At 43.0% G+C, this 130,295-nt stretch overlaps 6 protein-coding genes and 1 long non-coding RNA gene across 19 annotated transcripts; 1 reads left to right on the forward strand and 6 right to left on the reverse strand.

The window, feature by feature from the left end:
- Nucleotides 1-6,397: 6,397 nt before the first annotated feature.
- LOC104152962 (serine incorporator 5) lies at nt 6,398-42,360 on the reverse strand. 2 transcript variants are annotated; one of them, XM_068926701.1, is made up of 12 exons: nt 42,217-42,360; nt 28,867-29,034; nt 21,323-21,501; nt 20,960-21,042; nt 17,585-17,678; nt 15,779-15,990; nt 14,800-14,895; nt 11,708-11,834; nt 10,896-10,962; nt 8,002-8,041; nt 7,179-7,326; nt 6,398-6,865 (listed from the first exon to the last, which is right to left on the reverse strand). In XM_068926701.1, the coding sequence occupies exons 1-12, from the start codon at nt 42,241-42,243 to the stop codon at nt 6,718-6,720; spliced, it is 1,389 nt and encodes a 462-aa protein (XP_068782802.1). In that variant the 5' UTR covers nt 42,244-42,360; the 3' UTR covers nt 6,398-6,717. The 2 variants fall into 2 exon arrangements, with proteins under 2 accessions (XP_068782802.1, XP_068782803.1); XM_068926702.1 differs by lacking the exon at nt 28,867-29,034.
- A 193-nt stretch (nt 42,361-42,553) lies between these two features.
- LOC104152963 (uncharacterized) lies at nt 42,554-45,499 on the forward strand. Its single transcript, XR_696105.2, has 2 exons — nt 42,554-43,011; nt 43,828-45,499. It is a non-coding gene; the product is annotated as an uncharacterized lncRNA (long non-coding RNA).
- Nucleotides 44,891-69,769, reverse strand: LOC138064400 (cyclin-dependent kinase 7). 7 transcript variants are annotated; one of them, XR_011137641.1, is made up of 13 exons: nt 69,607-69,769; nt 69,085-69,144; nt 67,833-67,866; nt 65,952-66,019; nt 63,792-63,860; nt 62,057-62,167; nt 61,296-61,414; nt 60,089-60,188; nt 58,181-58,267; nt 56,766-56,915; nt 54,914-55,061; nt 46,799-46,934; nt 44,891-46,130 (listed from the first exon to the last, which is right to left on the reverse strand). XR_011137641.1 is itself a non-coding variant. In XM_068926704.1 (12 exons), the coding sequence occupies exons 1-12, from the start codon at nt 69,664-69,666 to the stop codon at nt 46,909-46,911; spliced, it is 1,032 nt and encodes a 343-aa protein (XP_068782805.1). In that variant the 5' UTR covers nt 69,667-69,769; the 3' UTR covers nt 44,891-46,908. The 7 variants fall into 7 exon arrangements, 4 of the variants coding, with proteins under 4 accessions (XP_068782805.1, XP_068782806.1, XP_068782807.1 ...); XR_011137640.1 differs by having other exon boundaries at nt 44,891-46,352; XR_011137642.1 differs by adding an exon at nt 50,773-51,032 and having other exon boundaries at nt 44,891-46,934.
- A 1,219-nt stretch (nt 69,770-70,988) lies between these two features.
- LOC138064491 (alpha-ketoglutarate dehydrogenase component 4-like) lies at nt 70,989-76,668 on the reverse strand. The gene is made up of 4 exons (XM_068927339.1): nt 76,543-76,668; nt 75,394-75,457; nt 72,375-72,577; nt 70,989-71,155 (listed from the first exon to the last, which is right to left on the reverse strand). The coding sequence occupies exons 1-4, from the start codon at nt 76,579-76,581 to the stop codon at nt 71,138-71,140; spliced, it is 324 nt and encodes a 107-aa protein (XP_068783440.1). The 5' UTR covers nt 76,582-76,668; the 3' UTR covers nt 70,989-71,137.
- Nucleotides 76,669-76,955: 287 nt separating this feature from the next.
- On the reverse strand, nt 76,956-84,947 carry LOC138064492 (centromere protein H-like). 3 transcript variants are annotated; one of them, XM_068927341.1, is made up of 9 exons: nt 84,815-84,947; nt 84,611-84,666; nt 83,840-83,888; nt 83,343-83,417; nt 82,561-82,617; nt 81,198-81,261; nt 80,870-80,921; nt 79,541-79,704; nt 76,956-77,894 (listed from the first exon to the last, which is right to left on the reverse strand). In XM_068927341.1, the coding sequence occupies exons 1-9, from the start codon at nt 84,937-84,939 to the stop codon at nt 77,802-77,804; spliced, it is 735 nt and encodes a 244-aa protein (XP_068783442.1). In that variant the 5' UTR covers nt 84,940-84,947; the 3' UTR covers nt 76,956-77,801. The 3 variants fall into 3 exon arrangements, with proteins under 3 accessions (XP_068783442.1, XP_068783441.1, XP_068783444.1); XM_068927340.1 differs by having other exon boundaries at nt 79,541-79,770; nt 84,815-84,936; XM_068927343.1 differs by lacking the exon at nt 79,541-79,704 and having other exon boundaries at nt 77,757-77,894; nt 84,815-84,936.
- A 544-nt stretch (nt 84,948-85,491) lies between these two features.
- LOC138064736 (G2/mitotic-specific cyclin-B1-like) lies at nt 85,492-90,817 on the reverse strand. Its single transcript, XM_068928553.1, has 8 exons — nt 90,703-90,817; nt 88,386-88,670; nt 88,116-88,298; nt 87,577-87,735; nt 86,962-87,198; nt 86,364-86,504; nt 86,005-86,115; nt 85,492-85,708 (listed from the first exon to the last, which is right to left on the reverse strand). Exons 1-8 carry the CDS (start codon nt 90,721-90,723, stop codon nt 85,598-85,600), a joined length of 1,248 nt encoding a protein of 415 aa, XP_068784654.1. The 5' UTR covers nt 90,724-90,817; the 3' UTR covers nt 85,492-85,597.
- A 357-nt stretch (nt 90,818-91,174) lies between these two features.
- On the reverse strand, nt 91,175-115,166 carry LOC138064590 (proton-coupled zinc antiporter SLC30A5). Of its 4 annotated transcripts, none has more exons than XM_068927895.1 (16): nt 114,467-115,164; nt 113,492-113,614; nt 112,344-112,410; nt 110,886-110,971; nt 109,354-109,441; nt 107,501-107,588; nt 106,151-106,227; nt 104,887-105,057; nt 103,993-104,281; nt 103,441-103,649; nt 100,894-101,051; nt 100,062-100,191; nt 98,316-98,541; nt 96,717-96,943; nt 95,164-95,292; nt 91,175-94,484 (listed from the first exon to the last, which is right to left on the reverse strand). In XM_068927895.1, the coding sequence occupies exons 1-16, from the start codon at nt 115,057-115,059 to the stop codon at nt 94,314-94,316; spliced, it is 2,832 nt and encodes a 943-aa protein (XP_068783996.1). In that variant the 5' UTR covers nt 115,060-115,164; the 3' UTR covers nt 91,175-94,313. The 4 variants fall into 4 exon arrangements, with proteins under 4 accessions (XP_068783996.1, XP_068783998.1, XP_068783997.1 ...); XM_068927897.1 differs by lacking the exon at nt 114,467-115,164 and adding an exon at nt 113,895-114,100; XM_068927896.1 differs by having other exon boundaries at nt 94,138-94,674; nt 114,467-115,166.
- Nucleotides 115,167-130,295: the final 15,129 nt, after the last annotated feature.

Here is a 130,295-nt window from a genome sequence, read left to right on the forward strand (position 1 = left end):
TTCTGTGATCATGTGCTGGGGGAGCATAAAATAACATGTATAGAAAAAGCCACATAATCTTCCATAGGCCAACCTCTTCCTGTTAGACCACAGGCAAACTACATGAACAAGAAAGAGTAATCGATTTACTTTTACCTGGTCAGTAATTCTGGAGTTCATGTATTCATATTTATGTAAAATTTCTCTTAAAATGAGTGGATTTTACAATTTTATACACCACAACAATTCATTTCAAACATAAGAAAAACTTTATTGGTCCATTAAACATTAAATCTATAATAATACATTCACTCAGTATAGAAAAGGAAGTGTTCGTAAAAACCATTAACATGCTTTAAAAAGGCAAAGCTGTTTGCTATTTTACAATTAGGTTCTTAGAGTTCTGTCAAAGAAGTGTTACAGGTACTACGGACCACAACATTCACAAAAAATGTTAAATAAACTAGCAAACCTCCATTTCACTGGGCTATAGCTTAATAACATAAAACCACACACACACCAAAAAAGTTCCCTTGAGATATTAAGAACCTTAAAAAGGACTAATTAAAACCCCCTCACCATTAAGAAAAAGTATTTCAATTTTGAATAGTTTGCATCCAGTTTTTGAACCTGCCATACAAGAGGCTAAACAACATGGATTTGTGGTAAGTAAAAAGCAGGCAATTGACTGTGTATGTTCCTGGTAAATATTTCCTCAGCTTTTGCATGATAAGTTGATAAAATAATTTTCATTACTTTAAGTTTGCACAGATATCCAACAACACCTAAGCACCTGGACATGTATCAGTAAGAGAAAAACAAAGCTACGGTATGAGTAACATTAGATTATTTCCCTACAGTTTTCCAAAATTTTTCTTGGCTTCGGACTGAGAATTCTTTGGCAAAACCAGTCCCCCTGCTGCACCCCACAGCTCTGACTAACAAAAGCCTTGGAAGCTTCAAGAGGTTGGAAAGATTTCAAAGCCGACAACTGCAACTCCCAAGAAGTCTGTGCAAATGGCTTATATTCTACAGTAGTCGGAGCTATCAGAGACTGAGAAATGGGGGAAGCCAATTTGGTTTATATTTTAAATAAATTCAGACTATTTTTTTTCTAATAATGTATTATTAAACTGGTGAGGAACCATTCTAAATCAGACACGGAAGAAAAAGATAAGTGGATTGAAGGCCTACTTGAAAACTACAAAATTTCTTCTGGCATTAAAAAGTGGTCGTCCTGCCAATCTTCTGACCTCAAGTCCAAAGTTTCAGATCGAAACACTGCGCTGCATATCCATATCCTCATTTTAGGGCACTCAGGCATTACGCCTTTTCGATGTCGAAAAGGCAGAGACATATCAGTTCCCAAGCTACATATCCTGTTAAGAGTATAAAAAGCCAAAGCTTTCTAAGCTCTTGACCCCGGCGTTGCCTTTTACAGTCATGTGAAACACTCAGTTCAAACTCGTGTTTACAAAATTGAGCACACAGAAAGTAAAATTTCACGGCACTGATTATGTGTTTTCCTCCCACAAGAACTTGCAAACAAGGGGGAACAGGCCATTTCAGAAAACAAAAGATACAGTTTTCACATAGCAAAAACGAATCCAAATATAAAATCATGATCCTCAACTTTGCTTCAACGCTGCAGGTTGTCCTCCTATAAAAAGGAAAGGATTGTCTACAGCTGGCAAGGAAGTTTCTACCCCCGAAAACACCCCGATTGACAGGGAGCAGAACGCGAGCTAAGCAGGTTTACAATACCTTCAAAAAACACATCCAAGGAGAGAAGGCAAATAAAATGAAAGGGAATACGGCCTGCAAGGAAAAGATATACAACTGCTTCTAAAGCTCCTAAGTAAAGATGACAATAAAATTGTAGCTGCAGATAATGTTGCTTACTTATCTAGTCATACATACTCTCACGGTATTTTGTTTCACAAACTTATTTAAGAGAAAAGCCTAAATTGTTCATAGCATAAAACATTCATAATATGTTATAAAAGCAGACAGTGAATTATTCTGTTACCAATCAGTTCAGAGATCCCCATGACATTGTGGGCTGCTAGCTAAAGTTAAAGCAGTGATATCCTGAGTTTCCAAATTCTCCTGATGCATTGGTTAGAAATAGAGAGTTGTCAGAAACCAGCTATTTTGCAAGTGGGATGGCTGCCTTAAGAGCAACGTTCTAGCCCAGACATATCTGCACTAGTGGCTGGTGAAGTAGTTATATGTGCATAGCTTGTAATATCAAAGCTCTTCAAGATTTGTAAAGGTGCTAAAACATAAAATAAATAAATAAATAAATAGACATGCAGTGTTCATGATTCTGCGAGGGATAAGCCCCCTCTCTGGGCTACGCATACATTAGCAACACTGAATTACCCGTTTCAAAAGAAAGTGGCCCATCCAGCAAGGATTTATTGAATTAGCTGGGTAAGTATGAGCTTTTCAAACCTCATGGAAACTCTTGAAGTACAAAGTTAAAAGTCTCGTGTAAGCATGATTCTGATTTGCGATCACAGTGCAGTTCTTCACCACCCGCAAGGGCAGCCTGCATACTCTGAGGAACCAGGTGGTAAACAGTAGACAAGCAGATCCATTTGCTTTCCATGCGTTCTTCATCAGATTTCATAGCTTCATTTGTTAGGTCAGGAGTTTGAATTTGGATGCTTGCTCTCCGAGTCTGTCCCCTCGGTTTTACCCCAAAAGAGAACCAATAATATTTTGGGCTCTCAGCTGCCTTCATGAGAAAAAGTAAAATTGTTCCAGTTGCAGGCAGAAGTGCAGCAGTGAGCTTCCAAATAACTTTCCCTCCAATAGGGAATTTGAAAAAAATAAAACACCACCAATAAAATAACTCCATCCTCCCCGCAGGACTAACTTCTGCCAACACCCTCTGCTCCTCCAAGAGGCAATTAAACTATAACTTCAGTTCAAATTCAAGTTAAACTAGGAGAAGAGGACATGTTGTCTAGTGTTCCCATCTTTAAAACTGACAGCTTGCTCGCTTCACACAGCTCAAAGTTACGAGGGCACAGAAGCAGCGCACAGCCCGTTTCTGTTCAGGAACGAGCAATCGTGGGACGAGGCGTGCGTCCACGCAGGGATGCTGCACAGCTAACCACACCGAGCAGGGCGGTTACCTGCACTTTAAGGTGTGGAGAGAGAAAGTTCTGCTTACGGTTTAAATGCAAGTGTAAGCAACAACCACTTTCATTCATTTACTAAAGCATCAGACGATCTGCGAGTTTTCCCAGTTCACTTTCCCCTGTACAGTCACATCCCAAATCAGGCTCCCCCACAGCAGTTTGTCAAGCACAGATTATGTGGTCTTCCACAGGTACAGCCAGCATGACTGCATCGTGTGCACGTCAGGAGTAACGCACAAGGCAGCTTCGCCCAGTCACAGGCTCAGTTCGGGTTTTCCAGTTCCAGTGCCACCTGAATTATTAGCTCTAAGAACAGTATGCCTGAAGGCACTTAGAAAAAACTAAAAAGCCCCTCTGTGTGAACTGTTTATAATGTATGAACTGGACATCTGAATCTCAAAAATCCTAGCCTGGGATTTTATTAAGTAGTTGCGTGCGGGAAGTTCACAGTACAGCTTTTACAACTAACGCTAAGTCTGTTATATTTGCCTACTCTGCAGGAAATCATTCTTCGCTAAGGAAATGGAGGCTTTGCACGGTGAGGCGCCCAACAATTGCCGTTTCCTCGGAAAGGCCTCAGATCCACAGTGGGATCTGGGGCCTCTGTGTGGACAGCCAGGTCCAACTAAAAGTTATTTTTGGAGTCTTCTCCCACAATAGTAGCTTAGAAGCAAACAAAGCAGAGGAGTCCCACATCGCCCCATTCCCATCCTAGGTATACCTGCAGACCTTGATGTTTAAGGTCAACAGCGGGTGGACCGGAAGGATGAAGGAGTAACTCAGCGAGGCAAGCGCTGTGTAAGACGAACAGATTCACGCCTCACTCTGGACTTTCCTCTTATGACCCTGTTTCCTCCAGAAAAAAGCTATTTCCCTAAATACAAACTATAAAAAATGAGCATGAGGAGGTATATGAAGACTTTATGGAGGCTGGTACTGCCTACACAAAGCAAGTATTTTTGTAAACCAATAAAAACACCCATTGGCCAAGATATGGCCTAAGATCATCCACATTTGTGACTGAGATGCTTTTTAATAGACACAGAACGGTTACCATTCCCTGCCCCTACAACTCGACATATTGCATGCTTTCTTCTGTAGGGCTCCTTGCCCACAGATTGTTCTAAAAAAAACCTATTGCTAATTTTAATGAAATATGCTTGATTTCTCATACTACAAGATATCTGTGGCAACTCCTACAAGCCTCTGTACATAAGGGAACAGCATTTACCTGGGGAGGGGGTGGGAGTCTGCACCATCTCAGTTGCAGTTTAACATTGAATCAAGACCATTTGTCAGAATAGCCACTACATGTTAGGTGAGACAACTGTTAGTCTTCATTGCACAGTCCGTAAGCTCTCATCTTAAGAGATGGGACAGATAAACACTTCTGGTTTGTTAATGCATTAACAAAGGCCCTTCTGCTGCAAAAAGATCTGTGTGGCCAGACTCCAAGCACAGTCAGAGACATAGAGATGGGCCCTCATGCTAGCAGAGATCTTGGCAAGATTAGAACCTCCTAGCAGAAGCAAAAAAGAAAGAAAAAAAAAGATAAAAACTTGCCTCTATCTCCAAAGCTATTTGCTGCTTTCATAACTCAACTACCTTCTTCCTCTAGAAACAAACAGGGAGAAGAGGAGCAAGAGTTCACCTACAGGCAGCCTTTTCCCCCCCAGTTTCCCTCATCAGATTACATGATAGCGGTATTCTGAGGGTTGGTGCGCTCCTGATCACTGGGGTAGGTACCTTAAGTTTCGAGGACTGCAGGCCTGTGGACTTAATGTTTGAGGTGACAGCACACGGAGTTGGGCAGATCGCACCCCTAGCGAGCTCTCCCCAGGGCAGGACCCCCACGATTCCAGAGCAACAAGGCAGCTAGAAGTGTTAAAGACAGCAGTAGCACAACTGGTACCTCGCATGTTAAGGTTATTCACCAGTGTGCATTAGCTGTCAATTACTGCATCAGAACAAGTAAGACACGCGAATATTTTGGCCATCTTGTTGGCCTCTATGTTGTGCTTTTCTCTATTTTGTAGAAAGCATCAGGTGAAGATTTAAGGCTCAACTGTATTTAAGAACAGAAACGCTACATAAGTTGATTTATATGCTGAATATTTCGTGTCTGAGAGAAAGAGAAAAAATTCTGGAACTAACATAAGTCATAAGTTTATCCCGCAGAGATGTGGATATCTAATGTGGGTTCAACCTTATTCAGCATTTAAAAAGTCTGAAGTGTTGTTCTGCCAGCAACTCATCTACTTAGAGCAAATAAAAGTGACATGGTGGGCTTTAATATTGTCAAGTCAGCCATTTTTACTAAGGCAGCTGCTGCCACATCTGTGTTTTCTGGTTTTATTTTTTTGACTGCTTATCCCACTGCTTGGAGCACAAGTTCTCCAAAAGAAGTTTAGTCTCTATTAATGGATTGGTTGGCTAACTCCCATTCCTACAGCAAAATTCTAACAGAGAAGTATAAAAATATAAAATTAGATCATTTTCCAACCAATACATAGGCAGAAAAGGAAGATAACACACTGAAGTCCTTTTTCTGACTCTCACTACATTTTAAATATTATAAAACTGGTAATGAAAACAGAACTGAAGAGCCTGGGAAGTCTTTAGATACAAGTTGAAACAGCAGGTTACAATAGTAACTGAGCACTTCACTTTTAAAGTTATCAGCAACTGGCAAAGTTCCTGTAATTAGCATTCCTGCAACAGCAAACATTCTGAATAAAGAATGTACCGTATCGTATATCCCTGTACAGAACACAGTTTGCAGTTAACTGATCCGGCAAAGCAAAACTGGTCAAAATTAAGGCTTTAAGAATTTCGGTGTGCAAACATCCCTTCTGTTAATAACTGGACGAGTTTGGAATTACATAAAATATCCAGGTGCCTTTTTTAAGTTATAATAGCATAAATACTCTGTTATCATTGGTACATTCCTTTCTCATACTATGTTTGCAATAACTTAATATATTTAATATTTAGTTAAACAATTTTTAGTAGATGCTTTGGCAGTCAAATTCTTACATATTCTCTATTTCTACAAAAGTATTTAGGTGCATTTTTGGGGAAAAAATCTGGAGACTACTTTAGAGAATTATACGCTGTACAAAATAGCAGTCCAAACCACTACTGCAATCACTGTAAAAGACATAGTTAATAAAAGAGTATAAAAAGGAATGCATACTTGCTAGAAGATACCCAACACTGACAGGAAGGAAGAACATACATTTGCACCATTTTTTTTTTCTTTTCTTGCCAAAGAAGTTGGAGAAAGATTGTCAGTTATTCCAAAAGCATTTCACTTATTCCAGTTTATGTAACAACCACGTTTCCTATGCTCTACACATCAGTGTTACAAACATCTTTGAACAGACACGTTCCCTGGGACACCATTTGTTCATGACAATTAGAAAAGGTTAAAAAAGTCTTCAATCACTAGTTTCGTCTGGCTAAAAAGTTACTAACTAGTACATTATGAAAACTAGGCAATAGATATTTCCTCATTATAAAGTGACTGCGGTACTTTATTTGTAACAGAAAAACAAAGGAAAAAAAAAGGGGACCTTCTGAGTGTTCATACTGAGAACTGTCTGGTTGGGCAACAGAGTGGAGCAATTAGAGTCCATAAATACAGAAAGACACAAACCCAACAGGAGACCATCTTAATCCAGAAGATGGACCAGGTTCCAGTGAAGAATTTTTCAATCTGAGCGCTTTCATAACTGTTAAAGAAAAAAAAAAAAGGCAATAAACTCACTATGCACATCTGTTCACATCTCAGACTGAAGTACCCTCTGCTTTTCTGAGTGGGTCACAGACCTCAAGTAACTTAACCCAGACCTGAGGCAGGGGAGAGCAGCTCTTTACACAACAAAACCTTGCTCAGGAATCCCCCAGGAGAGACTCGGATCCTTTCTTCCAGCTTCCTACTTCAGGAGACAAGACACTCATCTAACGGGAGGAATTCCCATTTGTAGCTCCCCTCTCTTAATGCACAAAGACATTCATTTCTCAGCTTTAAAGAAATACACTTACTGGAACCAATGAGTTACTGTCATCATCACATAGAGCGAAGCCAAGAAGAAAACAAAGTGGAAGTAGGCATAACTGTACACTGTGCTTTTCTTTTCATCATAAATCACAGTCTGGCCTCCCCTGTTTTCAGTGTGCTCTTCAGCATCAACTGTAAGAGATGGGAAACAAGAAAGCTTTTGCAAACGTAATGAGAACTGAAAACAGCAGCCAGTTTCATGAAGCATAGATTACTATAAGCAAGAAGTCTTTGGTGTGACTTAGCAAAGCCTGGTACAGAGCAACACTTCCTTGTCCTAAGCCTTTACTGAAATAAAGGGGACTGCTACTGAAATGCTGCCCTATATCAAGTTCCTGGCCTACCAGCTGTTTTTTGAGCATTTGGAGCATTTGAAATGGTCTACCCTGTAGGATATTTTTCCGGCAAATGGAGAGCCCTGACTGTAACAGGTCTGCAAAAAGGGCACCCCCTCCTGGGCTCAGGCATGGGGAGCAGGGACTGAAGGAGCTGCAGAGCGGCTGAGCCCACAAATCTGGCAGTCACACCTACATGCACACAAAGAGCAGAGATTCCTCTTTGTACGTTACGCTAAAGAGCCTTCCTTTAAGGAATTATTAACTAGTCTGCAGTTGTAAAATGGTAGTATTACGTCTCTTGCTCCCCTTCCTCCTCTACTGTGTTGCTTGAGTTTATCAGCTGCTTCAGTTTGACACGCTACAGAATTAGGATACAGGAATCTCTCCACTTGCAGCTGTGTCTTTTATCTTCTTTGGTTTGGTCTGAAAGCCACAAGCTAGGTAAGTTGTGCAGTGAATATGTAATTACCGTCTCCGTCGGGCATACAGCAAAAGCAGCAACGAGCTACCTGTGAAAGAAAGAACAACAAGGGTTAGAACCTGCCTAACAACGAAGAAACAGAACAGGTGGTGAAGAAGGTCGGCTATGTCTACTAAACTACAGACACTAGCAAAGAAAAATCTCTTCTATATTTCCAAGAAACACAAAATTCAAATTAGGATTAGCTAAGTAGTTCATAATAGCAGTTTCTCAGCTTTGGAAAAAACTATTCAGTAAGCTTTGGTGCAAATTAACCATTCTTTAAGAATGACTATTGAGACATTTTAGACAATTTACGATCAAGCACTGGTAGGAATATTACAGTGCAAGCAAGCTATAATAAATTGCTTGAACAGATACAATAAAATGGCTGCACGTTTATACTGCAGAGTGGACTTACCTCTTTAGACTAGCATCTGAGTGCTTTTTAAATAAAATTTTCCCTACGGAAATGAAGATGCAAGGAACGCTCAACATCCTGCTGCACTGGATGGAAATCAGTTGCACAATCCTATGTCTGAAACGTACTCATCCGTACTGAAATGGAGCCAGAATGAGTACAAATAAAAGACTATTGTTACTGCTTCATTTAAATGAGGGTTGTTTTTTTTTTTTTAACTGATGGAAAACGGAAAGCTGAAACTGTTCACTGATGGGTCAGAACTCCTTGTGTTGAGTGGTAATGTAAATGAGAAAAAAGATGCTGACAGTACAATAAATATGTTACTAAGTGCATTTTCTGCACCAGACCACAGTACAAGTCAGCACTTTCTGTACTGCATCACCAACATTACTTGTTCCGATAGAATTACACTTGGAGGTTATACTTGGAGAATTATACTTTTGTTGCAGCCTGATAACATATCAAACAACTCAAAAACGTTAATAGGCTTTTAAGATTCAATTTCCAACAGAATTCTCAAACAACAGTTTTTCTCCTGCATACCTATGACTAAATGTATTCTCTGGGTTCATAAATTAATGAAAAGAGATTGGTTGATAGTTTAAAAAAAAAAACTTCTTATTTCATGTTTCAACAGATTAACAGGTCCTTTCTACTGTGATGCTAATTGCAGTGTTCGGTTTAGTTTCCCTTTGGCTGTATCAGGTTTCTGAAGCAAGTGCTACGTTCCCCCAAGTAATTTTTAAACTTAGCTGCATTTATCAGAAATTAAGTCATTCTACAAACAGTGACGCAATTAGCAACGCTGGCACACAGACAACTAACCCTTCACAACGGCTAACTATCTTCAGCTTCGACGCTGAAAGACGCTGAAAGACTTTCTGTGTAACACAGGCAATCGCAGAATTATGTTTACGTTTCTGGTGCGAAGACAAAGGCCCTTTACCACAGAGAAGACAATCAGAATGCAATTAGTTGCTCTCTGCCAGTCATTTCCTTATATTTACATTCAACAGCTCTTGTACTGCTCTTTAAAACCAAATGGTCCAGAAATAATCCTCTTGGCAAGTGCTGCAGTGCAAGAGCTCGACCTCCTCTGCAAACAGGCCACATCCACTGGCCAGCAGCTCCAACTGCACCAGCCAGCGCCAACTACTCTGTATGCAGTGGGTACAGAGCTGATGTTAACCCTGAAGCTATAGACCATGCATTTTCTTAGCAGTAAACACTCAACTGCAACCCCCAGCTGTGCCAGCACATCGAGCAGTGGTGATCCAGGAAACTCAATCAGGGAACTGAGGTGGGTTTTCATGTTGTCCAGGCTACTGCTTAACATACTTTTTGGTATCACTGGCTACACCCAACCCTGCACCCTCACTCTTCGCTTTGCTGCGCCCTTGAACGAGAGTTTGCACGGCTTAACACCGAAAGGGGAAAAATAGATGCATGTGAAAAGCAGCTATTTTCTTTCTAATTTTCACCCCTGCCCGCTTCTCAGCACAAGGTGGGAAGGGCTGACACTGCGCAACCACAGCAGTCAGCGCAACAGCGAGGCAGGCTGCTGTGGGGCAGAGCCTGGCACCTGAGCAATAGGCAGGTGGGCAGCGTACTTGCAGAGTGACCTTAACGCTCTTGGTGCGTGCTAAACTAGCTGCTAGCTAAACTAGGTTCGCCTCCTCTCTTCCAATTGCTGTAAATATTAACTGCTTTATTAGATATTTTTGCATTTTTAGATGATTGCAAGTACTTTGAACTTTGATTCAAGCCTGAAAAAATAAAAACTGAAGATGAAAATAACACCAAAGCAAAGTGAGCTAGGGATGGAGATGCATTCTTCAAGCAAAATACATAATTCAAAGTGTGACACTGTCAAGCCTATGTATGCAATAACTGTTACACAGCAAAAATAGGCTTGTTTCCAAGGGGTTTTGGGGTTTTTCCACGATAACTAGGCCAAAGAAATAAGCAACGGGTAGAATGAAGGAGCAAGTGTTGAAGAAAACAGGTCCAAGCAAGACAATGTGAGGTGAAATTGCAGGTGAAAGGAAAAGTGATAATTACATGTGGAAATAAAAATAAGAGATTAAAAACCTGTGATCAAAAGCACTAATACTGCTGTTAAAATACAGACAATCGTAACTGAAAATGTCCAAACAAAAATAAAAATGCCCCACCCTTCTTTATCCGCATAGTTTCTCAGGGCCCAGCAGACTTTTATCTTAAATGAGAGAAAGAACAGGAAGATTATTTCAGCACATAAAGGCACATCCAAGGGACTAGCAAGAGCTGTAGACAGGCCATTGTGGGTGGACTCAGTAAGCACTGTTGAATTCCATACCCAGGGGCAAATAACAGGCGTGCTGTGAACCAGCTTTTGCTTTTACCTGATTGCAGTTCAGTTAGTCATAAAAACAACAGAACAAAAATCACATAGGAAAGTCTGCACAGAAATCCTGTGGGAGAAGAAGCAAGAACTCACTTCAGTTTCAGGTGCTGCATATATTCCCCTCAACGCTTCAGAGCTTGCACGTGTTGTTGAAGTCAAACTAGGAGCAAAAGAAGATGGTGTCAAAAGTCAGTGCACAACCTGCAGTGTAACTGCAAATCTAGAAGGGTGATTTTTCACTGCCACAGGGAACACAGCAGTCTCCTCTCGCTTTTGAGCTAAGCAATCGCTCACATATAGCAGCAAATGCTAAGCTCCTGAGAAGTTTGTTCGGCACAAGCAGAAATCAGTCTGACAGACAGCCACCGGCAGACTCAGACTTGATCACAAGCTTAAAAGTAGGTCACTCCTGAAAGGCGGTGAATTTGTCACTGGCAAAGACCAGGGACAACAGCAAAGCGTTCCAATCTGCATCTCAGAACAGATCTCCTCCGCTGAGCGCAACTGATACTTTTACACTGACTTCACAGCTACCGCTTCGGCTCAGCACTTAATAAAGTGTTTCAATGAAGGCTTTGCCAGTGAAGTAACCAGTCAGTGACAGCAGCCTGTTTCAGGAGTGAATTACCAACCAGTATTGTCAGTATTCCAGTTGCTGGAAATCATTTGCTCGTATGACTGCAGTTGTCTGGGGGGAATCCTCTCTAGTTTCTTCAGATTAGAAGCTTCTGCATTGTGGCCAAAACATCTAACCGTTCTGAAATTAAGTAGCAATGTGAATGTTCCAGCTCAATTCTGTGCTATTTCTAGCCATTATTTTGTTTGCATTAGGCTTACTCTGAGCCTTCATTAGCTCGACCACCACGTTCCATCTACAGTGAGGTAACTGCAAACCCCAGACTTACCAAGAATATAAAATGCAGCAAAACAGAATGGTAGTACCCAGGCCAGTAACGAGGTTTTCATCACTGTGCAGCCCTTGGCTAAATTCAGGTACACAGATTGTGATGTTCTGATTGTTTTCATCCAGGACTTCACAAAAAAAAAAAAAACCACACAAAACAAAATGTTACTGAAGCTCATTTCATTGTATTTCAAAGGAGTCTACAGACTGAAAGTTTTCAGTAAAATAATCTTATTAGTTCAGATATTAGGTAAGGACATTTCAGTCATTTCCTTCTTTCTTTGAGAAAGATCATACAGAATAAATTCTGTAAACCTGACCTGGCAAATTCTGTGCTTCAGGTAGGACAAAAACACAAGTTAGTAGGGCACTGAAGTTTTCTGCTTGTCAGAGCAGACAAGCACATGGGAAAAGACTGCCTGGTGAATTATCTAATAAGAAGCTGGAAGTTTCCCAGCACTTTACCCCAAGACTAGAAGGCCACATAACATTGATACAGGATGGACTCCAGACCGTAAATCTTTAAAAACTTTCAGCAGGGGTCCTTGAGGACAGCTACGAAATTCATACTCAGTGAAAGAGGCAGCACGTGGCTGCTCTGTTCTTAGACTGATACATAGAAGACTAAAGAGATGCACTGGTTACAGTCGAGATTTTATTTTAATACCTAAGCAAATATTGCTTTTAGGTTCCTGAAAATAAACCAGTTTATTCCTTAATATTCCAAGATTCATCCAGCTTTTTGGTGTCTGCTTTGGGTCAAAGCAGAGCAAAGTGGTAGCCTCCAGCATCACTCCCAAAGCAGGCGATTACTGCTGCACCTTATCTCAATCAAGAACTTTTTGAACCCATGCTGTTCAAGCAAACTGTCTCCCCATCTCGTCCTTCCTTCCAGCAGCCACTCTGTAACCCCACTGCGGCAGCACAACCTTGTGAAAGACCAGAGGGCAAAAGGCAACCAAGACTACACCCAGGTTAATGATAAACCTGAACACAGGCCCCCTGGCCTGGTTCCCTGCAGGGCTGCATAAACAGCTTCATCAGCACAAGACAGGGACGGTGTGGAGGTGGGTGTCAACGAAGGGAAGACGAGACTTTAAAGGAACACTTTGGCTAGAGACAGGTGGAATCCCCCACTTGGGTCTATCATGCACCTATTGACAGCAAGGCAGGACACCGCCTGGTACGCCTTCCAGCTACGTCTGGCACCAAAAAGCAAAGGTATAGTGTGATAAGCACATATTAAACAAATTCTTCTGTTTACCTATGCCTTTTAAAAACATCTTGCAACTGTGCTTTTTGGGTGTTGCAAATAAATACTTGTAAACAGCACTCTCCGTGCGCCCGGTTTGTGAGATGGCCAATTTGATGGTGCCTGCTTGAAGAATAAGGCAACGGGTGTGTGGCAATCTGAACAACAGGATATGGGAACACCTTAGCAAGTGCCAGTTCCCAATACGCATTCTAGCATATCAGCATGTGTCACTGCAAAAGCTGCACAGGCCAGTACGAGAGTCAGTATTACAAAGACAGGGGAGAAAGAAGTGTTTTCAAGAGCAGATGAAAACCTGGAGAACTCTCTGGCCTGCGTTAAAGACAAGGAAGAGCACCTCTGATGCAGAGGGTTTGACAGAGCACGCTTGATATCAGCTCTTATAAATGCAATAACCACACCTACAACACATACCAGAACAATCATAGCAACTACCTGCTGAAGGCTTTGACTGTCACAAGTACAAAAATATCATGAAATCGGTCATTTAATTTAATGCATCACTGTTCCCTCCCTGTTTTTTCTTTCTTTCTTTTCTTTTCTTTTTTTTTTTTTTTAAGTGTCAAGTCTTACAAGTAATTCAGATGTCATTTAAAGTTTTATACTCACTGAAAAACACTGCTTAATTAAGTTCCATAAGTAAAAGCTTCTACCTAAATATTGTCTCTCCTTAGTTTCTAGCTCTGGAATAGATTTGTGTGTATAGATTCACATACAGAAATAGGAGAGACACTTCCCCTTTCTCTCTCCTTTCTTAGGGATAGGCAGGGGTCTGCAAAACTCCAACATCCTTCCTGTCAGTGTCCTTCCTCTCCTGTAGTTATTGCTGTTTCAGTTATTTAACACTAAAAGCTAAGATATAATAAGGAAGGGGTTTTAGCATTATTGATCTGACTCAGGAAAGTCTTCTGTAAGTGAAAAAAACGTTCTCCATCCAAATAAGTGAATCTAACAGTTAGCTGGGAAAAGGACACTGTTAAAGTTGAACTTGTAAAGTCTTGCTACGTTTCTGCAGCATTAGGAACTTAAAACTCTAGGAAGTTCTCTACTCCTGACTTGCAATGCAAACGGTAAGAACACATGTGGAGTACAGGAGCTCTGGTTAAGGGCATCTTAAACAACAGCAACGTAACTCCAAAATCTCTCAGGACTTCTCCCTCTCAAAATGAAAGACAAGCAGTACTCTCAAGTCTTTGTTTCATTAGGAGCCCAGAGCTAAGGCTATCTAGCATATCAACTATAGGAGAAAAGAAGCGATTTTAGTATCACCTCTGGCAGCCAGGATGGCAAGAACAGAACAAAGCCACCCGGGTGGAAGAGGCCTACTAACTGGTGGTAGCTATCCTTTTGGATGGAGCTGGCCACTCATCCCCTTCTAGAGGCATTCAAAAACTATTTGCTCCAACTCTTTCCCTATCGTGTGATCAGACCTATTACCTATTTAGTCACGTCCTATCAGATGAGGACATACACTTGGCACACGAGCGACAGGCTGCAGGACTCCAGGTAAGCTGTCATGAGGAAGCAGGCCGGAATGGCTATGGTGCACTATTTCAACCTACCTGCTAGAGCAGCTAAGCTCCCCTAGACCAAAGCAGTTAGGATATACGGTGGATGCCAACTGCATGGTCTCTCAAATGCTGCATAGATTTATTTTTAGTATTAGCAACTTCTTGTTCAGGCCAGACAAGCTCAAAATAGGCCAGAGCAGCTCAAAACCAGTGCTTCTAAACTCATGAGTACTGAGGTTTGCTAAGACTTTTTTGCTTTTAATACTCGGCATGTCTCAAAGGATTTAAATAAAGCACTAGATAACTTACTAGTTTCTGGAGGCTTGCTGGATAACGCTGAGAAAGTGAGGTACATGACGTAGCAGCTGATGACTCCTGACTGCAGCAAACCAGAATGGGGTTGGCCTTTAGAAGAAAGAGGCCAAGAGACAATTTTTGTAGACATTTTAACAAACTGAAAGGGAAATTCAAATCCTTTAAAAACAGCACACTGAAATCTTTCAGAAGAGGAGAGCATCCTTTATGTTTTACTTCAAGTGGTTCAAAAGTTTTGAGGCAGTTTAGATACATTTTGTCTGGCAGGTAAAGAGAAAAGAATCTGTCCTTTAGTTCTGCTGGCTGTTTTAGAAAGGCATTAAGATTTCCACATAAGTAAAGAATCACCCTGCTGCTCTAGCCAAAAGCACAGCTTTCCAGAAACTATTGACAGGCTGCCATGACAGTTTTATTTGCCTGTAAAATTTGTTTTGGAGCCACTGAATTTACTCCTATTTCCTGGTCCAATGATTGAAAAATACTAACAGCACGTGTAAAATATCCTGGAAAAGCATGAAATACAGCTGAAAGAGCAAGACTTCTAATGGCTGTCAACTCATTTGCATGCCCAAACTTTACAAAGGGTAAATTATAAGCAGTCAAAAGTAAATGGTAAGAGCTGAATGGGTCTGACAGGTATTACCTTAACAGTGCAATCGCTTATTATCACGGTGCAATCATTGTGTAAGTTCCTCAACGCATTATCAGCCCTCAGCACGTGAGCCTTTTTTACAGGCTGTCTGACAGCGTGCTCAAAACATCTCACATCTCTAGTTTTAGCAGCTGAGCTGCTGACAAGCAATACTACTTTGTAGCGTAGATAAGGGGATAGGGGCAAGAATGACACCAAATCTAAAGTACCATGTCAGATCTGAGCATTAGACTTTTTGCCCAAAACACGGCACACGTCTCAAGGTACGTGAACCACGGAGGCGCCAAGAAACCCGAGAGGTAAAGAGGTCGGCACACTCACGATTTTGGACACAGGGTGATATGGCTACCAGCGACACAAAGAGGCACAGACCACCATTAACACCGATGAGGATCTTGTTGTACATGCAGCCCTCGGAGCGTGTGTAGAAGACAGCCATGACGATCAGGGCTGCCACAGCAACAGAGTACAAGACGAGAGTGACCAGAGCCAGCAAACCGTTCCAGAGCTGCTTGTGATTTGCGCCTGCCGTCCTGGGGAGACAAAGACAAGTATCATATCTTTTTCTCCCCTCCTCTTACAGATTAAAAAAAACAAAAACAAAAAAAAGCGCACTCACTTGAATAGTCTTTATTATCAAGCACAATGAGAGTGCCTGTGTGTATCACTACACCAACACAGACCCTTGCAAGGTTCCTCTTGTGAAACTGAGGGAAGCGTTCCTCAGCATTAGTGCTTATTGCATATATTATCAAGCCCAGCTATTTCCATAATTACAGCCTAGCCGCCTGATTCCGAGAACTGCAAACCACTCCGACTAGGCTGTCACGCTTGCCGGCGGCTCGGCGCATCTCAGCTCAACACAACAGGGATTTTCTCAGCGGGAACCCTGAGTGCCCCAGACCCAGCCTGTGAGCGATGTTTTTCACACGAGCACTAGAAAGCCCTTGTTCAGCACTGCCTTTCTTCTTCCCTGCGTGCTACCTTGACACTTGTACTACCCATTCACTCGAAAAGCCCCCTACTTGGTTCTATCCCCCTGGGTTTCGCAAGCTAGTGTTCGCCCATCCTGTTTTCTCTCTTCACCTTCCTTCCCAAATACCCTTTGCAACGATCAGTGTTTTTTCTTAGTTCCCCAACTAAGATAGACTTTTTGGACATAAAAGGGTTTTTTTTGGTATATGGAGGGTTGGCTTTTCTTGTGGTAGCATGACTTATTAGAAAAGAATATCTAATGTTGCTGGTGCCAAAGTTAAATGCTGCTCCTGGAAATCTCTCACCCACAGAAAAGCAGCTGGAGTAACTAGCAGTAAAAATAGCTGTGGTGTAAGGAGATCTCACCTCCTCCTCGGTGAAAACATGCATCTTACAAAGCCCAAAGATTTGCTAAAACCTTTCCTAGTAGTCAGCGCACTAGCTGGAATAAGAGAAGATAGCAAAGGCTGTAGACAAACAGACTAAAAAAAATAGGAGAAAGGAAAGGTGGAGGAGAGGGAAGCATAAGTTCATGCATATGTGTGGGAGAACAATTAAAATACTTTAATGCGTGATGAGAGGCAAAGAGCTAGGAAGGTAGTATCAAATGTATTCACACCAGAAGTTAGAGCAATGCCGAAACACTGTATGAGTGGGTTGATAACAGAACCTTGCATAGTTAAATGAAAGCAGAAAAAGGAGCAGCTTTCATGTTAAAAAAAGTGTAATAAGCTCACACCAAAACACAGGATTTACCAGTTTATACCATTGTGCACAGTTTCACTGCTATGTTTTGCAAATCCAGGTTTATTCTTTTACACAGTTCTGTTTCTTAACCAGTGTGTTTTCAGGTAGAACTGAAGCAACTTAAAATGAGAGGTCTCTGCACCCCAACACACCACTACTCACTAGAAGCAGAACAATTTGAGGGTAAGAATGAAGCAGCAGAGGGTAGAAACGATTAAGGAAAAAATATCTCCACTGGGGAAGGAGGAAAGTGATTGAAGCAAAGACGCACAGCTCTAAATATTGACATTAAAGTGTCTTCTCAGAAATTGCATCCACACTACTTCTGCATGTTTTGTTCCAAGAGATTTGTTATGCAGGTGTCCACTAGAATAGTATGCAACTAACTACTTGTACAACACATACCAGTTTTTATTCCATTTGTGTGCAAACTCAACAAGCAGGATGAGCTGAATGGCAATGAAAAGGAAACCTCCTGTTGCTCCTACGTAGCGCCAGGCTGCAAGGCAGACAAGCAGAAAATAGGTCAAACTCCTGTTGCCTTCCCCTTGAGATAAAATGGAATTATTGTCCATACAGTGAAGCCATTGCACAGTTTGAATGTCTCAGCCCCACAGATGTAGCAGGAGATGAGGCATTTCAGCTGAAAGGCTGGCTCAGCTAACCCAAGAATAGTTGCCTGATGAATTCAGCTTGCAACCTGCTACATCTTCAAAATAAGCCTTTTAGGACACACACTGAGATTCCTTAATCTAAAGAATTTTTGTGGAGACAAAGTTACTATATTCAGACACAAAATACTGAAACCTTTATTTGTGATGTGGGGAGGAAAAAAGCCCTGAAGGCGTTTCACAGAAGTCTAAACCCTAAAATTGCAAGGTACTGGAACCCAGCACTAAAAATGGCAATTTCTTCCCCTCCAGACTCTAGCACCACAGAAAAATAAAGGTGGGGCTCGCTCATCTATTTACAAGCGCTCCGTCCTGAGCCGCTCCCAGAGAAATGAGAACACTTAGTATTCACTGAGCACTTTTAAGAGAGACAGGTTATTTGACTACTTAACTATTGCCCTACAGGCATCTGGATAGCTGTTTGGTGCTTTGTACAACAAACACCTCACAAACAACATCAGAAGTCTCCGAGTAAATACAGATACCTATTTAAATGTTTAGCTGCACCTACAGTTTTTATCACTGTGTATTATGTAACCTGTAAGTGACTCTGGGTATCCACCTAACTCCAGTGAAGAAGAACGAGTGAGGAAGTGCATTAGTAAAGTCCAGCCATATCCTAACACGGTATTTTCTTTTTGAAAAAAGCTTGTAGAAGCAAAGTGGAAGAAGAGAACCGTCAGCCTGTTAGGTGCAGTCAAAAGAAAACTCTCTACATCTTCTGCATACAAGCTAAGTTCCTTGTTTGACTGAAAGCAAGCAAAAATGACATTTTTCTTGTTTTGCAAAACTTACTGTATCTACTTAATGAGCGGGCTGCTCTTAAAACAAAACAAAACAAAAAAAACAGGCAAGGAACAGGGTGTGTATGCGTGTTTGGGAGAGACGCACCAGGAACCGGCAGCCAACTGGTGGAGTGAGTAATTAAATAGCCAGACTCTCAGTAAGGATCTCTCACAGCCACAGGCAGGATAATTCAGGATGTTTTAGAGCCATTGTAGATAAGGTTAACACCACTAGTGCAGATTTAACACTAGAGCCCATGCAAGCCTAGTATGTGCACATGATACCCCTCCCTCCATGATTAACAAACTGCTGAGTGTGGGAATCATGGCAAGAGTACTTTTTTTATTTTTGGAAAAAATAGGGAAGCAGAGAGGAGAACACCCCCAGAATATTCTTTTGGGGGGGGGGGGGGGAAGACACTAAGTTTCTTGATAGGTGGGGAAAAAAGGGGAAAAAACCCTGCAACCCTCTGTCAATCTTAAACTCAGGGCTTCCTGAAGGACAGTCTAGCAGCACATACATAACACTGCTTCACAGAGAAAAGTCAAGAACTAATTTGGGGAAGGAAAATTGTTGCTCAACTACAGTCTACCTCGTGTGAAGACACAGAGAACAGCAGTCCTCTGACCAGCCCAACAAGTTCCATTCCCTTCCTCCCTAGGCACCTTACTTCTCGAACACTTTTTGCCATGGAAAGGGTTGCTTGGAAAGATGAGAGGGCATCTCAGTTACCTGCGGGTGCAACACATTAAACCATTTCCTCTTTCTAATCCAACCAACCGAGTAGACGCTAAGGACAAGAACATATTGTCAACTCGTGACTCAGTGGATAAAGGAATAGGGATAAGCAGGTCTTCACTTCCCCTCATGTTACTCCCTTCTCTTCCCCTTTTTAGACACCCTGAGTATTTTTTAACAGAGGGGACGGGTGTCCAAAACATACAGGTCTAGCAAGTTTTTGTAGAAGTAGGCAGCTGAGGACCCAAACTGTGGCCTGCCCTGAGGGAGCGCTGAGGAGCAACGGAGCTATCAGCCATCAGGAGAACCCACGCAGAAGAAAGAGACTCCACGTCAGGCTCCATTAGTTTTGCTACTCACAAAGGAGTTGAAAGCAACTAAGGCAAAAATTTAACAGGCTATAGAAAAGCAGGGAGCTCTGGCAATGCAGCGGGGGTTTTCTCCCCGCTTTGGCCGTAGCAGTGAAAAAAGAGCCCCAGAAGCCTCCTGAGGAGTGCAGCTGTGGTAAAACGGCAGGAGCCTTGCAGCAGAAGAGATTGCAGAAACTGACCCCCTCCAGAACAAATTCTGACATTTCCTATTTATGACAGAAACCCTCTGTCTAAGGGTCCCCAAGACTACATGGCTCTCCTCGCTCAGGGAGGCTGCAGTGGCGACCCTGACCACATGGTCCCTTCCCTCCGCTGCTAGTGCACAGGCAGCACAGCTGGAATTGGCTCAGGTGGCTTCTCCCTGCAGAGACAACGTCTCTGCTGGAAAACTTTCGCCGGCTCACAGACTCTGAAGCTTAAAGGGCTTACAGACACCTGGCAACAAACTTGTCTTGGCATCATCAGGATTTTTGCTCCTAATCTCTGACAGGCCTGTAAGAAGTCTCCTCCAGAGCTGATATGTAATATCAGCCCAGCTAAGAGAACACCTTCAGAGCACCTGGCCTGCACCAGTGCAGCTGACTGGTGCCAGTCTCTCTTCCAAGACTTCCAAGAAATGCTTCAGGCACGGGATTCTCAACAGTGGGTTTAAAACACTCCGCAAGTGTGAAGTCCAATGTTACATTATTAGACTTATGCTGCCTGCTCGGAAGCTAACTAAGCCCCAGGTTCTTTTGTGTCATTGCAACTTTCAGGACAGCCAGCGCTGGTGCCCTACCGGCCACCGCGCCCCCTGGAGCACAGCGCGCTTCGTCCCTGCACATCACAGCCCCCAGCAGCTGCCCCGACAGAGCTGCCCCTACAAGCCAAACTACCACGTGCCTCTGCATTCAGCAACCAAGGTCTTCTGCATCATTACAGCTCCCAGCTGCTTAAAGAATTTGTGAGATAGCACAGAACAGTATTTTACTCCTCTTGGTCACAAAAACCCCCTTCTTTACTGCGTGTCCACACAAAGGACGTGTATGTGAGTGGAGGGGGAAGCGTCCCGCCGCAACAATAGCCAGAGCGCCCCAAGCATTCATTTTGCCTCTGGACTGTACTGGCTTTACTCAGACAAATGCGGCAACACTTATGCTGTGCAGACCTTTAGGATCTATCAGCACTCAGAGCAGTACAGAAAAGCACACCATAACAAAATAAGAAGGTTGTACCATTGAGAAAAGTGTCCTGATCAGGAATGAAGAAGGCTCCTGAGCACATTGCTGCCAGAAGTATAAGCTTAATAAGCCAGAATCTGGATTAAAAACAAAAATAAATAAAGAAAAAAAATCATCTGGTTATAACAGCAATTAACAACTCCATAAGAAATCTGTTTAAAGCCTAACTTTTAAGTAAGAGACAAGCAACCTGCGCTGACTGATTGCCATTTAAGTTTGTTCGTACTTGACTGCGTTACAGCTAACAAAAGCAGTAAAATCACCTCCTTCCCCCCCGCCGTACTATACCCAACTGGAAAACAGTAAACAACAACCTAGAAAGAGGTGTGGAAATTCGGCAACCAAACAAATACTTACCCATTATGAACGTATGCTCGGCAGCTTTTGCTGTTGTTTATTTTGATAGTGAACAAGAAGAAGAGAAAGAAGAAACAGGCCATTCCAAAACAGACTTTGTAGACGGCGGAGTACCCCACCAGCTTCTCGCACGTGTCTCCCGCCTGAATGCCCTTGCACAGCTGCTTGTAGAAAGGGATCTGAAAAGCACAGCAAGTTACAAGCCATTAGAGCAAACACAGGGCTCCTCGTAGCTAAGCCTCCATAAGCCTTTGCACCATCCGTTTTTCACCGGCTTCATTTAGCACTGACACCTTTCGCTGTTGTTACACCTCAGTCTGGGCTTAACGGTTCAAGGGACATAACACTATGTAAAACACAAGGAGCTTTCCAGAGCCTCAGCTGCCAACTCCTTTCGCATGCTCTGGGGTACCAGCCCAACCACCTTTCCTCTGGCCCCGCTGCCCCTTACCGCCCACTCCCGCACCCCGGGAACCTGCTCCTTCCTCACGTGCTTCACAACAAGACGCTGTGATCTTGCCCATCCTCCTGTCTCCACAGAGCCGTCCTGGCAGCTTTATCAGCACGGGGGCCGGGGAAAGGGGGCGCAGGGCAGGAAGCTCTGGCTCACATCGTACGTTTTTGCTGATGGCACAGGAGCACGCCCAGATGGCACAAGAACAGCAATTCCCCCCTCCACCCCCATCACAACTTCAGAAAGGGCGGTGGGCCACTGCCCTGATTTTTTTTTTTTTAAAATTAGCAGAGAGGTAGGAAAATTCCACCTTTCTCTTGACTTGCTAAATATTTGCCTTTGAGGCCTTGCCCTTGGTGTAAGAGGAAAGCAAACAGCTGCACATTTTGGCCTCAGTTTCATCACACAGACACGACACTCAACACTCAAAAAGCCGGTTTCTGTGCCCAGGATCCCCTCGCACGCAGCGTCCTTGTGTCGGCCTGGCCTGGCCTCCCCTCCCTGCCAGGGAGCTGTTCAGCTGCTCAGAAATAGAAGCATTTAATTAGAAAGCCACCGGTCCTTTCAAACCAATAAGGGCCTCTCTGTATGCTAAAAACCCTCAGCTGAGGCTGGTGAGACTAGTAGAGCAACACATCAAAACCTTTACAATTCATCATGGTTATCTGCACAGGTAACCGGAGGAGACAGAAGACAATGCATGCCAAGACAAAGCACCCTACAAATAAATAATTCAGGGCGATGAAACGGGAATCAAGATTTCAGAAAGCATTCAGCCAGGGCAGATTTCACATAAGAAAAATATACAAAGATTGTGGGCAACACCATCCACGAACATTTCCAAGAAAGACAGAAAAAAAATACCGGCCTTCACTCCTTTCAGCAGACAGGTAATACACCAAAACAGGAAAGGGAAAGCACAAGCAGGACTGCAGAACAAACGGTGAGACCGAGCTCCCGCTAGGCGGAAAGCCATCCACCATGCAGGAAACAAGGAATAAACACGTGAACTCCTGGCTCCCAGCTGCAAGGCTCAAACAGCATGCTTCCTTTAGCGCACACTTCCCATTGACTGCTAATAAGCAAAACCAGCCAGAAACCCAGTAACCTTTTTAGCCCAAAGAGTAAGCATCTTAGCAGCTCGTGACAACACAGAGCTAAAATGTTTGCTTGCTAAGTGTACAGAAACAGAAAAACTGAACTGTGATTTTGGGCTGGTCCTAGGTGGGCTAGAGCCAGATGGGGAGAGAAAAAGTAGAAGGTTTCAATGCAGCTGTGTCACATTAGAAAAATGGATTCAAGGTGTGCCGTTCTGAGATACTCTTTCAGAAGTAGCTCAAGGATCAGCAGCGCTGCTTAAGAAGCTGCACGATAAGCGAGTTGGTCTAACTTGCATCCCAGAGTTTTTAGAGAGCTCCTGAGAAACCACGTGGACCATCAGCAATGCTTTTCCTCAGTCTTGAAAGGCAAGGGAAATGGCAAACTGTGCAAACGTACCAGCATTCAGAAAGAGCAAATGGATTGACTGGAAAAATTAAAAAAAAAAAAAAAAACCTAGCAACGCCCCAGCAATGCCAGGGAGAGTATCTGGGCAACCAGTTTACTGATTCTTTTCTATTCTTTGCTTATAATTGCCATTAATCAGCACAGATATAAAAGGCACATCATATTAAACTAACAATATCTCTGAGAAGATTAGATGTTTGCTCGTAAGCAGATAGATTTCTGTAAGACCTGGAATTGGTATCAAACAGTATTTTGATTATGAGACTTAAAGAAGAAAGCAAAAAATACCATGGAATTTGATTAATCAACTAGCTAATTAAAAACAGGTCTCCATGCAACTGTAAATGGTAAACTGTAACTTGTACAATTGTGTAGGTTTCCGAGATCTTGAAGGGATTTTTTGACCCTATGTAGTTCTTTCCACTGTGTAGTAATTTCCTTACAGAATAGGCTGACAGAAAATGGATGGATTCACAGGAACAATAGCTGAGTTTGTGCCTACACAAGCAAAGAGCTCAGCCATTATGTAGCATGCACAACCCTTACGTACTCGTAAATGATGGCCACGTGGTCCTGTGGGATTCAACAGCCCCATCTGAGACCAGTGATCCTGAAGTAACAAAGCAAGAAGAAAACCAAACGCTTGGGGACCCTGGCAGATAACAAAGGCGAGCACAACGCTGGGCACAAAAGGGCTGCTGTCAGGAACCAGGCACGCTTTCACCAGGGGGTCAGCGGCTGCTGCAAGCGATTTACCAAGGCTTGTGTGGGCACTCAATCACTGAAAGTTAAAAAAGACAAAAGTGACTTTTCAAAACCCTACGTTCTGGTTCGGAGAGGTAATTTGGGACCAGCCATATGGCTGCAGCAGCCTCCCAGCCCGAGATGAAACACTTTGCACAGCTGCTTCAGCTGGGGGTAAAGGAGCACTGGGACACTGCAGAAAAGTGGCTGAAAGCGGCCCCACAGCCTCCGTTGCGGCCACGGACGGGAGCCCCGTGGGTCAGGGAGCCACACGCTGCCCCGGGCAGCCCTCGCTGTGCCCGGCTGTCCCCACACAGCTGCCGTCCGGCCAGCCCCAGGCACGCTGGATGTCTTGCAGCACGGGCTCTGCTACGCTCTCCCTCTGCTGGGTCATTCTGCCAGCTCACAAACTCATGGATTAGTTGCTCTGGCAAGCTCAATACAGTGAGCTACTTACCTTTATGTTTTTAAAAGCAACATAATCTAAATTATTTGGCCTCCAAGAGGGAGACAAAGCAGTCTTACCCAGGAACTGTGTCTGCTCGCAGGACACTAATGTCTCTGCAGCTGTGTTAGCCACGACTTTATCATGGCAAATCAGTAATTGTCAGAGCTCAAAGCTCTTTGTTGCAATGGCTGGATCCACACGAGCAGGTACAGACCGCTCCGAACTTGCTTTGCCCTCACTGTGAGCTGCTTGCACTGGCACCCCAAACAACAGCACGCGGCTCCGAGCCAACACGGCCGTGCAGCTCCCAGGTGCCAGCCACCACCGAGCTCAGGTCTGCCGGCACCCACCCCTGCAAGCGCAGGACTGCGAGAGACAGCATCGCCCAGAACAGGAGGGGAGAAACGTGCAGGACTGAAGGGTCAGAGGAACCCAAAGTGGACTGCTTTAATCTGGATGTCCTCGTTAAACGGAGGGAGAATGTGGCAAATGGCATTTGCAATAGAATAGGAGGGAGAAAGCATAAAAGAAAAGTGTATGTGGGGGCAGGGACAAAGAGGAAGAAGAGGTAAAACTACCTGTCTTGAATAGCTAAGAAAGGGAACAGAAAGACACAAGCCCATCTGATCAAAACACATGCCAACTTGCATATGTAGCTGAATTCTTACCAGAAATAGGCAATGCGCAGCTTCATTAAAGTATTAAAGTGTGTAGTATTCAAGTGTGTGTGCGTGTGTGTGTGTGCGCGTGTGTGTGAAAACATGCTCTGCCTGAACACATAACCCTCTAAAACTGAAATGTTTTGACACAGCTGGACTGGTTTCACTGGGGTTTATTTTCCTGAAAATCTCTTTCTGATTTTCTTTCATTATTTAATTGGGACATCGATACTTTCAGAATAAAACCACTAGTTTTGAAACACCTTTTATTAAAAATAAATAAATAAAACACTACTTAAACAGACCGAAACAATTCTCTCTCTCTCTCTTTCCCCCAATTATCCTTTCAAAGCCTGTGAAAGGCATGGTTTCTGTTCAACAAAATGTTTGAGGGTAAAGCAATACCTGTTCTTCCACCAACTAGCATAACTGGAAAAAGTACATACGGGCCCAGGCATAGAAGTCCTTCTTCAGGTTGGGTCCTGCTTTGTTTCCTTGTCTTGACTGATGTGGTACCCCATCTTTCTCCTTGAGACACAACTTTGCTCCTCTGGAATCTATTCCGCACACTAATACTTAGACCATTTTCCTGGCCAAAATCATCCTTTCCCTTACTATCCCTCCACTGCCTCTTGCTTCTCCCCCAGGCAAACATAAACGTATTGACCTCTTTGAATATTTTTCTTAATTCAGCCCTCCAAGACTCTCTCACGGTGTCCCGTACACACAGGAGCAGCTCAGGGGAGAGAGAAGAGGAGTGAAAAGAACGTAGAAAAACCTCTCCAATAAGACAGTGTCCTTCCTTTCTTCAGTTCTTAAGGCTCACCACACAGTACTAGGCCCTCAAAATGCTGCCAGCTAGATTAGGAATCAAGGTTTCCCTGCCATAACCAAATACTTCATCGGTACTGTGCCCTCCCGTTGACGCAAAGTTTCATCCACCTGGCAATGTGGTGAGGGCGTGGAATTGAGCTCACCCATTTTTCCATCCATGTTACGGTGCTTAGAGCGGGGCCCTGACTCTGGACTGGCACCTGCAAAGGAACTGAAGAACTGTCCCAAACTTGCTTTTAACAGACAGAGTGCATGACCATGGGGGTGGCTGAACACAGTAAAACCTTTCTAAAAAAATCACTCTTTAAGCTGTCCAAAAAGAGATATATATTTGCTGTGGATTACTCCCAAAATAATTTCAAAAACCCAAAGGCTACAGTGCTACAATAAATATTTTTAGAACTACTTCAGACTTGGGAATTTATAGCCAATCAACAAAATATCAAAAAAAAAAAACCAAATAAACCACATTTGCAAGGTTTAACTTCCTTTCACATAACATTAGGATGATTATTGGATCTCTGCGCTGGTAAAGTGGACACACAGCTCTACACCAAGATTCTGGCTCAGTAAAGGACTGCACTAAAATATTTTAAGCATTTTAAAAAATTCTAACCACAATTAATTAAAACTCTGTCCCTTCTCAACAAAGGGAGGGTGAGACCCTAGAAGCATCAAGCAAAGCGTTTGCTTACAGTCGGGATTCAGGAGCTAGCAGTACTCCACGATCTGGTCCAAAGTGATGGAATCAGTAAGCGCCCAACATTTTCAAAACACAGTTTATCATTAACCAGTCTCAGCTTCTCAATCTGGAGAGCTACTTTGGAGGTGCACTCTACTACAACTGGGCTGAATTAGCTTCAGGAGCCTTTGAACTTTAAACAGCCCAGAACATAATTATTAAATTAGAGAGCAGATAAAAAAAGCTTACTTTCAGATGCTCCATTTCCCATTCAAAGCCATCAAATACTCTCAATTAAGAGGGGAATTATCTTTCCACTTCACACTAACAGCTACTCTTTGTGCCATTTCTTCCTACGGCTGAGCTTTCAGCAATAAGAACTGGAAAATAAATTGGGCAACACTGAAAAGCACGTTGTCGAAGGCTGCTTAATGACTTTGAATCACTTTTCTGTTTGGATAAAAAGTATTCTTTTTTGTTAGGGAGACAAACTGCATTAAAATCATACTACTGGTGGAAAACGACTGTACGAAATCTGGATATGAGCATGTTATTTGTCTTCCACACACTTCAGTTCCTTGGATTATTCACTTTATTGCCAACCTAAGCATCTAGTAAGTCACAGTAACTCCTGGCAAGCAATTTCAGCATGCACATGTTAAGCAGTTTTAAAGTCACAGGTCATGGACAAACATCATGCCAACAACATTTTGTCATGGACAAAATACACGTCTGTATTGGGCATTCTTACAGAGCTACCATCAACTTCTCATAACCAGCAGCCAACAGGGAAGGTCACAGTGGAGCACAGAAACCCTCAAGCTAGCCCCGACATAAGCCAGTCAGCTCATCTGTGTTGCATTCACAGGGTGAATTCAATCGGACCTGGAGGGAAGAGTTTCACAGATAACAAAGACAAGCACTCAGGGTAAGCAGAGACTAAACAGGACCAGCAACTGGTTAAACCAGGAAGCAGCCTCAACCGTGATCCCGCTGGCACTCCCTCAGCAGGGTACAACACCAAACAACTAGACGCCTGCAGCGACTGAGGCCTTCTGAACCTCTAGGGCAAGCTGGGTCACATCCGCGCAGCAGGCCTCATGCCAAGTTTGATGCGGAAACTAAGTTTCAGTCCTATACTACTTAACTTTTAAAAATTAAATCCAATCATTTTTCCCTCTCCTTAAAAATAGATATTTTTTCTTGTAGTTTGCAGAGGGTGAGAGAGCATTTGTACTACTGAGACCGACTTGGGTGGCTTAAAAAACCAAACCAAAAGATGTGGAACAACAGCTCCAGTGTGTGGCCTCAAATAGGCTGGTGAACATTCAGCTCAGAAAAGTTATACTAAGACTCTGAAAGAAACCAAGAAACCTGATTTTAAAGCCTAGTTTTAGTCACAGCCCCCTTCATTCTTTTGAAACTTTTTAATTAAAAAGACAATTAGATCTGAACTGTATCTGCTGTGGTTAGTGGTCATGGGAACATGATGATTCACATGTACTTAAGAAACCCTTTGTAAAGGATTCAGCATTGTGCACTTTGGTAGTCTGTCACATAACACCAAGAACACAGAATTAAAACAAATTCAGCACTTGAAGAGTTATCTTTTTACCTTGATTTTTCTGCTACTAAACTAGTTACCAGAGACAAATGCAACGTTAGAGTGAACTTGTGAGGGATCTCACGCCAGGGGCATGATGCCTTCACTAGCTAGCATTAGGCTGCCCTTTTTGCTTTCCTCTGCTATTACTTTCTGTGTTCTGTCTGACAGAGACTAAAGGACAAAACATCTTTAAAACCCATGCTGAGGCTCCTGATGAGTTTCTCACTTGAAAAGGTTTACCAGAAAATAATTTGCTCTACTGTAACGTATCCCGTAATAGACTCTAGTGAAACTACCTGCATAGCAAACGTGGGCTGGGTTTATCGCAATGGGTTTCTACACAACACAAGAGGCGACCACTAATCCTACGATCCTTTACTCTTCCCGTTGTGAAATACACTTGAATGGTGAGCAACGGACAGAAGAGGCAGAACACAGCAACTTGTCCCTTCTGGGTTTCAAAGTGGTGGGGTGGAGGGAATCCCTGCCCCTCAGTCACGCAGAAGAGTCCCCAGAGGAAACACTGAAGGGAGCACCCGTGTACGGGAGGAGACCTAGAAGGAGCCGCATTTCTCTTCGGGAGCAATAGCGGAGTTGTCTCTCTTACTTACATGCACTTTCATTTCGTTAGCTACTGTTGTTGACATCATGACGCAACAGATGATAGTCACCAGGATGAAGTAAAGCGCATACATGAAGCGGGTACTTGTTGACTGCTTTATCTTGGGGCAGCATTTGCAGCACAAGGCACAAGCAGCAGTACCACAGCAGCAGGCCAACTGGAAAGCAAGACGACAAAAACGTAAGTCACTCCATCATCACTGCTAGCTTTCTATTGCCTAAGTCAGACAGGGAAGCTGAGAGATTTCCTATGAAACTCCAGAATTTCTTAAGTCATCTACTCCCGTCTGACCAGTATCGAAGTGCAAACAGATTGCCCTGTTTATTAAGTCACCAGATTTAAACATATCAATTTCTAGTTTTCCCACACACTAAGGATGAAGGTGAGTATGAACTGCTCCCGATTTCTTAATCCTGTTTTCTGATATCTCTATGCAGTTTATGGTCCTGGCATGTTTTGCCCAATAGAACAGTTATTGCAGTGATCAGGCTCTCTTTCCTGTAATATACTCTCCTGCCTCCACAGTGAATAAACAAATCTGTGTAAGAAGGACACAGATTGCAGATGTTTGCTTTTAACAGGGACAAAATTACTTTGTTTCTGATACAAGCTGGAGATGGGTTTTGCTTCACAACAAGCTGCATAGATGCATTTTCAATTCATCAAAGTCCCACTGTACTTTTTAAGGTGCCCTTTTTGGTACGCATGTACAGGAACACACCTTTTTTTGGCCACAGAACTTTCTGTGCTACTAAAGATGGAGCATATTAAAGGTGGGAGGGGAAGCTGTTTAAGCCACACTTTTGGGATAGCTGTGCTCAAGGCTGTATAACAAACAACAACAACAAAAATACTGACAGTCCTAAATCTCTTGGGCAGTGGAGGAAGAACATGGAAATACGTTTTCTTTCTAGCTTAGTGCAAACAAAGCAAGAGAGAGGTGAGCTCAAAGATCACGTGTATGTGTGCATATACATCTATATATACACACACATATATAAAATATACAAGCAGCTTGTGTATACACACACACACGCATGCCCCTCATATAAAGCAACAGTGTCCCCGGCCAGGCCCTTCCTTGCAAAGCCAGCCGCATGAAGCTGCCTCAGCTGAGCAAGCAGAGGGGACCACTGGAGACACCTGAGCATGCATGCTGGTGGGAGACCCCCTCTCTTCCGGCCCTTCCCGGGGCCCTCGAGCCGCTCACCTCCAGGGGCTCCCCTCCGCAGGGGCCCCTGCGGCACCAAGAGCCGCTGAGGCTGCTTCGCCCCCAGTTTCCTCAGCCCTGCGAGGTGACGCAGGGGCAGAGCCGCAGCTCTGCCCGGACGTTCGGGGCACCCCGCTGCAACTGAGCAAGCAGCTGTACGCAATGGCTGGCATTTCTTAGCCCTTGCCCAGGGTTTCGAGACGCACTTGTTTTTTCACCATGGGATATGTTCTGATCAGCAAAAGCCACGCATAAGTTGCCCTGACAAACTTCACTTGCTCGTATGCCGCTTGAGACACTAAACCATCACACATTGTTTTCACCCTAACACACTTCCTCCCTCAATATTGAAGACTGTCCAGCCGAGAGAAAAAGGCAACGGTTTGACGAGTCTGTCTGCGGACGCACCTATCTGATGCAACTCCACAGACTCTCACGTCTGCACTGGTTGATCAAAGAGCCCTAAACCATTTTGAAGAATTGTCTTGAAAAGACTCGCAGCTTATTATTTCCTTGCAGTTGTTATCAGTCGCAACAGCCCAGCTCAGGCTTCCTGCTTTCAGCCCCACACAACGGGGGCATCGAATGAGGCGAGGTCTCGTTTACGGACCGGCTGCTCGGCTTTTACAACAAATAAAATGGGGCCAGTTCAGCTCAGCTCCCGCCCTACAGTGCTCTCAGCTCCTCACCGAATCTCACGCGACAGGAGAGAGCGGCCTCAAAGCAAGCAGCTCCTGAAACTACTGCTGCTGCAAACAAAACAACAGCAAAACCCCAAACACACGAAGTTCAAGTTGCGGGTAACAGACGGAGAGGGCTCGCGTCGGCACCAAAGTTAGAATAAAAAGCACTATGTGCATAAACACATCATGCAAGCGTACTTCTGAAACGGAGGGCAATGGTGGCTGAATGGCAACTTTAATTGTGATATCTACTGAAATTAAGTTAACATTTACAGCAACACCTACAAGACATAATGTAGCTAGGGCAAGTTACTGATGCAGAAAACAAATGGAATAGTATTTCAAACAAAAAAAATGTATCAGAAAAGTAAAAGCCATCCACTTTTCCAGAATTATGGGGGGGGGGGGGGGGGAATAAAGACCGGCACTAGAGCTCTTTTCAATCTGTATCAACTTAAAGGTTCAAACTATTCAGGGTGAACTTCAGCTGCTGGCTTTATTCACAGCAAAAAGGTTAAAAACTGTACTAAAGAACTAAAAAGGTATGCAGCTTTGGCATTTGCAAGAGTGAGAGGGGAACAACATTTTCCTAAGCCAGGTGCTACACTGCTACAGTGAAACCTCATTCATGTCCAGCAACGTGTCTGCTATTCCAGTCCTGGGTCTCTGCAGCTGCTATTTAAAGCTACAAATACTTCAACAGAACATAACTCTTTTATACTTTGTACCACATTATTTAGTGAGACTTTAATGGTAACTTCTAATAGCTGCCATGCAATCTGTAAGTTGGCAATATTTGTGAAAAATTCCAGTGCAGCCACCTTATTTCAGATGCGCTCCTTTAAGCATTCGGAATAGCCATGGAAACTCTAGAAAGCTGGTTAGGTTAGTCGTCCCCAGCCCCAAGCCCCCCCCCTCTCTCTTCCTTCTTAGTTTTTATTTTTATTTTTGTTAACTCTGGCTATGAGCAGCTACATTCTGGAGCGGATCGCAATGGAAGAGCTGTTATCCAAACGTAAAGGAAAACAGTCTCTGTGTCAAGAAGCAACGTGCTGGCAGTACATTGCTGGCCCGAGAGGTTTCAAAGACGCTACCTTTGGATGACAGAGCTCAAGTCCACCTCCTCAGCAAGTTCTCTGCTAGAAAGGTTACCCTAAAGGGGCAGCTACACTGCGGAGCCTCTCTAATGCCACATGCCTTACCGTGACCGTGGCCCAACTCACCTCACCTCTTCCTTCCCACCACTGTAAGATCAGCTGCCCTGCCCAGGGCCTCGGGACCTTCAGGTGCAGGAGTGCAAGCCACAGAGAAATCTCTTAAAATGTTAAAAAAACCAGGCTCTGAAGAGCAAGTCATGTCACAAACCTTTTGTATGTTATTTAGCTGACCACTAAACAAGTCTGCAGGGGAAACGTAGTTACAGATCTGTTTTAACTTTGCTGGGACACCAGTTTTTGCCAGACCTAGTCAAAAGCTGAAAACTCACCTCCCAGCACAAATCCTGGGGGAAAAAAACAAACAAACTCCTCGCACCCTGTTTTAGAGCAATAAGAGCTCCTCCAGAGGATGAGTCCTGAAGAACAAACGTGCTTCACAGTTTTCAGAACAAAAAACAGAAAACCCAAGACTCAAAACTTCTACAAAGGGGCAGGTCTTGATAATCCTGGTCCACACCTACAGAGCCGGGAGCTGAGCTCTCCATCCCGAGACGCGATCCCTGGAAGCGCTAGGTTCCCAAGAGCCCAGCACCACCGCAGCAGAAAGTCCGGCGGCTCTGGAAGAAGTCTGTCACATCTGCAAGAGATTCTGGCTTAAACTCTTTCTGCTCTAAAGATTCCCACAAGTTAGCAGTAAACATGAGTACGTATTGTCATCCCAGTTCCTTGTGTCTTGCATCTTCTCTTTGTTTTTGGACAAACATCAGTGTCTGACAATAATTACAAGGACTACATAAATATTTGCGCTTTCCACAAATATTTATAACCGGCCTCCCCCGTTGTGCTCATCTACTGAGCAGTCAGGCCTCCACAACACAGCCTGGCTACTGCTTTGCTCACCCCTAACTCTTTAGGAGCTCAAATAGCACATCTGAAATTCTGAAATCTGAGTATCCAGTATACTTGCAGAGAGTTCAGTGATTTGAACTGGTTGGATAACGGTTTATCTGACACACTGGCTTCACGGTACCAGCTGTGGAAAGCAGCGGTGGAAACTTTTTTGTGAAAAAGTACTTATCCAACATACAGTTTCTTATACATTTCTTCTGGTGGCAGGACTGGCTTAAGAGTCACTGGCTCTCCTCAGCTTTTCTCCTCTGCCAGCCACTTGCTCCTACCCTTGCGCCAGCATCTCACTAGCACTTATAAGAGCTATTTCTGCTGCTGGGGGTAACCAAATAAAGACATCAGGTGGATTAAAAAAAGAAAAAGAAAAGAGAAGAAAAAGAAAAAGCAAGAAGACACAAACAGTCCTTCTCAGTTGCCTGATGATATTTGCTATGCAATGACAGAAATAGTTCTACCATTTCAATCGAGGGGGACAGTACGCAGATGAGAGGGGACAGCAGAGGTCAAAGCTTCACGTCAATCCCACGCGCTTTGACCCAACCACTTCACCTCCTCTAGGCAGACACATTTCGGTGATATTTTTCTACTATTTCATTTGAGAAGAGTGTGGAAGGTCCCTGTCAGACCAGAGGAAGGGTCATTTCACATCCACACAGTGAACACCAGAAACAATGCGGTACAGACTACGCAACAGCCCTAGTCAGGGCTAACCCTTTTTCCAAGTATAGGCAGCCCTGGATATATTTGTACACTCCTGTCCTATTTCAGCTTGGGAAACATCTACGGTTAAAAAAAAGTTAGGCGGGTTAAAAAAAAGAGGGTAAAAGCAGGTTTACCATCTTGCGTGTGAGCTACCCCTTCCCTACAATGAATAGTCCACCACCATATACTTAACATCTGCCATGTGTAAGTTTTTGCAAGTCTACGATCCAAGCTGATAAATTGGCGGAACTAGGTATGACATTAATGTTAAGCATGCATGTAGTTATTTACATACAAGGTTGAGCTATAAAGCAGTTACGTCCTGCCTACTGCTTTCTTAGAGACAGTGACGTTTTAGGAAGGTATTTTCCAGAGACGTTTCCAAAAAAAATCTCCAGGGTCATAGAAAATATTTTGTGCAGCCATTAAAAGAAAGTCCATTAAAACAAAGTATATCTCAGTACAGGAGTTTCAGGATCGCTGCCCAAAATAGCCTATGGTATTTTTAATATACACAAACCATAGGAAACTATCAAACTTGTCACAGCAAAGCACTCTTCCTTTTGGGAGACTTGAGCAGAAATGGTAAAAATCAAAGTGAAGAACAGCAGATTAAATTTTAAAAAGTGCATGCTTACATGAAATGAAGACTTCACAATGCTTCATCTCTTCCCTTCTAAATTACTGCCCAAACAGTGTAGACAGGACGATTACATGCCTTCTGGCCATTTCACAGAGCAAAGGAATGTGCCTTGCTGAAGCTTCTTTTCATGAGGGCCTACAACAGCTTAGTTTTCCATAAATTGTTTAATTACTTGACTACCAGCATTAGCCAGGCCATAAGGTTTGCAAATAACACGGTCAGTGATCTGTGAACAGCAAAGTCTACCAAAAACGCCCGAACAACTCTCATAGCAACATGAAGCATCAAAGCAGGCTGAGAGAGTGAAGCAGCGTGCCCTGCACAGCTCATGTCCGGAAGGGGTTAGGCTCCCAACGCTTGGACCTTTATATTTCAGGAAGGAAAAATCAAGCAAGCAAAGCACCCTGTTAGTGCACTGCTCCACAGAAATGAGAGGTGCCCGAGAGGGGTCCCAAGTGCTAGGAGCCCGTTGCTGAACCCCCCTGCTGCGATGCACACAGGCTTTGCAAAAGCCTCTTCAATCAGTTGCACGATTGCAGAATAGTTTGCTTGTCCCTGTGAAGTAACTAAATTCACTGACGCAGCTTTATTTTGTCTTTTATTAGTCTAAGCTGGCTTTTCAATGCTTCTTTCTTAAATATTCAGACTGATCATGTGGCCTAAGCCAAGAGATTTTGTGACCAGCATACCAGTTAATTAACTGGCAAACTATTTTTAGGAATACACCTCACACTGTGTGAACTGTGAAAAAATAAAGCTGACTTCAGAGAAAAGTCACGCCAGCACAAACATTGCCTAACACTCCTTTCCAGTGAGGCTAACGCGCTCTAAGCTGAATTTCTAAAATGCAGGGTTTGTGCCTGGCACAACGAGGCAGAACTATCGTAGAGTAGGAAGGAGTTCAAAACCTGAACGAGAAAGCAGCATCTAGGACACTGGGAGTGAAAACGCGGGCAAGCTACTGTCAAAGGCTGGCAGAGCAGAAGTAAAGCCCTTGGCTGAACTGAGGATAAGGATCTTTTGTCTTTATGCTCAAACTTTACTACGTGATGACTCAGCTCAGCATTAGAAAAACAAAGCCCATCACTGAAATTTCTAAACTAAAGGGGGGGGGGGCTCCTCTCCTGATGATTTTGGAAACTTCAAGACAATTGTTTAGTCTGACCTGAGTATCGCAGTGTTTCACATCACCCAGTTCTCAGCAGTACAGCTGCTCCCTAGTTCCTGGGCTCAGTACAGACTGTCTGGATTTGACAGCAGTATGAAATAGTCAGTCTGTCCCTCCTAGTGGTTAATTATATTTATCACTAAAAATAGCAAAAACAAAAAACCCCTTTGAAATTTGTCTGCTACAGTTTTCAGAAGGCGGTCCTTGGTGAGGCTTGCTTTGCTAACTTAGAGAGCCTTTTAAATACCTGGCGTTTTCTCCCCGTTCATGAAACAGGGAACTCCACATGAGGGGCTTGGGCTGAACAGTTAAGGCTGTAAGACGCCTCCTCCAGCAGCTTCAGGTTCCTGTCGGCTGTCCTGTCATTTCGTATTTCACAATTTTCTTCTCCGCGGGTGGTTCTAGCTAATACTGCAGCCGCCTCTCTGCCCTTCACAGCAAAGAAGCTATGAAGTAGAGCAACTGGAAGATGAAAGACAAGCCAGCAATGGCAAAGTCTGACAACTTAAGGCTATCACTTCCATCCAATGAGCAGATTTTCTCCAGTTTAGCTCTGATGTTCAAGACCAGACTGGAGAGGCAGAATGATATAATGAAGCAACAGGGCGCATCGCCACAGATAGAAAGAATCTAGAACGTGGTGTTAAAGGAATACAATTGCTTAAATCCATAAAATACAGGAGTGAAGAAGCAGTTAAAACTAAATCTCCATATATATTGATTTAAAATCATGCAGCTGGAACTGCTGCTTCAGTTTTGAATAAACTGACAGCTCTAAACCATTTTGTAGACATATTTTGTCTTGAAAAGTCATTTTTGGAACTGAGTTGAAGCACACTTCAAGGGGAAGAAAGATACTAACACCTTCACACAAACGGACAAAGCCAGGGAACTGGAAGGAAAGGTTAACTATTTCTTGCCTCATCATATTAAACAAAATAAACAAACAAAAACAAAAACCCAGAAAAGTTCTAATTGCCCAAAGCTTTGCTGAAGACCTTCCAGTGTCAGCACAGCCAACTTCACACATTTCCAGCTTGTCAGATTCAAAGCGGAACCAGTTGATAAGTTCCTATTGCTTATTTTTCTGTTCAGACTTGTGAAACAGCATTACGACTACTCAAGAAATATCTTGAAAAATATTTCTGAAACACTATTCTGCCAAAGCGTAATAAAAAAAGAGAGAAAAACATGCAAATTAGGTCTTTCAGAAAAAGTAAACTAAATTTTAACAGGATCTGTTGTTAAACAGATGATACATTTTGATCAGTTTTAGTGGACAGAAAGAGAAACTGAAAACTTGCCGCTTTCAGACTGCAAACTCTTCTATATTTGTAAATATCTGAGCATTACTAACTGCAAAGATCAGCCCTAGCGTAGTTATGACTAACTACATCGATAACAAGATGACTAGGTGTGCCAGGACTCCCTTGGAAACACAGAGCCAGCTTCCCACAACAAACGTCCCTGTAAACAGTACAGCCCTTGCAGCACAAAGCGCTTGCTGGTCTGTCACTCCAGTAACCTCACACTGCAGCATAACACAGCCTTGAGACACCACCTACTAGCACTTTAAACAGGAAAAGGCTTTCGATCCGTTGGGAGCGCAGACGCAATAGCATGCATTCAAAATAGCAGAGATTCAATGATTTTATTTTAAGCGAAGGGGCCTACACCAGAGAGGTCCGTTTCCAACTGCAGCACTCAATTCAACGACTTCCTTGAAAAACAAGGATATTCTCAATGCTAGCGCTGAAGCCTGTGTCTTGGGTGACCTGAACGATGCAGTAGGTCAAACTAAGTAATCAGAATGGTCCATCAGGCCCCAACAACCTAGGAAGCCAGGCACTTAACACGTCAAACTGCGTTACAGCCCCATAGGGCCGGGAAAGAAACAGAAGTGCCTTTAAGTCACATACGAGAAGATCCTTGGAAGTAACCTGAAGTTGAAGCGTCTTCACAGGGCTACACCGAGAACATCGTTTGACTCCAGCACGCATTTTGGACAACAGCGGCCACCAGCGCCAGAGGAGACCTCCAGCTCACGCTGCAGCCGCAGCTAACGCTCTCATTCGATCACTGCCCTTGCAAGGGCACGTCTCGCGCTGGCAGCTACGAGCACATGCTTTCCACTGCACGCCCCAGCAAGGAAAAAGGCCACCCTACAACACCTCCACTTGCCAAAAAGCAGCAACACGATCTTAATCCATTCCCAGAGACGCACTCCCTTGCCTGTAAAGGGAATACGAGTCTCGTCCTTACGCAGCCTTCACTCTGCGGCTGTGGAGCGATGGGTATTTCAGCCGGCTCTTTAAAACCACAGTGCAACCAAGTGACAATCACCACGGGACATGAGAAGTAAAGGCGGAAAAATTAAGCAGCAACAGGCATGAGAAAGAGCATCTTCTGCCTCTCATGTCTTCCCAGAGAGAGGATTACTCAGAAATCGGCCTAACAGAGCAAGTGCCAAATGATACCGCACTTAATGTGATCTCACTGTCGGCTGGTTGCTTTCACCTCCCTTTCGAATCGCTTGTGAATACATCAGCAAATTTTTTCCAAATACGACAAAGAGATGAGGGCCTCCAAAATATTAAGTTCTTACAATTTTCATGAAGACAGGCAAGTGGGTTACCAGAGGAAAACGATCTCTTAACCTCAGACAAAGAAAAAGCTGCAACACAAGTGCACTATTAGAAAAGAAACAGACACAAAGCTGTAGAAAACCAGGCTTTGCTAATTCAATCGCTCAGACAACCATTTGTTGTAAAATAAAACCTCTACGGTTTTGCAAACTAGGAAAAAAGCCCCTTCTCATCCTGTTTTTCCTAAGTGTATTTAAGAGCCTTTTAGGACACGACGATATTGCAGATCAGACCTCAGATAACTAGTTTCATCTTAAATCATGATTGACAGAGGCAGGGGACAGGGGGATGCAGAAAGACAACTGTGACAGTGGTTAAAACCCATAACTAATCTTCTCACTTTAAAAAAAAAAAAAAAAAAAAAAAAAACCTGACTGGTTCAGGTCAGGTGTGATGACCCAGGCCCTCTGCCGCAGGAAGGCCACCCGCAGCAGGTGGCCCTCGGGAGCACAGCGGCGAGCGAGCAGGCTCCGGGGACGGCCGCCGGCGCCACGGCCGGTCCCGCCACGCGCGTGGGGCTGCCGCACGAACGCCCCATGCGCGCCCCGGCATGGTGCGGGGACAAGGGGAGAGCACGAGCGAGAAGAGCCCCCTGCTGAAGCCTCTGCTTCTTTCCCTTGCCCCAAAAGTCGTAAGACCGGCCTAAGCCGTTATTTTAAATATAGCTTTTTTATTTTCTGTAAACTCTCGGAGTTAGAGGCCTGGGTATAAAATAAATATCTGATATTCTACTTGTAGCACATCTTACTGAATTTATCACATGAAATAATTTCTTGGTGCTGAATGGTATTAAAGAAAGCACTCAAGATTTGCCAGGCCTACAACATTAGCTTTGGGCTGTTTCTTGACTTTAATAATTATCAGTTGTGGCTGAAAAACACATCTTCACAAACGACCCAGCTACAACACATCGCCACCTAAAACCTAAATGTTAAATATTTAAATTACATGTGTTTAATTCTGGAAAAAACATTCATTGTAATAAAGATTTTCCGCAACAGCTGCTTTTCTTAACCATGATCTCAACTTTATTCTCATGAGAATAACTACAGAAGAAAAGCCAAATGTAAAATCCTGTTTCCTGTCAATTTAAGCAGATGTTTTCATGTAATCAAAAGCAAACCCCTATTGTGGGGGCCAAAACTAGACTATACCCTCACTGCACTCTGAAAGAGAGTCTATCAAAGAAAGATTAGAAAAAGAAATATATTACAGCAGAGAAACCTAAAAATTGCAATTCTCTTTAACATAAGTTTGGATATTGCCTGACACAAACCAGTTGCAGAACTAAAGTTTATAAATGGCCAAGTATCTTGAGAGCAAGCTCCCAGGGTCTACTTGGCAAGGATGCAAGTTGCATAGTAATGTTAATTAAAATTATTTTTAATAATTTTCAAGTGCAAAATCAGCAGAACTGAAGTACACTGGAGTCTGGCAGATTGCCACTGTATCCTTTAACAACAGGAATTTATTCTGAGGAGTCTGAATGCATTTATTCAGGCAGCCATCATCAAGTGGATGTTTAGCACGGTTTGATCCAAAAACAAAAAAACCCAACTCATCTACTTCTCACCAGGAAAATTTGCTGGCATTAAGAATGGGGAAAACGGATAGCCAAGTCATTAACTCACAACATCACTTTGGTCTCAGCCACAGACATCTAGTATGATAACTGCACTTTTACAACTCACAAAGACAACACCAAAATTCTCAGGGAGTTCTAGGAAAGCAGATCTAGAGAAACAAAGAAAGGCAAAGATGTGCAGGACATAAGTACCTCATACTAAAAAACCATGGGACACCAAATTTATATATATCTAAATAGCAGATAGTATTTTTTTTTAGGGAAAAAGGAGGGATACAGCACCAGTATTTTTCAGGACTCATAGTATATAGTTCATCCTTCCTCGAGCACATCTCCTCCATGTCTGAAGGCACGATTAACTTAGTCTGGAGAACATTTAAAGAGAGGTCAAATTTTTTCTTCTTTTTCTAGCTTGATTAACATTCCCTATAAAACGTTTGAGGAAGTTGGCTTGACAGAGAAAGAAGAACGTCTATCCCCTTTTTTGTGTATACATTGGAAGAAATCATATTAAACAAGCAACCTCACCCATCAAGGGTTGAGATTCATCTACCTGCGAAAGCAAGGATCGTTCTTCCTTTAAAAAAAGTTCAATTGCTGAAACATTACTGAAACACAGTTTATGTCAGTTATCTTAGCCTAGAGAAAGGTCATCCGCAGTAAGAGTCTGCTGGTATAACTCCAGCAATATGCCATATTTGGCATAGATAAGTCTTGCATCAAAAAATAATGCTTGAGTCAGCAGAATACATTTCCTCAGGGTATTCCATAATTTTGGCATAACGACTGCATCTGCTTTAGGGCTTTTGCTTAGACTCCAACAGCACCACGGACTTTAGTTTATTTCCAGACTCTTAAGTGACGCATCAGTACCAACGTAACATTACTACTAGATACTACTACACAAGACAGTAACAGCAGTTGTTGAAATGCTTCAAAGTTTGGTCATGCGAAAACCACCCCATTCACCATGGGTCTCAGCAAAAAAGCAGTTCAGGTGCCGTGAACAGCCACGGCCAAACAGTGCCTACCAACAACACTTCTGTTATTTCCACACTATGGAACAGAGATTGAGATGGTCTAAAACTTGTTTCACTTGCTTCCAAAATACATATGAAGAAGCAGCCAAGGAGATCCCTTTCTTTAACAGGAATATTAGCCAGTGTTGTTACTGTTTTCACCCGGGACCATCTACAGCTGTTGGATGAGGTGCAGAGGAGCGTGCACAGGAGCACAGCGCGGGGCACGCACAGAAATCCTTCCAGCCCACTGAGAAAAAAAACGCAGCTGCAGGAGCAAACCTAGCCTGGGATTTCATGCTTCAAGAAAGATCTGACCTTTTTCCAGATGGCGCACACAAAGATAAGAGAATAACCAGAAGCTGAGGTGAGCAGAGTGACCAGTGAGGGAACACCAACAAAATTAGGACCGTTCAGGTCTTTAAACCTGTAAGTGAGCAAGAATAAGCTCTCTGGATGGTCCGTTCCAGACAGGACAGGTAGCAACGGGCTCCTGTTGCAGAAACAGAGATTGTGGAAAACGAAGTACAAGAATGAAGTGCCTGAGGAGATGCAGTCTAACAACAGGCTGGGCAGACCACTGGCAGGAAGGCAAGTCCCTCCTTGGAGGGCAAGGACACAACAGGTCTGGACGGGACCCTGAGGGATCACCTCTCTCCAGTTCCACACCACTCGCCCATCACAGCTGCCGCAGTAAAGGAAACAAGTATTTCCGCAAGATGCGGCGAATGGATTTATCAGCTCCTCGATGCCGAAAGGCGGAAGTCCCAAACCGCCCTGTGCTGCCTCCCTCACCCCGCGCTTCGCTTCATCGCTTGCTTCCTGCGCCAGCACCCAGCACTTGCTGAACCTTTCCGCAAGCCAAATTTACGTGAGCTCGTGAAAGGGTCTGTCCAGCACCAGAGCCAGGGTGGCGCCAAGCCGCCAGGAGCTGGAAGACAGAAATAAGACCGTTCCCTTTCTCTTATATTATGGGGCCTCATTTCCCCACCATCAGGCATCAACGGCAGTCATATAACCACTCTTTCAGTTGGGTGTGCGTCAGGCGACCTGGCTTCTGTGTCCCCTTCAGGCATTAGTCTTAGTATTAGAGGTCTTGGGAAAGGTTTTCCCCCTCAGCACCCGTTTCCTCCCTCGGATCCCGCTGCCCGGCTCCTCTCTAAGGCGTGCACAAGCGGGACGAGGCTCGGCAGCACCCCGGCAGCACCCCGGCCGCGGGGCCACCCGCGCCGGGCGCTTGGCACAAGGAAGAAACGCCAGGTTTCTCCCCCGGCGCTACAGAGGCGCCGCTGCAAACCAGCCCTCGGAGCGCCAGCTCCTGCGCAAGCGGCGGACCCCGCCGCGGAAACGACCCCGCTCCTGACAGGCTCCAGCGAGGTGGCCGCGCTCCTCGGAGCCCGCAGGAGCCGCAGCTCTGGGCGCGCTCCGCCCGCCCGGCCGGACGCGGCGGCCGAGGGGCTCCGGCCGGCTCTGCGCCTCCGCCCCGCCGCGCTCCCGCGGCCGCCAAGGAGCGGCGCAGCCCGGCCCGGCCCGGCCCGGCCGCACCTGCCGCGCTGCCCTCGGCTCGCCCCGCGCCGGACCCCGCCGGGAGGAGCCGCCCCGCGCCCCGCGCCCCTACCTGGCCGGCGCAGCAGGGCGCCGACATGCCGGCGGCGCAGCCTCGCTCGCTCCCTCCCTCCCTCACAGCGGCAGCCCCATGCGGACCGGGCTGGGCCGGGCCGGACCCGCCTCGGCAGCGCGCAGGGCACCGCCGCCGCGGGCGGGGCAGCGCCGCCCCCCGCCCGGCCCCTGCGCGGGGCTTCCGCTGTCGTCAGCCCGCGCGGCGGCGGCGGCGCTGCTGCTGCTGCTGCTGCTGCTGCTTCCCGGCCGGCACCTGCGGGGCCGGGGCCGGGGCCGGGGCCGGGGCCGGGGCCGGGGCCGGGGCCGGGGCCGGGGCCGGGGCCGGGGCCGGGCGGCCCCCGGGGCGAGGCGTCGGTGGGGCGGCCCGGGCGCCGCGCCGGGCGGGAGCGGAGGGTCTCGGCGCCGTCCTTAGCTGGGGGGCTGCGAGGGAGGACGGGGAGCGCCGCCCGGCAGGAAGCGGGGCTCGCTGGCCGTCTGACCTCGGCAAATACACGTTTAATACCGCCGTGAACCGAAGTCTGCCGCTCAGATTCCCGCTGCTTTGCTATGCCCTTAGACTGCTCGCGCCTGCAGGTAAAAACCGCGTTCGTTCAGATGCTGGCTTTGAGGGCTGTGCTTTCAAATAGGAGCGCTGAGATCTACCCCCGTTGTCTCCGAAATGTTTCGTCCAGCAACAATGTATAGGGATCAAATCTACTGTAACGGGCAGTGCTTGAGGATTTCTCAGCTTCCGGCATGATTTACTGGGTGACTTCTTTCTGTTGCAACCAAAGCAACCAATAGCATAAATAAGGTTGGTTGTTTTTTTTTTTTTTTTTTTTTGGAAAGACCTCCTTGGAAACCTCCTTGTCGGCTTTGTGGGTGTCCGTATATATGTTGTAATATTTAAGATAGCTCTTTAGAACTTTATTTCTAGTCTTAAAACGTCCCAGCTTTAGGAACTCCACGTGACTCTACTGCGTACAGACACACACAAGTAGGTACATGTACAAGAAAAGAATTAGTACGGATTGCAGGATTTACTGCATAAAACTTCCTTTTTTCTTTTATATGCAAACAAACATAAATTTGATGCTTTAAGAGGAAAAACACGTGCTTGCAGATCATATGATGAATCAGTATTACATAACTGGTAGTCTGTTGGGAACTGAAGAACCCAGAGTTACTATAAGGGTAGAGTTTATGAGAAGCGTATGTGTGCTTTATTTTTAATTGTGTTCTAACATCTGCATATACTCACTTGGAGACACGGTATTTACTGCTGATTAATTCTAACTGTCAGATTATTTAGCTGCAAAGGGCACCAGCTTGCAGGGATCCCAGCAAGGAGGACCAGCAGCAGCAGCCATAACTTCAGGTGAGGCCAAGTCAAGACCAGGGGTAGGAATCTAAGCACACAAATTTACACCTCCTTGCCCAAAGATAGGGGTAGAAGAGAAAGAACTGAACAACGTGAGGGAAAGCAAACAGGCTGTGGAAAACCTCTGATATCTTTTAACTTTGAAACCTAGTCAGGTTCTTGAAGCGTGTGGTTAAGACAGAGGAATGCAAACATCACGGAACAATGAGAAGTCAGCAAAACTATGTTCATTTCCTATTTCTGTTTCAGACTTCCTGTACAACCACCAGCAAGCTGACCAGTCAGGCTTTGTTCAATTTCCACATCTGTAAAATCAGCTCAAAACATGAAGGAGATTCTGAGTTTTATTTAAAAATAAAATTGTTGCAGTCATCTTTTTTGCAAGGAGAGCCTAGGACCTACGGATATAGCAGAAGAACACAAGTGGCTGTACCCCATGCCAGCCTATCAGGAGGTTTTAAGTGAGAAAAGAAAACTCCCTTCACGCAGTGCAGTGTTTTACTAGTTGAATCACCCTTCATGTTCTCAACAGTCGGGGCCCAGCTGTGTTCCAGACCAAATAATGACAAGAAAAGTCAGATGAGCTAATAGGAGCTGGGAAGGGAGACCAAGACTTGTCCAGATTAACGAAAGGATTCAAACCTATGTCATCTCAGTCTTAATGCAGCATCCCAGTGATATATGCTTATTTAGCAGTTTACATCTGGTGCCTAATCCAAAGTGTAAGCTCATCTCATTGCCCCTCCTTGCATTCCTACGCTAGCTTCGTGCTTTGTGTGACAGCAGTAAGCGTTCAGTGGGTGGGGAACATGAACTTCACAGCTCCGTGCAAGTCTGTTAATGCCAGCGCTAATAGCACTGACAGAAATAAATCCAGCCTCTGCACTGAAGAAAACAGTGGAGCTCTTTACAGGACTTTTCAATCAGTTGGTCAGAGCAGCCCGGGATGTACCTGGTGTTTTCAAAGGAAAAGCTCATCACCAGAGAGGCCTGAACTTCCCCCACTGTGCTTCTGGTAAGCATTAGGCAAGCTAATAGCTATGCAATGAGCAGACATTACCACATAAAAAGAAGTGTCACCGTAAAACTATCCACCTTTAGAATAAGGTTGGCTCCCATCAAGTAAATCGACAGATTCTGAGATCAGAAAGGGCTGTTGTGTTCCTCTCTTGCTTTATTGGCCAGAAATCTCCAGCCAGTAATTCCTGCCTCACGTTGTTCCTTTCGGCAGGGTAAAGAGTATCTCTGAAGAAACGCTAATTCTCATTTAGCGATGGGCGATCCATGGCATCAGTAAAGACAGACAAGGTGCTTTCGTGTATATATAGATTTTAAAAAATGTAATGAATCAGGACAGGAGAAAATAAACATGCGCCAACATATGCCGCACCTTTACATGCATCCACATTGCCCATTCTCAACTAATTTCTACATGGTTTATTGTACAAGAAGCAAAGACTCACTGTCCCTTCACTGTGAGAAGAACACAGTTATTACTACCTCTACAGAGTACTCGAAAGTCATGAGTGCTGAAGTAGAAAGCTTTTTGGCATAGCGTGGGGAAGTTGTAACTTACCAGGAACACCCAAAGACTACGTGCTTCCTCAGTACTCACATACTATGAACCAGCTCAGTGTATTTTATGCTAAGAATAGTAGGATGCTGCTCTGTGCACACCTTGTGAAATGCAGCAGCAATTTGGAATGATGCTCCCATTATACTGTGATTTCATGATTTTTTTCAGTATTTAAAGGAAAGAAATGTCAGTTTGTGCCAACTGCTGAAGAGAAGAGCACAAAAAAGCCTGCATCCAGGGAAAAGAGAAATATACTGCTTGGCTGTTTTTGCAGGAGAAATGACGTTTAGAAAATCTTTCCAAATGTAAACACAATCAGAAAGACAATAAAAACAGATTCTATTACATGTGGAGATGGTCCCATATATAGAGAGCAAATTTACACTTTATGCACCTATTAAAATACAACAAGATTTGAAATTGCTTTTTAAGTAAATGGATATTGCACTTGAGCCCAGCAATCCGACACCAGTCAAAAATGTGGTTATGGGAAGGAGGGGGAGTGCACGTGTGTGTTCTGGAAACCCCAGCTCAAATCCGAACTGGACCTCTTACACAGCTAATGACCTAACTGCTATGATGTTTGCTAGAATAGCAGTTTCCTGTGGAAGAGGCATTCCCGTTAAGGAGAGCCCCACCCAAGGGTGTGATCAGGTAGTAAAAATAATTTAACACCTAGGAGTTTTACTTTTGTGTGTGTGACTGCAAGGCCATTGCAGTCTCACAGTCTTGGTGGCTTCAGGCCATAATAAACTCATGAGCTCCTCTAATTTTTCTAAATATGCACCAGCACCTGGTGAATCAGGCAAGTTTCCTGGGGATTACAGACCACTTCTCTCCAAATCCTCCTCGGTAATCGACAGCTTCCAGAACCTCTGGAAATCTTCCAAAAGCCAGTGTATCTAGGAATCCTGCCAGGACCAGCCTCCACAGCACACAGCTGTAGACCTGACAAAAAGCAAGTGGGAGTAGCCCACTCAGATGCAAAGGTGACAGTTAGCAGCTGCAGCATCTCAGAGGTGTCTTAATGCCCGGCTTGGTGAGCAAAGCACAAGGGTGGGGGTATGGCTTATTTGGGGCGCGCACACCACATATAGGTAATTCCAGTATTTGCTAAGGGCACAAAGTCACCTGTTATTCTTTTAGCTCAGATTTCTTGGCTGTTGCACCTTATTTATTTGCATCTCCAGTTTTCAATCTGCTTAAAAAAACCAAAACAAAACACAAAAACAAAATTCAAGCATTACAATAGTAGCTCTAGAGTCCAATGAGACTTAGAAAAAAAAAACAATCTCAATTTTGTGCTGTCTTTTCACACTTAAGCTTTTAGGATTTACGCTTTCAAGCTGTCAGTCACCCTAGGAGCTGGAGACTACATCTCCCAGTGGCAGCTTTAGAAAAACATTAATCGGCTTGAGATCTATTAACACAGACTCATATTCCTTAGTATTTATTGCTACTGTAATTGCAAGGTCACCTTCAAGGTTGGGAGTGGGGGGAGTGCAGGAAAGCATATGAAGCAACTATCACAGCAAAGAGAGCACTGAATGATCTCCCAAAGGGAGGAAAGGGCTCAAAGGCAAACAAAGAGCAATCCGCAACTATAAATCTCTGAGATGGGGTGGGAATAGAGATTGTCAGTACCTGGGGGGCCAGATCTGCATGTGTAACTGGCCTTTCCAGAACATCAGGTTGGTCATTATGTAAATGGTGGTATCTTCCACTACATCTTAATTAGTGTTCTGTAATTCGCACTAATCATTTCTAGCTGGTAGTAGTTCTAAAAAAACATGAAAGGAAAAAAAAGATTATAAACTTAAGAACTGGTCAAAAGTGGCTACGTTCTGATCAAATGCAGTGTATTAAAGGGCTTGTTGAACTTGAAATAGATTATTGCATTTGAAACTTTTAGTGTTAAAAAGCCTGATATTTCAAGGCAAATTTGCTAAACAAACAAACAAAAAAAGCTTTTTTTGATATACTAAAGTAGTTGCTTAGTTCTTTTTTCACCCCAATGTTAATTCAAAGTGGATTAAAATCTGCATTGCTTATTAAGGAAATGTACCAACTAAAGCCTGTAAATTAGCATTTGAACTTCTGCAATTTTATGCCTTATAGATTAGAATAGATATCTACAGTAACATACAAAGGGAAAAACTATGGTGGCACTGCCCTTCTGCAGTGCCAAGATGCTGATGTGAGAAAACCACAGGAAGCTCCTGAAGGTATGGGTAAGTTTCAAGCAGCAAGAAAAAGACAGTTTTACTTTTGTCAACTTGGTAATAGATTTCTTTAGAAGTGGTAGGCTACAACCATTTGTTAACAGTCCGTTAATTTACTTTGACAATATGTTTCTTAAAAGAAAACCGGTATTCCCTCAAGGATTGCAAATCCACACAGGATGGCCTAAGCCTGCTTTGAAGGTACTGGCAATACCAGCCTGGCTCAAACTGGAGGATTCCCAGAAGCAAAGCACATAGTTCACATCCTGTTGTCAAAGTCAGTTTTGGGAAAACTGCCAGCATCTCTACTACCTACATGGCACAAATCTCTTGCAGTAGGCAACATGTGCTGTCTAATTGAGAGTGAAATGCCCCCTTCTTTTCCTCCTTTCCCTTCATACCCTTCTGTTCTCATCACAGCAAGGAACGTTGGGTTTAACAGATGTAAGGCTGTAGGCACAATATGAACTGACAGCACTATACAAGATAGGCCATCAGTGTTGTGGCTATCTACTGGCTACAGAGCAAGCCTCTTAGAAAATTCTCATCTAGAGCCTACCTGCCTGCTGATTTGACTCTTTGGAAGTAAAAGACAGAAACCCACCCAAGTAGTTTTATTTGAAAGAAACAGAGTTTCTGAAAAGGGATAAATGGAAGCTTTCTGAATAATTTGTCCACAAATGGGAAAATGATAATTAAAAAGACTAATTTAACATAGAGATGATATGAAAATAGTTTGACAGCATTAAAACCAAGATTTTATTTCAGCTTTATTTGGGGCAATTTGAAAAAGAAGAGTCAGTATTATGAGGTGAACAAAGTTTAGCCAAGTGATTTTGATTTGTCAGAGAAATGCAAGCTGAAGTTCTCAAGCTAGTGAGAACTGAGCTGCTTCCAAAGCCATCCTCCTCGGTGGGTTTTATAGAAGGGACAAATGTAATTCCCAGCAGCTCTTCAGGAAGAGAAGAATCATCAGAAGGTTTTCCTAGGCAGCGCTGTAGCTAGTGTGGTGAACCTTTAAACACAATTAAAAGAAAAGCCGTGATTTGGGGGCCAAAACCAGACTGAAATCACGCATGTCTCTTCCCCAGCCTCCCACATTATGGGGTATGAGCAAGATGTATGCCAAAACACAGCCTGCTGAGAGTCTTTGAAACATTCAGTTTGGCTCTTGAAGAAAAGTTTCTCTTCCTCAGCCAGACAACCTAAATCCAGACCTATCCCTATTTTATCTTGTCACTAAAGCCATTTGGAGAGAATACCTTACTTCAGACAAGGTTGACCAAGTTAAGTATAAAAATATAAGGCTGAACAAATGGAACGGAGGAATTCAGAGAAAAGCATGTTAAAATTATGTCTTCTTTTTAATAATTCTTCCCTTCTCTCTGAGAAGAAAATGAGTATTAAAAAACACAGATGAAGCCTGCAAATGAAATTGCAGAGAGCTGGAAAGCAATTGTTAAGTTGCAACACATGGAGCATGAATAACTCCACACTAGAAGAAACAGCAGAGCAGGAGTTAGGAGAATGATGCATCTGCAGCAAGTCCTGAGAACGAGAACAGCCACCAAATCCAAGAAAGAACACAGGTAAAAACAACTCTTTTCTCAGAAAGAACTGGCAGCGCTGGCTGGAGCGCTGACAGCATCAAGAACACAGCATGGATAAAGCCATACAACAGATACAAGGCAACAGCCGTATGATATAACTCAACCTGGTTCTGATTCTTCTTTGTTGGAAGAACATAAAGGCTACAGAGCTCACACAGTGTTGACACCCATCAAGAACCAGGCAGGCAAGATGAGGATGTGATGGCTAGCAGTCCTTGTTCTCTGTGCCACCACAAGCAATCCTGCTCTCTGTGAGAAAATGAAATCGGTTTTGTTTAAAATAGAGATCAACTCCTCTTTCTGTATTGTATGCTCTTGCAATGAGTTTTGCTACATTTGTAGTGGCCATACAGTGGAAGGAAGAAAAAAGGCTTAAGTTGTATAAGCAATAATATTATTACAATGAATAGAAGCTACGCAAATCCCAGTATCAGTAAATCTCAAGAGCCACCAAGTTTGCAAAGAGGGGTACTAACCTTTCAGGAGGAAACAGCAGCGATTCCTGACAAAAAGATAGCAAGGTCAGGGAAATTCTCTCAACCAGAGAGAGCAGGCATTTAGGTTGTGTTCCAGTTTGCACAGACGTACAAGATAGACCTGGGTTTGCAAAAGCATGCACATTGCAGGCTCAAGACTTGGCTTCTGTTCAGAAACACAACCACCAAGCAGATTACAGCAGCTGTATGGTCAAGGAGTTGTTGTGATACAAGACAGACTGTCAAAGCTGAAAGTATTATTAGCAGGGAATGAAGTCTGCAAGGTAAGCTAGTCACAAATCAAGGAGTATTAGATAATTAATTGCATCTGATCGCATATTAAGTTATAGCCACCAGAAGTCTGAGATACTCCTTTCAGAGTTCTGTCAGCCACCTAAATCACAAAAGCAAAGTGAACTACCAAAAGCCTGAAATTAAGAAGAGATACTGTGCTTATCCTTTTTCTGATTCTTCCTTACTCTATACGTACACATACTTTTATCTATGCAAAACATCACTATGGAGAACAAAACAGTTTTCGTCTCTGACATAGAAGGCTTCTTTCATGAACACAGCTGAAGCCGAGACCGACTAGATGAGTCACTGCATACACCCTCTGCCCCCAACCTGATGTAAAGTGCAGAGCGTGCCAAATGAATTGCTATGTGCAAGCTGGAAGATAGGATGGCTCCTGAACTTCTATGATACAGGAGAAATTGTAAGTTTCTTCTGTGGTAGACTCATGGCTGGAAGCATACAAGTCAGTAGCCTACATCACAAAACGCCTTAGGCTGTCTCACTTCAACCCCAATCTTATAGAGCACAATAATTTGCTCTCTGCATTCACAAATTAGGTTTACAAGAACTAACTCTCTTCCATACGCAGATTAACATATTTTTGAACACATGCCTGTGAGAAGTAGGACTTCAGTTCTCCTCTTAACCCTCCAGCCTGCACTCAGGATGCTGATGTTCAATTACATAGACAGCAAAAATCGCTATAATCAAAGTTATTTGATAAACATTTTTTCTACAGAGTCTATTAGATCTTAGTAGGAAATTTAAGTTTAATTTTCAATTCCCAGCAACAAATACACAGCACAGTAGGGTATTTGGTGTCTAGTAACTGTTCTCCCTCAAAAGGCCAATATACTTCACATTGGCTCAAGGTAGAAGGCAAATGAAGTATCACACAGGAGCAATAAGATCGTTACTCTTCCTCTGCAAGTCTCACTCTTCAGCCAAGACACTTGCCACGTTAGAAAACGGAACACAAAGTAGCTCACAGGCAGGAAATGACAATAGCTCACCAGGTGCCCCTGAGATCCACCGCACAACAGGGGTGGGCATGCAGTTAAACTGCATCAACAGCACCTACTGGCTTGTTTCTTTCCACTGCGGAAGTCTGGTTACCCAGCAGCCACTTTGCAGCGCAGCCAGCTTGGAAATCAGGCAAGAGAGCTGAGCCCAGCATCTGCACTATGAAATGCTCAACAGCCACAGGTTGACAGGGGGGCTGGTATAGTTTTCCCAGCTGATTCTCCCTCCATCCCTTATTGCAATCTTGAGGCTGTGAAGAAAACAGTATTTGTATGCTCTCAGATCACTTCTCCTGGAAGCCTGAAAAAAAACTTCACATTCAAACTATGTATTAAGACGTCTGCTGAGAGAGCATGTGCAAACTTGTTTGTTATTACACTGGCATGTTAACTGGAACAGAAAAGCATCCTGCCCTTCCTTTATAAGGATACGGTTTTTCCAACACCTATTATAGGCTGGCAGATGCTTGTGTGTACACTTAAGCTCCAGGTGAGAAGGCTGTATTTGCAGGTTTCCTCCTTAGGGTGGACATCTATACAGGTTAGCATGTCATTCAGTGTAAAGGCTCTGCTAAGTTAGTCTGTGTAAAATCTGTAGCCAGCAAGCAGTTTTGTCAGTTACTACCTCCAAGCATGAGTTTAAGTAATGAGACAGCAAATCAGAGAAAGGAATCTTGTTCTTTTCTTTAAAAACACTTTTATTCAAAAAACAAATAGGATTAATTAAATCTCAGATTCAGTAATGAAGTACTGAATTCACATTTTACACGTGAAAATACTACAAAATAACCATCCAGTGACTATTACAGCGTTTTTCAAAGGTTGGGACTCGGGTCATTTGTTCACTCATTTTCGTCCACCATCCACAGCAATCAAAAAATCAATTTTTTGGGTAATCCTGAAAAGTGTAAATTACATTGTTACCAAAGCAAAGGGGTTCAGTCCCCTCCTCCAGTTTTTGGTATTCATTTGATTCTAACGACTCAGTACTAACTGCTCTTTAAATCCATGTACTTTGAGCACTTAATGCTGTTTGGTGCAGCAGTACATGATACTATTTTCAATAAATCTGTGAAAGACTGCCAGAAACAAAGCCCACTTGCATTAGCATATCTACTCCATGTGAGTCCCAAATTCTCATACCTTTAAATGTTAACTGTGTTTGGATAGCTCTAAGTATTTCTCCTTGTGCGAAAAGCTAGCAAGTTCTTTCTACTTTTAAACCTGAAAAAGGCATTCTGAACTAGTCTAAGGCTTAACCTCCCCTCCTCCTACTATACATATACTCTTAGTGATTTTTCTTACATGATGTCACTGCCCAGCAATATGCTGTCTGCAAGAATTATAGCCTTTTTAGTCTCTGCATCACTCTTTAACACTCTCTTTGTTAGCATTAGCCGTAGAGATTATCAAGGCAACAGCAATTTTCTGCTTTTATTTTACCCTTGTCATCTCATTTCTTCACATGCTATTTATAAAGTAGGTAGAATTGAACATACCTGCCTTCTTGGTTGGATATGAAGTTTATTATGGAAGTATCCTGGTTTTGCCTGCCCTCTAAGCAGGAACCTCCTCTAAAGTACATTGCAGTTGAATCACACTCGCAAACATTTAATGAAAGCCCAAACAATACAAGTTCTGAACTTTACGTATGAATGGACTGAATTTTTTTCAGACCTGATTTTTTTTTCAGGCCAAGGTAGAACAGCCCTGAGATTACAGAGAATTCCTATCCTGTGTTAACTCAGGAATGAGTTTAACGCCATATCTTTTATATTCTGTTTCACCAACTAATGTCTCTGTAGAAATGCAGTTTAATAAGACTGGAAATTGGTGCCCTGGGGAAGGAGTGCTGCTTTTGATTAAGTGTCTTCCAGAAGTGGTAAGACAGACAGCAATGTCATCATAGCATCAGTGTCCCTGTATACCCCACTGATCAGAAATAAATGCTAACAGTAGTTAGAAACATATGCTTAATACTTTTCACAGGCAGTCATCCATCTAGTTATAGTCTTCCCTGACTGTAAACACTATTACCTCGGGCTGGTTTTTGAAAGGTGCAGCCTCTGCAGATTTAAATATGTGCAACACACCCCAGAGGCTACAGGATTTTGATCTGGTGGAAAAGCAGCTCGCATAAGGACTGCATAAATTCTCTCTCCTGGTGGCCACTCCCTGTTGCCAAGATTTTATAAGAGGGCGCACAGCAATAACCACTTCAGGCCATTCTGCTAAGTTCCAGAGTGCTACCTCAATAGAGCTGAGGGAAAGACAATACACTGTAAAGATTCTCTGCCATCCAGAAAATTTCTAGGGATGAATTTTTTTCTTTGGAATGTTTTTGTCACGTTTCAATAGCAATAAAATAAAAAATAACCTGTACTTCAATTTCTATTTGAACAAAGACTGTAGAACTGCTCTTCCATACCGAAAGCATGTTCAGAGGTTAAAAACCTTAGACAATAATGCCACGTAAGAAAGTTAAAGAAAGTCTAGGTAGCAGACTTGCTAGGTGTAACATTCGCTCTCTCCTTTTGTGTCCTTTAACATTGGAAGATCTACCTTTGAGACCCTCAGATTCTGTCAGCCTAGCTAATGCAATAACAGAACATAATGGATTTTTTTTTGACGTGCTTAAAGAAACGCTTGGAGGAAATGATAACTGCTTTGCATACTGATACTCAAAGGGTCTCAAGAACTAATGCTGACTTCCTAAATGCCTTACTTGTATCCCAATTCAAACCTCCTGGCAGTTAACACACAAGTCTGATTTCCCCTTGCTGAAGAGGAGACTCTGGGAAAGATATTCAACCAATTAGAGTTCCAATTCCAAAACAGGTCTGGAACCTCTAGAGCTTGTTGTCAAACCCAAAAGTTCAAGTGGTAACTTCTCAGAACTCGGCGAATTATTTCTTCCTCTTTCTTATCCTTTTGTTAACAAGCATGATTTTAGGGCATGGACTCCAAAACACTAATCAGGCTCTCTCATGGCACTGCAAAAGGAGCTAAAGAGCATAAACTGGTTTCCTAAGCTCTGATAACTTAACAAGCTACCACATGTCAGCTGACCCATAGTACTGAGGTAAAAGAGCATGCAAATAATCAACTGATTAAAAGTTCTAATCTGAATGAAAAGTTAAGCTACTGAGCTAATGTATTCTACCTGTCATTTGAGACAGACCAATAAAGGACAAGGTGACTAAACAGTAAGTTAAGTGCTAATATTTCTGCTGCATCTCTGAATTCAAGGAGAAACACACTTTCACAGAATCATCTACTTTCCAAAAGATTGTCACTCCTGTATCAAGAGTCACATTGGCAATAACAAAAAGCTGATGTTGACAGCTGCTATCTGGCATATCTCTTCTGCCAAGATGACCAACTCCAAGCTTAAGAACCAATGTTTGCCCCTCTACTAGCAAGTTTGACGAATGTCAAATACAGGTCTTGAGCCCTCAGCTGTTTTCTTACCATGAAGATATGGAGCACGTGCTACCATTTGGGGAAGGCTGGAAGCTCCATTTAGAAGTAAAAGCTAGGGAATAGGCTTCACTTTTAAAAAGGGCCAGAGAAACATGCCTAGATATACCTTACTCAGAGCTGCCTGAACAGTTAACTTGCTCAGTCTAGGAAAGATAGCAGGAATCTGACTTGTGAAATTGATTTACATTCTCCAATCCTTCATTGAAAATAAAAAATTACATCCCCCCCCCCTTCTAATTTTTTTTTTTTTTTGGTTTAAGTGATGGGAAGTTAAGCTATTTTCACCTCAGTAAGCTCTCCCATAGAAAAATTTGAAGCACCTAATAATTTACTCTTTACTTAAGTACATTAATTTACTACCACACCCCATTACAGAAATTAAAGAAATTAGACACTTTTCTTAACAAATAGTTTCCTAAGCGTCATAAAAGTGCCTTCTTTGTACCAAATCTGTTAGAACACACAAAAAAGTCATTTTCAGCCTATAATATTTATCCTAAAGTTTAAGCCATTAAAAGATTTCAACTGGTGCAGTGGACCAGGGATGCAGTCAATTCAGACAGTTTTTTTCCCTGAAACACTGCAAGTATCACATTCTTACTGAGTTTGTAGCTACCACTTTAAAATAGGTGAAACATTAAGATGTTACCTTGATCTATTCCTTCTGTTCTTTTCCTTTTTAAATTTAAAAGTGCATTTTGTTGCTCCTTTAGAGCTTCTGCAGGACAGTTGGGTCTTGGAAGCTGACTTCCGGGAGTTGGTCCTGGTCGGTTACTAAAATACTTCTGTTTCAATGCCTTAATGATAATGGAAGAAAGATAATCAAGTAATTAGTATAAGCATCTGAGCACCATACATAAAGAAGCTAACATGAAATGAAGCACTTGTAATGACTTCAAAACTACTTAGGTACTCTTGTACCTGAAGAAAGCCTTGAGGCAATTCAGGATTTCACGGCTACCATAGCACTTGGCTTGATTTGGAAGTCAAGAGATAATTGCGTACCATTATATTTATCTGACTTGTGCTCAGATATCTCAACAAAGCTCTAGACTCCGCTGCTGGAGGTCTTGCACAAACAGTTATGTTTCCAGCTTTTAAGAGTTTACATTCTGAATAGACAGATAAGACAGGAGGACAAAGGAGAAAAATAGGGAAAAAGAAAGATTAAAAGATCCTAAAGCACATATCCAAAGTCTTCATCAGATCCAGGACCAGAACATCATCTGTCTTGTTAGCTTGCAAGATGGGTCCTTCCCTAATGTTTCTTTAACTGTGCTGTTTCTACAGTGTAAACAGTAGGAAAAGCGTAGTCTGAAGCAGAGTAGAAGGCAAACACAAGTAAGCAGAGTTAGTCTCCTGAAGTGGAATTACATACGCTATCTCAAATTGTAGCAATTCCACAGCTTCCATAAACTGTAGTTAAGGAAAAGAGGCCCTAAGTAGTCCCTTAGGAAATCATTGCTCTGGCTTAGGCCAATTACATCATCTTCAATGCCAGCTATAAATCAAGCCAATACATCACAGTGCAAGTTCTTTCCTGCCTTAAGCTGTGGTGTTATCAATTAAAACACTAGAATAAACATGTATATTCAATATTCAAGTAACCACCCTATAATACGGCCTGTAAAATGACTTCATACATATGAACTAGTATACAAGGCATCTCAATGCATACCAAAACTAATTCATTGGAACTTATATTGAAAGTTCTGACCAGAAAATCCTGAATATACTCTGAAAAATTCCTTTAGTAAAAAGATACCTAACACACACACACACACACACACACAAATCCTCAGGACTGGAACCTAAACTGTCTAACAAGCAGTGAGGGAGTCTTGCCCTTAATGAGGCAGATCTGCTTTTTGCATGCTTCTGTAACAGTGGAAGATGACAGAACTATAGCTCTGAAACAGTCAACTGCTGCATCTTCCTCATAGCAGGAAAGCATATTCTGAACTAGAACTGAAACATTTTGCAAGATTTTAGTTCAAAGTCTTTCGTTTCTCCTCTCCAACAAGTAGTGAAATTGGAGTCAGTTTTACTTGAGTATAATAGAAATGAATATTCAGATCAGAAGGCTGGTTTAAATGACCACAAACTTCATGTAAAAAAAGGATCAAAGCAGTTTAAACCGAAAAGACGACTGGATGAATTAAGGACGACAAAATCTTAAAAACAAGGAATAAGATATGCCACGTTAAGCCTTAAGTTTAAAGCTTTACATAAGTGAACTCTGACTGTCAAACGAAACAACTGGCATGACCCATATGCCTTTTAGTTTCCTACCTTTGGACTACACTGGGAACGTAGATTCAGTCAGCATTGTTCATGCCTTTCAGAATTCTCTCTAATCAACACCTGCAACGTTTCTAGAATTTCACAGACAGAGCTATATGACATTTCATTTCTAAAATGGCTTACTAGCTTCAAAATCCATTTAGCTGATATTAACAGTAGGTTAATGAACGTTAGGACGTAATGCAAGTCTACTATACCTGAGTAGCTGTAACCCTAGCACAAGGATTAAATGTGAATAAGCCTTGCAGAAGATCAAGCAAATCATCACCAGCTGCACTGAAGATATGTTGAAGCAGCATTCCAGGGAAGGACTTAAACGTGACATAATCCGGAAGACTAGTCATTCCCTACAAAGACAAAAAGGGGACGTACATTTTTCACATTAAGAAAGAGTGCAGTTTTTCACAGGAAGTCACTTTGCATGGCTGTCTTCACAGCAGAAGCAAATTATCTTTCAAAGCACCCTGCTAATACTTGGTCACTGTAAAAAAGTAGGAATAGCAAGTCATAAAGACATATCTGCAATTGTTACAGTTGTTTTACACTTTATCTAAGTGATCTGTTCTTCCCTTGCTTCACTAGTGACCAATACAAAAGGAAAAACTGCTAATAAAGAAAGGAAGTATGAAAGAACTTTAGAGCGAGCGTGAACAAATGAAGTAACAGTAGCTTTAGCTTTTCTCTTGCTAGCTCAACATGGCAGAAGAAAAAGAAAAAATCCACACAAAGCCAACATGCATTTTCTCCAAGTCAGTAATATACTGCCCCCCTCCTCAGAATTAGCAGTTCATCATGAGTGTTTTCAGGTACTTCTGAAATCTAGAACTGTCGAACTTTTTATTTAGGATGGGGTGGGGGGAAGGAGTGAGAAAGGAAAATATGCCAAGCAGTCAACAAGAGATGAATCATATACTTTTTATCCCCTCCCTGCTCAGTTACCAGATCACTGCCATTGTCTTCATTCTGTTTGGATGTCTCCATCCAAACACTAGTATGCATTTTAAACCTAACAAGCAAAACAAAATATACACATTTTTGACTTCGCTGTTAAGTCTTCTATTATCTAGAAAATAAAGGTTTCAATTTTTGAAATGCATGGGTTTGCAAATTAACTTTAGAATCCATGATCTTTGTTGTAGTAGCATTCTCTTCTTTCCCACCTATATCTCGTCCCTCCCTCTCCCAAGAACACGGACAGGTCAAGCAAAAGAAAACTTCATGTGTTTCTTTTCGAATCCTGGCACAACACCACAGAATTGTTTCTGTTTTGATTAAAGCCTGTCAAGCTAAAGCAGATAAGTTGAACAAGCACATCAAGAACATTAAGCAACCACCAGTACTTCACACAGTGAGCCATGGGAAACCACAGAAACATGCAGAAGAGAAACCAAGCAGTTTTGTTATTGTTACCCAGTGCTAACAACACTGCCGTATTGATCAGAGATTTGCTAAGAGAAACTATAGATCTCAGCTGCTTATCCTCTACTTTGTGAGATCAGGCATCGGCCTTTTGATTCAAATATCTTGGTATGCCCTTTAATTTAATTTCAAAAGCTAAAATAGAGATATCTCAAGTAAAACTAATGTCAGTCTGTTAAACTAAAGGACTCACAGGCCACTGTTCTTCTGTTGGAGTGCCCAGTGTTTCAAATATCCTTGTCAGCTGATCAAGATCAGAGTCTCCTGGCAAAAAAGGAACCTGGAAGAAGGCAACAGCATTTTTGATTGAATTAACTTCTGTAGTTCAAGTCTAGAGAGCAATTTTGAACTCTTACTCATAATTCTATTATAGGCAAAACATCTTGGTAAACCAACTTCCCACAAAAAGGTACACTGAGCGTTCAGTGCTTTGCAGTAATGTCCAAATAGATTTTGCAGGTTTCCTGCAACCAGGCTTGATATCACTGACTTAATAGCATAGAACTAAATAAAAAATTAAATAACTGCAAAATTAATGTAGAATGACTAAACATGAGAGAGGAAAGAGTTTAAGTATGCAGAGCTGCCAGTTTAAAACTCTGTCAGTCACAGTGATCTTTCTGACATCTGCTACCTGAAGGTAGGTTTTATATTTGAAACATTGCAAGTGAGTTGCGGTTGGATTATAAAAGTGGTAATTGGACCGATGGGATGAGATTACAACATGAGGTCAGGTACCAACTCATTATGTTAGAAACTGCCTAACCAGTGTCATGTCTAGTTTAAACTAGGCAGACAGCAGAAAAAAGGGGATATTTGTCCAGTTTAAATTGTAGTTTGTGCATCGGGCATACAATGCAAAACAAAAGGGACTTTGAACAGAAGTGACTTTAGGAAGAATCAGAGGCAGTATTGAACAGATTAGCATAGGAAGAGCGTAATGAACATCCCTAACGGGCATCGTGACTAAATTTTGATATGATGAAAGCTACTTGAACCTCAAGTGCTTTTGTAAAGCTCCCTGATGAGGGCTGTGAATTGTAGCACATTTTCTGCTTTGGAAAAAATCTGAAATCAACAAATTCAGCTATTTCTCATTTCCTTTCCTGACTTTCCTTGAGCTTACCCAACTTTTACCCAAGGTCTAATGCCCTACTTGTATACACATTACTAGCACTGCTTAAACAACCCCTGTACATTTCCATTTCTGAATCACCATCTGAATTGTACGAGCATACGTGTTTGGGTGACAAACCAAAAAAGGAAAAAGTTTTTTTTCAAGATATTGTCAGCCAGACCAGTTCCCCAGTTCCACATAGCCTGTGGGATAGTATATATCATATCTTCCAGGAGTAAACAGATTCGGCTCGATTTCTGCCTGGTACTTCAAATGTTTGTGTGGGTATCTTATCCTTTTAGCTGTATCCATACACTGTATCCATCCTCCACTCCCCACCCCCTATTTTCATGTCTTCTCCAAAGAGCCACATAATAAATGGCTTACTTCAGTAAAACATACTTAAGGACTATTACATCTGTAGACCTTACTTGGGAATGACCATTGTAATGGAAAGCTTGATGTTAGCCTTCAGCTTTATTCTAGTAGTGCCAGGTAAGCACAGGCAGAATATCAGCCCATCCCTCATTCATTACAAATCACCCACTCTTCATGTATCCCTTATACTTATTCCCAGGTATTGGGAACAACGTATAAGCGACAGAGTGTGCATGCACCTATGGCATCGGATTTCTAGGAGGGTGACAAACGAAAGTTGATGGGAAGCTATGTGAAAGGATAACACTCACAGGACTGGAAGAGCTGTCTACTCTAAGTCCTGCCTTGGGGGAAGGTCAGTAAACAGCTTGTTGCAATTGTTTGCCTAGCTGTTCCTGAAGACTTCCACTGACTGCAACAGTTATGGAACCTCAGTCTACTCCAAAACTTCATTTTCCTTACAGTTAGCAAGTTTTAGGAAAATTTCCCCCTTTTTCTTTTCCTAGGAAGTAGCCTAACTTCCTTTTGCTGCTACTGAAGACCACATGTGAGAACGGCATTACCCTGAAGAAGAACAAATACATATGCTTGCATTTAAAGACTTACCCGGAGGAGTAATTCAGCTAAAATACAACCAACAGCCCACATATCAACACCTACACCATACATTCTAGCACCAAACAATAGCTCTGGGGCTCGGTACCACCTGCAAAGAAAAATCATCTTAGGAAAAGTGACCTTTTTGCTGATGTCAAGCGCTGTGTGTTGCAGCTATACCAGAACTAAAAAACGGATACTGCTCCTGGCCTGTGTATTTTTCAGGCACTGAAACTGAAGACCTATTATCTACCCTAAAAAGAGTTTTGTTCAAGGAAGATTGAATAAAATTGTGCTTTCTTCACCAAAGGATCAAGTGTAAGCACAACTATAATCAACTATAATTTCAGCTGAGCTGATTATTAAGCAACTGTACTGCAGATGTGCAAAAGAAAAATACTTAACAAGTAACTGGTTTGCATGCTATAAAGCAAAAAAAAAAAGTGTTCAAAAAATGAAACTTTAGTTAAAAGCTGATTTCCTTCCAACTTTCAAAAAATCTCAATAGCAACACACCTCAGGGTAGAGGTTAGTTCCGTGCAAAAATGAATCTTGACAACAATTATTTAGAGCAGCTACTTCCACTAAGAACAATCAAATTTAACACAAAGAGGTGATGCCTACTGTATGTGAAACTACTCTTTCATTTCCACCTATTTGGATAAACGTGTAAAGAAACCCAACTTTGAATAGCATTAGCATTACAGCAGACAAAAGGTAATCTCTTGCATATTCTACACTCCTCTGCTTTTTAAAAGAGTATGTTCCTTGAATAAACATGCCATAAATAACATAAATAAAAATGTGTGAATGAACTCAAGCTTTTGATGAGGTGTCTTGTCTCATAATCATTATGTGACTAACCTACAAACAAGATTCTAGGTCTCATGATTAACAGAAAGTAAAAGTTGCCTTGCTCTGAACGTTAGGCTTATAGGCAGCTACATACTATTTTTACATTTCAAGAGAAAACCCTACCATACAATAACCTCATAGATACATACTCTACTTGTTCTTACAAAGGCTTTGCCAAATAGCACTTTCTTGTGTTGTACGTTATGAGGTTCTCACCACTACGGCCACGTCACACGAGACGTGATCAAAACTAGGCTAGATATCAAAACTGCACATGCTAATTTAATAAGATATGTTTGAAGAGGCAATACAAAACAGCTACACAATCAATACCTAGGAACAAAAGTAGAATACTTCTTACCTTGTTACTACTTGGTGCGTATAGACTCTATTTGGACTTCCAAAAGATTTTGCCAAGCCAAAGTCAGCCAATTTTAAAACCCCATTTTCATCCAACAACAAATTATTGGGTTTTAGATCCTATCAATACAGAAAGTAAAGAATTAATTATTTTACTATTGATAAGAATAGGCAAATAATGATCCCTCCAGCGGGTTTGCAGTAACAGTATTCCAAAAGGCAGGCTTCTGATTCTGTCATAAATTGACACGGGGCAGGGAAGGGAATCAAATATTTAATCATACATGAAAATCAGTCAGACTGAAAATCAGCTATTTAATATTGATTAAATATCAATATTTTGATATTTAAACTGCAGAGATTTAAAAAGGTTGCCTTCAGATTGGTTTTAGCTTTGCTGGAGGAAGAATAGTTCTGTATTACTGCATAGTTGCCAAATGAATAATAAAAAGATCTTGATAATTTTTCAAATAATTGTAGTACAAATCACAGAACTGGTACAGGTCAATACAGTAACAGCGCTAATCAAAGTCATCTAATTTTAGATCCTTTATACGAATATATGTCTAAAGGATAATCGCATCAATAATTGTTAAAAGTTTCTGGTATTGTCACTGTCTCTCCATAACAGCGAGCACTAGAGCTTATGGACTAAAAACATATGAACTTCAAAACGAGTGCTGTTAGATTTTAGACTCAAAATCTGTTGAATGTCACAATTTTGTTACAGGCATAAAGGCTCTCAGTTTAGCACATGCTTACCCTGTGTAGAATCCAGTGCTGATGTAAATATTCTAGTCCTTGAAGCGTCATCAGCATATATGCTTTGATGTGAGACTGTGTCAACACAATACTAGTATCCTTTATAATAACCTGTAAAGTATTAAATTGATACTAAAGCTTATTGTGCAAAATTATATTACTCTGCTTCTTTCAACTCAAGTTATTTTATCCTTTAAGTCAAAGTTTGAATTGAAAACCATGTATTCTCTATTTGCACCATTTCTCCAGAAAAACCGATCTATTCCGAAGATCAGAAATTGAAATGGGTAGTCCAGTTATGCAAGGTTCACGTAGGCTAACTGGCAATCAAGAAAATGGGACAGAAATACAGCCATGTTGTGAAAGTTTGGATATTAGCCTGGAACTGAAATGAAATCATAAACTTGCATACTTAAAAAGGACTATTTCTTCAAGTTTACCGACAAATTTATGTTCCTACTTCTTTCCTTGTATAGCTTAAGCATCTAATCTCCGCAAATGCAATGGTTCCCTCTTCTATTCCAAGACAACTGAGAGATACGCTCACACTACTATATTTTAACAAGCCTAGATAAATTGTCAACATTCATTGATTTTGACCTTAAAATTCTATGTAAACATCCTATTTTAAAATGTTCTCTACACTACTCCAAGACACTCTTGTTAGTATTGTTTTGCAGTTGCATAGTAGCTTTTCCCAAGCTTTAAGTTGTTTGAGATTTATAAAACAGTTATTTGAGACTATACAAAGAGTTTCATGTATGCTGCCAGTCACAACAGACTGTGGTCCCAAACGGTGGCCTTTGAGTGATACCATAACGCAAGCAAGCGCTCTGCGTAACACAGCATCATGTAGTACAAAGCACTTTACTCCTCTTTGTAACTGTATTTTCCTTAGTTCTAAATGTTGCAGTTACTAATCAAACAGAATTAATCCTTTTGCAAGTCTACTCAGTAATGTAGCTTTTATTAGCAAAAACTTGTTTTGTGATCTAACTTTTCCAGTCTTGCCATCCTCTGGTTTCAGTGAACCTGTCAACATTTTCTTTTAATATTTTATATGCTAGCCCCAGTGCTTAATGCCTATGTGTAATGGGCTAGCTTAACAACTACTTTTATTTCAGTCCAGAGTATGGATAATATGTGCATATCTGACTTGAAATGTCATCTAGGCCAGTCTTCCAGAACGAAGAACCTTATATCAAAATATCCAATACAACGACTTCTGCAAAGACAAACTATCTTAAGATCTTTAAGAATGAAACATCAGTAAAATTCAGACATTCAAATACCTACTGCTTTTACATTTAGAAGAATGTTCAGTTGTGTGTGATTTTAGTTTCAGCTCACCATTCAGTGTACTTTAATATCACGCTTACATGAACATGTTTTATGCTAGTATGCTAAGAAAGTGTACCTTCAGATCCTGGTCTACGACTGAGGGTCTGTGTTACGACTGAAGTCCCAAAGAACTACCATTGTGAAGGCAGCATAATCTGTTTCTTGAGAAGATCATGTTGACACCAGGTATTTAAAAGTATTATCAGCTGAGAACTCATGAAAATTGTCAAACTATTTTTAAGGCATGATCTTAATCAACTTCATAACGAAAAGCGTTCTTTTAACGTGGGCAAACGTAAGTCTGTCAAAGTAAGATGCCTCAACTATTTTCAGAAAGCGTTTGAAGACACTGAAATCACAGACATCTTACAAGACATAAGAGACGCAATCTTACCTCTAGATCTGTTTCCATAAAATCAAACACCAAACTAATATTCGATTTGTGTCCAAATGCATCTAGAAGCTGGAAAATAACATCCATCATGATGGAACATACACTCTAATACTTCCAGTTTTCTAAAACTCTACACCACTTTAATCTACGTGTAGATTTTCAGGTTGCTGGGGTGTATGAGGAAAGAGGGGCAGGGACAAGGACGTGGCTACCTATGGGGAAGAACCGATAATTAGAGGACAGTATGGGAATTTGATATCTCAGTTTTGTCTTGACTGTGACTTTTTCTCTTATGCAACTCTTGAGAAAGTGTATTGTGTTTCAGTTTCTCCACTTGCAACATGACAATTTGTACTCAGTTTACCTTAACTCAGTCTCCAAAAAAATCCTATTAAGTATGGTAATAACATTTTACAACTGCCCCTCCTTCCACCTGTGATTTTTTTTTTTAAAGCTGGAGTTAGAAACTTTTAAAACAGGATTAACTTCACCATGCTAACTACAACAAATATTCTAATGCATATCTTGCCCTCTATCCAAGCTCATCTGCTCTACCAACTTCCTACTTGCTTCTTTAAAGAGGACTAAGTTTTCTCACAGATTCAGCTTTACATATGTTTTCTCTGCAAGCATGCAGTATTCAGAAGTCCTAAGCGTTGGGCTTGCCAGCTACCTTTCAAAGATACTCTTAGGCATGCAGTCATCTTTGTAGCAAGCTTTCAAGGATAGGCAAAGCTCTTTAGAGAATATCCAAATAATCCTTTCTTAAGCAGTGTAAAGATAGAATCCATCTTTAATTTAAGATAATATAGTTGTGATGCTGAGCAAGAGCAGCACGTCATCTAGCCTGGTATTCTACCTCTGAGATCAGGAAGGGAGATCCTCCTTGGTGAGGCTCATCCTTTATACTCTTAGTATGACAGCCCATGTGATTCACCCAAACGCAAAATACTTGTCTGTGCAGCTTATACTAGCGAGGGCCAGTGTTCATGCTCTCCCTCTGCAGAAACCATGGCAGCAGGAGATGCTTTGCAGATGAGCATACAGGCTTGGCTGTTTTTTGCAGTTCACGCTTCTTATACTCCAACATCCACAACCATTGTATCAGGGCTGCTAAGAACATATACACTTCACTATTGCCTTTAGTACCTGCTTATGGACCTGCTGATCATGAATTTGTCTAATTCCTTTTTGAACCTGCTGATGCTATCTGCTTCCACAACCACCTGTGGCAATAAATTTGAGAAGTTCACTACATATGGTGTAAAGTAGTATTTTTTTTTAATGGATTTAAAACTATTATCTTCAATGGATGTCCCTTATTATTTTGCAAATAATACTTCTGCACCCACCTGACCTACCACCTCAGTTTTGTAGACTTCCCCACTCCGAGCCTTCTCCTCTCCAGAGTAAGGCATTCCAGACTTTTCCTAAAGGAGCTGCTCTATCCCTTTTCCATTTCAGTTGTCCTTCTCTGCACAATCTCTAATTTAGACAGCTCAAGCAATCACTTTGAAAGTAAGTCTACAGCCCAGAAGAGCCTCCTATCTCCAGGCTGAAGAGTCAATAAAATATCTGGACAAATTCTTATTTGGTCTAACACTTATTGCAAAAGCTTCAAATTATCTACATTAGCAAATTTTAAAATATTTCTGGCTCCAGGTAAGTATTTGTAGCAGTAAGTCAAACTAAAATGCAACTGAAAGGACACAAGTACTGCTCCTGCCCACAGAGATTTTAAGTATTAGCATTAAAACCTAGTAAGCCACATGAACCCCACTTTGCCATTGCGTCTGAAAGCCTGCTTTTAGCAGTTACCAGAGCCACATGAAGCAAATTATCAGGTAAATGCAGCACTGCACTCATTTGCGTGCCTACCAGAGAGATGTAAAATCCAGTGATCTAAATTTCCACAGTCCCCCTCGTTATTATCTTTCATTTAGTAAAGAGTAGAAAGATTTCAAAAGAAGAAAGCTTGTATTTATTACTGAAATTGGTCCTTTGCAGTAACAATTCTTTTATTCCCTTTATGGACTTGAGAAACAGCAAAAATAAAAATTAAGAAGCATTATTACGACCCAATGAATTCTAAATTTCAATGAGAAACTGCACAAATAGTACGAAAGGACCGATTCTAGAAGTAGTATTCATTTTACTTACACCAATAATATTTGGATGGCTTAGCTCCTGTAACAACTTTATCTCTCTGAGGGCTGTTCTGTTGATTCCTATGTTGAAAGGAAAATGACAGAGAGGGAACAAAAATTAAAAGCTTTGTTTAAACTCCAACCAATAAAGCTCTTATTCTGTGATTCGCTATTAAAATCTACTTCCTCTCTGCTCAAAAACGGATTTCAGTTTGTGACTCGTCAAGTACATTGCTGCAGGCTACAAGTGGATGTACACTTCTTCCACAGCAAGTAAGTTATACACCATAGCAGTGAGAAGATTTACATTATGAAGCTACATATGCCCCCTTTCGGCAAAAAGGGGAAGTTTTAGCACAAGTCTAGAAAAATTGCCTTTAATTTACAGGTTACAGTAAGCTTAAGTTTTGTTTTAAAGAAAAAGTACCTCTTGCAAATATCAGTTCCTCAAAGCGTTTCATTTCCAGGGGAACGCAAAATGACAAGCCTCATAAAAATCTCTCTTTTCTTTTTAAACTAGCATTATTTAATAAGGTACACTGTGCTCTTGTGTTGTGTCATAGAAGTACAGTGGCCTACACCTGCTCAGGCTAGCTCAAATCCTGTAACAGCTGGGTTTTATAAAGAGGAGACTGGGAGGTACATTTTGGCAGTCACACTGCACTGCATCAAACCATGATTACTGCAGGGTAACAATTCCTTCTTCAAAGATGCTAGTATGTGTGGCTCTTACAAACATCTGATTGGCAAACGAGCACTGCTGTGGTATGCTGTGCAAGAAGAGTTTCAGCTATGCATGAGCTGAACAGCAGCAGACCTGTTCTCCCAAACTTTGGACCTGATTCAACATGTCAGACTGTACCACAGTTTTAGGCAAAGCTACGTGGATTACTCTACTCTCCTGCTTTGCCTATTTTAGAATCAAGCAGACAATGTTTGCTTTGAGGAAGGCAAGCCCCAAGATTCAGAAAGGATGCCATGTATGCCATGTCCCCGAAGGACATCAGCCCACTGCAGACCAGGTGAATCATGACTCTGTGGCAGTCAGCCCAACTGGGACATTCTGGGATTGGCACTCGATTTCTCTTTAGGAATTCTTCCCCAAGGATGGAATGGAAAAGCCGATCAACAAAACGTTTCACTGGAAAGCAGGCAACCTGATGCAGGATCTGTGAAGGACAACACCCTGGACACACACAAAATTCTACCACACCGCACAGGCGGTGAGAGAAGACCAAGAGTAGTGGTTTTCACTTACTATATCCTCACCTAAAAAGCATGTGGGTGGTCAGAACACCTGATCGAAAGAGACTGCTCTATGAACCTGATTTTCAGCACAAAACAACAAACAAATCCACACACAGTCAAGAGTTTAATATCTTTTTATTAACTTTTGTCTCAGCATAAATCACAAAAAAACCCACAAATGAAACATCTGAAAACAGATAAACGCTCTCACCTGTCATACACATTTAAGGTAAAAAGACATACAAACGCAGAAAGTTATTCTAAACTCAGTGATGTATATTAGTTTATTTAGCCACGATTTTGAAATGGCTAATGAATAATGAAATCATTATTTCGCACTACTCTATTCATATTTGTATTTCTCTTAAATTGAGGAGTCGGCCAGTTACGCCTTCACATTTAGACATATACTATGTATGCAGATATTTCGGCTGCTTTTTTTGTTCCTCCAGGTTAAGAGGCAAACCTTGATTACGACATTGTGGGAAAACAAAACGACATGGAATTAAAGCCTAACGCTAAAAGAGTTGAGCTCATTTTCTCAGCCAAGTTATGGTGTGGGAAATTAAACACCAATTTACAGAAACAAAGTAAACAAGGCACAAGTTATGCAGTATGAATTTGTTAAAAAAAAGTAATAACTTACCATCTTTAGCTTCTGATCTATGTCCAAGTTTAATCTAAAGAGAAATAAGTTTCACATTATCTATGGTTGAGCGATGTGCCCCGACAGTGGATAAATTCCTTAACGTTACTCCTCTAAGACAGAATGAGTTTTAGTACCATAAAGTGCTTAGCCAGCTAAATTTATGTATTTATTTATAGAGAGAATGGATTCCACAGCATTAGCTTTTATCCAAGTTTAAAACATTCATGATGGCTGAAAAGGGACATAATGCAAACTGGCAGCATAGGATGTTTTGTAATCACAAAGCTAAATTACACCACTGACAAGCTTCTTCCCAGGGAAAAATGAGGTTGAAGTAATTGATAGTATTGTTAAAATGACTTTAAGTCAGCCTAAGCTTACAGTCTATGCTGATTTCACCTGAATGATGATGTCAATGATTCTGCTGCCTGACGTTTAAGTCCAGAATCCCTCACTGATTTTCATAGAGTTGTATCAACTGAAAATATATTTCCGCGCAAACAAGGATGCTTTTCACAGCAGTTACTAGCAGCAGCAACCTTACAGGAACAATGAGAGAATACTAAAATGGATCAGTATACCAAACAAAATTACCATGTTACTGGTCTAGATCAATTGCCTAAGTAAAGCTAGGTTCTTTTACTAAAAAAGCACTGTCAAGTACATATTTCCTCCTTCACAAAGTAGAAGCAACCACTTGTTTTCAATACAACAACTTACCGCAATGTCTTCAGATAGTATGAAGTGAAACAACTTATGACAGCATAAACACGTTTTCATCAATTGTGTTCACACAGTTAAGCTGCAGACTTAAGAATGCTTTTGTCAGCATTTCCTTCACCAACAGTTCCAAAGAGCTTATTCAGAAGTAACACACTCGGATTGAAGGAAGAGACAGCAAGAGGAAGGACTGAAACTGCAAGTCATCATCAAGGACTAATAAAACCTAAAGTGTGAAAGTGTGTGTATTTTTAAAGATATAGACGCATTTACCAAAAAAATTAAATTTCAAGCTGCAGACCAAATACTCCTTAAGAAACTCAGAAACGTAGCATGACTGAAGCTACTCATTCTTCTTGGAGCAAGGAGTAAGAGAGACAACTGATTTGGACCACTTAATTAAAATGATTTATGATTAAGAATTAAAGCTCTCCTGCTACCCATTAAACCGGCCCCAAAAAAAATCCTTAGGCAGGGCAAGAGCAAAGAGACACTCGATCACACAAAGGGAAAGCATTTTGACACTCACCTTTTTAATAGCCACAATTTGGTTGGTGTTCTTATCCCTTGCTTTATAGACAGTAGCAAACTAAGGGGGGAAAAAACAAAAAAAAAAAAAAAAGAGAGCGCCCTGCATGATCACAGCAGCAGGGCTGACCGCAAGCAATCACCAGCGCCACGTGCGGCCTTGCCGCCAGCTCGGAGACCGCCGCGGCAGGCGCGGCCCCCACGCCCGGTGACCCCCCGGGGCGGCCGAGACACGGCGGGGGGGGACGGGACGAGCGGCCGCCCCCGCACGAGGCCAGCCCGGAGCTCGGCGCTGCCGCCCTCTCCCCCGCTGCCTGCGCCTCGCGGCCGGGCCCCGCCGGTGCCCCGGCGGCGCGGGGGGCGGCCCAGCGCCAGCCTCCCCGGGCAGGCGGGCAGCCGCCGGGCTGAGGGCGGCGGCGGCGCCGCCGCGAACGCGCGCCGCTGCCGCCGCCGCCGCCGCCGCCGCGGGGGCCCCTCGCGCAACGGCCGCTCCGCCGCCCCCGAGGCCCCAACGGCCGCTCACCTGCCCCTCCCCCAGGAAGTCGAGCTTCTCGTAGCGCTTGGCGCGCGCCCGCGCGTCCATCGCCGCCGCCGCCGCCGCCGCCGCCGGGCGGGGGGGGAAGGGGAGGGGGCAGGCCGAGACCCCGGCCACAGGACCGCTCCTCCACCAGCGCCGGGCCGCCCGCCGCTTCCGGCCCGGCGGCGAGCCCCGCCCCGGCGCCGCCCATGGCAACCGCCGGCGTCACCGCGGCCCTCGCCACCCCGCCGCGCCCCGCCTCTCCTCTCCTCTCCTCCCGCGAGAGCCGCGGCCGCTGCCCGGGCGGGGGCTGTTGGGGCGGCGGGAGGGGAGGGGAGGGGAGGGGAAGCGCCGCTGCCGCTGCCGCTGTTGGCGGCCCGGGCGCGGCGAGCCTCAGCCGCGGATGGGGCTGCGGGCGAGCAGCCGCTTTGCAGCCGGCTCTGGTTCACGACAAGGACGGAGGAGGTGAGAAGGCCGGCCTGCGGGCGCGCCGCAGGGCTGACATGAAGGCGCCCAGGCAGCCGCAGCGCGGTGCAGAGAGGGGTGCGAGGGCAGGAGGCGCCGCCTCCTGCTGGACCAGGTTATAGCTAACTCGCTGAACTGGCCCCGTGAGAAAGGCGGGCTGTCACCTCCCAGGAGGCGCACGCTGGCCTGGGGCCGAGGCAGCCCTCGGTGCGCCCGGGCGGGGGGAGGGGGGGGAGGAGGAGGAGGAGGAGGAGGAGGGGTTGCGACACGTCCAGGAGAGGAGCATGCCGTTTTTCTTGAACTGCCGCACTGTACAGCCCCGTGTGTTAACTTGGACTGAAACGAGCATGACTTACACTGACACAGCGGACTGTGACTGCATTAGATAGACAGACCGTCCAACCTCACAGGTTCACTTTTTTTTTTTCTGCCACGTGAAAACCAGTAGCGAAAGACTACATGCTGTTGTTTTCTTAAAAATCAAGTCCAGGGATCAGGTACGTTATGTACTTCTAACTCTAATCAGATCCAGATAACTCTCTTGAAAAAAATAATGATTTAAATAGACCAAGAGCAGCCTATTTTTATTTTGTTCCCAATCTCAGTCCTGATAGTGTGGGGAAGCAGCTGCTACGCTACTGCCCACTGGATTCCACTACCAGGCAGAAGTTGCATAGCTATTAAGAAGCACCGTGAAGTCTTAACAGTAATTAAAAATACTTCATTATCTCTTTCCTGCCTGTAAAATTATTACTGAAGAGACATCTGAATCTTTTTAAGAAGAAAAAGAAAGCAACTCAAGACAGTTTTATTGCCAAGTTTGTAGAATGGCTAATTAGAAAAATATTTTAATGGTGTAGACATCAAATATATTCAATTGCTAGTTAGCCATCAAAAGAAAATCTTTCTCAATCACAAATTAATAGTGTGTTAAGTGACAACTTTCTCACCCTTCCTACAGGGTCTTTATTAAAGCTATTAGTGTACAATCATTTATAACATTACAGAAATGCTTTTATTGTGAATACAATACTTCATTCTTCAACAGTGGTGAACAAACGATCTTCCACACTTATTCGGGACCGCCACGCTGTAAAATAAAGTAGACAGTTAAATATATTCTACAAAAAGAAAGGAAAATTGAGAGCAAATATTCTTTTGCACTGTTACAGACAATCGAGACATTGATTTTTAATCTGTAAAAGAACATGCACAGAGTCTCAAAGTATTAGCATCAATCAGTTGCAGCTCTTTCATTTCAGAGAGAATACAAAAAGGTAAACACCTGCAAACAATAATTATAGTTGGTTCCAATTCCCCTACTGGGAAAACTTGACTTTTAGAAAGGTCTGATAAACACAGCGGTAGTGAACAGGAGTTTTAGAATTATTTTCACTGCCCAGGTTCCAAGGTGCAAAGTAAAAACAAAAGCAAGGTCAGCCATTACAATCTTTATGAGATTTAAAAGGTACTCAATTCATTATTATGCCAACAAAACTGTTAGAAAATTTAGGCTGGAAGTCTAGAAGTGTACTACTATAGAAGTAAAATGAATTATTTTCTAATTATACCTATAATAATAGGTATAATACCCTATCCACATGCATGCAGGGAAAAATGATTTTCTCTGTTCACAAGATTATACTTCAGATGTCCTGCTCACTTAACTGAGCTATATGTCTTTTTATTTCAAAAACTCAGACCTCTCTCTCCAGTTCTTCAAATTTTGTGTGTGCTCCCTTTTGGAGTAACAGAGTGATTATAATCTTGTTAGAGAACAGACTAGGTCTTGCCTTTCATGTACAATGCTATAATTGCAAATATTACAGAATATAATTTAAATCTAATTTAGTAAAATGCTTCCACTATTAGAAATATGAGTTCACGTACTAATAAATAATTTATAAAAATTAGTCTGAAAAATATTTTGGACTTCAGTCATCTAGCAATAGCATTTTTCAGTCTATGAACAGACCTGTGCTCCTGTCCAACATACTCATACTACACATTAAACAGCTGTAATAACACAGACAGTGACTGTCAGTAATGTAGGTTATGATTATCGCTAACTTTCCGCATGTGTGTATTAAGTCCATATCTCTCCGTTCAATTATATCACTAGCTACCAATTAGTGAGAGCTGGATACCTTGCATATGAAGAATATGTAATTTGAGTACTGTGCATCAAAGCTGTGAAAGCTCCAAGTGCACAGTTACCAAGAATTAAAATGTAATACCATATCTGAAACTGTAGAGAACCTGTAGAAAAAAGATAAGTAAATACAGAGAATATGAACCAATAAACTTACTTGAATATATTCAATCTCTTCCTCTGACATAGGTTTCCTTCTGTATTTCTGAGGTAAGGTTCTTGCTAATTCAGAAGTGTCTGGTGCACCTTGTACCCTACTAACAGGTGAAATATTTTGAAAGGCCAGTGATCTGCCTCCTACAGACTCCTGCACTTTTGAAGCACGGTGTGATGGCACGCTTGCTTGTAGGGATTCCTGTACTGAAACGCAGATTGCAAAACCATTTACAGAAATGTACTAGGACTGTAAAAATAATTACATGAGCAGCCACTAAAAGTTACCAGTTACTGAAGATTGATTTTTCTTCCTTATAAAAATACTTAAAAGACTTCAGATCCTCTACTTCCCCCAACCTGTTTTTATTGTTGTTAAATATAACAAGAACAGAGTGAAAACATTCCGAAAGTAGAAGAAAGCATATTTGACTGGCAGAAATACTGATGTGGTAACAGAAGATAAACCAGGGCATACCCTAACAAAGACTTTTTCACTAGGAAACTGTACTTGCAGAAAAAGCATATAGTACCCTCAAGATGTGTGTGTGGGGGGGTAATGTACAGACATTTCTCCACTAAGATGACACTTGGCTTTGTTTACTGTGACTGTAAAGACAGGTGAAAAAGGAGTAGAGGCTTACAGAAAGTTAAAGCTCACAACTATGAAATACCACAGGATGCAATTCAGTGTTGCACCCATTTTTAATATTATAAATTTCAGCATGTCAAATTACATTATTAATGTGCAGAATGAACACCACATAGTGGGCATCAGCAATCAGACTGTTAAAGAAATGCAGGGACCAAGGAGGGCATGAAATACTTCACAGTTGTAGGCCAGGAGCTAGGTATAAGAAATTCACGTTAGAAAAGTCATCTTGAGTTCGAGGCTCATGTAACAGATGACAAAAGGCCAGTGATCAGAGTCAGCATTGAAAGAGTTTTGGACCTTAGGTCTGTCCCAGCATGGTTGATCTTTATAATGGCAATACATAGTTATCACACCAGGCAGGACTGAGTCTTACAGCAATGTATTTATTTAAAAAGTCCTCAGGCCTCTAGACAGAAGGTTGAAACACCTGAAAAAGCAGAATACTTCCAGGAGAAGTCCCAGTGCAGCTGAGAAATGAGCAAAACAAAGGCAACATCTGAACAGTTGGGACAAAAGGACTATATAATTATGAAATAAGCAGCAACAAGATAAAGCAGTCCTGGATGGCTCGAAGAATGCGAGGAGTTAAATGGCACGTTTCCTGTCTGCCACCCCAAGATCAGTGGTAACAGAGAAGGAAGAGGGAGGAGTCCGTTTCAGCCTTATGGAGTCTGAGTCAATGGCAGGATAGGGATGTCATATAGTTGCACCAACACGATCAAACATTCACACGAATCACTAGTGAGAGGCATATGCAGAAATTCTCAGTGAGAAGACTGTATCTGGTGGTGCAGGAAGAGAGAGGAAGGTCCCAAAGAGTAAGAGAAGGAAGACAGCCCATGAGAAGGAGCAGAATCAGAAGCCATTGAATTGAAATTAGAGCAGGAAGCAAAGGGAGCAGAAAATAAAACCAGAAAAAATAGCTGTTTGTCAACTTTCTAACAACATGCAGCTGATTAATAGCTTTGGCTAGTGATGACAGAGGAATATTTGTGATTTTCTCCTAGAGAAGAAATAATGCTCCTTATATATGAAAGACATGAAAAACAGTTTCTCCAAGTTTGTTTTATATGCCACAAAAATGTCTAGAGCTTTGCCTAAGATTTTCCTCTATTGTGTGTTTTACCATCTGAAGTGTAGTTAGAATAGAAGCAGTAGCCAATTACAACTGTGAGAAGTTGAGATTCAGAAGTACCACATCTTATGCTGCTGTTGCTTAACGTCAGATAGCCTGCGCTACAGCTTTCCCTTCCCCGTTTGAGACCACCGTGTTGCAGTAATAGAATAAAAGAGTTTGCCTGGCCTTTCAAACACCCAAGTCCCTGAAAGTATAGTGTTGATCTGCGGAGCTCTGGCTGTGTGGAAGCAAGAATCTGGTGCACTAAAATGCTGTTATTGCTACAATGTTCAAGCAAAGTGAGGTAGATTGCAATTTACTTTTGAAGTAACAGAACCCGATCAAGGTAAAAAGGTCTAACACACTTAAAAGAAATATTGACAGAAAATTTCTGATGCAGAGATGAACAAGAGATAAGTAACACGTTTTTTAAACTGGCAGGAAAGGTGGTGCAGCTGACTTAACTGGCAGTATTAGGAAAAAAAAGATCTCATAGGTAAAGATCTAAAAAAAAGAATGAGTTAAAACCAGCCGTCACTTCTAAAAAATGAGAATAATACAGCAGAGATTCATGAGACATCTGTTATTTTAGTTTCAAATGCTATATTGGCTCAAACGGAATATTAAAACAACACCCAGCTCATATAGCTTTTACCTAAATATAACTGCCTGGTATTCTGTGAATATCAGCATAGCTATAGGTATAAAGATTGATGTGCCAAAGATCGCAATGAAATCGCTTTTTTCCTTAGTATTAACTAATAGCACTGGAAAACATTTCTTAAAATGCACAGCGGGTTGGCCCTCCCAGCTATAATCAGGATTTTAAATGCCACAGACATTGCATGCTCCAATTAGGAAAAGGAGGACCAAGCAAAATCCCACATTATTTCTGCAAACATCACTGAATACCCAAGGTTGCTTCTCATGGTGACTTTGCCAGAAACGTTCCAGGTGGATATTAGTATTTGCAAAAATGGGATCTTGTGTATAAATCAAAAGTAGGAAAACAATACTAGAAATCTTCACGAATCTGCCTCGACCAAGATGTGCATACACACAGTTTTCTTCCCCACAGCTGTAATGGAAGCATCAAAGAGCTGTCTCCAAACTAAAGCTATGTTCTAGAAATACCACTCAAAATCAGTTGAATATTTAATCGAAGTTGGAAAAAGCGTGTCCTGGTTCTTACATAAAATACTTAATGCAAAGAAAAGTGGTGCAAGTTATCTCTATAGATGAAATACTTACTTTTAGGTTTGGGGATACTTTTTCTGTCCGGGAACTTAATTAAGGGAGTATGTGGCTTGACTACCTAGAACAAGACAAGGTAGCAGGAGAACACAGGAAGAGAAAAATATACTTCTAGACAAATGTTAATTTCACAATAGTAAAATGGAAAACATAACATTAATTGACCACTTCTATAGTGCTGCTTTGTGCACCACCATTTTGATAACCTTATTACTTATTTCTGCTTTAATTTTACCCAAGGAGAAGTTTCACCTTCAAAGCTACTCCTTCATCCTGGTGTCCAGCACAGGGATAAGGGCTCCTTTACTTTTTTCACAGCAGTCACAGATTGGCTCTGAATACCAAATTTTTTTTTTAATCTATGGCATTTTCTTAATGGAACTAGTCAGTCCTGTCCAGGCAGCTGAACAAACGTGCAATGGCCGAACACAGTTAGCAGTCCTACAGTTCTTGTGCTAAAACTTTGTAATTCCATTTATGCCACTGTGATAGCTACTTCTACACAGTTATTTTTGCAACGTTTCTTTTCAAAGGCTCCATGCCTCGCCTTCACCTGAAAGGGAAGAGGGGTGCCTTAAAAAGATGCTGGCAAACACCCTCCCCTCCTGACGGATTATACAGAAGGTGCAGCTCGCAGGCTTCCCTAGAGCATCATTTTGTACCAGAAGGGAAGTAGGCAGCGGGATCAAGTGACTGGACAGCAAGAGCAGCGAAACAAAACGTCCTGAACCCCGAGGACGTACTGTACATACGCTGATTACTTGCCGGCGAAGGCAAGCACGCACGAGGGAAGAGGAGCAGAACAAACCGCAGTGCTTTTGGAAAGTGAAACGAATTAAAGCGCAGAGCCCCTGTTTCTCTAGGGAAAACGAGCGCAGCAGGCAGCTAACGCGCCTCCTCTCCCCCGGCAGCGGTTACCGCTCCCCGCCTCGCCGGGCGCCCCGCGCCGCCCCCGCCGCTCCGCCGGCCGCGGGGCCCCGCCGCGCCCCCGCCCCCCGCTCCGGCCAAGGACACCGGCCGCCCCGGCGGCGCCCGCAGCCCCGGCCGCCTCAGGCCCCGGCGGCCCCGCGCGAGGCCCGCGGCCCGCGCCGGTGCCCGGGGCGCCGCCGCCGCCGCCGCGCCTGGCCGCGCGCGGGGTGCCGTTACCTGAACGACCCTGGTGGCAGCCGCCATCTTGCTGCCCATGGTGACCCCCGGCCGCCACGACGCCCGCGCCCCGCCGCCCGCCTGCCTCAGGGGCAGCCGCGGGCCACGCCCCGGGGCGGGGCCTGGGGGGCGGGGCTCAGCGCCGCGGGGGCGGGGCCTGCGGCGGCGGGCGGGGCGCGGCGGGCGGCGGGGCGCTGTTGGCCGCGGGGCCTGCTCCGGCCGGGCGGAGGCGCGGCAGCCGCCGGCGGGCAGCTGCGGTACCCGCGGCCAGGGCCAGCCGCCTCCTGCCTCCCGCGACATAGGAAGACAACAGGCTGAGGCTAAATACCTGCTTAGAGTAGGTCGGTATTTGATTTGAATTTGATAAAGGCATGTCAGGTTCATCGTCTAAAATCAGACGTTCACCCATAAAATGAAAAGAACCATATTTTAATCCAAAACTTTACACGAAATATGATTTACCATGTCAATTTTCTTCTACGATGAAGTAAAAATATGAATGTCAATGGATGAATAAACTTAAAATATTGCTCAGTTGCTTAATTTTAACAGCATCACGCTCCATCTTCCATTTTACCTACATTTTCTCTACGCTTGACATACTTTGCCATGTAGGACAGGATCTACAGTTTGTACCTCTTCCAGGATGTCTCAATGATCATCACGTTAACGGTCACAAGTGAGAGTTACAGCTAAGCATATAAACTTTTCAGAGTTAAAATTATATACAATATTTTCAGAAAAAAAAAAAGTAGGAAGATACTGACTTAACGTTAAGTTTCCCAGTTCAGGCTTTCCGTGGGGCTGAGCTGGGCGCTGCTGCCTGCCTCAGCTCTGCGCCAGAAAGGAAGAGCTCTGCAGGGGCGCTGCTCCCACGCCTGGGCAGGAGCTCGGCAGCACAGGAACAGTACAGCCTTGGTTCAGGCCCCCTTCTACATAAAAGCTCGTAATACATAGTTTATTCTTCTTTATTGGGTCATTGCTACATTTGCGATGGAAGTGAGCTCTTGGGCTAAAACAGCCAGGAAGTGATTCTTCACTTACTTTCATCAACTACATTAAGTGTTCTAACATTTGTATAAATTTCACTCTAAAGAGTTGCGTGGCCACATTCTGAGTCTCTTTAGAGAGGAAGCACTTCCAGAAAGGTTACATTTTCAAACTCTTAAAAATGTGCTTTCATGACACGTGTTAGTCGATATCAAATGTCATATGTTGGTTACATACGGTATATAAAATTAAACGCCATTTTTCCTTACTCAGAGAAAAGACAGATTTTTTTCAAGCTGGAGAACAATTGCCTTTAAAGATGGATCTTCTGCCCAGTTAACTCTGCTTCCAATTATGATATTCTGCAAAAAGAAAGATTATTAGTTAAAAAACAAATGCCTTTAAAAAGAAATATTCTTACTGAAATCTCTCAGAGGCCATCTATTTTGTAATCTCTATATTAGAAGCCCCGGAAATTCATAGCAGTGTTTCAAATGGGCAGGAGGGTGACAGAGAGGAGAAGGGGAAGCATTACTTTAGATCCTATTGTCAACATATAGGCAAAAAAAAAAAAAGAAGCTAGTTTGAACTTCTGAACCACCTCGTAGTGCTAGCACACCATCCCCATTCAAAACATAGGTGTTGAGAATATATATATATATATTTTTTTTTTTTACATAAAATTTGCCTCAAACACAAGTCAACAGTTTCTAACATCCTCACCCTGCCATTCTAGACTGAAAATGGAAATTAATAAATTTAAGCAAAGACGATTTGTTCTACTTCTTATGGCTCAGAAGATTTCAGAAAGATAAAAATAGAAGATAATTCCAGAAATCTAATCCAAAATCCACTGAAATGTTTAATTTCTCATTCTCATCGTGAGATGTAACATAATTTTCCATTGCAAACTCCTAGTAGGTACAGCATGCAACACAGAAACATGTGGCTCTTTTTCCATCCTTTAAATTTCTTCGGATCATACAAATTTACAGAATGGCTATATCCGGTCTCCTACCCAAAGCTCTCAAATAAGCTCCATCTTTCCCCAGTCTGTATTTTGCTTAATAAGCCATGTGTGTTCTTAACTGGGATTTCATAAGCCATTTGTGGACAAACTTGCAAGCACTGCAACTGCAATTCGCTCTGCTTCCCATCTTCATACTTACTAAGTCACTGATCTGTAGGGTCAGGTGAAGGAAGCTAGGACAGGTCATATGGTGAGAAGCAAATACCAAACTGCAGTGCAGGGAATATGAACTTTAATAGGACCCCTCCGAGCACAGGATGCTGCAGACCCTTCCTCCACTCCTCCCCATCCCAAATCATGACATTTTCTTCCTCACTTTGCGTGACCACAAACACCAGATGACCTGCCAGCCAGCTGCATGGATATAGACTAGTTAGCAGCATCTGATACATGGGTAACCAAGGGGATGAAGACTACACCGTTCAAAGTATTTGAAGTTCAGCCTTGGCTGGCAGGCCAAGGCCTTCACAGTGCTGCAGTGTGTAACACTGAACCAGAGAAGTGCCTGTGGTCAGAAGGAGCAAATTCAGAAGGGGCAGCCTGGCACGTTGGCATCGTGGGATTAAGACATGCTCAGGAAAAACAACAAGAGACTGGGAAACTGGTTTGGGGGGGATGAAGGGGTGACTCTCAGATTAAGGAAATACAGCCACTTCTGCAACAGTAATTGTCCTAGGAGATACAACATTTTTGTATCTTAGATGGATGACAGAAAGAGATAAAGAGAGATCGATAGGCCATTTCTAAATTCTATACATAATTTTCCAAACAACAATTTGGGACAATTTCATATTTTCAGTCTTTAAAACAATAAAATTATCTCTGCGCGCAGTAGTTTTTTCATTACCATCTTGCTTAAAGTTTTTGAAAGCACACAGTATATCTTAATCTTGTTTGAAGTTACATTTACTATACAGTAGGTTAGATTGATTGTGATGCAAAACTGCAAACTTGCTTCTGAAAGTTATGACTTTTTACCTGGAATATATTTTGAATTAAGGTAGTCATCTCTTTTTCTTTTTGTAAGTTGTTACGTATCTTCTCCAGCATTTCACCCACTTCCATACTTGCTAGTTCCTTCTTTTGTTTTTTCATTGTGGTATGAATTTGCAGTAGTTTGTTTCCTCCAGCTTGTTTTAGTACTATTCCATTATTAGGAAAATGAAGCATTAACAAGTCGTTCTGTGTGCAGTGGAACTGAAGAAACACTGTTTTCCACAGACATCTTAGGCACTTCCATTGCAATAATCCAAACTTCTCACCTCATCCCTTCCCTGCAATGTACCTCAACATATCCCTTCCACACAAAAATCAACATGTGCTGTGGCTACCTGGTGTCAATATATACGAACTAGTTCCCTGGCTGCTGGCAAAACAAGGTACTGTGTGTACTGCCTGTATTTCCATCAGACAGGGACACTAATTTGAATATCTGTCCTACACTCTGTCTCCAGTTGTCACAACTTCTACAGTTGAAAAAGTTTAAGTTCTTTTTCCTCTTTTTCAAATTTGATCCAAACCAAGGTCCAAAGTCATGCAAGGGACATGGACAACATCAGTGATTATTTCCAGTTTTCTTAGGAAATCAGACTCAAAACTACATGGGGTAAAAGCATTAAGGGACAATTCATACACTGGAAAAAATGCTGCCCCTCATGACTTAGCATTCCTTCCTTTATTTCTGAAGATATTAGGGTGCTCATTTTTTCTTTGAAGACAGATATTTGACTTATTGGTTTATTTACTTGCAACATGTACATCACTTTCTATGGATGAAACAAACACAAATTAATAGTGGTTAAAATTGCTGGCAAGCCTAATAATACCACAGTGGGAAGTTCTGAATAGCAAATCTAAATACATGTAAATTTGAGTCCTGACCTACTCTAACCGGCATACTGAACACCAAGATATACATTATCATGTTAGTTCTTTGCAGGTTAAGTGGCCTCCCATTTTACAAACATTTCACAAAGGTGCAATCTGACAAAAAGTCCTTGTTGTAGGACTGATTTACTATGAATACACTCTAAAAAAGCCTAAGTGAGGTGTAGTAAACTGGGGAGTTTACACTCCATTCTTTTTAAGTATCTTCTTGCATCTCTGTTCTAACACATCAGTCCCTGCTGCCATGTACACAACATGCCAGCTCTTTTCTTACATACTTCATAATCCTCTTTTCAGTAGTTTTATAACTGTATTCAGTTTCATAGTGATTTTATGTTAATTAATAGTGCTAAAAGAAACACTTTCTAAATTACAAACTATATCTTCAGATATAAAACAAAGTAAGTTTAACACACTTACAGAGTCTTTTCCTTTTAATGTCATTCAATTTCTCTTCCATCTCACGTGCTTGCTGAAGGAAAAAAAAAAAGTTTCTGTCTCCAATTAATACTGATAGATGTTAATTTATTCCACAAAAGTAGTTAAGGAGAGCTCTAGAAGCAGACTTTTTGCATATCACTTTAAGGAATCATTTCAGTAATTTTAACACCAGCAGCAACTGCGTGCTTTGGGCCACATATTTACCTTCAAATGACTTTTACATTCCTGTTATTTTCAAATTGCACCCTGGCCGTACTGAAGAAAGCAGACCTGTGCAACTGCAAAAGTGGGTCCAACTGACACTTACCTGCTGAGATTCAAGTATGGCTGTGCTGAGCATTATTATGTGTTTCATAGTTTCCAAGATCAGTCTAAGGAAGGAAACACAGATTTGCACACCTTAAGACTGTTAATATATACCTTAAAACTGTTAATATATGAAAACAGCACAAATGTTTTAACTGAAGTTATTTACATTATACAAAAAAAAATTCCCCTCTAACACTAAAATAAAGCATATTTTTATTTTTTACTTTTGAAACAACTATGCCATTTCTTTTGCATATTTAGCATACTAAAAATAGCTCTAGAGGCTAAATATTCTCCTTATTTCCATCTCAATGTTTCAGTTAGGTTTGTCTAACATTGCATAGTGAAAGCATAGAGCTTAGGAGACATCAAGGCAGCCGAGCCACCTCAGAACATCTAGTGATTGGAGTTCCTGAATTCTGGCCTGTGACAGAGACATTATGGAGACAGAGTGTTTTTGGCTGTTTCCTACAGAAAGGAAATTTCTCATATTACACTTCGTATGCATTCATCCATTCATATTGGGTAAGATATTAACAGATAATTTCAAACAAGTTTGAAACCTTCAGTTCTTTTTCAAAGACATTAAGCTCCTAAGTGATAAATTAATGAAAGCAGCAAAGCAGAGGCAAGGCCCTGTTACAAGCGTGTAATATGTGCTCACATATTATAAACGCAGATGATTCATGCATTAAAGAAAAAAAGCCCTAACTCCCAACAGTTCTCACTAGCAAACCAAAAACAATCAAAGTCACCTAAACCCAGGTACTATTAGATCCATTGTTCACAAAGTTACTTGCTATTTCCTAGCTATGGAAGAAAAGGTGCTCCACATCCGTTGTTCATACAGCACCCCATATACAGTCAACTTTCAAATATCAAGATGATCACCAGGAATCTAAGGACAGAACTCGAAGGTGGCAAAAATTCATATAACATCAAATATATGTTCTTGCAGCCCAACTTAAATATGAAAGCACTAAGAAGAAAGGAAAAATCAGTTGCGTTCCACAACAAGTGCGGCCAAGATCATGGAGCTAGCGTACAAACAACTACGGCGGTGCTTCTGGAGCTGATGCGGCTTGTGAGAAACAAGCCTAAATGTCTCTGTAATCAAAGGTTGGTTAATTCAGAGCCTAAATGTAAAACCACTCTGGGTATAAGAGATTTGATCACGCTGATTCTAGCCAGAAGGTGGACAGCGTATCACGCAGTCAAAATTAGAAGAGGAAAGTTTGTTTTTAAAACGATACAATGAAATAATGCCATGATGTGTCTCATTCAGCTGTGTCAACTCTTTTCCTTTCTGTGTCAGTTCTTTTCCTTTCGTTTTGGCCATCCTTTCCCCCAAAACACCTTACCGTGAGTCGTCATCATTTTGTTTCATTTTGTTTCTCAGAGCATCCATAAGCTGGATCCTGCACAGTGTAGAGAAAAGAGACAGAGCTGGTGAGAAACTAAGAAAAGTGAATTTAGATAAATATTGAAAGAGAGATTTTCAACATTCCATTTATGCTGACTTTCACATAGGAAATATATATATAAATACCCATCACTTTCAAAATATCACAACGCTTAAATATTGTGGTTTTCTTAACTCTCAGGATAAGAACATATTAATGATTCTTTGTAGGAGTGACAATGCATTTCTCACTTGCCAAACATACATCAGATGTCAATAATCTCAGAGTCTGAGAAGCTGAGGAAAGGTGAGAAGCTGGACAAAGGACAAAGGTGGGAAGCCAAACAAATGGTCACATAACATAGGAGAAATATAACAGCTACCATCTCTACCTTTTCACAGGCATTTTAAAAATATAACCAACAACTACGTTTCGTGATGTGAAAAGGCTGACCGTATACAGTTTTGCAGGACCTTTGGAGCTCAGGCATGTCAGTTTGTGAGCGTTTCTTGTTGTTCTGTACGGTGTCTCCATCTTCATTCCTACTGGTTCAATGGTACTAAAGTCTTTTTATGTTTGTAACACACACTGTAGCATTCTGAAATCCTACTTTAATCAGAATTACATGTACATGCATGATGCACATGTAAACATCATGCAACAATACATGCATGTTATACACATGTAAACAAGCAAACATACCCCCTCTCCCCCAAAATAAACAGGAAAAAAACACCTGCCTTTGTAACACCAATGTTTTGTTTTGGAAAGAGACTTTTACTTCCTCCATTTCTCTTTCCAAATCTTCTGTGGTACTGAAACAAAAACAACAGTGTGAAAGGAACAAGAAAAATTTTAAAGCAACCTCACACTTGTAAATTTGAACTTGCTTTCTCCATGCCTGAGATAAGAATTTTGCCTGTCAGTTACGAATTATTCAATTCAGGAAAATTTTGGCACATGGAATAATGTTAGTTAAGTCTAGTCATTGCTTAGAAGGATTGCAAATTTAGCAAGCACATCAGATGCACAACTATATTAGGGGCTTGAATAAAATATTCCCTCTGCACGTTCTCTTTTCATATCCTCTATTTTCATCAGACTCTTGCAAATTATTGATAGTTAATCCAGAGTTTTCATTAAAAAGGAGTGAAAAGAGAACATCTAGCTCAGTTCCCAACCCTTCTCTTCTCTATTTTAAACTATGTCAAAAGCTTGAAATCATCAGATGACTTACGTCTTGATTAGCTTTTCTTCTATGATATGGTCAGGATAACTTTCTTCACCTGCAAAGCAAGAATATTACTAAAACACAGAAAATTTTAAAATCCAATTTACAGAATATAAAGGATAAGTAGTTTGATCCCTATACTAACAAGGTCTTTCTTATCCCTAGCTCCACACCTCACCATCCCTTTTGCTGTTAGTGGGGCTGCACTGTCAATCAGCTGTACAAGAGAAATAATTAGGCTTTAAAATATTTCTATTTAGCACTTTTCAGAGATCCCAGATCTGGTTCACAGCATTGCTGTGTATGCAGCTGGCTAGTTCAGTGGAGGAGGAGATACATAATGGAAACAGAACAGGAACAAGAATACCTTAATTCAGTATTATTGCCAAACACTTTGTATTGTAAAACCTAAGCCCCAGTTGATCGGATTCCTGAAAACCGTTATCACACGTAATAGTGTGAATAATATAAAGTAAAGTTTTGTCAGCGTTAGAGGGGTCTAAAGCAAAAATCCAAGATGAGAAAGGGCAGAGAATACTTATGTGACAGCTTTGTAAGGGTTCAAACATGTCTATAAGCGCTATCAAGAGCATGCAGTCAGATGCTTAGTCTATGAAAAAAATTAATATTACAGCAAGCGCTTTTGATAAATTAAGAAAATATAATTTTAAACATACAAGCATGCGTCACATCACGTTCCTTACTACTGTAACGCACCACGCTGAGGGAAAGCACACTGGGTTTGCTGCAGGGAGCTAGGGAAAGGGATAGGCTTACTGGCTTGAGCTGTGGCGCTACACTCCATGAGCTGCTGCTTCATCTGTTCCCTCAGGCTGCAAGGGAGGGAAAGCGACGACGGTTAAACCCAGAGCGGCAGCCCAGGAGGGCGGCCCCGGCCCCGGCCCCGGCGTCACCCGGCGGCTCCCCGGCCCGCCCGGGCACCGCCACCCCGCAGGCCGCCCCCGGCCCCACAGCACCGACCGGAGCAGCGTCAGGACGTCCAGCTTGGCCGTCGGCCCGGCCTCGGCGCCCCCCGCCGCCGCGCCCGGCGCCCCCCGCTGCGGCGGCTCCATGGCCGAGCCTTCAAACGGCCCGCGCGCGCCCATCGGCCAGCGCGGCCGGCGATTGCTTGCGCCTGGGGAGGGCGGGGCGCCCGAGCCGCCGACGCGCTCGCTGCCACTCCTGGGCCTCTTCCTCCGCATCGGCGTTTCGGCGCTCCGCCGCCCGGCGGCGGGAGGTGCTGGGCCTGGGCCGGCGGCGTGACGTGACGGCCCGCTGCCGCCATCGCCCCCCGCGGGAGGACCGGCTCCCCGCCCCGCTCTCACCCCGGCGCCTGCAGGAGGCGCCGGACAGCAGCCCGGCGGCGCTGCGTTCCCAGAGCCGGGGCCAAGCGGGGCAGGGCGGGTTTGTAACCACAGCCCCCGCGGGAGAGCGGGGTTAGTACTGCCGGGGGCAGGCAGACACAGGTCTCCGCACAGTATTTCACTTAAGTAGCTTGGAGCTGCGCTGGAGCAACTGTCATACTCTGGACTTGACTAACCTAGCAGCAGCTACCTCGGCCCTAGCAGTTAGCAGAGCACAGCCCTGGGGTAGCAGCAGCTGCAGGGGGAAAACAACTTGACCAGCACAACACGCACAAATAAGCACTACAGACAAAGTAAAAGGCAACAAGATGCTTTATTAAAAGCTTAACACACAAATAAGATACATTATGTACACAGTGGCACACAGTGCCAACATCCTGCCCAGTTGGTGGTGTAGGAGTTACGGTGCTTTGGCCAGAGGTTTGGCTAGATTCTGTATGACAGCAGAGTTCAGCTGTGCAATAGTGCTTATCTTGGCATTTTTGCTGCTGGCATATTTATTCTTGATAGTCTGCAAAGAGATAGTTAGATTAAGTTTAGCCTGCTCATAAATAAACATAAGCCACTCTACTAGCAGGCTTCAGATAATCTGAGGCTTGGTGGCCAGGCCAAGTGACTTCAGGCACCCAGAACAATTCTGTGTTCTGGTAAGCTTGTGCCGGCTTGTATCACCTTGGCAAGATAGAGACCCTTCAGCTGAAGGGAGCAGGTCTGATACAAGTCTGGTATCAGCGGCTCAAGTCACAGAACCACATATTATTGACACGTAACCAAGTCCACTCCCCGTCTTTACCATGAGAAGCTTACCATGTGCTTAGTAAGGCCCCGATTCACTAGAATTATGTTCTTTGCCATATGTTGCATGACTGGAAGAAGGTCACTCTCAGTGTAAGTCATGTAGTGTTGTAGAGTTGGTGTCTGAAAGGAAGGGACATTATTGGACGATACTACTAGGACAATTTGAGTTTGCTGGATTTTATCTTTTGTTGGGGTTGGACAGCTGCAGTCTCCTTTCTCACAGGAAACTGTTAACTGCCCTACTTCTGTCCCCCCGTTATGGGTCAAGGGGAGACAAGAACGCACTTGGCCTAGAGTGGCATTTTATGCTGGTACATGAGTACACCAAGTCCCAAACTAGGAAGTGGTGTCCAACGAGCATGACTTACCCACTCGCCCCCATCAAGAACTTTCAGAGCCAAACAGGAAGCAGCAGCCGCAGTTTTGGAAGGAGGGAAGTGAACCATTTCATAGTCCACCATGGACAACTCCATCAGGTACTTGGCCAGAGTGTGTTGTTCCAAGTCCACCTGGAATAAGTCTGAGTTGAGCGTTGTCTCCAAGGCAAAAACATCGTGTCAAGGCTCAGTTGCCTTTGTTTAAATAGGCAGGAAGAAATACTTCCTTATTAAACGCTTTTCAAGCTGTAGGCTTGAAGTTTAAGTGGCTTAATCATGGAGCCATTTTGAGTAGTGCTCAGCTGCTTGTATCTTAGGACTATTCCCTTCAACAGCAGTCTGACAATCCTCTGCTAGTACCAGGCAGGCATTTTCACTCAGGTATGGCTGGATCAGGCTCAAGTGGGAAAAAGCAGACAAATAAGACCACTTTCTACACGGAAACGGGTTTCAGACTGAACTGTTTGTTCAGTTGCTAAATGGTTATAATACTCAAACCAAAGTTTTACACAGTGTTAACAAGCTGCAACAGCCAAGCGTTGCATCTTCAGGTTAACGCTGACAGTAACACCACAGCTCTCAGCATTACCTCTGCAATCTTTGAAGCCCTCCTTAAGAAGTGTAGAGGCAGAGGGCGACCCAGACCAAAGTCCAGGGCTCGCAGGATCTTCATCTCCATCTGGCGGATCTGAGACTTTGTGTAAGTGTGATCTGTTACAAAGGCAAAATCCCCAATTTCAGGGGGATACATTTCTTCATACTTGCTGGCAATGAACATAGCTGTGACACCAACCAGCTGCAACATCTTCTTGGACACAGTATTGTCCTGTAGTAGAAAGCAGTAGAGACTTGTGTGAGACTGAATGACTTGGCTCAGCTTTTCAAGGTAGCCAACATAAGGTTCCTACTATGCACTGGCATATACAGAGTAACTGTACAGCATTTTATTACCTCTATTAGCCTCTGCAGGGCTGTGGACAGGCTATTGAGATCAAGTCAGGGAGAGAAATAAATAGCTTTGATATGCCAGGTCAGTGTTTCTAGTTGAGATGGGTATACACTGTGCAGAGTTCAGGACTAAAAAGCTCTTTGCTTGTCAGCTATTTTTTTTGTTAGGGTCAACACATCCAACCACATGTATGATGTTATCAGTGCTTGTTGTGCTTTAGCTTAGAGGAAAAGCATTCCTTGACACTATACTCACCTGCAGGAAGCGATCAATGATAGCAACTGTCATGTACATGGTCTCCTGCAGGAGTCTGAACTTCATCTGTACTTGCACAAGCCAGTCTATTAGTATAGCTCGCATATTCCCAGTGATTTCCTGGCCTGCCAGGTATTTGGGTCTGACAGCTTGTTTTTCCTGTGTGGAAGGAATAGGGTTAGTAGGAGATCCAGCCAGTTAGAGGCTAGATGTTGCAGAGACTTGAGCTATGTCATGTTAAGGCAAGGCTTATCAAGGAGCTCAGTACAAGCACACCGCATAAGCCTGGGACACAGAGCGTGAGGTTTCTGAGTTTGATTATTAGATATTGGCTAGAAAGATCAGGGTACTAGTACTACTAGCCGACTGGTCTAATGACCAGCGTTATCAGGCTGGTCAGTTTTACTCTGGAATTTTAAGTTAAGAAATTGCTTGTTCTTGCTTCCTAAAATCCTGTAAGGGAAAGTGAATGCCAGTCCCTGTAACGACAGGTTCGCTGTCAGTGGATCTGCCTGTGACTCTGAATGACTCCTACCAACCTCGAGGTCTCTCAGGTAGTTGTAGATGTCCTTCACGTATTCACTGCAGAGGTTTGGGTCAGTGCCATCTTCCACATCTACGTCCTTCACTTCCAGCAGGACATCAGAGAAAGCCTGGCACAGCATCTCCTCGGACGGGGCGCACCCGGACGTCTCCATGGGTGTCGGAGAGGGCGACTCCAGCTACAAGGAGGTTTGGGCTCAGCCGAGGGGAGGCCCCGAGCGAGCGGCCCGGGGCCGCCCCGGGGCATGGCGGGGCTCGGGCGGTACCTTGGCGGGCTCGGGCTGCGGCTCGGGCTGCGGCGGCGGCTCGGCGGCGGGCTGCGGCGGCTCCTCCTTGGGGGCCGCCCGCAGGGCCCTGCGCGGCGCCACCTTCTCGGCGGCGGCTGGCGGCTTCTTGATGGCAGCCCGCGGCTGGGGCTCGCCGACGCGGTTGCCGATGTCGCCCAGGGCGGTGCGGGGGCGCAGCCCGGCCTTGGCGGCGGCCGCCGGGACCCCGCGCTTGGCGGCGGGCGCGCTGCTCTTCGCCGTGGCGTCGGCCGCCGTCCGCGTGTGCTGCGGGGAGGGGGGGGTGTCACCGCGGCCCCCGGCTGGGGGGGGGCCATGGCTGCACCCCCCCGCCCCCAAAGCGGGGGGGTTCGGGGGGAACCAGGAGGGGGCACGGCTGCACCCCCCAACCAGCGGGAGGGTTTGGGGGGGTTCGGGGGGAACCAGGAGGGGGCACGGCTGCACCCCCCAACCAGTGGGAGGGTTTGGGGGGGCGGGGAAGGAACCAGGAGGGGGCACGGCTGCACCCCTCAACCAGCAGGAGGGTTTGGGGGGCGGGGAGGGAACCAGGAGGGGGCACGGCTGCACCCCTCAACCAGCGGGAGGGTTTGGGGGGGCGGGGAAGGAACCAGGAGGGGGCACGGCTGCACCCCTCAACCAGCAGGAGGGTTTGGGGGGCGGGGAGGGAACCAGGAGGGGGCACGGCTGCACCCCCCAACCAGCGGGAGGGTTTGGGGGGCGGGGAGGGAACCAGGAGGGGGCACGGCTGCACCCCTCAACCAGCAGGAGGGTTTGGGGGGCGGGGAGGGAACCAGGAGGGGGCACGGCTGCACCCCCCAACCAGCGGGAGGGTTTGGGGGGTTCAGGGGGAACCAGGAGGGGGCACGGCTGCACCCCCCAACCAGCGGGAGGGTTTGGGGGGGCGGGGAGGGAACCAGGAGGGGGCACGGCTGCACCCCCCAACCAGCGGGAGGGTTTGGGGGGCGGGGAGGGAACCAGGAGGGGGCACGGCTGCACCCCCCAACCAGCGGGAGGGTTTGGGGGGTTCAGGGGGAACCAGGAGGGGGCACGGCTGCACCCCCCAACCAGCGGGAGGGTTTGGGGGGGCGGGGAGGGAACCAGGAGGGGGCACGGCTGCACCCCCCAACCAGCGGGAGGGTTTGGGGGGTGGGGAGGGAACCAGGAGGGGGCACGGCTGCACCCCCCAACCAGCAGGAGGGTTTGGGGGGCGGGGAGGGAACCAGGAGGGGGCACGGCTGCACCCCCCAACCAGTGGGAGGGTTTGGGGGGTTCGGGGGGAACCAGGAGGGGGCACGGCTGCACCCCCCAACCAGCGGGAGGGTTTGGGGGGCGGGGAAGGAACCAGGAGGGGGCACGGCTGCACCCCCCAACCAGCGGGAGGGTTTGGAGGGGTTCGGGGGGAACCAGGAGGGGGCACGGCTGCACCCCCCAACCAGCGGGAGGGTTTGGAGGGGTTCGGGGGGAACCAGGAGGGGGCACGGCTGCACCCCCCAACCAGCGGGAGGGTTTGGGGGGCGGGGAGGGAACCAGGAGGGGGCACGGCTGCACCCCCCAACCAGCGGGAGGGTTTGGGGGGTTCGGGGGGAACCAGGAGGGGGCACGGCTGCACCCCCCAACCAGCGGGAGGGTTTGGGGGGGTTCAGGGGGAACCAGGAGGGGGCACGGCTGCACCCCTCAACCAGCGGGAGGGTTTGGGGGGGTGGGGAGGGAACCAGGAGGGGGCACGGCTGCACCCCCCAACCAGCGGGAGGGTTTGGGGGGGCGGGGAGGGAACCAGGAGGGGGCACGGCTGCACCCCCCAACCAGCGGGAGGGTTTGGGGGGGTTCGGGGGGAACCAGGAGGGGGCACGGCTGCACCCCCCAACCAGCGGGAGGGTTTGGGGGGCGGGGAGGGAACCAGGAGGGGGCACGGCTGCACCCCCCAACCAGCGGGAGGGTTTGGGGGGGTTCAGGGGGAACCAGGAGGGGGCACGGCTGCACCCCCCAACCAGCGGGAGGGTTTGGGGGGTGGGGAGGGAACCACGACCCCCCACCAAGCGGGAAAGGGGAGGGAAAAGGGGGGGCCGGGAGCGTTGTACGGCTGCACCCCACAAGCGGGAGGGTTTGGGGGGAGGAAGGAGGAGCGACCGGGGGGCCGCACGGCTGCAGCCCAGCTGCCCCGCGCCGCGGCAGGGCTAGGGGCCGGGGACACCCCGGAGGGCTGCGTGGCCGCCCCCCGCCCCGCCGCGCAGCGGAGCCGGGGCAGACAGCCCGCTGCCCAGCGGGGGAAGGCCGGGCCGGGCCGGGCCGGCGCACCTACCCGGGTGACCCTGAGCGCCATGGCCGCGGCGGGAGCGGAGCGGAGCGGAGCGGAGGCGAGGGCAGCGCGAGCGGAGGCGAGCCGCGCCGCCCCGCCGCTCGTTTAAACCTCGCACTCGGCGCCGCTCATTGGCCGCCCGCCGCCGCCCCATTGGCTCCTGCCGAGCCGGCCCGAATGCGTTACCGCGGCGACCGGGACGTAGCCCCCTCCGAGCGTTCGAAAAAGGGGCGGGGCCAGGCGCCGCGTCAGCGCAGGGCGGCGGCCACGTGCCCGCGGCGGCCCGGGTCCCGCTGGGACGCGCTCCGGGAACCCGGTCTGGGCTGCTCGCCCCTGCCACCGCGGCGGGTCGGTGCGGCCGAGGGCGGGCGCTTGCGGTCAAAGGCAGAACTGCGAAGGCACAAGCGTTTTAAAAGCATTTTCCTACTTACATCCCGATTAAGTTTTTAATCCAGGGAAGTCACGATGCGCTACATAAAATTAAAACAGCCTTGAAAAATAAATTTATTTTTTTTCTCAGTGTATATACACATATTGCGTGCTGCCAAATGTACAATTCGTAGCTGCAGTTTCAAAGATGAAACTGATTTAAAACAGAACTGTTTCATTGTAACTGTCTGCATACAGATCAAAGGACTAGAATAGGAACTTCCACACTGAAGTACTTATTAAAATATTCCAATTGGCCTATACTTGCGATTTGTACAACTGCCCAAACAGCACAGGTCTAATAGATCGCGGGGGGAAGCCTGAAGAAAGGCCTTTGGAGGATTACGGCCACCAGATGAGAGCTTCCGGGACGCTAACCGAAGGCAGCCTGTGCTTACTGTAGTGCTCTGCTCCTGTCAGGAGAACCAGGGTAACACTGTGCGCCTGTTGGGCAAAACCTGAAAAGCTGCGCAACATTTGTCAGGGTGCAGAGCAGCACATCATAGCTGATCCTCGCTGACAAAACACGATCATCTAACATGCTCCCAGCTACCCTAATTGGTTTTGGGTCCTATTGCCTGGGGCTGAACTGGGAAATCTGCATTGGCTTGGAGAAAGCTGTGACAAGTATTGAGGCTTAGCAATTATGTTAAAATAATTTGATTTAAAAAGAAAAATCACCACCCTTTTTATTTACCGACCAAGATGGGGCTAATGCTCAGTTTGGTGAGATACTGTCAGTTCTGCTTCAACCACCTCAAACATAAGTGGCAAACAAAAATATTAACTAAAGCTTTATTGTTTGAAAAAAAATGGTTTCATAAACTGAAAGATCTCTTATGAGTCAAGTATAATTGTAGCACTGTTATCCAACTGACCTGAGCCTCCTAGAGGTGGGAAGGTGCGAAAACTACTGCAAAAGGCATTAGTTTCCACTACAAATAATTTCCTGTTCCCAGGGCAACCCCCTACACCGTACATTGTACAAGCTGAATATGCAGTAAGATCAGCAGGTGAAGTAACATGCTTTCTTGTTCCCATACCGCTACTGAGATACTCTGCTGGTTCTGCAGTGCCAGCCTGGGAAAGGAGCTGCTAAGAAGGAACTTAAAACAATCAAGATTCAGAATAAGTCACTTGAAAGCAAGGCAACTTTTAGAAGCTTTCTGACAACAGTTTTTTCCAACCCCTTAAAGAAATCTGTCCTGCACTGCATAAATTTCAATACAGCACTAGGAGAAGAGAACGGAATGAAAACGCGTTTAACAGATCTCTAAGAAATTCTACAGATTGTATAAACAGTCTGATCACAAGAGTCAGAATTGCTAGAGAACATTTCAAAATGCATCTCTGTTGAATCTGATCTGATAAATAAGGTGACTCCTGCATCACTATACTGAGCTCCACTAGCATCAACTCAAGTATTTATTAAAACAACTCTGGCATCTATCCTGAATAACAGAACAAGAAAACAGTATGACAGAGTAAGACTAGTATGATATATGGAATGATGAAAGATATACTCATTCTTGCTAGTCACTGAATTGATAGCTGAATTAAAAGGAAAATACTTAAGGGTTTTCAAACAGGAAGAAGAAAAGACATGCACAGGAAGACAGATTAACAGATATAACGATAACTACCTCCAAAGACCTATGCTGTTTTTACCCAGTTAACAGGTTCTCCCTAAAGACGGAGATTTGTCTTCTCTGCAAGTATTTCGACCCCAACATGCACAATTCTTTCTCAAACGCTCCTCTTCTCTTTTCAGTCAAGAAGTCTCAGTTTCCAGTTTGCTTCAGCACCTTGCCAAAGTCCCAGACTGCTGGCGTAGCTCAGCGTTCTAAACCAGGAGTCAGTTGTCCCTTGGGCACTACACAGTGGCAAAATTAAGTGCAGTAGACGTGCTGTTGTATTATGGTACAGTTTGAGCTTTTTTTCTTTTCTTGTTTTTAAACCTAGATCAGGTTAACCCTGAATAGATAACCCTGTCATCTATTCAAATGGAAAGTCTCTTCTCTTTTTGCCTAGCTAGTCATTCAGCCGCTTAATCCGATAGCCGATCTTGAACAAGTCAAGAAAAAAAAAAAACAACTAACGAACAGCATTTTAGTAATCAGCAAGCCACAAGTAGTAACGATTGCATTGCCAGGTCACTCAGCTGCTCTCCAGTTACTCTCCTTAACCTATTTTCCATTGGAAGTTAATAGATTTTGGCACAATTGAAAGTTATGAAATACTTATCACAAAAAATCTGTAAATATGAACTCCATCCAATTAGCTGCTCTGTAGGGAGGAAAAAAACATGTAAGTGACAGAATATTCTGTCTTGAAGAGGTAAAGTTTAGCTGGATGAAAGAAAGTGGATGCTTACTGGTGAATTAATTTTAAGCATGAAGTATTGCATTTGCAGTTATTCATACAAAAAGTACAAAACAGTTATTTTACACAGTGGTTTTGACTAAGTCTGTCCAGGAATCTTAAATAAAAATAGTACAAGAAAAGAAAAGCATCTACGATTGTTATTTCTCCCAATTACTCGCTGTTAACATGAGTGGTGGATTTTTATCCTTAAAAATTGAGATAAATTTGAAATGGTAACATCTATTTGCTTTGATGCAGTAAAATTAAGTTTAGAAACTAGTTTTATATGCAGATGTAATATAAAAACTGTATATTTCCATTCCTATATAACAAAGTCTGCAAAAAAACCTTGACTTCATATTGTTTAATTTTTACTCCTCATAATAAACATGTATTTTTTTTTTTAATTCAAAGAGTCTTCAAGCTACGTTTGAATGAAAAAAATTTTTCAGTTGATTGTTTCTATTGCAACCTAAACTATTTCCATTTCCCATAGCAAAGGAAATAATCATGATGTTCCATACTTAAAAAGTATGGAATATATCTGTGCTCATCCACAAGTCGCAAGATTTCTGTTTAATAAACACCGAGTATTTAAGATTTCCATTATTTCCACATATACAGCAGATATTCTAGTCCATCTCATTTCCATTATAAAAGCATCTTGATCCAATCTTAATAAAGATATTATGCTTAAAAAATTCATATATATAGTACACTTGTTTCTGTACAGGTATGTGCAAGTTCTTGTGACAAAAAATACAAATATGGAATCCCAGAGCTTCCCTGGTTACGTCCCCCCTGGTGAACACAGCTTCATATCACATGATGTAAGTACCATCTTTGTAGTATTTCATGGATTCCAATTGCTGAGTCATTGCAAGGACATCCTGAAATCCTGTACTGAGGCCAGACATGTGTTGAAAATAGGCTTCCTTCTCCACTTGAACAGTTAGGTTGTTTACTCCAGCATCTTTAAGAATAGCTGTAACCTGAGTATTACAGTTAGTATGGTTAACATTAGTACTACACTTTATATATAACAATAACTTACAGTATTTTGAGGCTGAAATATTATAGATGAAAAAATTATCATCACAGAGAGTCAATTTTCTGGAAAGTCAGGATAAGCTTCAGAGGGCATGGCTTTGTGACTTCAGCATAACTGCTAATTCTCAGCACCTTGTATAAGGAAATGAACATCTTTTGTGTTTTAAGAAAGAAAAAAAGAAACCCAGGACAGATAGATCATATTAATAAACCTCTAATAAACCCATGACTAGCATCCAGATCTCCCCATTTCCCATTTAGTTCCTGCATTGCAGTACCAAACCAACCTACTCCTCCTTTTCTAAGAGCAGATGTACTGCCACTTTTAGCAGAACGTGGGGGGGGGGGTGAGGGAGAGATGGAGGTGGGGGGGGAGGGAACAGATGTATTTTTTGTTTTGGCAGAAGTTTTAGTAAACAACTTTTTATGTAAATAATCTCAGGAGAGCAGGCAAGGGGAAGGAAGTACAGCATTAGAAATCAGCTCTAAGACATTAACTAATAGCTACAAAAATAATCACAAACAGCCGCTTCACAGTTCAGTCTGTGAAAGAAATAGGGTTACAGAGTGAAGAAATGGAGAGGTAGCAGATGACTAGGGTCTAAAACCATTGCACCTCACCTGCTGTACAGTTCTCTGTTCCATCACATCTGACATCACTTGTACATGTATTGTACCTGCTACAACACTTGCAGAGTGACACCAAAAATGAGGATCTCTGTAGGATATGACTCCATCTATTTTTTGAATCTGCAAAGAAATTACATTACCAACAATTACTTTGAAGAACCTAGTCTAAACTTCTGTATGCATATGAGTATTGCTAGCAAATATTTCACAGGGAAACAAAGTTGCATAGCAAAGCATCTTTCCAGCTAAATTGTAGAAATATGTAGTACTGGGAGGCCGCTTTGCTACTGTCAAAAATAAGAGGTAAAAAAACAAACTAAATGAAAAGCCCTGCAGAGTGCAATGCTAAATAGGATGAGAGAAAAACTGATTTAGTGTACAGATCACAGTAACATCAATGGACAGACCAGAAGCAACTAGAAAGTTGCTTTGGGCATTTAATCATTTCCAAGGCATCTGTTACCTCAATATCCAGAATAAGCATCTACTTAGTTATCATAGCTAGACTTAATTCAGACACACGTCTTTCCCCCTAATTTAAGATGTTTTTAAAACTGATTTTATTGGTTTATGGTAATGTAGGTTTTTTTCATGCTTTTCCTATTACCTTTTAAGGACTTACTCTTCAATTGTTCTCAAAAAGTATTTTTTTCATAAGGCAGAATTACTTTCTGTCTTCTTTCATCAAAAGGTAAACCCCTAATCTGCAATGCACTTCCCCTTCACTACACAAGTCTCTTCTAACCAATTTCCACTTTTTATTCCTTGGGCAGACAAGAACTCATCTGCCCCTCTCCCAAATGACACGCAACATCAGGATAGTCTTCCTTGCCAACTCTCGTTGATGGCATCCTCAAAGAGCTCGTACTAGCTTTCTGACAGACAAGATCTCTGTACTGAGGTCTGCAATGGGATTCAGGGCAGGAACTTCAGATGAGCCAAGAACGAGGGCTAAATGCTGCTGTAAAGTGTACACCCTGGCACAGCAGACAGGAAGAGAAAAGACTACAGCTGTTTTTACAATTCCTTTTTCATTTTGCTTTTGCTACCTCACCCACTGTGAGTCAGCATGTCCAGCAAGATACAGGACAAATACGAAAACCTGCAATTACAGGCTCAAGATATAATCCTGTAGCCTGAACTGTATGCACAAAGTTGAAAAAGGGCCTGTTAGCTTTTGGGAATTACTATGCTACTTATTTTTTTTAGTATTAATTTGGTTTCCCACTTTGTTACCATATTTGTCTGAAATCATGAGCTATCCCCAAAGCAAAAGGCAGTATATGGTGCCAATGAGTAAAACCATTAGTTCCGGGGAAAAAAAAAGAAAAAAAAAACAACCCTTACGTCAGTACAACCCTTAATTCTCTCCGTTCTCTGCAAAATAGATTTTAGACAACATGAGACAAAAAGTTTTCTGAGGCAAAGGTAGCTGTCATGCTGAACTACTCGAGTTTAATGATTATTCAGTTACAAAATGATTATTAAAACAGTTATAACTTTGTATGTTTGCATATGAAAACACTTAAAACTGTGGTTCTGACCTTTTCTAAAGCAGCGTGCAGATCTTTCTCCTGTTCTGGAGGTATCCTCAGCAAAAGTACTTGACAGGCATCTTTCAACAGTGGGATAACACTGAGAAAAATCAACGTAGCAATAAAAAGAGAGCAGAGGGGATCAGCTATCAGCCATCCAAATTGCTGGATAAATATCGTGGATACGATAACGCCAACACTGCCAAGAGTATCTGCCAACACATGAAGAAATACACCTGGAAACAAAATACACTAGGTGATTAAGTTGAACATTTCTTTCTTAAAATGAAGTTTAGAAATATATTTCTATGTTCATTAGTGGAAACACTGGGGTTTATGGTACTAACTCTACATGCCTAACATGGTGCAAAAGTAAAAGAAAACAGTTGCTGTCCTAATGCTTTACTACAAATCAGTATAAATTACCATTTTTACTCTATACGCAATGATTTCGTCAGGCATTTGCCAGTTAAGCCAAACATGCAAATACAGTCTTAAATGTTGATGGGACTTGCAACATCTAGCATATGTGATAGAGGGATCAGGACTCACTGATGCTTAACAGAGGATAAAAAGATCATTGTAAATCCTTTGACCTGCTAATGTTGACAGATATGAATGTATCATTTGGATTTATACTCCAACTCTGTTCCAATTTAAGTAGATTGTCTATCAGCTGCTGCTAGGAATAATCCTTTATATTGCTTTAATGGCAACGTTCTCAGCGTACACTCAAAGGACACTGAAAAATAACCTCTAACCATTCGTGAGATTAGTGCTTCTTCAGTATCAGGATGTAAAAGAATGCTGAAACAGTAAGAGGATGAGCAGACTTTATAAAAATGCAAGACAACAGAAGAGTCGACTAAACTGCGACTGATGTAAAATAACCAATGAAATATGAGACTATAGCTAAAATGCTTAAGCTCTGAGAAGCTTACACAAAACACCTCATTCCTTTATTGATTTTAGTAAGTGAGATACTTGGTAAATATTTTGTAACCAGTAGGGAAAAAGATTTTATACATTGCCCTTCTCAGTTAGTTTCCCATTTTAGATGGGAAATATTCTTTTTCCAATCTAATCTTCTGAACCACAAACAGAAACATATTCTAGATTGCTGGTCTGCCTTGGTGGTTGTTCTTCTCATCCCTTCCCCCAGTGTTTTTGCAACCAGCTGTCACATGACACCTAAAAGTATGGTAATATCTTTATAGACAGAGACGTTGCACTTGCATTTGTAGGTGGAACTTAGAAGAAAGGACTTCCAAAGGTTTTCAATAGGGTTTATAACAACTGTGGAAAATTCCCCCCGCCCCCCTTATTTATCCTTAAGAATCACTAACACAAATACCACACAAATCTGAGAATCTGAGAAAGCAGTGCAAATAAGTTTTTTCAAATTATGTTTCTTATGTTTCTTCAAACCATTAATGAATTCATTAATGAATTAACAGTTTGAGAATTTCTTGTATGCCACATTAAAAGGTTGTCAGACCACCACTGGAGAAAGATTCTAAGCAGCATGTATAGTTCAGTTTAATTTTCAAAATCAAAGTCTGCTGAAGCCCAGGTTATGTTATTTATGATTCAGCAATCTGTACTTGCCTCTCATGTTGGTATTCATGCCTCCTCCAGAAGGCCCGTGGGAATGTCCATGGCTGTGCCCATGGTCACTGTGGGAATGGCCATGCCCATGGCTGTGGCCATGCCCGTGGTGAGAATGGCTGTGATCATGCGAGTGACAGGCTCCGCGAGAAGCCCCGTGGGAGTGTGCATGGCTAAAGGCACAGATACCGACAAGGTTTACTATGAGCCCTCCAACAGAAACTGGCTGCAAGAGAGAAAAAAATGCCCTTAACTTCAGCACATGTTCCTAGATGCTCAAGTTTATTTTCTAGAACAAGGTAATCTGAGACACTATACAGCTAGTTAAAACAAACTGTGGAAGCATTTTAGCATCAGTAGAAGGATTATTCTAATGTGGATTCCTCAGCAACAAAATTTCCTGTACAAGCTTGTTTTGAAGGAATTTTCTTCTCCTCTCAAAAAAAACAAAATCAAAAAACAAAAAACCCTGTTTCTCTCCATCCTCCCAAAAAACCCACCCAGTATCAACCACCAAAATGCAAAACCTATTATCAACACACTGGGATAAGGTAGCCACTTTACTTTTAGGAAGCAGTGATTGATTTTATTCGTTTCCAGAAAGAGACAAAATGGTTCACAGGAGCAAAGCAAAGTTTGTATTTTATCACTCATTTGCACAAAATGAAAAGATTATACAGGAACGATAACAACTGCTGCTTTATAGGGTGAGTCGCTCTTTTTATTTGTCTGCATATTTTTCTATCGCTCTCTCAAAAAAACTAGCAAAGTGCAAGAGAATAATTCCAGCTAATAAAGGAGTTCAGAGAGTCCAACTTGGGGCTATTACACCTTTCCTTGGATATACAGACAGAATTCATGTAGAAGCAGTAAAAAAACTCCACAGCCTGAGCCCTGCCAAAGGTGGGGGGAAACCCAATAGTGAGAACAACAAACATTAAAGATGGCAGGGGGGGAAGGAGGAAGGAATCCAGGCCTAGACTCCAGCAATGCATACGTCTAGTATTACCTACACAAAAATCTTTTCCTGTTACTGAAGAGAGCAAGACAGCACAAATTCATGCATTTAGGGGGAGAAAACAAGTGGAACTGAAAGTGTGAAAAATGAAGGGTTGGACTTGCAGAATTCCACGTTGTAAAGCAATGCGGGTGAAGGAAGTGAATGGCCGCATTTCGGAGGAACGGATATGGAGGCCTAAAAATTTTAGTGGAGTCCCTTAAGAGGCTGTGGAAGGTAGCAAGTCACAGGTGCAGTTAAGGTTGGCTACTGACCGCTCCATGATTGTTTATGTCACAGTAACACACACAGAATAACTTTCTGAGTTCTAGCTGATTTTTGAGGTATCTCAATTGCAGGTAAGTGCAAACGTATTTTTGCAATAATTGACATTGACACACCTAACAGCAGAAATTAAATTTAGTCTTGTACAGAATGATTATTTCCTTAGCACCTTTCACTATAGAAAGGTTGACATCTAAAAAGATTAGAGCTGTAACCTCCTTGGAAAAAAAAAGATCAATTTAACTTTTAAAATTAAATTAAATTCACTTCTATATGTTTCATGCTTTAAAACTAAATATGGTTTGGATTTTAAAATTGGAACATTGGAACTATATGCTAAAAAGTCAAAGTATAGTTTAGGTCTCTTAGGTAAGCAACTTAAGTCTCTCTCTTTTTTTTTTTTAAATGAACATAAACAAACCATTAAGTACAAAGCGACGTTCAAACCGAATGATAAAACTTACCGTTAACATATTTGTATCTATGTCTGGAGGATCTACCAGTCTGGCCACTGATTCCATGAAGACAAAGAAAGCAATTACCATTAGAAAGAGTCCATTAATAAATCCAGAGAGAATTTCTACACGCCCATACCTGAAAGCAAAACACATATATATACACACACATTTCAGAATGAAGAATAGCTACCTTGAACAAGTTTCAAAGTTATAATACATTTAATACAGCATTATGAACTTTGAGATTGTCCCCCCGCCTCCATGCCACAAAATCACGCGTTAATTTCTAGGTTCCATGTTTCTGCCCCAAGGTGGCTAGCTTGCAACTGCCCATGCACTAATAGTACAAAGCTTCAACAACGTAAATACTTCATTTAAAAATAATATATTAAGTATACATTGCACATTTAGGGCTTCAAACTACTACATGTCTATGGAATTTAGTCACACAATTTGAGAATTTCAGCGGAAGCAAAATCCCCGTGTCCCAACATTGATTTAAAACATGTATTTGTTCGACACACACACACACACATATATACAGAGAGAACTGCTAAATGACATTCATAGTGATAAAGTTTTATTTGTAGAGCTTAATGCTAATGAAGTGCTAAGACTTCAGAACACTTTTTTGCCTGGGGTAAGAGGGCACTGCTATCAACATGAATGGAAAAGAAAAGAGAAATAGTTTAAAAGAAAAAAAAAAAGAAAAAGAAAAACACCATGCAAGAAAGACGCATCATTAAAGCATCCTGAAAATATCCTTATAGCTGGACATTTTGAGAAGGAATAAGTAGAAAACTTTTCAGATAGTCCTTAAAAAAGTTAATATACATACCCATAGGAAAATATGCGAGTTGCTTTCCATCTTGTCATTAGAGCTGCAAAAAGCCCCATCACTAAAGCAGAACAATCAAAAAGCATGTGAAATCCATCAGAAATAAGACCAAGGCTATTGGTCCACACTCCATAGAAAAGCTCCACAAAAGTGAACGCCTAAAATGAAAAAAGGTTTGAGTTCTTCTCTGAGGATTACATTCTAATTGAATGTCTTGGTAGTTGCCATGAAGCTCTTTCAAAGGACACTTGCTAGCTTTCAAAGGTATTGTTCAAAATATTTCTAAACCATTTTCTTCTTCCTCCAAACCAAATTGGTAATATATTCCAAGTACATAATGAGACATTCAATGAGACATTTTTGAACCAACCCCCCCCAAAGCCTTAGACCTGAAAAAACAACCTGCTACAACAGAAAACCCATATTTTCATTTAGGACTGCAAATAGCACTGTGCAGTGTAAGCATTCTGTTACTAGATACTTGTAGTGACCCTAACCAGGAAACCAGTGTGCACTGAAAAATTAGTGACCCACGTAACAGTTAGTTTGAGCAGGCACAGGCCTGTGCTGTGCTATGCTGCACATACAGTTGAGCCTTCAGGCCTGTGTTGTACTGCACACAACCCTTGGCCGCCGGATAAACTTAGCTGGCTATTTGTAATGAGGGAGCCTGTAGGCAGCTCCCACCTGGTACTTGTGATTACACCACCTGCCTGTCCTTGTCTTTATCTAAAAGTCCAGCAACAATTTCTCATGGGAACATCCTTTTCGTTTGACAGTAGAAATTAATAGCATTGTTTTTTATTAAGAAAATCCTATGAGAGCTTAAAAGGCCAAAATGGAATAACCTTTCGATGACTAGATCCGCCTGGCATGCTGCGCCCTGATGGGTACTGCGCAACTTGAGGTTCCTAGTCCCTGAAGGGATGTGAGATTATCCATATTAATCCTCTTTTTTCTGATAGTGTCAGCTCTAATAAATGGAATTTTATGAGATTCTTTACAGAATCTGAGTGCCTTTCTTACGGAGACCTTAACAAACCAGCACCTCCTGGTGCAAAGCAACAATGTAACAACTCTGACTATATCTATTACTAGCATAAAAGCAACACTATCTATACAACTATGTCACTTACACTGTCTACAGAAACAATCAATTAGGAAGGGCAAAACTGGTGTAATTATCACAGCTACTTGGAAGCCTGGAAGTCATTACTTACAGGCTCATTTTTAAAAGCCTCTGTAAATCGTTAAATGAAGAAAAAAAGATCTAGTTGAGCTAAAAAAAAAAAAAACACCAAAAAACCTAACCCCTAAAGATGAGAGATTTTTATCTCCTACAAAATACAAACACCTTTTCCATGATTTTTAAGTATACATCCTGTCAAGTTATAAATACTTAAAAGAAGGTAGTTGCTCTTCACTTGTTACACTAGCCTAAGCACTCTATGCGGACAGATATAATATCAAATTATCAAGAGAGATAGAATATCAAATAATTGCTCACATCAGCAGGGTAGCTGAAATAATTAGTAATTTAGAAATGCCAACAACTGACCAAATTAATTGTTGTCAATAATGTATTCCTCTGATTTATTTGCATAGGAAAGTTCAATATTGTCTTATCTAATAATGATTTTGGAGCCCTCAAAAAAGCAAGCACTGTTTACAGCAAATTCACACATTATATCCAAATGACTATCAATTCTGCTATGGATCATGAATCAGCGAGAAGGGTTCAGAAAGTCATTTTATTAAAATGCAGTTAAAGTTATTTCCAGTTATTATTTAACAGCTTGTTCTGGAAAAAAATGTCTTCGCTGATTAGTTGACTGTTTAAATCTTAGTAATTAGTTTTGAGAAGGGTATGCAAGGAAACATTTTAATACATATTTCTTCCAGTATGTTTTAATTATTCTTTATTAATTGATCTGCCTATCAACTTAAACTTTCCTTTCTTCCTTCCCATCTTTCAGTTTCCATAATGCAATTCTGTAAGTTATAACAGACACTTCAAGTTTTTCTCCCCTATTTTCTTGGAAAATTACTATAAGAGCCTATCAGTTTTGCTTGCTGCATGATCTTTTTCCTATTTGAGAGAGAGAGAGAGAGAGAGAGAAAGAAAGAAAGAGAAAGAGAAGCTAGAAATAAAAGGCTATTCCAAAAATGACACTACTCAATCCCACTGTACTGTTTTGTTTTCCCCATCCTTGAAGGCCTCACTAGTTTCAGGTTATCTGCTGGTAAACATTGAGATTCCTCAATCTTGAGTGAGACCCTACTGTTCTAATCATTATACGAGTATTTACTTACGGGTATAGGAGTTACACATAAAATCAGCATCCCCTTGTGACAACAAATCAATCAGCCCTGCCACTTACAGTAAGATTGGCATAAGAATCTCCTGTTTTAAGATTCCATTTAGTGAGACTACTGTATCAAGGGTCACTTAAAAAACAAACAAACAAACAAACAAACATGGGAAATTTTAGAGCCACTCTTCTTACTGCGCTATGCAATTAGGTTTGGAAGAAAGCATGCACTTACCAGATTTAGGCACAAGAAGTAGAAGATCTGTCTGGAATCATATTCCTCAAGGATTTGTTTCAGTGACTCTTTAATAAACCGGGGTAGTGACTGAGAGCTCTGCTGCAATGCATCACCCATGAAGTTATACAGAGGAGTGCCTTCAGGGGAATAGCCAATAAGGGTGCCTTTCTGCCCTTTCCTGGAGGGGGAGGACAGGATATTGGCAGCTGCAAGGAAACGTATTGAAGTTTTTGTCCTGTTTCTAAGCTTCACAGCAATTTTATAATGCAAGTGTTCAAAGCTTACATGTAATATTAAGGCAGCAAAGTGATTATCAACCTCATCTGGAGGTTTACCATTAGATTAGATCCTCACTTCCACAGGGAAACAGATCTGATCTATTCCTTTTTTGTAGGCAGCAAAACAGAACAGAAGTTGCATGCCCACCTATTCAAAGAAATCCATAAAAACTCATTCAAAAGAATTTTGACCAGAGTCATTTTCTGAATGGGTTCCCAGTAATATGGGCAAATTTAACATATTTATTAAAAGATAAATAAGAATACGTACATAAAATGAAGAAAACGGCACTCACTACCACTCCTCCAGAAAGGACGTGCTCTGTGCTTTCATGGTATGGTGGCTTGTTCATAGCTCGAAGCTGGTCTGTTATTGGATGTGTCCAAAAATTGCCAAAAAGCAGTGCACTAATGAAAATGAGAAAGGATCCATATCGAGCACACTTGGAAGCTTCCATCTTGACAGAGCATATAGACTCCACGTAGAAATCCAAGATCACAACAAAAAAGATGACTGTTATGAAAGGTATGATGAGGGAAGACCAGGACTCCACTTTACTCTGCAACAAAAAACATATTTCAAACAGGATTGTTCACCATTAGATCAGTTGTATATGCAGCATTAAATCTAGTGCACTTTCGTTATAAATACTTTCAACAGTACATCAGCACAAATACTGCTATTCAAAATAATTTAATATTTTTAATCAGAGAAAAATCAACATTCAGACTATAGAAAGATACATATAACTAAGGAGCACTGCAGTAGCTTATTTCAAATGCTTTCATTTGCTTAAAAGAAATATATCTGCATTGGTTTACTCTCCCTAAGCAGGAAGGCATAATGAACGTGTCTTTAAATTACAATATATATTCCTCAGGAAAAAAGAGTCCTGTATTTATACGATCATTAATCCTCGTGCAACGTTAGTCAAAGAATCCAAAATATAATGTCTGAAGCTAGAAAGAGGAAATAAAGTTACCATGCAAAGATGCGCACCAAATACAGAAAAGCAATTTCAAACGCAGAGCTTATTAGAAAAGCAAAGATCACAACTCTTGGTAGTCTTAAAGATGTTCTAAAGGAAAGATTTAAGTTGTTCTTCACAAGCCAAAACATTACAGAAAATGAGTTATGTTTGCTAATGTGTACTTGCTGTATTACCTCTGTTGTCAGAGAGAGGACGATGACCCATGGGCACAACAGAAGGACGGAAACAAGATGAGACAAAGCTTGTAGACGCTTGGCTCCACCTACATCTACAGAGAGCTTTCGGGAAGCCATGTGAAAACCAACCTTGCAACACAATGCCAGTACCAGAAGCAGCACTCCTCCCTGGAAACGAAGGCATCCTATTAGCATTTCTTATGAGCTAAATACCTCACTCCAAAAAACCCTAATACTTACATTTAAAAAAAATAACAACACACTTTCCTTATCAACAAAAAGCAAAGACAAGAGTATTTTCTTTGGTTAAAAACAGCAATACAGCAGACATGCTTATGCTTCAGCGCTATTTGTAATAGTCTACTATGACTTGAAGCTTAAAACTCTCAATAATATTAACTGGCATACATGGTAACTGCCAGAAAAGGGAAAAAGACAAGTCACACAGAACTCTGTTTCCAATCTTCTACTAAAAACAGTGTTGAAAGCCTATGTTAAGCTCAAAAATGTCATGTCACTTCAGCCTTTCTCTAATACTTTCACAACCTTTTCATTCGCTTACCTTTATACATACCCTCAGATACTACTTTGCAACATTTTCATTCAAAATTTTTCCATACATGAATCACAAGACACTCCACACACAGAAACAGCCTCCTGTCACTCTTAGATCACACTTGCTCTGTGCATAGTTAACCAGGATCTCACTCAAATATCTAACTTATTTTCACATTAATATCTGTAGCAGCTGAGAAAGTGTGTTTTTTTTTTTCTCCTCATTTCAGTCCCCAATACACTCACTTTAGCAACAAGACTAACTTAACAGACAAGCTCAAACACCCACATCAATCACACACAGTAAGATTCTGATACTAAGTTACTCATCCCATCAACTATAATGGGCTTGCACTATTGAGACACAGAAGTACCAGAATCTTTGCCTTCAAATACAGGCCCCTAATGTAAAGCAAAGACTGGGAAAGAATAAAGCAGCAGCAACAAAACATTGTTTATTGTACGGTTTGGCTTGCTATGCATTTCAGTTGATTCCCAGTTTGGGTTTAGCTAAAATTGAAGTGGTTCTTATCCAATAAAGATGTAAAAATCACAGTGCTGGCTCTATTTGGGGTATATGGCGTATGTTGAACTTTCTTGTTGGTTCTGATTCAGCTTGGCTTAACTCCCCACTCTGAGCCGGTGGAATTCCTACCAATAAAACTTGGATAAATAACGGCCAACTAAAATACAAGAAGTTATTTACCTTGTGATCTGCAACACCCAGGAAAGCAATGATTGTATACAGAACATGGGTAAGAGCACTGTCATGGTGCCCTTCAGCTAAATAAAAAAAATTAAGGAAGAATTTTATTTTGATTTTTTTTTTTTTAAACCGAAGAACAGATACAGGTAGCAGAAGACCACAGAACTAAAGTTCAGAGAGGAAGAAAATATTTCCACAACACATAAATATTAAAAGTATTTGAAAAAATTAAGTATTTTAAAATCTTAAGGGAGAATCTCTTCAAATAGCGCATAGAAGATAGTCATGATACATGACTTTACTTTAATTCAGGCAACTAGACGTAGAAGAATAAATTCAATAGCATTAAAAGCTAGATTCATTTTCACTAAAAGCATTATAGCAGTGAAGTATCTAAAATGTGATCATTTATTCTGGGTTTATAAATATTTAAACTTTAGAAAGTTAGACTAATTAACAAGCGCAATCCAGCAAATATTGAAGCAATGATAGCTTCTCAGAAATCAACTAGAGAGCACTTTAACAATGAATTTACTCACTGAAAACTCAGTTGATTAATCAAAGTTATTTCTGAATATAACACCTGCATCTGCAATTCCATGCTCTTTTCATCCTTGAGAAGTTTACCTTCACCTTGCTATCAGCTATGGGCTTTGGTGTTACTGTTCATCCTTAGATGCACCACTTTTTTTCCAATATACCTAACTATGAGAAGACCTTTTGGAAAGTTACTTCTGAACAACTTCCAGTTTACTCATTGGCTTAAGAAGCAAGTTAGTCAGCTTCCATTTGCAGTTCAGACTCCATTGTTGCTGAAGCTATTGCAGGCTATTTCACATCACTTTTCAGACTAGCGGCTGAACTGAGACAACTACCATATTAATAAGAGCACAAAACTATCTTTCTGGATATACCAGAAAGATTGCCAGCCAGACCAGCTAACCATTTACTGAAGACATTAGGCAATAGTCATTATTTCTAGAATTTCTCCAAGAAGAAAGCTGACCAAGAACGCTTCTAGCGATCCTAAGTGGTCTGATATGAGCAAACAGGGAAGGGTTCTATAACTACCACTTAACTTAGAACACAGTTATAGATTTTATCACGAAAGTAACCAGTGCCATTCAATTGGCTATAAATATCAGGAGTTTTTAGATATAGGAGTAAAATCTTACGGTGTAGCAGTCTTGCAAGTGAGGATTCCTCTCAAGGAAAATATATGCATATTTAACTCCGTGCATTCAACTTAGCACTCTGTTCTCCCTGCTCCTGTACTCATAAACACAACACTTTTGACAGATGTTGTCATTTAAGATTTTTATTCTCCCCACACATAACAAGAAAGGATACGATGTTCTGCTATTTTAGCCATGAGATCATCATTATCAAAAAGCAATAAGCAGATGACAGCTATGATGAAAAAAGCAGCCCCTCTTGTCTGGAAAAAACAAAACATTTTGATGGCATGCTGTAATTGATCAGCGTTAAAGATTCCAGGAAGAGAGTTCCCTCCTTCCTGATCAAGGTAAGCATGTTTCGGTTGAATAAGAGAAACAAAAGAAAAAAACATTTCTGGAAAAAGTGACCTTGACAATATGATTTTATACTAATTTAAAGTTTTCAGATTTGCCAGGTAAGTTGGGGCAAACCACCACTGCAACGAGTTAGGAGACTGTATGTTATGAAGTCTCCTGTGTGTTAAGGAGTTTCCTTCTTCATGGTGTACCTCTGCCAGAACACACAGATAGCTGCTTCAGCCTGATGGTTTAATACTTGGTGGTATCAAGGGGCTATAAACAAGTCTCAGCTTAAGAGTGGCGCAAGTGTCAAATTTTGTCCAATGGGAGGCAATGGCTAGAGCACTGTGCAAATGCTCCGAGGAAGCAGAGTTCTTCAGTGCTGTCCTGCAGGAAAGGAAGAGGGAGCCCAGCTCCCTGTGCTTTCACCACTCTGACTTAGAATATCACAATTTTCATATTTACCATCTTCACAAAACGCTGAGATCTACAGCTAAAAACTATAGTTGCGATAATTTATCTGAAGTCGAATACAGCTACCACACTCTTGTTTCAGAAAGTCAGCTGACCTCCCTTTAGCTTTTAGATGACTTCACAAAGCTTAAACATTCAGAAGGTACGGTTATCATTCCCTCCTTTTGGCCTTACTAGATGTGCAGCTTAGCTAGCAAGTGTAAGCTGCTAAGATACAGATTGACAAAGAACCTCTTCAAAGTCCTACATTTATTGTTTGAGCATCTGGTTGGAAATAGATATCTTCTACATAGTTTTATGTGGGAGGCCCTGAACATTTTTTTTTGTTAGAGCATCAGAAAGAGTGGAGGATTTTGCCACTCACTTTGTTCTAAGTCCAGTTTACAAGTGGTTAGGGCATTCCAACAGAAGCTACAATACAGAGATTTTCAAAAAACCTGGGGCAGCACCAAAGATAGACTGCCTCTTACACAGCAATACTCTAGTCTCTGGTATATGATATCTTAAGGTAGCTTCCTTCAACTATTACTATTTTTGAGTGAAAGTGGCCATGGCTCCTAGGTGCTGGGATGAGCTCACTACCTTTAGGGCTCATTAGGCAGAATTAGAGAATATCTATAAAACTGAACATGTAATGGGACTCAGGTAAAGGATGCCTCATATATAGATCTCTGATTAAGTGCAAGATTTGGGCCAAGAATTCAGCAGAGACAGGCTCAGGCAGAACTTAATCAGAGAACTCTCTGGCAGAAAAAAAAAGTGTATGTATGTGGAAAGCCACAGAACACTGAAGAGTCTAGGCAAGAATCTGGAGGCTTCAGTCCTGGACTTTAGTGCCTCAAGGCCAAGACCACTTCAGGTACGTACATCCTTCTGTCAACTTGAACCCAAAATCCCTGTACAAAGAATGCTGAAGCACAAAAAACCCCCCCAAAGAACAAGAACACCCACATTCAAGGTTTTTTTCTGCCTACAAACAAAAAAACCCTTCTCACATGTCTGTCATGGATCTTAAACAGCTTCACCTACTCCTTCTCCCTCAGAGTATGCCATCTTTCTTATTTCAAATAGTACATCTTGTAACTTCATCACTTCCTAAACTAAAAATTGCAGTTTTTATAAATGTAGGTCTGAAATACTGTTTGTTCTGGGTAAAGATACTTGTACTTATAGCATACAACAGCTTTTACTTATGTCAGTATATATATTTACCTTTGCTGGTCCTCCACCTGAGCTTGTGAACAGAACACTAAGGAGTGATAGCACAACCACATCACTGTGCTCAAACAGCAACAACGTCCTATTAAAAAAAAAAAAAGAAAAGAAAAGATAGACATAAGCACTTATGCCCATTTACAAGGATGTTGCTGCACAAACTTAATATATATTATTTTACCTAAAATTCAGTGAAATGGAAATCAGAGATTTAACTTGCATTTTCTACAGGAAGTTTAAAATATTTGAAAGAATAACTGCAAATCCAAAGCTTCCAACAGAAATAGATCTTGCTGGTGACAGCCAGACACGTCACAAAGAGAATGCCCTAGGCTCAAGTAACAGATTACAGTTACTCATTTATGGATTACTTTAAATTGTAATCTCTTTATGTACCACAAGATGATAACTTTCTCAAGGTGAAATTAATATTCCCATGACAATACCACCTGTAAACCAAAGTTTCTACTTTCTGGCTCCCCCAGAAAAGAAGCCCTGTTCTGCTACATTACATTCTGCCTATTGAGGTGTTGATGGTCCAGTAGTTTATGCACCCTCAGAACCTCCTAATGGCTAAAACTGTGAATTTCTGACTTGCATGCTGTCTCCTCCAGGTAGCAATGACCAACCGACAAGCTGTATTGACAGCTTTCCAGAGCAGAACACAGAAGTAACAATCTCTGTCAAGTTTACTAAACGCTTCTGCCATTCTCTTCACTATAGCAATACAAGCCTACTAGGGACTGTGTCACAGGTTCTGTTTGTGAGACTATCAGCAGTCAGAAAGATACTACAGCACTTCTTAAAGAAGTCTTCTTATACTTAGGTATGCCTTCTCCTGTGCCAAAGATAAAGTTTTGATTTGAAAAAACGCATCATTTAAGGCTCTACTTACATTCTCTCACTTTTCTAAACTGTTAACCTTCGTTTTTGCTACTCTATCATTATTCTTTTGTTGTTATGATAAAATTCAGTCAGCCTTGCTAACAAATACCACAAGTGATTTTACTTGGAGTATTTGCACAAATGCTACTCAATTGCAACACAGCAGAGGCAAAAGATCAGAGACCAAAACAAGGTCCTGCAACAAATGAGGAAATGAATTCTAGTCACCTGACACAGTAATGCACACTGCTATCACTAGCTGCCAACTCATGGATTTCAAACAGTTAAGTAAACAAGTGTGACTATAGAGATGAGACTAGGGAAACAATGAAAACCACAGTCAGCACATTAGGCAGTAATCTTATTGAATCAGTCATATCAATAATTTAAGCACTATCAAGAACGTCACTGGCATCTTGGCAAAGAAAGGATGAGGAGAATAATAAGATCTTTCTATGTAGTTCTTTCCAAGTAGAACAGCATTCACAGGAAAAAGCACAAATGCCATTTTAAAATTCAAAAACGCAAGCAAGTGGCTGGCATCACGGGCTGACAGATACAAAATGAAAAACAACAGGCAACACAGGGACAGGTCACAAAAATTAGCTTAAAAAGATAAAGCATTATTTACCATACACATTTACCTTAGTGGTCCACAAAGAGTAAGGCCAAAAAACCACAAGAGTGAAATGATACATCCCACAACGGCATGCTTAAAAATTTTGATCCACTGCAAGAGAAAGATATTTCATTAACGTTTTCTCCAGTTTCAAAATAAACATCCTGTTGTTAACATTCTTTTAGAACAGTGGCTCCTGAACTGGAGAGGAAAACATGCCCTGCAAAGTCTGCAGCATTTTGAGTACGATTATCCCCCTCTTGCCTACTTTGCCAAGTAGGTTAAGTTTGTTTGGACAAAATAAAAATCAGAGTTTTTTCTTCTTCTTTCCTATCAGGTTCTATGCACTAGGCTCTATAGTATGGTTTGGGATCTCTTTAAAAAAAAAAAAAAACCACAAACAACCCCCAGCCTTTTAGACAGGCAAATGATCACAGTTCTTCAGTCTCTACGACAAACTGTTTATTTTGTAATATATTGTATGTAGCTGATAAATACGCACAATGCTAGCTAAAACATCCAAGATAAAGAGACTAAGACCTTAAATCTCCAAATATTTATGCGTGTGTTTAATTCTTTCCGCAGGAAGTAATTTGTAATATAACTGGGACTATTCAATACATGGCAAACTTTAAATGCAAGTTTTTGAAGAGTTAACCTTTGGAAATACATTTAAGACGACAAGGTGCCTACAACAAATATCACACCTTCAAAATCTAGAATTTAAAACTTTCTAGCAAAACCAAAAGCCTAAACAGACATATTTTTCTGAATTCAAATCAAAGATGCGATTTATTTCCATTCACACTTTAAAGCTCTGCCAAAACATCAAACATACAAGCAGCTAACACTGGGAACGTTCCGAGGCCGTCCTTCAGATTCTCCCTACTTAGCATGCACAATGGTTGCTCTTATCAGTGTACGTATAAAGTTTTTGTGCACACAACTGCACATAAACACGATAAACAGGGAACAGGTGAAAGAAGAGAAAGGTTATTTCTTTCAAATAGCAGGGTCCCATTCAAGCCCAAGTCTGACTTCTCTGCAGACTGGAATCTCAACACAGGTCTGAAGATCAATTAGGCTGGGCCCTCAATACAACGCAGCATGCAAAAGAAGTTTCTCATGAAGGAGGCACAACTGGAGCACTTCTGCATTCTGACAGTCCAGAATTTGCCATTTTGGAATTGTTGAATAGACAGAAAAAGCTCCTTTTCGAAATCCTATTCTCAAAACAGATGCTTGTGGGGAATCAGAGACCAACCTTTTCACCACACTGTCAACTATTTGCATGACAGCTGACAAACCTAAAAACGCAGATCATTTTTTACAGCATAATTAGTTAAACACTTCTGGAAATTGCAGCCATGTTTTCCAAAGGGATTAACCTTTTCCCCCACTTTCTGAGCAATTTCTGGTAAGAGCCATGTCATCAAGAACATCCACAAAGATGTGAATGACTATTACATATATGTCAACTCACTTGACGCTTCGTTACCACTTTTCCAGAAGAAAATGGTTTTTGAAACAAAACCATAAAAAATGCAGACCTGTTAAAAGGAGAAGATTTTCTCTGTTAGTATGTTAGCAAACAGCTTTTTATTCAGATCAGCTCTAAGTAACTAAGTCCTTCCCTTCTCACATCAGGTTCAATTTACAAAACAGCTACCTCTATGTTTTCCACTAAAAGACAACACTGATCACACTCACTATTTGTATTCTCCCTACTACTTTACTTATATCAAGTATCAATTAAAAAGTTCACGTAGGTGAATTTCAGTTCTGGTCAATTTTACACAGAAATTCTTCAGAAAATAGCCAGTCAGAGTTTTTTGCATGATTTACAAAGACCAAAATAACTGATCTCCTCAGATAGAAAAGTCCTGAGGAGAAACGCGGTTACAATACTAATACTACATTTTAACTGGCGAGATAGATATACCCTAAAGCTTCTCCATATACGGAACACTGAATACACAGTCTTGCTAGAAATGGCATGAAAGAACATGTTCCTTTCTCAACTATGACCAAGGACAAGTGAAAGGGAGAAAAAGCTATGGTGTTTAGGAACACTCAAGTGAGAAGCCTAGAAATGTAAACAAAAATTTAAATGAATGGGAAGAATGTGATAGACAACTCTGCCAAGTTTATTACAGAAACGCCTTCCACAATGCATCAGCTGAACGTGAAGCACGACTGTGTCTGCCTGCTGGCAAACGCTGATGTTGTAATACCTGATATTAGTTTCTACACTTTAGTTGCCAATCAGGGAAAGATGGCAGTTGAAGCTCACAGGAACTACAGAAATGTAAATGATAAAGAAGAAAACTTGTCTTCTATAATTTTCATAAGAAAATTTGGACACAGCTGAGCTTCCTGTGCTCAGAACTGCCACAGCATCATCTACTCAAAATAGCACAGACTTTGAAGTTTCTGAAATTATAGCGAGCACGCGTAAGAAGCAAAAACACTGGGATCAGAACATTTAATGAATCCACCACCACGCCTTTTCCTCCCCAACTAATCTAAACAAAATATAATGCAAAGTATACGTTTGACACAGACAAAAAATTACACAGACAAAAGAGGCTGCAAGTGGAGCATACACGGCTTCGCCATAAGCGCACTCACCCCAGCTTTACTACAAAGATAAACTGTACAAGGTGGACCACTTTCAGAAGATCATAAGCTTCAAACAGCCCCAAGGCCTTTAAAAGCTTGGTGAAGCACAGCAACACAATATACCGAGTCAGCCTGCAAAAGGGAAGACAACAGGCACCTTGAGCGACCGCGCCCATTTAACCCCGCTCTGGGCTGCCGACCCGCGCAGGGAAGGGGCGCACGGCGGGGCGAAGGCACCCTCCCGCCTCCCCGGCACCGCGGGCCCTAGCGGACCGCGCAAAGGCCGCCCCGCTCCCAGCGCCTCGGCAGGGCCGAGGGCAGCGCCCACGGCGGCGGAGGGGGAGGACGGGACCGGGACCCCCCTCCCCCCGCGCGGGGCTGGGCCGAGGCCCCCTCCCCCCGCGGCCGTTACCGGGCGCTGGGCACATCCACGGGCCCCAGCACGCCGCCGGCGGCCAAGGCCTGGCCGCTGTACTTCTCCTCCATGCCGGGGCCGGGGGAGCGGGCCCGGGCGCGGGGGGGCCCTCAGGAGCCGCCGAGGCCGCCTCCCCCGCCGCGGGGGCGCCTCATCCTTCTCCGCTAGGCAGGCGCGGTTTGGGCGGGGGGAGAGGGGGAGAGGAGGACCCGCCGCCGCCGCCGCCGCCGCCGCCGCCGCCGCCGCCGCCGCCGCCGCCGCCGCCGCCGCCTCGCGCGCGCACCCCGGCGCAGGCGCGCAGGCGCCTAGAGCGGAAGGGGCGGGCACAAGGGATGCGCCACGTCCGCAGCCGCCGGAACGGCTCACTGCCGCGCCGGGGGGGGGGGGGCGGTGGGATGGCTCCTCCCCCCCTCCGCCGCCGGCCCGGTGGTGGCCCCCAGCGGGAGGGCGGCGCGGAGGGCCCGGCCCGGCCTGCGCCGCGGCGGAGGCCTGCCCGGCGCGCTGCCCGCGGGAGGGCCGCGCCGCCTGCCCGGCCGGCCGGGGTTCGGCTTCTGCGTCCTGCCCGTTACCTTGGGCCGTTGTGGTCAGTTGTTATCCGTGCAAGCGCTAGTTGGCCACTGGGGCTTTCTTGGCCCTTGCCGCACGCTGGGTGCGGTCCGGTAGCCGCTGCGACCCGGTTCTTCAGAACGAGACGAGGAGAAGGTGCCGCCCGTCCCTCGTGCGCCGCCCTGCCCGCCTTCCTCCGGCCGCTGCCGCCGCAGCCCCTGCTCGGGGCGCCCGGGGCCGCACGCTTCGGCCTGCAGCGCGCGGCCTGCGCGCCGGCCGCCCCGCAGGGCTGCCACGCTGGCAGGGCCTTCTCAGAGCCGGCCGGGAGGGCAGCGTGCAGCACACGGCGAGTTCCGGCGCTGCCTTCTAGCCGGCACGTTCCCTGCTGCTTGGGAGCTTGGCAGCTGCAAAGATTTTTACAGGATTCTTCGTTTTTGTTCCTAGATCCAGCCTTACTGCAGCTTTTGTGTACTGAGTAAAAGTGTAAGCTGATCCCTGGTAGATACAGTATAACTTGCGCAAAACTTTTCGCTTTAGTTTGGAGGAAAGGATGATTTTTGGTCTGTACTGAAGGGAGCAGCTCGGAGAAATCAGAGGGCAAATAAATGGCTCCCATGTTCTGCGTACAGGCTGGCGGGGAACAAATCAGCAAGAGCCACAGATCTTTGCCTCAGTTGTCTGCCACAGTCGGTCTACATGAGGAAAAAAGGTTTTGGTGGAGAAGCTGCCTTTGAATCTCAAAGTTAATGCCCTAAATAGGTTTTAAATATCAAAGAGGAAACGCTTCCAAGAAGTACTGCTAGTAGCAATGAGAAGAATTTCTAGAATGATTAATCTGTTGAAAGTACAGCTATGTGAAACTAAACACTAGATCAAGAGTTCCCCTTTCCTTTGTCTGCAAGATTAGCCATTTGATTTAAATATATTAATCAAAAAGGTTTCATCCTCTATCTAGCTCATTTTTTCAAGTATCCTTCACAATGGAGGGCTAGAAATAGCTAGAGATAGTCTGTCTCCAGCAGTACAGCTTAAGTAATATTAGGTGAAATTAAAATAGCAGACAACAATTAATAGTCATTCCTGCAATAATGATGGAGGATCTCATGTCAGCCTTAGACCAGCTGAAGGATTAGACCAAGTTCTTTGGGCTATGGTCTTGCCGGGTGGGATTCAGCTGCCTGTACAGAGGCATCTGCCATTTGCCATCAGCCCTCCCTAAAGCATCTTGATTGGGCTTCAACTGCTGGTCAAGCAAGACACGGGTTCACTCCCATGGGTTCTGTGTTATATCTGCTGTTTCCACGTGTATGTCTTGGTTACATAAGGCATTTCTAGTGACACTGGATTAAACATAGTCCCTTTGTTTACAGGACAGCATTGAGTGCTGAAGGTCAAGTTCCTATTTTCTTGCTGTGAAAATATATGTCCTTTGCCTTACAGTAAGTTGTACTGTAGGGCCAACCATGTGATTCTTAAGGGAACTGCAATTTAAAAGTCAAGATCATCATTCCCAGCTCTTGACATTTCAGCCTCTAAAATCTCAGCTTCAGATTTAAAGATCTCTGATGCACTTTTTGCTTGTGAAACCATTATAGGGCTGTTTCTTCAGCTGTGTACTAAGTCACTTCTCAGGATTTTCTGGTAATGGGCAGGAAGGTGGGCAGTTCTCCATAGCCCTGAGTTTGGATATTTATCCATATTTATTTGTCTGTGATGCCCGGTGAGTTTCACCCAACCTCCAGCATAACAATACAGTCTCTGCACAGGGGGTCACTTCTCCCACAGATGAAACGGAGGAACATCCTCAGTGAAGCACAAAGTGTATAACAGTTTGTACAGATGATACAGAAGAGCAAGGGGGACAAAAATGTCCCATTGAAACTAGTGGGGAAATTGAGGCAGTAGGTTGGAAATACTGAAATTATGAGCCAACAGCTTTGTTCCAGCCATGTATTAAACGCCCTCCTCTTTAGACAACCTGACACGTGATTTTTGGTCCGAGGCAGGGAAAAGAAATCATAGAAATCAATTGGTAAGTGAAAGAAGGATGAGCAGGGAATGGATGGCATGGTGAAAGGGAGACAAATCATATATCTCTCAGACAAAACTTTTAAGTCTGCTCCTGCTGGCATCATGTGTTGAATGAGTCTCAGCAACGGCCAGCTGCAACTAGATTTCTTCCAAGTAATAATCTAGGGTAGCCTTTAACTGGGAAGGTATGAAGGGATGAGAGCACAGAGGAGTATGGCTGCTGGAAAACAAAAGCTTCAAGATTTCACTGTGCCGATTTTTTTTTTTTTACCTGTAAATTGTTTTCAGTGCAGATGAGAACCTCAGCATACAAATTTAAGCCTATTTAAGGAAATGCAGGCTTTATCATTTCAGCTGCGTTTTGAAAAGCCCTTAAAAGTTTAAACTGCAGGTCCTGCTTCTTGTTCAAGACACCACAGTTCACAGCCTGACATCTCCTGAAGTCCATAAATCAAAACAGAAGACATTAATAGGTTTGTAGGCAAGGAAAAAGGGGATTTTGCATACATGCCGTATGCACTGTGTCCAGAAGAGGGAGGTGTTGGCAAACAGCACAGGAGAGAGTGCTATCAACCTGAAAAAGCCTTGGGCTCTTGACAGAAGTGGGTGAATGGTCCAGGATCTGAGCAGGGAGACAAAGTGCTGTGGGAGCTGGCAGAGAGTAAGAGTCGACCTGCTGGATCAGAGCCGTGCAGATGGGGAAAGAAAAAGACTAGAGAGGCACAGGGGAGAGTTTTTTGGGACCAAAATTGGGAGAAAACCCCACAATCCTCCAACATGAAAATAGAGGGTGTGCGTCAAATGACAGCGTTGCAAAGACAAGGGGATGCAGGAATAGATCCATGAGACTTTTTAAGGATGGGAATATGTGTTGTGGTGGGGCAGGGTGCAACCTATGAGCAGCTTGCCTGTTGCTCCTGCTTGGTAATACCACGTACAAGCCCTGCGTTGTGCTGGACTCCAGGTTCACTCAGTTGGCCCCCACTAGCACTGCCACAGCCTATGTCTCAAGCACTTGTGCCTGGCAGCTTCTCCTTGGCTGCTGGTGGTGCCAGGGTCCTGGGCTGGAGTGGTGGCAGGGCACGCCTGCCAAGGCTGTGCACCCTGGCAGCACCCTTGTCTCCAAGGAGCCCTCTTGAAGGTCAAATTTTTCCGCTACATTGACTGCTTCTGCTTTACAATCCTGTATGTGCAGAAGCATACCTAGGATGTGACCTTACATGTGTGTGGACCTGTCCTGTGATCCTGACATACTGGAAACCCGTGCCTGGCTTGTCAGTCTTGTGTGGGTATTTGGTTTGGCTGAGAGGCCTCTTTGTGTCAGCTTGTAAACTCGATGTGTGAAAATGTTTTGTGTCTCCATTAGGTGTGAAAATACACATTATCATTCCCCAACAAGGTCGATGCGAGGTCTGTTAAACTTGGATGTTCAAGTATTCAAGTGGAACAGCGCTGCACAAAGATGGCTACTGCCCTGCCATAAACACAAGAGGAGGGTAACTGAAAAACAGACAAAAATGGAGAGGAAAAAACAGCTGGTGAAATTGGTCAGGATCCTTCAAGGGAATGGTGAAAATAAATACTATTAACCAGAATAGGAGTGGAGTGTGGCTTATCTGCAGGGCCAGCTGAAAGAGAAACTGGGGGCTCAGAAAGAATAGACTCAGACCCAGAGACATTGTGACTGAAAAAAGAAGCCACATACATGAGGACATGGAATTCTTGAACTTTTGAAAGGTCTCTGATTTAATCCCAGAAAACATGCAGAAATGCTGAGAAAATCAAGTAATAAAAAGAGATCTAAACATTTATTATTTTACTCCTGAATATATAGTATGCTAGCTAAAAGAGTTCTTTTGAGGGTTTTTTTTTTTTTTGAGAAGCCTCTCAAAACCCATATTTCTGTTTGCTTAAATATCACATGCGTTACAAGACTTGTCTTATAAAATCAAAGTATCTAAAAGGGTAGAGCCCTGGGAAAAATGTACTTGGGAGTGTCAGCAGTGGTCCTCAGGTTATCACTTAATGAAAATGTGACGTAGTAAGAGACAGAGAACACATGCCTAAGAAATGTCATGCGAAGCTACAGACCTGATGACTGTTGCAGCCCAGTCTGACTGAGGAAAACTTCGGAGAGAAAGACTGAGAGAAGTTTGGGAAGATACATTTTTCATTCTTTTCACTAGAAGAGATTTTGGGGCAAATGAAGCAAAAATGGAACCATGTCAGTTTTGTAAATGGCATATTTCTCTTGTCTCATTTTGTTTTGTTTTTTGTTTTGTTTTCTTGCTGTTTCAAGACTGCACTCTGGCTGATAATAACAGAAATCCCTTCTCCTCCAAAAGCAAGAGTACTTAATTTTGTGCCCAGTGAAGAGTTGCGCAGTCATTTTAATTTTGGGCTTTTGTTCTGTTACGAAAGATCAAGTGTGTTGCCTCTGGGTTGAACAAAACAATTTGTGCGTGTGTCTGTGCCCAGGCCACCAAAACACAGAAGTGGTTATTCAGACCGAGCCCTTGGTTCCAGGAGGATGTGAATCAAGCTCAGGAGTGTGATGAGTGTCCAGGTGGGGGAGCTCTGACAGAGCTGTGCTGTAGATGGGCATTTATTCCAAGTTGTGCTTTCATTAGGAGTTTTGTTTAGAAAATATCTTAATAGCTTTGTATTTATTGAGTAATGGCCACATAGATATCTATTCCAGGAAAAGCTCACTGGGATTAACTAAATAAATGGAATGGCAGAAAATGTCTTTTCTTTCTGATTCAGCATGAGAGGACAAAGACTTTGCTAAGATTTGGCTTCTGTATTTCGTCCTTCTGATTCTAATGCAACCCTCACTCTTTCATTTTTTGGATAGTAAAAAACAACAGCAGAAAGCAGCATTTCAGGGAAGTATGCAGAGATCAGTAGTTTGTGGATTTCAGTTCAGTCATGGCAGCAAAATGATCCATAGCAATTTGCGTACAATTTCAGGATCAAAGAAGGGGAGCTGTCTCTAAAAAACACTGTAGTGACTTGGATTGCTGTGGGTCTCCTCTTGCACTACTGTATGTGAGAAGAACCTCTATGTAAACAATTACAATGATATAAGAGAAAAAGAAGAGCTTCTGTTGAAATAATTCAGAGAAAAGAAATCACTTAGCAAGAAAACCTTACTGTGCCTTCAAAGGCACAGTATTCTTATTATAAAGCACCAATATTAACTATGTAGCAGGTGTGAGAAGGGAGAAAGGTTGATGGAAAATTAGGAAAGCTCTTGAAAATCAGGGTCACTTTAGAGGCTTTTGTGATTTCCTGTAACGAGACATAAACTATCTGTTGTGTTTTTACTGGGAAATTACTAGTTGAGGGCAATGTAGCAGAAAAATAGAGTAGAGAAAACACACACAGGCTAACTGAGCTGGTATGAGAGTTCAGTTTCTTATCAAACTGGTCACAGAATATAGTGCGTATTCAAATTTACATAAAACAAATCCTAAAGCATCTTTCGTACTATATTTTAACAAGTGTGTTGCTTCCTGTCAGTTTAATTTTGCATTATCAGAAAACTTTTGTTTGGATATAAGCAGATTTTGTTATTCGGTCTTGTAAATGCAGGTCTATAGCAACAGTTTTCTTTCCGCTCCTGCCTCTGCAGTGGAGGGCACTGAACAGTTAGTTGTGCCCTCCTTGGCCCTGCTGCCTCCCTTGTCCGCCTCCCCTGTCTGATTCTGGCTCTCTTGCTCTGTGCTGACTTGGGAAGGCCTGATTACTTCTTCATGTATACATGAGCTGGTTCAAGAATTGGTCCTTTGATGCCAGCAGGGAATGCAGAAGCCGAGCCTCTCCCAAGATCATGTGTGGTTTGCTAAAAGGTTTAGTGGAGAGAAGGCATACAACAAAAATCAGCAAAGTGATGTGGTTACACAGGGAGATGAGTCGGTGACTGAACCTCAGTCCCAGGCCAGTGGTTTAACCACAAGGTCAATTTCTCATTCATTATTATTTTACTTAAAAATAAAACTGAAATAAATATTTGAAACTATTTCAGATTTTTTTTTTTTGCAACTTTCCAGTCTGGATTAATTAGGTGCTAAGAATAGAACACCTGAACCATTAGAAATGATTCACTGCTTTCTTTCCTAAGGATATAAATTAACACATGTTCTATTTTGCTGACAAAGTAAATTCTGCTTTAGGAAACCCATGAAGCGTGGTTAGTGCGAGTAGAGACAAATGTATGATGCTAACTTTCCGTCCTAAAGCAGCAGCTTCAGTTAGGTCTTATTTTATATCATCTTCCCTCCCCTGTGACAGCTCTAAGTAACAAGAAACACATGCTGTTGAGCCACAGAGACCTCTCTCAATAGCATCTTACTTCAAATTCCCCCTACTCCAGTGTGACGAAGGCAGCAATGGTGGAATCACAGTCACATAAACATTAGCGATAAGAACATTGTCCTTTCCAACCTTCTGGATGATATGGAGACAAAAACACTGATGGTCAGTCTATACCAGCCCACCTCTGGCTTCTAACACTGGTGGAAAATTGAAAAGAGCTGGTAATGCAGGCACAGGAAGATGGTGGAGACATTGTGAGTTCAGGCAAGTCTGGGGAGAAGGTTTAAGCCCTGTGACCTGCTTGCTTCACCCCCACAGACACTGCCCGGGCTCATGCTGAGCTTACAAAAAAATCTGTATTTCAGCTATGTTCTGGCAGACTGTGCCTCACTGTGTCTGGCCTCATGCTGGTGTGAGCCATGGTGTGAGCATGGGTCCTCTTGCTTGGACCCATGTTTAGGCGTTCAAGCTCCTGGCTGCGGAGGGCCGCAGAGGTCTGGATTCGAAGCTTTAAAAAAGTGGATAGTGGACAAGTCCAGCCTTGAGAGCAAGACTGGCCCCAAGCTTAGCTCACAGCACAGGCATATTCAGAAAGCTCTCTATGCTGACAGAGATAAATGGAAGCTGTGGGAAAGTGATAGAAAGCAGAGTTCAGACTACTCTCTGTGGGTGATATTCTTCTTCATGTTTTATTTCCAGTTATTTTAAAATTAAGCCATAAATTGAAGGCAGAATTCACATTACACATTCATCTCCTCTTCTGCAGGCCTCTGGGGGACAGCCATTCCACTTTATCAGGATGCACAGTGGAGGATTTCTGACCATTGTTGAGCTATTATGTGAATGTATATGTACTGCTTGAATAGGCAGATGTTTTCTTTTATGCTGTCCTGGGACATACCACTTTTCTTTTCCCATACTACTACTTGTTAACTTCCATACTGGTATTCCTCATGTCCTGTTTTGACAAGATATCTAATAGGGTCTGATCCCCAGAGAATGACGACTTATGCTGAAGATACATTTTTGCCTGTGTTGGAATAGGGGGTTGAATAAAACACATTTTTGGATTTAAAAAATATCCTTATGAAGGCAGGTAAGGTGAGGGGAAGAAGGAAGAGAAATGAAAAGGCACTAAGAGGAACATTTTATTGTCAAAAAGGAATAATTAGTAATGATACGTAGCATGTCTAGAATGACTTTCCAACCAATGAATCGTTAATTAAACCTGAATGAAACTTTTCCTGCTATTGAGGCATTTATGGTGGTCTTAATCTATGTGGATTCTCTAATGTATAGTAGTTTAGTCAAACTCATTAAGACTCTCAAGACTTAAAAGACTTTTCCCTAGTGGGACACTAATCTGGGTCTCTCTCATCTGCCTAGTTGCATATTTTCACAAAACTCTAGGAACTGAATATCTCTAAGACCTTTACTGCTCTGTCAATAGCTAAGATCGGCCAACAGGTAAAAATATGTCAGGAGGGGATCAACACAAAGCCAGTTAAATTACCTGCAGTTAGAAAATAGGCTAATAGAAAAATGCCCATCCAGCAGCAGTGAATCTAGCTAGTAAATTAAACGGTGACCGCTCCTGGACACAGAACTCAAGTCTCTTATGTTGTGAAATGGTTAGACTAGCTCCTGGCACATGTGGCCCAGGACAGTTACCGCTTTTCAGCCAGTGTCTGGGCGCAGTCTGGGGCTGTTAGGCCAGGACTACTCCTGTTAGGCAGTTGCCATGAGGGCACCCTTTGCAGAGGGAATAGGCTCTATTTTATATATATTCCAGCTGGTCTCAAGTGTCAGAGAATGGCCCTGGGTGTGCGTTCAGTATAGGAGAGAGAGTGGGTTACCTAAGGCGGCCTTGGGGTATGGGTTTAGGTCTGGCTCCAGGGAGACTCATCGGCACAACTACTTACGGCTTATTTAGCCTGTGAGGTTTCACAAGATCAAAGCAGAATGGAGGGGAGGGTGGTCGGCTGTTTTAAGGAAATGCAAGGAGTGGCTATGGATCCAAAGGGGTGGTTTGTACAGGTGTTGTGGCAGGAAGGGAACCAAGTAGTATGTCCTTGCTGAAGAAGCAATGGAAATGGAAGCCAAAGGAAGAAATGCACCAGGGGATGGCAAAGGAAAGAAACAGTTGAATTAAGATGGAGGTACTCTGACAAACTACTTCTTTTTCTTGCATAAGCTGGTCCTGCCTACAGTTCTGAGCTCATGTTTTGTACTCCACAGCTTGCTCCATCTGCTCCCACTTGCTCTTTGGCAAGGCTTAATGTTTTCATGGCTGGACTACAGAATACCAGGCTCTTTGGCACAGACAGTGGCTGGGATCAAGGCTTTCATTGCATTTTGGCTTGGCAGGCTACATTTTCCCTCACTGCAAATCCTTTTGCCACCTAGGCTTGTTCTTTCCTGACTGAGCATAGCCTCCCTCCACCAAGCCAGTGGTGCAGCATTACCCTCCCAGCAGCGAGGATTAGCCCTTGTAAGCAGTGCTGCGTCCCTCTCAAGTGTACCAACACGTGTGGTGCAGAGGCTGCTAACATGCTCTTACCTGACAGGCGAAAACTCTCCCACAGCCAAACTTCCCTGCCTTTTGTGGGGCTGAAGCACAACAGCTCTATTTCACACAACTATCTACGGTTCTCTGTTGCAGGCCTTAAAAATAGCAAGAAAGGACACGGTCAGCAAGACAATTCCCCAGATAATTGTGGAAACATGTTTAATCTTATGTTGCTGTGAGCCCGTTGTTTGTTTCTTGATGCCAGTAGTCAGAACATTTATCATAACTACCCTGAATTATCTCAGCATGCCATGATGTCAGGCCGAGCGAGAGTCTCACTTTGAAGTGGCCTTTCTTTCAGTAGGTGGATTTAGCGAAGAAAAGGAGAAAGGATTTAGTCAAGGTTATTGGAAGAGCCCAGGATCACTGAGCTCACCCAGAGCGGGTGCTCCTGCATGAACAGTGGCTTTGTGTGCACTCAGACGACAGCAGCCGAGGGGTAGCTCTGCACGAGTACAGGCAGTGCAGGACAAGATTTGACATTGGCATCCACAAGCGCAGACCCACTGAAATCAAGAGTGGCCTGTTGTACCAGGTTTGGATTTGGTACTGAATGTAAAGACAGATGGGATGTGGAAGAGCGGGATTGCCAGCATTCAGGAAAAAACATTGGACTAAGTAGTTAGTCCGAACCCGAGACAATCAAGCTGCTTTCTGTCTCCTGATAAACAATTATTGGGATTAAAGGCTGAGAGAGATGTCATGTCTCAGTCCTTCTAGAGGAACTTATTACTGAGGCTCATTTTCCTCCTGTCTGGAGCAGCTGGAAGCACTCGAAATGTGCCATGACATGGAGAGCTGGATTCTTACAGCCACTAAAATACAGCCACAGGGCAGGCTGGATAGAGCTGAGCTAGCTCTGCCTGTCCTCAGAGCTGGTGGGAGGTAAGGCAGCTCAACAGGAGCGTGATGTGGAGAGATGCTCAGCCAGAGCAGATGTATTCTGCTCTCTAGAAAGATTATTAGCTCAGCGCCACACTGGACTACTGAGGCCACATGCTTTCCCGAGTGGACCTGGCTTTCGTCCTGCCACAAAGGCAAAGCAGGCCCGCTCCTGCTTCACCTCTGCTGTGTAGACATGTCTAATGCATCTGATACCAAACTAGCTTCAGCCTGGCAGCGGCCGCAGCCTCCCTGGTGTGGCTGGGTCCCTCAGGGCCATGGTGCACCCTCGCCAATGAACTGCAGTGACCCTGGGATGCCAGGCAGCCCCGAAGGGGCAGCCCTGGAGAAGCCGAAGCTGCTGGGGGCCAAGAGGGGGGCGGCAGGCTCCAGCCAGCCCTGCCCTGAGCTGCCGGAGAGGAGTCTTGCCTCTGGCGCCAGGCACGCTGCACTAACCTGTGTCTGCAGCTGGGCTTCATGGGGAAACCTTGTTGATTTGACTGGGGCAATTGATACGTCTGACATCTTGATGTCTTCTGCAGCACCAGTAAAGCCACGTGTATTCCCTTGTATGTATTCCTGTCGAGAAGTTTAGCATTACTACTGTAATGGCTAAAACACATCATTTTTTCTCCTTTTTCCCACAAAAAGAAGGCTGTCGTAGCCCTGTAGTGTGTATCTATCCCAGTAAGTTTTCCCGACTTACCTGCCCTTTTAGACTAATTTCAGCCAGAGACATAGAAGCATTAATTTCTTACTAATTTTGTGAAAATGAATGCCTGGATAGAGAGGAGAGATACTATGAAGGGCTCCTTTGAGGGAAAGGCAGCTGTCTGGATTCACCCCTTATTAAGCCCTGCAGAAAATCTACATGAGAAAGTGTTATTTTGAATGTTCCTCATAAAAGAAAGCTTCACTTGGAGTTTATGCCTAATTGGAAAGTCCAAGCTTGAGCGTTAAAGCCACAGGAAACCAGACTTCAGTAGTTCAGCTGCTCATAGTGTTATTTCTCCCTCTCTCTCTTTTTTTAATGAAAGCATGGATGCAACTGAAAGCATGGGGCATCACTGCTCTTTGACAGATAAGGGATTCACGAGCTGGTCTGTGCACATGGACTTTGCCACTGTAAGGAGCCTGGAGCAGCTGCTGCAGGTGCCGGGTGAGATCCTCCAAGCGCGCTGGGCTGGAGTCAAGCCTCTCCAACGGCTGTGGGGTCCCTGGGCTGGGAAAACCCCTCCGTGGTGGGCAGCAGGCAGGAGCCCTGGCAAATGTCAGACCGGGCAGGCTGCTGGGCCCATGGTCACCAGAGCTGACCTGTGTTACCGTGGGCACACCGATTGCCAGGGGGAGGTGAATATCTGTCCCTTTTTCCAAAGCATTTGTTTTTTTTCACCATTCCCGTGTTGCAAAGCCAAGATCAGGGCAACGAGCACTCTCTGATGTGCTGCTGTCAGGTCTGTGTCAAGCCAGGGTGCTATAACCAGACTGTTTAGGGTCATTTCTGCCTTTTGCTGCTAATGAGGACTCACAAGCAGAGAGGAGTTGGAACAAATTGAGAGTAGCCTACATTGCACCACGTTGCCGTGTCAAGCATCGCTCACCGGGAGCCAGGCTTGGGCACACTTGCCCAAAGGACAGCCAGGCCTTGATGTGAGCTGAGGCCGCTCCAAATATGGCCCGCAACAGTCTGGAGAGGAAGCATATTTTGCTGTTGAAGTCACAGGAGGCTCAACATCATCTTACTGCCTTGTTTTTTTCTTTAGGAGTGCTCCTACAAAAGGTAGTTCACTAAAGGGCATTGTCCCATTTGCCTAAGTGTTTTGACACTGTTATTTAGTATCAGGTTTTATTTATACTCTTCAGAGTTTCATTGGTTTACGGAGACCAAGCCTTCAGGGCATATGACAAAGGATATGACCTAGAAAAACAAGCAGCCTCATACGGAGAAGTCACGTTTCTTTACTGTAAACATGTGGCAATTCTTTGCTAAAAACACAGTATGGGAAAAGCAAACGTTGATGAAATCTAGGCCAAGGAATGACAGAGCCTATACAGTTCATATGAAAATCAGAAATAATAGTCAAACGAAAGAAACCTGAGAGCCTTCTTGGCTGTATTGCAGTGACTGGAAACATTTTAATTGTGAATGCGATTGCAATTCATATTTTTCTTGAAAAATTCTAGTTAGCCTTTTTGTTCTCCTTTTCGCATCTCTTTGCATGTCTTGTCTTTAGACATTAGAAGAATCCAAGTATAATGAGGAAGACTGATATTATTATATTTCTAGTCAGACTGAAACGAGGAACTTCCAGAATCTTTCTTGAAAAAAAAAAGGCATGGGATGTGGTCAGTTCTAGATCAGGTAGTTCTGGACACTTTGGGACTATGCCTCAGGCTGCTGGCTGTTCTGCACATAAAAATGCTGATTCCATGTGCTGGAATATTGAGTTACCTGCTTTACTGAACCGACCTACATTGCCCAGGTAACTATTAACAGGGGCTGTAATCCCAGAGCCAACTTCTGATTTATATTTCAGTCTCTTCACACCACCTTGGCTGTGCAAATGGATACTTACACACATGTGTGCACACAGCCAGAGCCACAGCTGCACACAAACGTAGGTACGTGTTTGTCCCTAAAATATCATATCTATATCTAGATTAAAAAAACATATCTATATCTAGATATATTTTTTACAAGTGAATCCAGGCAGCAAGTTGACAATTTTTGTTTTACATATGATGATTATAGTGATTTCCTCTCAACCCCAGTGGAAGTTTGGTTGTGCAAAGAATCAAGGGTTAGGCCCTTTTGTGATTGCTCTACTGTTAATCCAAATGCACTAGTCTAAACCTTGATCATACAGAAATCAATGGCAGTCTGTCACTGACTTCAGAGCAACAAGGATTTGGCCCTAAATTTCAATTTGCACTACCTCCTTAATTGTTCTTTTTCTGCATACTTTTAAATTGCTGGAGACCATTAGATAAACATTGGGGGTAAAAAAAAAACATAATAAAATGGTTTAATTTATTTCTGGGTCTATCAAACATTTGTGCAATAGTATTTTTATGTTCTTAGTTTTCATTTTAAAATAAACAATAACACTGTGATGGGAGATCTCCTAATTTCCTGTTAATAGAGTTTAAATTGAAAAGCATTTTTCAACGGGAATGCTGCCCATTTAAATTATGGATGGCAATTTTGTTCCATTTTTAAGCTCTTCTGTTCTGGCTGGAGATCCTTGAGTCATAAGGCATTTATAGCTGCTTTAGCAATACATAACAACAACAGAACTGACACTTTCACATACATGCATAAAGATGTTAAAAGTGTATTATGGTTATAACAGAGAAAAGCAAAATCAACAAGTTAGGAGAGAAAGTCAGATTTGCCCTTGGCTGCCCCTGGTCCTGAGGCCCCCAGCCATACATCTCCAAAATCTCTGGTTTAGCTGTATGTACTTCCATCGTTCCTTCCTTTGAGTGGGTGATGTACATCCATATATATATGTATCCTTGTCCGTAGACGTACCTATGCATGAGCCATGGGCTCAGGGAAAGGCAGGGATTTCTTGCTGCAGACTCAGCTTTGGGGATATCCAGTACGTGGAGGGTTAGGGAAGGCAGAGAACGACGGGTGGTGGTGCAGCACCCAACAGGCCTCCCAGCCGAGCTATGGCCACCAGAAACTCAGAGTGTGAAATCCTGACCCTGCTGAAGTACACGGAAAGGCTCACAGTGACTTAAAGCCAATATTTCACCCACTGTGAACACGGCATTAAAGAAGAACGGATTGGAGTGGAGCAGCCCTGGTAGCCAGTGACCATGGACAGGAGAGCAGGCAGAGTACATGACATCTTAATGAGGCTTGATTTTAGCAACACATTTTATTCTCTTAGGGACCGATGTAGTGTAAGAGCAATTCCTCAGCTCTAAATATATCTGCTTTATTGGTTTTGTGTCACTGCCATAATTTTATTGATTTTTTTAAACAGTGATACCACAAAAGGCCTCTGAAGACCGAAACATATAGTGAGTAAACTCTTCTACGTTCGTTTTACTTTGCAAGTCAGGCACCCATGTTTAAATTTGGCGTTTCAAGGTACGCTTGGAGGCTTGTTGAAGCTTTATGAACGGCCACTACATGGGAATAGGAATGGAGAATTCTGTCCTAGGGGAGCAGTTCTGGTATCCTTCTGATTTGAGATTGTTACCACAGTATGTTACATCAGCCATAACAGACATGCAGTAAGTGGCCTAGGTTGGTAGGAAGTCATTAATCAACAAATCATCAACCAGATAAAACTTAGTGTCTCTTCTCATGCCTTTGGACACGAAGGATGGTCTGATTGCTCCAGACCTGCAATGATTAGGAGGGAGATGCTGCTGGTGAGCTAGTGCAGCTTTGTGTTCCCTGTGCCACGTCCTCCTGGGGGGGATGTGAAAACCTGTAGGCTGATATCAGAGAAAGTTTTGCTGGCTGCTCACCAGTTGCTGAGGAAATTCAGAGGCGAGAATTTCTTGGCTTTATGGATGTGAGCAAGTTGTTTGGGAGAGCTTGGCTGGAGCCCCAAACCGAAGGCAAAGGCAAGAACAGCTTTGTGTGGAAAAGGGTTTTTTTAAGCATGAAGGAGTGAGAAAGAGCAGTGCAGTGTGTGCTACTGCTGAGGCAGCTGAGATTGCGGCATCTCCTATTCTCAAGAAGTGAGGGTGGACAAGGGAAGCAGGTTTTATCATTCTGGAGTGGGATAAGGTCAATATTTGCAATCCATGTTCACTGTTTTTTGGCATTGCTGGCCAGTGTGCCCCAGAGCCCTGACTGTTTCTGTGATACCCTTGATTATGGCTTCAAGCTCTGTTCAGTTTTCCTGTCTGATATTTATGTTCTACCTTTAGTAGAATTAGATCTTAAAATAAGTATTGGCTTTTCAAATGTTTCTGCTGTTTATGAGAATGTCTTACTTAAACTAACAGATACATCCTCCAGAAGGAGGAAAAGTATGAGGAAAGGCCGATATGAACAGCCTTGAAATGTTGTACTCCTGATACATTTTAAAAACACTTAAGAGTCAAATTCTCAGTTGGTGCAGCTTTGTGCATCTTTCTCTTGTGTTTGCTGTCCTCACTGGCCATAAACATCTACTCATCCCTGCTGAACTCTAAAGGGATCTCCTCAGTTCATCCTGGTATCTTTGGATTTCAATACTGTACATTGTGAAAGTGAGACTTAAACCCCAGCTTAGCTCGTTTGCCTGTGCACAGAACACAATTCTTGGAGGAACCAGATTCCCACAGTAACTGATAATCACTATATACAGAGGGAGCGCAGGGAACTTGTCCTTTGTTTCCAGCAGGAATATACCACAGAACGCACCACATTTTATTTTCTAAGTACATATATCTCACTTTCTTTATGTAGTTAAATTATTTGCAGTGAATGAGAAGTATAGTCTTATTTGTATTTGCTACTGTATGATGCATTGCAAATTAGTGAGCAATTTTTTGGGCAAAGACTGTTATATGTGTGCATACAGTGCATAGCAGGATGGAGCATGGTATCTAAGAGTTACCACAGATGATATGCGTCTTTTGCTCCTGGTAAAGCTCGATCTCAGATCATAATATTTATTAAACAGATGCAACAGTACCTCCATACTGCTCTGCTGGAGGCCTCTTATACAAAGACCACTGCACCACCAGGAGGATCACAATCTATTTAACGGTGCTACTACACCCAGTTTTACATTTCACACATTAAAGACATGACATATACTACTGCTATTAGACATAAAACCACCGATGTTAATGTTTGGTGATGATGAGGAGATGGACAATGAAGGTTTCTAGTGGTAATGCTAAAGATCAGCTGGTAAGTCAGCTAAGTTAGGCCTTTACCAATGGGCTCAGTGACTAGCCAGATTCTGCTGTAAACCAGTGAATTGTGTGTTTCGGTGAGTACAGGCATTAAAACAACCAAGACATGAGACTTTATTGTTAGGTGGCCCTATGAGATGATAAACCTACCTACTCTACTGACTGAAGGAGGA

This window comes from Struthio camelus, chromosome Z (assembly GCF_040807025.1).
Source record: "Struthio camelus isolate bStrCam1 chromosome Z, bStrCam1.hap1, whole genome shotgun sequence".
Lineage (NCBI taxonomy): Eukaryota > Metazoa > Chordata > Aves > Struthioniformes > Struthionidae > Struthio > Struthio camelus.

Coding starts and splice junctions, on each gene's coding strand:
- LOC138064590 (XM_068927895.1), bottom strand. CDS start 115,059: ATGGGAGCCATTTATTTGCCCTCTGATTTCTCCGAGCTGCTCCCTTCA. Junction 110,972..112,343: donor AAGTGGTAACGAAGCGTCAA/GTGAGTTGACAT, acceptor TTTCTCTTGCAG/TGGATCAAAATTTTTAAGCA. Junction 103,650..103,992: donor TGCCGTTTTCTTCATTTTAT/GTACGTATTCTT, acceptor GTTTCCTTGCAG/CTGCCAATATCCTGTCCTCC.
- LOC104152962 (XM_068926701.1), bottom strand. CDS start 42,243: ATGTCGGCGCCCTGCTGCGCCGGCCAG. Junction 29,035..42,216: donor CGCCCTGCTGCGCCGGCCAG/GTAGGGGCGCGG, acceptor CTTGCTTTCCAG/TTGGCCTGCTGCTGTGGTAC. Junction 17,679..20,959: donor TCAGGACACTTTTCTCAATG/GTACAACCTTCT, acceptor TCTGCCTTGCAG/CCTGGCGCTACGTAGGAGCA.
- LOC138064491 (XM_068927339.1), bottom strand. CDS start 76,581: ATGGGCAGCAAGATGGCGGCTGCCACCAGGGTCGTTCAG. Junction 75,458..76,542: donor CTGCCACCAGGGTCGTTCAG/GTAACGGCACCC, acceptor GTCTTGTTCTAG/GTAGTCAAGCCACATACTCC. Junction 72,578..75,393: donor AAGTATCCCCAAACCTAAAA/GTAAGTATTTCA, acceptor TCTGCGTTTCAG/TACAGGAATCCCTACAAGCA.
- LOC138064736 (XM_068928553.1), bottom strand. CDS start 90,723: ATGGCGCTCAGGGTCACCCGG. Junction 88,299..88,385: donor CGCAGCCCGAGCCCGCCAAG/GTACCGCCCGAG, acceptor ACCTCCTTGTAG/CTGGAGTCGCCCTCTCCGAC. Junction 87,736..88,115: donor ACTACCTGAGAGACCTCGAG/GTTGGTAGGAGT, acceptor CCTTCCACACAG/GAAAAACAAGCTGTCAGACC.
- LOC138064400 (XM_068926704.1), bottom strand. CDS start 69,666: ATGGACGCGCGGGCGCGCGCCAAGCGCTACGAGAAGCTCGACTTCCTG. Junction 67,867..69,084: donor AAATTGTGGCTATTAAAAAG/GTGAGTGTCAAA, acceptor ATTTCTCTTTAG/ATTAAACTTGGACATAGATC. Junction 58,268..60,088: donor TAGCTGAATTACTCCTCCGG/GTAAGTCTTTAA, acceptor GCCTTCTTCCAG/GTTCCTTTTTTGCCAGGAGA.
- LOC138064492 (XM_068927340.1), bottom strand. CDS start 84,906: ATGGAGCCGCCGCAGCGGGGGGCGCCGGGCGCGGCGGCGGGGGGCGCC. Junction 84,667..84,814: donor GACGTCCTGACGCTGCTCCG/GTCGGTGCTGTG, acceptor CCTCCCTTGCAG/CCTGAGGGAACAGATGAAGC. Junction 81,262..82,560: donor CAAAATGATGACGACTCACG/GTAAGGTGTTTT, acceptor TTCCTTCCTTAG/ACTGATCTTGGAAACTATGA.